The following is a 142034-nucleotide window of genomic DNA, read 5'->3' as shown; positions in this document are numbered from 1 at the left end:
CTTGTGCTTTTGTCATTGACTAGAAACAGGGCTTTGTTCATTTGTCCCCTTCTTGCTAGTTGTATTGAGGAAAAAAAAATGGATGGCTGCCTCTGTCTTTGAGTAGGTCCTAACTAGATGAAAATACAAAACTGTAAATTATTTTACATTCTATAAAAAGAATTTAAATATTTTGTCATACTGGAATAGCATATACTTGGAAGTCCACTCTGTTCTTAAACCTTTTCCTTTTGAAATTTGTGCTGAATAAGTTATAACATTAAGTATACTTTGGATTTCGTACCCTCTGCTCCTTCTTCTTAAGGGAGAGCAAATGGGAAAAGGAGTATGATAGTTAAATAGAACTTTATCCTTGAATATTCATTGAATTATTTGTAGAAGAGGCTGGTAAGAAAGGAGCGTCCTAGGTCAAGCAATTGCAGTGTTGCATGCAAGATTTCAAAATGAACTCGTCTTAATTATATTTTGTAAATGGATAAACAATCATCTTTCTGCACAGTGATGGAAGAAGATTAGTGCTCTGTGCATTTTGATATTCAACTTTCTCTTTTCATTATTGTTAACTTTTGACACAGGTTCATCATTATCATGGTTCATAGGCATCAGAATGCTAAATGATACTGTATTTTTCAGTTTGTGTTGCAAGAATGAATGGAATAAACTTGAATTGTGCGATATGAGAATGTAGAGTTTTATTTCCCTTTCTGCTCTTGTTTTCATTGGTCTCTGGCTACAACTTTTTATTTGCCTGGAAGGCATTTAAGCTCCAGCTTACATGTTACATTAATTAAAATGTTCTTGTGCTTATAAGAATTAAATGTGGAATGAAAGCCAGTTTGAGAACTAAATATATAAAGTTGTTTTTAAATTTTACCAATTTAAAAGAGATTTTGATTCTGTGGGCTTGTGGTCTGCATTTCCCGCTTAAACGGTAATGCGTAATGTTGAAGATCTCATATTCATGTTAAATTCTAAAAGACAGTCTGTAGATAAAGGGATGTTCCTCCCATTATCTGTGAAGACTAAAGTAATTTATTCTCTCCTTTACTTTTTCAAAGAAATTTGAATGGTTATTTACGGAAAGCACAGTTGAAGAATAAGTAAAATTGAATAAAAATGTATAATTATTATTCTTGTTGCATCTCTGTGGTAACTTTTTCAGACTTTCCCTTTTTAACTTGCTTGTAAGTATAGATTTAAGTCTTAATTGCTTGAATTGTTTAATATGTCCTTTCCAACCCTAACTATTGTATGATTTTATTATTTTATATTATTTAAGTATACACTTTTAAAGCAAAAGTACAGGGAGGCATTGTGTAAAAGTGGGGAAACTAGAAATATAGAAAAATATTTCACAAGAAACTTAATTTGTCTTTTGTGCTAAACTGAGAACAGGGACTTCTGCACAACCTTTCAGTGAAATACTGGCCATGCTCATTGTAAAGACCAAAGCAGCTCAAATAGTCTGATGGCCAGTGGCAGCTGATGTGTATGCCTCGTTCCTGGGTGCATGTTATTGGGCTTTTTAGTTGTTTGTGTGTTTTTTTTTGTTTGTTTTATGGACAGTTTTTCCATAGGAGGAAATGCTAGCTAAGGTTCAGAGTGCAGATGTCTTTCACTGTCTGTGTTCTTATCTAAGAACAGTTGTGTTGAAGGATACTTCCCAGCTATACAAGCTGCTATGAAAAGCTAGTTCTACATCTGATACCAGTATTTAGATGTAGACAAATCCTGAACAGTAGGCATAAATAGAATATGGAAGAAATGTTAAAGTTTTTTTGAGGCATTGGATGAAATTGTTAGAACTGGGATCAATACAAAACAACAATTTTGGTGTTTTTTTGTCTATGCACAAAGCTTGCTGGATTTCACTTCTCAACAGGAAAACCTAATTCCTTTCCTTTCCTTTTTGTGCACTGATCCTGTGAGCTGTTTGAAGGATTATTTTTCAGGACCTGACACACCTTAAAGGTTTTCTGTGTGTTTTGCAGTCAGTGTCAATAATCTTCCCAAAAGCACAGAAGAGCTTATGTAAAGAGAAATGAAACAGATGGGAAGCACACCAATTTCTAGTGTCAGAGGCTTAAAATGTAAGAACAAGCCCCTAGCTTTTATAACTTAATGACATTTCTGAAGGTAGTTATAAACTTAAATATTTACAAGCCGTATTAAGCAATAACTTGAAAGAAAAAGACCCAACCTACAGCAGTAAAGCTTCATAACCTGCATACTTAAGGAGGTGCTTCTAAGGTTGTGTTCTCAGGATAAACAGCTGAATATATATTGGTCATTCTTTCTTTTCTGTTCAAAGGGGAAAAAAAAAAAAAGGAAATTGGTACTTCCTTAGCAGATGGTTGCCTTGGGGGAAGAGGTTGAGGGGGAACGGAAATTCCCTTGTTTCCAATTTGCAAAACTCAGAGGTTGGTATTGAAGGGGATTTTTTGCTGTCAAAGGTGAGATGGAGAGATGCACAAAGAGTGAGATGTACTATAATGTCACAGTCTCCCTGAGTGGTTTCTAAAGATCACATTCTGTCAACTGCATTTATTCTCCACATACTAGAACTGACCTGTGATGTGTGCTCCAATTCTCTCATCTTTTATCTGCCCTTCCTGAATGGACAGGTTTCCCTTTTTAATAGGTGCCTAGAAAGTAGGCAGAGAACTTACTTGTAGATGCTGCTAGGAAATACTCCAAGACTGTCTATCATCTATAACGGGAAAGGATGAATTAAAATCACAGGACAAAATACTGAAGAAATCCAGTAAATGAAAGACTTCTTCTGTCCTATCTCCCTGCTACTGCAGGCTTGTTCTGCACTTTAAATGTTATATTCCTGTGTGGTGACACAGATTCTTTGTGCTACCCTGGAATATCATGGATGTAACACGACTGTTACAACCATCATGTTGCATGAGGAGATGCCCTTTTGACTTCTTTCAATGCTACAGGTCAGTAGGAAGAATGTAAATGACTGTATTGTGTGAAACTTTGGAGCAAGGTAATTTCAACCTGCAAGGTATTTAGTTTACCTACTGAACTGTTGATGGTTAGAACATCATACTTCTGGCAGAAATAGAAGTTATCATGTTTGTTATTCTGCAGCTTTTTACAGTGTACTTGGCCTTGCAACTCCAGTTTTCTTGTTAGTTGTGATACAGCATAATTCAAAATATACCTGAGTAAATGCAGTCTTCCAAGATTAAACATTTTAATAGCAGGATGACTTGGCAACAGACATTCTTAATTACCTAGACAAGCTGTTATAGTAAATATCAGGATTTAAAAGACAAGCTGTAATGCAGAAAAGGATAGACCTAGCAGCCAGGGAAGAGCTGGAGTAGGCCTTGTAGTATTCTAGAATTTTGCACCAACAAACAAGTGAAGGTTATAGAAATAAGATCCCATAGTGACTGAGTAGTTTTTCATGGACCATGTTCTATTTTGACCACTTCTTCACAATTTCCATTGGAGACAAGCTGCTTTTCAATAACAACTACAAGCCAAGTTCATGAACATCTGAGCTTCAGCCTGGTGATCTAGAGGGCAATAGCTGAGGTGATAAGACAAAAAAAGGTATTACCAGCCTGTTTTCCCAAGCGTTTGGTATTTTAATTGATTTGTGTACATGTTTCTGAGATAGAATTTATAATCCCACTGACTGAATCCTGTTGGCTTTTCTTATCAATAATATTTTGACTTACAGTGTTAATACTTTTCTGTATTCATAAATGCTGCTGTATTGAACTAGCATTTTGCTATGAAGTGGAGGCCCATCTCAGTGCTGCAAACACAAGCATTTTTGCTGCAGAGAGCAGCTGCGACACATTGTGGGCATCCAAGTGCATTTTTCCCACTGCTGGCTACAAAAACATGTCAATAATTTCATGGCCATCTAGGGCAGAAAACTGTCACCTATTAAAACAGGTTTCAACCAGATTATTGTTCTTCTCCTGTAGTGACAACTTACCTGGGTGATGAAGTGATGATTTGGAAAGAGATGAGTTTGACCTGTTTAGTGTCAACCTTATACAGAAAAAAAGTGTATTCTACTGGATCCCATCCCAAGATGATGTTCAAACAATCGCCAGTTAGCAAGTATGTGTGCTAGGATGCACCCACCAGTCAGTCATCTCATTTACTGATGATTTAGATTCTGGATGCACGCTGAGAGGGTAGCAAGTTTCTTTTTAAGTTTTATTTAGTGTAAGCAGCAGTGATAAAGGCTATTAGCTTTATTAGGGAGTTGACCTGCTAAAGCTTGCCTTACAGAGATTTTGAAATTACACTAAACTTGTTTTTTGACAGATTAAGAGTAATAAACAAATGCAGGCTGTGTGGAAACTGGATTGAGAGTAGCCCTGAGTTGAAGGACTTGGGGGTGTTGTTTGAAAAGAAGGTCAACATGGCCCAGCTATGTGCGCTTGCAGCCCAGAAAGCCAACCATATACTGGGCTGCATCAAAAGATGTGTGACCAGCAAGTGACCAGAGGTGATTCTTCCCCCCTGCTCTGCTCTTGTGAGACCCCACCTCCAGTCCTGTGTTCTGCTCTGGGGCCCCCAGCACAAGGGGGACATGGAACTATTGGACCAAGGCTAGAGGAGGCCACAAAGATGCTTGGTGGGCTGGACTTTCCTGTGAAGACAGGCTGAGAGAGTTTTTCTTCAGCCTGAAGAATAGAAGGCTCTGGTGAGACCTTAGAGCAGCCTTTCAGTACCTAAAGGGGGCTACAAGAAGTATGGAGAGGGACTTTTTACAAGGGCATGTAGTGATAGGAGAAGTGAGAATCAGTTTAAGTCAAAAGAGATTTACATTAGGTATTAGGAAGAAATTCTTCCCTGTCAGGGTGCTGAGACACTGGCATGGGTTGCCCAGAGAAGCTGTGACTGCCTCATCCCTGGCAGTGTTCAAGGCCAGATTAGAAGGGTCTTTGAGTAACCTGGTCTAAGTGGAGGGTGGCCCTGCCCATGGCAGGGGGTTGGAACTGGATGATCTTTAAAGTCCCTTTCAACCCAAACCATTCTACAATTTTGTAAAACATTGTCATTTTATAAAGTTATTGGCAGTTGGTTTTTTTTCAGGATTTCTTTTGTCATAATGAGAAATTCAGTCAACTTTTTCCTTGTGTTCCTGTCCTGGGTTCAGCAGTAGCAGTCATGTTTCTCCTCCTTGGTAGCTGGTGCAGTGCAGTGTTTTGACTTTCGGCTCGGGAACAGAGCTGATAGAGATGTTTTGGTTTGGCCAAGGACTTTGTGAGCCTCATGCTCTGCCAGGGAGGAGGGGAAGCTGGGAGGAAGCAGAGACAGGACACCTGACCCAAACTGACCAAAGAGATATTCCATACCACAGCACGTCATGCCCAGGATGTAACTGGGAGTTAGCCGGAAGGGCTGGGGGACTGCAGGGTTGGAGGAGATATCGGTCGGAGCTTGGTCGGGCTGGGGGGGGCGAGTTATCGGTCGGCTGGTGCTGAGGTGTTGTATTCTCTTCCCTTGTTATTTCCTTTATCATTATTATCATTGGTGGTAGCAGTAGTGATTTGTGTTATACCTTAGTTACTAAACTGTTCTTATCTCAACCCGTGGGAGTTGCATTCTTTTCAATTCTCCTCTCCATCCCTCCGGGAGCAGGGGGAGGGCAAGAAAGGGGGGGGAAGTGAGCGAACGAATTACCTGACTGGGTTTAAACCACGACAGTTCCCAAATCCATATATGCCTATAATTATAGATCAATTGATTATTCTCCCTATTCTGTTTTAAAGTTGGGATGTCTGCTTTGTATGTTCTTAGATTAAAATAGAATAATCCCTCGTAGCCTGAGGGAAACTTCTGTGTGAGTAAATAGACACAGTAACAGCTAGCATAAAGTTGAATTTTTATTTTTATTTTTTTTGTTAGTTACTTTGCTTTATTTCAGAGAGAGATAAAGAAAGAGGGTAACTTATTTTACATGTGGGTCTGTGATCGCCAGTTAATAAGTGGTAAGACTTTCTCTGTTTCTGGACTTTGGTACTAATATATAAGAATTTCCTCTTGAAAATTGAAAAATTCAGTGCAGTTTCATCCAAACACTTTCTTTATAACAAGGAGTTAAATGAATGTACTTCGGCTTTGAGCGGCAGGTGAAGAGGAGGTATGGAAAGAGCCATAGGAATCTTCCACTTCCTTTGCAAAGGTAAAACAAAAATCCACAAACAAAACTACAGATAACATCCCTCTCCAAGTAAAGCAAAACAAAACAAAAAAACAGCAGCAAAAATGAGCTCTGTGTTCCTGCCTAAGACATTTGGGAGATTAATGTCTTGTCCACCAAGCTGAGAATTGCAATTTAGTCAACCTCTTATCTGTGTTTTGATAGAGTAGCATACAGGAGGTCTCGTTTCCAGACCTGTGCCAGTACTGGTAGCATCTGAAAACCAGTTTCCCCAAAGTTATGTGACTACACCAGAGAAACATGAAATATTAGGCCTCAAAGATGTTTGTGTTAGCAATCTGCTCTCTGTTTTGCACAGTGTCTTCAGGCAAATGTTTCCATATGGCATTTGTTTCACTTGATAGCCAGGCCATGTGTCTACAGGAGGCCAGGTCTGCTCAGAGACATTGATCTTTTCTGTAGTGCTTCCCTTTCTTCAGGAATATTAGGGGAAAATATTAGGGAGAGTGTTGAATAGTTCCACTGTTTTAACCTGCGGTGTTCCACTTTTGTAAAATCGAAGTTGAGCTTTGAGTGTTGTTTCTACAAGAAGTTATTTTTGCAGTAAAGGAACTTGGGTTGATACAACATAGCTAAGTATATAAGGGAATAAGAAGAATTCTCTTTATATTTTTTTTTTTATTCTCCAACATATAAATAAGCCCCCAGAAAATTTGTGCTTCCTTCCTTTTCGTGGTTATTTAGTAAATTACTCATTGGAAACATTATGATTTGCCTCTGTAAAGAGAAGATCAAAAGTAGGAAATACTCATACATTTAAGAAGTGTTAATCTGTGTAGTACAGCTGCCCAAGAATATTGCTACCAAACTGGAGAATCCTGAATTTCTCCTGCTTGCATGCCAAGAAATGTTAAACAGTGGAGCCAGTGGCAGAGAGGAATTTTCAACAGACACGAGCCAGGAAGCTGAAGAAGCGTGCAGGATCGCATGCAGTGTGTGTGACTGTATCATCAAAGCAGATGCACTTTGTAGGTCGTGGTTAGACTGAATGCCACTTTTTCATGACTTGTGACTCTTTATCACTGGGAGTAAATGTCCTTCCAGAACTAAGGATTGTAGCGGGACTGCAGTTATTTAGCTGTATTCATTGTACATGCTAATCGAGGAAGGAAAATGTAGGATTGAATGAAACTGAGTCACTCATACTAGTGAGAACTGGGAACACAGAAATAATCATATTCATCCTATCTTAGGGAAAGGGTCCAAACCATTTATTTCTCTTTGATTATGAATTGGTGTTTGGTGGTTTTTTTTAGGAAATAACATTGGAAAGTGACAGCTGCAGAGAAGATCTCTAAAGGTACTACATGAGGGGCAAAGCAGGAAATTTTTTGTGTTATTGGGGAATGCAGGAAATTATCAGGCAACATAAGGAGCAAAAATAATGTAAAGCACGTACTGTAATAGCATTTGGGTAGGGAAAAAAAATAGAGTGACAAAATATGGCCAGCATTCATATCCATGATTCCTACAGCTGAGTGTTCTTGATGGTGTGGGCAGCTAGTCTATAGGAAGGGAAAGCAATGAGTATCTGTTGCAATGCATTTGCTAATAAACTTCAGGCTTGCACAGCCCAGTAGTTTCTGCTCCTGAAAGCGTTAGTTCCGTGTAGTAAGATGAGAGTTGAAAAAGGTGAATTATTCTATTAGTGGGTTTTGTTTTATTTTAGTTGTGATTTTAAACACACGAAAGCCAAAATGTTGCAGCTTTGAAGCTCTTTGGCTTAATATTTGCTTTCTAAATAGTGCTATTATTTAATCTTGAACTGTAAAACCACTGTATTCTGCAGGGTTGAAATAGCATTGTGAAATACAGTGTTGCAAAAAGCACAGGAAAGCAGTTGTAATGTTTATTCCTGAAATAGACATACACAGCAGCCCTTCTAAAATGCAAAGGAGTGTTTAAAATTGGCAGCTGATAAAGGAGCAACAATTACTAAGCGCTACTTTCCACAGGCTTTCTACACTTCAAGGTTCTATTTCTCATCTTATTGGGAATGACCAAGTTCCATTTGTTTATTTATAGCTGTTTGAAAGTTGTGAAACTCTCTTCTGTTTTGATCTAGAGTCCTTATACAGAAACATTTGAGAACCAGTCACCCAATCCAGTAATCCTTAATAACAGAAGTAACAAAGATAATTGTACATTTCAACAAAATAAACAAGTTCTAAACTCTTTCCACTTTGCAATAAGCAGTCACAACAGACGTGAAGTACAAATCTGTCTGAAGGTCAGCTAATCTGGTGTGACAAAGCTTCGGGTTCTCCTGCAAGGGTCCTGTCCTTGAGGCAGCTCCCTGTCTTCTAGCTAGCAGTGGCAGGACTGCCTATGTGGGTTGGCTGCAAATAAGTTCATTTTTCACAGCTGTCACTGCTAGCTTTGCTTTAAGCACTGTTAAACATCTTTTTAGTATATAGTCTTGGAGGCCTGGGTTGATGAGCTTCTATGAACTGCAGTGGAGGAGGAAGAAAATCTCTTCAAAGGGAATGTGTTTGGGTCTGGTGTAAAGGATCCTTATGCAACTGATATGAGAAACAGTGGTGTAAGCTGTCATGGCTTTTACAAGTGTGTTGCTGTCATTGCAGCAGTAGTGGGAGAATTACAGATGCAGTACAGAAAGACACAGTGGACAGCCAGTAGATTATTGGTGTTCATTGCTTTCCTGTGCTGAGAAGGACGTTCCAAGTGATTCAGTGACTGTCTCCAGATTTAGGAGAGCTGATTTCCTAATGTGACAGGTATTTTTTGGTCTTTGGACAAATAATTTATGCTGCAGTTTGATGGAACTGTTAAGATATCAAAGGATGCTGAAAAGGCAGATCCTCCCTCCCATACCACACCCCGGCTGACCCCAGCCTCTTTTCCTGCATTATCACTAATGCTCACCTCTTTCTGAATAGAGCTGAAGCAGCAGAAAACGCAGCCTAAGAGCAGTAACAAAAATGATAACCCTGAGACAATATATTAGCTGTTCTTAGGGAGAAGCAAATTTTTCTTTCTTAATTTACAGCAGTGAGAAAAAATTTACATAGCAATCTGTGAATTCACTGCAACTGACACGTATCCGTGGCTTGCTAAATCCTTCCAAAGTTTCTTGTAATACTCACTGGCTACAAGAATCTAAAGTAATCAAGGAGATACAGTCACCTTGCTGTTCACCTTCCCTTCCAGTTCATTAATACGTGCGTTGAATGTCCAGTGCTAAGGCTGCTCCCTAGGTCACTCTAGTATTAACCTCTGTCAACAGTGAGAAATAGCTACTTATGTCTAATTCTTTCTCACTCAGGTTTTAAGCTGTGCCGTGATTTTTCCCTGTGCTGTTTGCTAGCTTTCTTCAATAGCTTCCCATGAAGGAGGCTTAAAAAGTCTCTGGGAAGTTTAGACGTTTGCTACCTGTTGGATACTGGGGGGGTGTGGTGGGGGGAATAGAGAAGATGCAATCTGGGCAATTTTTTTTGGAAGTATAGTCCCTTAACAATCAGTAATTACTTTGTAGTTTTAGTCCTTTGGGGCTCTGGACTCTTAACTTCAAAGGAAACAGAGGCTGCAAGCAACTTAAACACCTAAATAGACAGGCAATTAAAATCCAGCCAGAAGTTCTATTTTTCCCCAAAGTCCTTGTGAAGCACCCTACTCTATAAACTCTTCTTTACAAGGGTAAACATATGCTTGGGGAGTAATCAATTCCTTTTCTGAATGAATTAATCAATTCCCTGCCCTTGCCTCTCGTAACAAACAACAAATTACCAGCTACCGTTAAAGCAACTTCAAAGCATCTCCATCTAAACTAAGTTTGGGCAGATCATTAATAATGCAGGCCCAGGAATGGAGTGAACTTGCGTCTCTGCCATATTGTTCAGAAATCCTTTGCAACTGAAGATCCAAAGTTTGCCAGCAGCCTGACAGTTCAAACAGCCTATGACAAGCCATCAGCCTGTTTTGTATGTCAATTACCTATCATCATTGTGTGAATTTGCACAAATACTTTGAATAATGTACAATCTATTCCAGAGTTTCCAATCCAAGGATAGCATGGGCAAACAGCTGAAAAATATAATTAGTAATGCCTGGGGTTTATGCACCATTTTGTGAGTGGGAGTTTTTTACAGAGGAAGCAGACACTTTGAGGCAAAAGCATGGTGGTCAAGGTCAGAAATAGAATTTGGAGACATAAATTTTTCTTCTGAGTCTGAAACTGTCCTGGAACTTGCTGGTACCAAACCTATTTAATGCATAATGGCAAAGCCAGAAACCTTGGTTAAAGACTGCCATCTTCTCGGATACAACGCAAAGAGGTAAGAGCGCTATAGCAAGCTGATGTTTTACATCTACTTCTACTTCAGATAGCTCTGAGAGATCAAAAGCCCTGAATTTCAGGAAGATTAACTGAACATTCTTCACACAGGTGAGAGCAGCAAGAATGATCAAAGGTTGAAAAACCAGGCACAGTAACAAACCTTCCAATATGTAAAACACTCATGCAGAGAAGAAGGGAAGCTGTCTTCTTCTATGACTGTGGTGGACAAGGTAAAATGGGTGTAAACTGTGGATAGCAGTCTGAGATCAGGATATAGTGAGGTTCTGAAACTGATTTCAGAGAGACTCTATGGAGTCTCCATCACAAAATGCTTTTAAAAACAGATGTAAAGAAACATTATTTTGTTAGAAATTACCCATGAAAACCTCTGGGACAAGGTGAGGGCTAGATCACTTTTTCCAAACTCCTCCCAGGCCTGCAGTTTTGTGAAGTTTCATCTACTTGAGGGGTATATATGTTTAATACAGATAGGTATACCTAAAACAAACCAAACCCACCCCAAAACATTAAAGTACATGTCTAACAAACAATGCAGACACAGAATACATGCTCATGTCATTTACACAAGTTTAAAAATGTTTAATCATATTGAGAATGATTAGGCTGTCTTTCCAGGTGCTTTAAAGGATGAATGTGGATTTGGTGTTCTCCAAAACAGTCATTTAGCGTACATCAGAGGCATTTTCATTAGATACTGTGCTCATTGAAGACGTCTTCTCTGTACAACTTATTGAAAAATAATGGACTTTGGTAAGAAAAATGGAAAAGGCTTGGAATTCTATAAAACATAATTATAAAAAATCTTGGATTTTTTTTTTCTGTTTTGTTTTATTTTTCCTCAAGGACATATCACTTGCAATTTTTTGTATTAATCCTAATACTGACTACCTTGCAGAATCCTACTGAGATGCTGTGACAGCTCAGTATATGAAAAAGAGATTGCAAACAGCCTGAAAAATAGAAAAAGAATGGCTCTCGGAGCCATGTTGGACAGTGTCAAAATCACTAAGCTGTTCAATTGATCAAAGTCCATTCTGATGCCTTACATAGGTAAAGGCTACAGGCTGGTATAATTAATTCAGTTAGAGGTGTAATACTTCTTTTGTACTTGTGTTCACACTAGCTGTATTAGTACTCTAGTGTGAAAATAGCTTATAGTAGTACAGCTTATTTCTATTCCCACTTAGAAATGATGTCTGCTCTCACTAGCCCCTTTGCACTAGTTTCATTTAACTGCATCCACAGTACTATGGGTATGCTTCTGTAATTGTACAGGTCTAGATAGGGCTACTCTTTTTTTTATTATTACTATTGATTTTAGATATTAGATTTTTCTTCATGATGTGGCATCGCTGATTATTGGATCTTTGTTCCCAGGAAATGGGATTTATACAAAACAAGCTACTTGTCAACTGGATTTAGAGAGATCCCCCATTTCATTTTAGTTAATTAAAATTATGAAAATTCTTCATCTTCTTAATCAGATTTCTCTGCAAAGTGCCAGTTCTGGTGATGCTTTGCAGCTGCATATAAGTTCAGCAGATACAAATAAGATGTGTCAAGAAAAGTGTTTACAGGCCCCATTAATTTGAAATAACATAGCTTGGGGTATTGACTACACTACCCTCAAACACATTCGGGTTGTAATAGATTTTCTCTCTCTGCTATGAGGCTACTGTTCCTTCACTTCCGCAAAATGTAATTTCAGAATAATTTATCTTCTGTTATTTGTTTGTGCTTAAGTTCTAAATCCAATATTCCTGTCTTTTTATTTGTAACAAATGATAAGCAAATAAAAGAAAAAAACAACCTAATCTGCATGTAAACTTCACATTTTTCAGATGTGACATCTGATGATAATTTCATCTGCAGGACATGTAGACATTACCAGGGTTGCTAGTGTGCTATACCAGAAAAATGCTGCAGGCGTGAGTACAGCTACAATAAGAAAGCTACCGTTCGTATCAGTACAACCATCACATCCCTCCTGGTTGTAAAGCTGCATCTGCATCAGCTTGTAGTTTGAAGTTTCTCATGGAGATTGGACTAGACCACCTGAGCTCCCTTTTACCCATCGGGTAATTCGGTTTATATGTTGCATTTTGAGGGCACGCTACAATTTCATCTGCTTGTAGTTTGATTTCATGCACACAGAAAAGAAATAACTCCTAAGATTCTTCCTGATTGTGCTAGTTTTTCTTCCTGCGTTGTAGGATGGTACGCTTCCTCTCAGGTCTTCAAGTGAAATCAGATGATTAGTGAACAATCCTACTGTTACTGCTCAGAAAGCAGCCCATTGTGAATGGGCTACAGTGTGCACATAATGCTCAGTGAGTCAGTCAAACATGTGCTTCTAGTTTTAATCTAGGTTGTCTATTTTACAATGACTTTAAACAGCACTTGGCAACTGCAAGTGACCAGGACCCTGACTGTAGTCTGTTTCTATAGCTCAGCTCTTGACCAGGGCTTTGCAAACCAGTGCTTTGACTGGCTGCAGTCATTTGCCTAATTCAGTAGAGTAAGCAGAGATTTATCTAAGGGGTTACACGATTTCTTATCAAGGATTATATTCCAAGACCCACATAAAAATGCAAAAGGAGGTGAAAAGGCAGAGGCAGAAGAGGCTTGCAGAAGCATCTATCTAAACTTCTTCAGGAAAACACAGTTCAGTTGGAACAGGCATGCAATAATGTGCAACAACTACTTCTGTAACTGCAAGACCATTGCACTGGTGCATGGGAAGGTGCATGTGGCCATTCCATTTCAGTGTTAGTTGTCCAGATACTCCCTGGAGAAGATCAAACATACAGTGCACACACTGCAGACACTGGGGCTGCAAATTGTTTGCAGAGGCTACAAATAAATATCATACCCTTAAGGGGCTTCAATATGAATATGCACATCAGCCACGAAGGTGGCTTCCTTGAGCTACTCCTACATTAGTAGGGAGAAAAAGATGAGCTGTGAATAATCAGAAAGGTTATTTATCCTGTACTTGCAACAAAATACCAGTTAATTCTTAAACTTATTGTGCTGTGAGCAAATCCATGCTTTTTCTTCCATACTTCTTAAGTTACAAAAGAGAAATACAGATAATTATAGCTCTAAAGAATGCCTGGAAACATGATACAGCTTTGACTCTGCAAGGCTTTTAACTGTGCTTAATCTTAAGGATCTTCACAACTTGCTTGTCAACTGATAACACATAAAACACTTATTTCAACACTTAACTTTGTAACTGCTATACCATATTCCTTTCCAGAATAATAATCTTCTGTGCTGTGCTTGCCTGTGACAACCGTATTTCTTGATGTGATAAAACAGCTTTTTAGTGTTCATGTTCCATGCCACACATGATATGATCTAAGTTGTCGGCAAATAATCTGAATCATCTAGCTCTCGGTATCCTTTTTATTACAGATTTCTTCCATCTGAGGCTGACAAAGGGGATGAGGATCAATGGAAAGATGGGGGGGGGGGGGGGGGGAGAGAAAAGCAAAATCCATTTTGCATATCCTGGGAAAAAGTGTTAGGAAACGCTAGATATACACATACAGTCTTCAGTGAGCTGAGAGCATTTTGGCTGTCAGCAGCAGACTTGTAAATCAGTGGTGAACCTGCATAAGAGAAAGAATGTTTTTTCTTGGTTTGATATCTTTGAGAAGTTATTTAATTATTTATTGAACTGTTCCATAGTTAATGCTGTGATATTAAATGTCTAAAATGGCTCCAAATGGAAGTTCTGATTCAGCTATTATGACATATGCCCTTTTCATTTTTAGAGAGCCCTCTTAAAAACACAAGAAAATCTCAAAGGTACCATTTGTACCTTATTTATCACAGTTTGTTTTTTTTTTCTTCCTGTTGGCTTAGACACATTTAATTTGCTTTTGCAGAGGGCCTCTGTGGGGGTATTAAAAGATGTCAAATAAGGCTGAAACTGATGAAGGGACCTTTTATACCTCAAAGGGCAGAAAGCTGACTTGGTTGAAGGGCTTTAGTGGAAGATAAACTGTCCTACCTTCTGAAATGGACATTTTTGATAAAAGTAAGATTAAAAGAGGGAAGGTGGCGAAGGCAAGAGGAAACCTAAGAATACCTCAAAGCTTTAGGATTTCTTGCTTTTAAAAAGACACAATACTGAAGGCATTATTATTATTATTAATAATAATAATAATATAATAATAATAATATTTCTCCAGATGGTCCTATACCTGTAAGTGAACGAAGTCTGGATTACTTGCCAAAGTGTCTGTGAGAATTCATACCTATGGTTGCCAAAGTAAGGAAAACAAAAACTGACTGTAAGATTTTACTTTATTTCTACAACTCTGTTATCTATGTGAAAAACCATAAGGGCTCTATTAATAGCTTACATTTAAAGTGTCTGGGATTTTGATCTGGAGAGGAATCTCTATATTTGCAAGGTCAGGTATCCATATATTATGTCAGGGGGGTTGTCTTTTCATTAAGTTTCACCACTGCCATGGTTTTGAGTAGAATACCTGACAACGAGTAAACTTTGTCAGGTTTGGAGATTTCATTTAAGTAAGGATCCAAAAAGCTGAATCTGATTTTAATCTTCATCTGAACTTACTGAGAACAGTGTTGCTTGGTAAGCTTTGGTTTCCAGGTATTTTTGGCTTGGCTAGAAATAGCATAGCTTATTTCGTATGTATTTCAGCGCTTATTTCAGCCAACGCTAGAAATAAACAGCACAGGAGCAAAGAGCTATGGAAAAAAAAAAAAGTTATTTAAAAATTAACCAGCTTCATTTTGCAGTCTCCTTGCTTTGCTTTTTGGAATAGTGGGTAAAAGTAATAGTGAATAAATGAGTGGAGCCATTGTCATCAGTTACAATACAATATTAGGCTGGTCACACCTAGAAGTGTCAGGATACACCATGAAAGACTGAAATGGAAAGAGGCAGAACTTTCTAAGGTAAAACCTTAAAATAGTCTTGTTTAAGGCTCCACTATTTCTGCTCCTTTTTGTGCCCCACGTTGTCCAGTTCTGTTCTTTTCTCTGGTCAGACATTGGTGCTTGTGTAATAGATTGAGGAGAGGCCTATGCAGCTGCTGACCATCAGAGCCTGTGAAAACTCTTGACATTTTGGGGAGGATGCCAGGCAATGCTATTGGCTCTTGGTGGCCCAGAAACCAGGGCTGTTGCAAGGGAATAGGTTGGACTGTGTGGCTCTGGGTGACACCTCCAAAATGGATCATGTGAAACCTCTGCGTAGGTGGGCAATTAATTATTTAGAGTGGTTGCAGGCTAAGAATGGATTAGAGACAATATTTGGATTCAGCAAACTGTTGTGACATTTAGATGTGCATTCAGAGCCCCTAGACACAACATCAGCTCCCTATTGCATTATTTTGTAGTTTTGCTTAAAATAATGAGTCTGGAGCACTAGGAAAACAGCTCTCCAACACAAAGTCCTGTACTAGGTCGTACAACCACAGCAACATAATTTAGTTCAGGGTTGGGTTTCTTTCCTTTTTTTTTCCCTTTTCTATTTTTTTTATTTTATTTTGCAACACACTCTTACTTGCAAAATGGGACTTAGTCTTAGGGAAGACTTTCCCTTGGACAGCATTTTAACACCATTTATTTCTGTAGTGAGGATTTTGAGCAAATGGAGAACTTTTTAAAGACACAGACCCTCTGGCAGCCTCCCAGCTCTGCAGCAGCTCTTTTTGGTCACAGTGTCTGCACTTTTCGTGCCTCTGAGGGTGACAGTATGTACCATATCCCAAGTGAATCAGTGATGATAAAGGAAAGCAAGAGGGTTCTTTGCTGTACACTTTGCATTTGATGTTTAGAATGTATGTGGCTGGGGACCTAATATTCTGGCTGCTGGAGAACTCTAGTCATTTCATTGTGACTTACAGACCAGGAAAGTGAATCTTATTAAAGACCTAACCTGCGAATGAATACAAATCTTTTCTTTCATTATAAAAGACATCCGTGAAACGCAGCTTTGCTTCCTAGCAGGAGAAGGACACGCCATCTCGATACTAATTCAGCAGCTCCATCCTGTCCTGTGACACAGAGTAATCAATTGCTTGTTCTTCTGCTGCTGTGGATGTAACACATCTTTCTTGAGAAGGGAAACACTTTAGTCTAACGGGTGGATTTAATTTTCCCATCCTTCTTTCTGCTCTGTAAAATATGTGTCTGAGCTATGGCAAAGAAATTTAAATTTTTCCAGGAAGCTTTTGGGAGGAATGATTGAGAAGGAGACAGCTGTAAAGAGCACATAGCTTTAATTGCTTCATGTCCTATTCAAACTGCTCTTTCTGACGTTCTGTGACATGTAAGAATTATTTCATTGTGATGAAGTCAGGGGCTGAGTGCAACATGAAGCCCATTTTTTTTTTCTCCTGATTCAGAACCTACCTCTGGTGGTGCCGGAAGATTTTATGCACTGACTGGAATTAGTGGGGATTAGCTCAACATATGACTGCTTATTTTCCTGCAGGATAGCTGGTTCCTCCCCAACATAGATTTGGTAAATTGTGAGTCACATTTGCCTGTTACTCTTTCTGAAGGAAGCTTTGATGTTTTTGGAGAATGCCAGACAAGAATTTCTCTTCCATGTAAGTAAAAACCTCAGTGATTCAGCTAGATAGGACCATTTAAAGGAAAGATCAAATTAGAGGCAAGTCAGAAAGCTTAGAAAAGCACAGTGCCAGAGGTTGTCTTTTATGAAGACTGGCAAGAACTAGCTTCTAAACTTATGTTTCAGTATTACTCAGAGAGTTTGCACAGGCTTGCAGAGGGCAGCTTGACTTTCTGAAAGCCTGTCAAAATTATCTGACGTAAGGGAGTGGCGCCTTTATAGAGAGAAAAGTGTCCTCAGCCTTAGAACTGAAGTGTGCAGGTGGGGTTTCCTTTGTGGTCACATATCTTGTTCAGTGATCTAAAAATAACAAGGCGACAGCGGACTTTGTTGCAGTTGCCAGCTTGTTCTCAAGTTCAAGCAATTTGCTTGTGCTTCAGGAGCGATGGGGCATCTTGAACTGGGTCACCTGGTATCTATCTTGCAAACACGCTCTCCCTCAGGGCTGGAAAGCTGGGCAGACACTGAAATCAAGGGTTAATTAGGAAAGAAAGGATAATTATCTGGCTTTGCTTCTTTTTTTCATTCTGTTGCAACCTTCACTGACCTAGAGCTGCTGTTAGTTCATTTCCCATTCTGCACCGATACTTCTGGGCATTTCAAGTGGCTTTGCCCGTTGTCTCCCTGCTTAAATAAAACCCTGGGGATTCTTCAGCCTTTAAAGAAAATTACAAATGCCTTTGCATATTGTGCAATTACCTCTCCCTTTGTTTTCCAAAAAAATGGATTCAGCATCTCCCTGGCAGGACACCAGAATTAGTATGTCAATATCACAACACCTCTCTGTGGGAGTAATGTTGTGTATGTAACATCCTGGTCTAAGGTTATGCGTTTATAGGCGAAACCACATTAAAATGAGTTGTTTGCACTAGTACATTGAGGGGTTGCAAAGAGCAAGTAGGTTATTCATTCCTGTCCTGACTGCAGAATATGTTATAGGCATTAAAACAATTGTGATTTAGGTTGAGAGGTTTTAGAAGAGGCAACCTCACTGCCTCTCCTTCACCCTACTCACTGCTGTTCCTCCCTGGAGTCCTTCCACCATGGTTTTCTGCACCATGCTAATGGTGTTCTGCATCATTAACATTGACTGGATGCTGATATTCCAGCTTGTCTTTAAGCTCTGGAGCACTATCAATGACATCCCCATTTTCTACTCATTTTTTCAGCATTTGCATCTTCACTAATGAATGCTTTTCCTGGCATGTATAGTGTATAGATAGTGAACCCCTTCTAAGAAAAAAAGTGTGTGTTCTTGTGTGTGTGTGCTTATATATATATATATATATACACACACATATATAACTTCAAAACCAAATGTAATTCTGTAAAATATCCTAGGGTAATAGTAAGACATTGATATGATAGTGTTTCTGAAGACTAATGTTCTAACTAAAGTCTGTCTCCAGTTCTGATTCAGCTGACTTGCACTAGAAGTCAGAAATCTGTCTGTATTTTTCAGCTTGCATACAGGGAAAAAAAAAAGCCAACACTGTTTTTGAAAGGTCTAATCCTGTTTATACATCTGCATATACTGCCAGAGTAGGTAATGCTCTTCTGATGAGAGGCAGGTGAAACCAACTAACCAGTACTATAGAGACTAGCAACACCCAGAATCTGGTGAAAGAACAGTCCGCACCAAGTAATCCCATCTCTAAACTCTCTAATGTCAAAGCCACAACTCTTTGGGTAGATAGGACAAGCTTGGGACTTCCTATGTTCATAGCATTGCTGATGTGGACAAAATAAAAACTTCTTATGTTCCATTTCTCTTTGGAATTGTTAACTATCATAGCAAGACTGTCTCTTCTCAAGATTGTTCTCTGCCCATTCTCAGCTGATGCAGAAGCGTTAGTTGCCTGTCTCTGACCTGGTTGGAAATTTCTATGTCCCAGTTTTATTTTTTTTTAATCTCTTTTCTTAATGCACTCAGTTGATTTTAAAAAAAATTTTAGCCATTCCTTCAAAATATCTTTCAGAAATGATTAGTGATACTGATGACATTACAGGTTTTGTTGTTGATGAACAAACTAAAGGGAGTTTGGGTTGTGCGTGTCTAGCCGTGAACAGCACTGTTCTCTCCTTTCTTTGCACAGGAGAATAGAAGTAGCTTGAACAAGGTTGTAACTGGATCAAGTTGTATATTTGAACAGGTCATCCCTCCTCCTTGTGCCTCAGTTTCTTCATCTGTAAACTGGCAATAATCTCCTCTTTATAGTGCTTTAAAGAAAAGAATTACAGAGAGCTACTGAGCTCCCAGTGGCTGTACAAGAAATCTGGGCGCCTAGTTCAGAAGTAAGTCTTCTCTGGAAACAGCACAAAGTTACTTTTTGGTACCCCAGATGTTTTTCTGGGCCTAGATCTGCATGTCCTTGGACAATCTCAGTACCCCATCCGCTTCAGTTGCTGTTGATCTGCTTGTTCATTCTTCTTCCTTCCTTCTGTGCTAAGAACTTGTGAAGACAAAAGTTTATTTATCCCTAAATATTTTCCTCTTCTATTCTGATATTACCAGCTCCAGAGAATCCTCAGCAACATGACACTGCCACAGCTGCTGGACTTGCTGCTGCTGCTAAGGGGACAGCGTATGCACTGACTTAGTTACAGTAGTTCCTGGGGGTTCTCATGGAGGCAAGCAGATAAGCCCTGACTGTTGCTAGACATGGTTCATGAGCAGAATCACGGACTGGTTTGGGTTGGAAGGGACCTTAAAGATCATCTAGTCACCACTCTCATACCTGATCTCAGTCTCCTCTCTTTCAGTTTAAAGCTATTCCCCCTTGTCCTGTCCCGACATGTCCATATCCCTGCACCTAAAATTTTACAGGCTGACCAGGCAAATCAAATCACATGAGGAAAGAGGCCAGTGGCCATCTCCGGATAGGAAATGGAGACACAGCAAAATAAAGTGATTTGTCAAGGACAGAAGTGGGAGTTATATCCTTGTACCTTCTGGGAGAGAGCTGGGTATGTACAGATAGACTATGACGTACACTTTAACAGATACTTTTGATTTTGAAGTGGTTTTATTTCTTCCTCCACTTCAGTCTCTTTACCTTCTCTGTTCGTTCATTCTTTCTTCTCCTTTTTTTTAGGCCTATTCTTTATATCTGTATTTGATTAAGTTCTCCACAGATAACTCTTTCTTCCTCACTATACTCCTGCTGCTTGTTTTTGTGAACAAATGGAGGACAGAAATGCAGCAAGGCCAGAAAAGGGAAGGCAGCCCCCAGAGAGCTACAGCTGAGCACATGAAGGGGGCTTTGGCAAGAGCACACCTCATAGCTTCCTGGCTTTGCTCTACTGCTTTCACACTGTGTTTGGTGTTCTCTACCTCCAGTCAAGTCACCAGGTGAAACCTGTCACCAGCTGACCCTGGCCTTCCTCACAGAAGTGCTTGCAGGATGCTGGTGCCAATTCCTTGTCTCTCCAGCAGTAATGGATTCCCGGTGGTACAGGCTGCCTCAGCTGTAATTTTGTTCTTGCCAGAAGAACTAGACATTGCTGGTAGCTGGAAACAAAAGCTACTCGCTCGTGTCTTTGTGTCTCCTCTCTGTGTCTGCTGCTGTTTACAATTCCTTTTGCTCTCCCCAGTCTCGTGGCTATCTGATCGTTTTGTCAGCTCTCCTGCCCTGGGTCCCAGAGGATGCGTGTTTACCGCAGAGAAGGAGCCCTGTGTAGAGAAATACAGCATGGGGATTCGGGCAGTGGTATTGAGTAATTTATCAACAGCAGTGTCCCTGCTGGAGACAAGTCATCAGCAACAAGAAAGGTGGGTGATCTTCCCCTCTGAACTCCAGAGCAGCAGTAGGGCCCTGCACTGAATGCTAATGGCTTCATGTAGGGCTTGTTGTCCTCTATGTTTGTTCTGAAGTACAAGACGAAATCTGCTTCTGCAAGGAGGCATTTTCTGCAAGGTCTGTAGAGGTGTTTGCATAGCCTCACGAAGGGTCTGTCTAACTCCTTCAGTATTTCTGAGCTACTGAGGGTTTCCACCAAAAGGACTTCAGACTAAAACCAACTCCATGCACTAGCAGGCAGCTGTTGCCATCTTGCTGAGTTGTTCAGTATTAGTGCTTGCTCTTGCTGTGGCCAGACACTCTTTGCTGTTGACTGAGGACCACAGCACTCGTGCTAGTGAACCACATTTCTGCGTTTACATTTGAATCACAGCTGTCCAGGTTTCTATTTTAGTTACACCAGGAAAAGAGAATTATGTTAAAGCTTTATTCCCGCAAAGAGTGTGAGGGGAAGAGCCTGTTCCTATCCTGTTGCTAGAAGTGCATTTCTGGAGAATGCTGTCTGCTGCTGATTAAATGCATGACTGTTCTCTTACCCCATGTAATTCCTCTCCCATAAATCCCATACAGATGTGTCAGAGTGCCCCACTCCAATACAGCATAAGGTATGTATAGCACAGACATCCTATAAGATCTGAGTTTTAAAAGATACATTGGCTTTCCATTCTGTACCACTTGGTATTAAGTCTTTCCACTGATTCCCCAAATCTCTAATAGGCTGGACTTGAGCTGTCTCGTAGACTTGTGCTGCTTTGATGACGAAAGCCAGTATTGTTGACTAGAAAACAGAATAATGGTATTTTTTTCCTTTATTTTTCAGAATGTGTGGGACCACAAGTCTTCAAAGCCTATGATCGAGGTCCAAGATCTAAAAGCAGTCACAGTCTTTGCCACCTGGATAAAAAATTACAGCTTAACTTGCTCCTGTTTCTTCAGTGGTAAGGAAAATAGTCACTTTTAGCAGGGTTTGTCTATTTAAATTTTCCTTGGCCTGTAACAGGGAAGAAGCTAAAGCCCAGGATGTGATCACAGATTTACAGTCCTGAGAAAGCTCACATAACTGAGTGATGTATCACTCAAATACGTAAATACGTGTTCCGTGGGGAGCTCTCTGACTGCCTCAGAAGGAGAGTTTTGCTTCAATAAGCACAGAACAGCTTTGTTGTTGCAACTTTATGGAGCTTGTCCCTTCAGGCTGCTAGTCCCAGAAAGCCGTGCAAGTCCTGGCCAGGCTTGCTGATGAGCTAGCAAATGTTCAACTACAGATACTACCTTTCTAGGCTTGCCAGGGCTTCTCTCCCAGCTCTGTTAGAGGCAGCTGTTGCTTCTGCCCTTTACTAATAATAGAGCACTTGTATTTTTTCAGGGAAAGGACGTAGGACATCTGGGTTGTACACAGTGAGGGTGATTCTCAAGTGCATTTTTTGTGGGACTAAATTATAATAATTTGGCTTCTGGCTTGCTTTGAAATTAGTGCAGTCATGCTATGACAGTTGTGGTTCCTTTTCTTACCAAAAATACCATGTCAGTTGTCCCTCAAAATGGCAATTCTTACTTCTCTGCAGCAGCCCCCTTCCTGACAGAGAACAGCAGCATTGCTTTGCCATTATTTTTGATAACTCTTCCACCTAACTTCATTTCTTTAAAACAGGGATTTTGGAGATCTTCTGTCCCAGCATCTAGAACTAGATTCAAGGGTAGAATTAAACATTTTAGATAAATTATTTTCTGAATAAATTATTTTAGAATATTTTAGAAGCAAATTCAGCTCAAGAGATCCAGAGAAAAGAGTCAGGAAAAACTAATCTTGTATGGAACAAGGAGGAGGAGTTGGAGGAATAAGAACAGCAGACTAGATCAAAGCAGGAGAGAGAGAACAGAAAATGGATGAAATCCAGATACTAAAGCTTATAAAGCTCTTTATTTTAATATACAAAAAAAAAAATACAAAGTCCCATATTATGACACTTTCCTGGCAGTGACCACATTCTTAAGAAGTTTGTCTTTTGGGGGACAAGGGGTGGATATGCTCAGTTGCATTATTCCAGCTTTATACTCGAGATACCTTCTACGTCCATTTCAAGCAAGTGCTATTACAAGCTGCACTTAGGCACACACACAAAACAACTAAGAAAATAGAAGTAGGCATTATTTTAGACAATGAAAACGGATCAAATTTTGCATGCAAATGGCCTTCTTTGACATCTGGCTTGCTTTCAACATGTCAGCATGGCTATATATCTTTCTGAGTTACTGTGTCAAGAGCCGAGGATGGATGGCTGTTTTACCGCAGTTTTTGATAGCAATTCTTAGAGATTAGGACTGTTTTGGAAAGATAAGTTTTAAGAGTCTGCTCTCAGAAAGTGCTTGAGATTAGCAAGTAACTTTAGCCACTCTGATATCTCCTTCAAAGACGATAGAGGTTGAAGGAAAATCAGTCATAAAGGAGAACTGAATTTGGTTTCTTATCACATCATGCTTGTTTAGTGAGGCTTTTTTAGTGGTTTGTCAGAGCAAACTTCACATCATGCATTACAACGAGAAAGGACTGTGATCAAAAGAATAAACAGGCTCCTGATTGCAATACATCTGCACTAAGGTAGCATGTGGCCTCTTGCATTGGTTGGAAAGAAATGGGATCAGCAGGCAATAAACCAGGCAAATAGTCTTTGATTTTGCTTATACTAATTATTCACCTTTTAACTTTTTTTTTCTTCTAACTCTTTGTTCTCTTCATTGGCTTGCTCGTGTCCTAAGTTTACCTTCTGAACTCAGTCATTAGTCTCCCTGCTTCAATGGGAGGTCACTTAATTCAGCCAGTGTGGTAAATGTGTGGCTGCTTTCACAGAATAGTTATAATGACTTCTGTAAGTGTTAATCACTGTATTTTTGAATTAGTTTTATAAGACAATGTCTGGAGAAAGGAATAGAATCATATTCACATGACAAACTGCCATAACTGACACACAAAGAGAGGTGCTACTTAGCTTAGCACTGACTGGGGTCTCATTTCATTCATGAATATGTTTCTCTTCTGAAATTCACATCTGATTTATACTAAGTGAAATTATGCTTTCTGTCAAACTTGGGTTGCATCCACTGAATCCAGTGGTAGACGAGGGCGTGAATTTATAAAAGATGTCTTCCTTAAACACTGCTAAGAAAGAAAAAGTTAGTGTGTCCATCAGGAATTATTCTTTTTCTCTTGTGCTATTCCCTAGTGGTACAGGAACTTCTCCAGGCCTCAGTCTTTTGGTAATTTGTGTTGTAACTGCTTATGGTACATAAATACAGAACAGTATTTGCACGAAAGCAAGAGCATAGGGAGAGGTAGCTTCTTTTACTAGGCTGGCTGATATTTGGAAAAATCTGATTTGCTGTTGGGTTCCGAGACCCTGCAGGTGACTGTGCTTGACAATGTTTTATATCTGTTCTGACGAATGATGTTAGCTCTCTTCCAGGCCTCACTTTTTCCAGCCATCAAAGCTACACCACTGTTGCTATTAAAAAATACAGAGAGAAGCATTCTTTCCCTCCAGGCTTCCATAGGCCAGAAAAAAAAAAGATTATTATATGTCCCTTAAGATGCTGGGAGGGAAGAAGCAATGTTTTCTATAACGGTGGCCCGCACTTTCTCTCCAGCTCTTGTTTAGTGTTGTCCTTTGATCACTACTGCTTCAATTCAGTTGTAATATCTCAGTGCTGAAGCTGGTCACTGAATCCTCCCAGTCCTGGATACCCCTCACAACCTACCATCAGGGCAACAGCTTCTGCTCTATTTAGACCAGCAATTCAGACACACGTTTCATAACTGTCAGCTTCTGGTATCAGCTTTTCTAGACAAACAAAATAGCTTTCGTTCCCTTGGCATCCATATACTGAACTGCCAGATATACAGATGGCCTTTTTTAAAGTTTTAATTTGCAAAGTCTCATTAAATTGAGAATTAACTGCAAATTGAAAATTAAATCACTTATCTCTCATAAGCAATGCTATGCTGCTATGTGAACTATTTTCTAGGGCTTTGACAAGTCTGTTTAAGGCTTTGTTTACCCTAGGTAGTGCCTGGTTGTGAATCTGTGAATCCTTGACCAAAAATTTGCTTTTCAGTTACATGAAACTAAATCCCATATTAGCACAAAGTTACCAAAGCAAATATTTGTATTGTGGGCCAAATTTGATTTATTTTAAGATGTCTTGATTAGCAACAGATGAGCTAGCACATCAACTAAATATTTCATTTTTCTTTAGAGAATAAGTAATCAAAAATCTCAGTGTTGGATATGTTTATTTCTTGGGCTTTGTTAGCTGTCCTCTGTGTTGGATCCCATCAGTTTTACCATCTATCATAATAACAGTAATGAAGGATGGTTTAAGCCTAGAAACACTACCGTTTGAGCAGAGACTCATTATTTCTTGGGCTTTCTTCAGTTTAAACATTCATGTTTGCAAATTTTTTTTTTTGCTGTGATTTTATGTCCTGAAGAAGGTAACATCTGGGAATGATGCATTCTTTTGTTCTTCTTCCCAAGTTGAGGAGCTTTTGGACTGACTAGTCACCATATTTCCACTTTTGGATTTGACCAATCAAATTAGCCCAGATCAAGCTCAGATCAGGACTGTCTATAGATGAAGTCATCTGTTTTCAGGCTGTAAAATTTCAGAAGTTAAAATGGATTAATCTCCGAGTACTCCTTGGATGCCATTTTGTGGTAGCTTTATAAATGTATGACTTGGAGCATGAAATTAATCCCTAAAGCATTTTATTCTTTCACAAGTTTTGCAACAAATGGGACTTCACAATAAAGATGAAATCATTTTGTTTCAAAGGTGTCAGAATGAGTTCAGCTGTAACATTTCTGCTGGGGCTATAGCAACGTGTTTATTTCTGTGCTTAGGAAAAAAAAATCAATAAAGATGGATGTATGCCACTTTAAAGCAAGGAGAACTCTGAGATCCAAAAATATCTATGCGTATAGATAAAGTTCATTATAGACTTCTGTAGTTAAATTTCCTCATAATTTGTTAAACAGGGAGAAGAGCTGGAAGATCTATTACCTTAATGATTACTTAATGGGAGAAGACTACTCAAGTTCTGGGACACTGTTCACAGAATTATCTATGCTGCTTGAAGGTAACTATCCATATTGCTTTCAAAGTCTGATTCATTGAATATAAGAATGTCAGTGCAGCATCAGAATAAAGATTAATTTAGGTAATTTGCTATCCAGGGCCAGAAGCAGATGCTTAGAAATGAGCACCAGCTTATGGTTTCATAATACTGCTTGAGCCAAGATAACAGCTCGCTGCCAAGAGGGAAAGGCTGGTCTTTCTTTCAGCTTCTGTGCCCCGAGCTCCTGGATTCATAAACCTCAGCTTGCCTGGGCATTGCTGGCACTCATCCAGACACAGCATAAGCCAGTTCTCTGAAATTGCAGAAAAGTCACTAAGATAATAAGAAAAATAAGAGTTTTTGTCTTTGAGTTGAGCTAGTTTGCCTTAAGATCAGTCAGGTCACAGAGCCAGATGGAGGGGTCGTGCACTTGAGATCGATGGATATGGGAGGAAAGAGCAGGGAAGGCTGGATAGGAGGAGGAATAAAGGAAAGAACTAGGGAGGAAGGAGTGAGGCCTCCCAGTTGTGTCAGCAGTGAGACATTTGTTTGTCTAAGCCATCTATTTTTCCCTATTTCACACCTATTAGAAAAATCATCTGTTTTTTCCCAGGGAAGCATTTACAGTAGGTGGAAGAGCTCTTTCCTGAATGAAAATAACTAATTTACAATTTATCAACAAGTCTATGCAAGGTTGTGTTGGGTTTTATTTTTTTTTTTTTGTTTTTTGTTTCTTTGTCTGTTTTTGTTTTGGTTTTTATTTTGTTTGTTTGTTTGTTTGCCTTGAATTCCATTGGCCATTTTATTGCTTGGTCATTCAACATCATGCAGTGTTTCTGCAGCAGTTCACTGTAGCCAGAGCTGTATGCTGCACTAGTCCTCAGTATCCAGAAATTGTTGGCATGTCACTGTTTTAGCTTCTTTTCATGTTAGTTATTTATATGTTGATGAATACATATCCTGCACTGAACCTAGGAGGATCATGACAACTGCTTACATAGTTCAGTGCTTTCTTTCCTACTTTTTAAGCAGTTATCAGTCCTTAAGGGAATCTTTCCTTCTGAACTGAGAGGACTGAGTGCTTTTGATAAGAAGCACTGTTGCCACCTTTTTCAGAAGACAAATTGACCACTTGAACATCAGTTCTCTCCATATGGTGAGTGACTTCCCTGAACAAAAGTAATGTGATACATATATTTAATATTCATTCTCTTTGGTGGGGAATTTTGTCTGTGATTTCCACCAGAGGCAGGGAGCTCTTGTTAAAGATTGGGGCCATACTACCACCTTTCATTCTTCTGAGTACTTTGTCAGTGCTAAGCTATAGATTACGCATCATGGCAGTTCCAAAGCTGATGTGCTTTAAACTCCTGAATAAATATCATTTGATCTGGGTAGTTTTTCACTGTTTGGTTTCTCAGTTTCTTCCAAGTTATCCAGTATTGATTTGTTAAGTTGAGGCAATACTTTCTGGTATTTTAATTAAGAATGTCTCCATTACAGGAAATTCATGGATGTTTTTAGCGCCTGAAAATCTCAGGTTCTTTTGTAGCTTAGCAGTATGTCCAATCAAAAATGTTAAATTAATAGTCATTATGGAAGGAAAAAGAAACCAAACAAAACTGTGAAGGGAGAGGGAGGGGGAGTTATAGGTGGCAGCTAATTGTATGTTTGAACATCCCAGCTGAAGGAAGGAAGATCTTGGAAACTGGAGAGAACTATACAAGCAAATGATAGGGATGCCTAGGAACCTTGGCAAGTAAGACTGCAGACTGACAACTGCAAGCAGCTGCACAGCAGGAACCAGCCTGACTTGCAGCCTGGCTTTCCCAAGCCAGGAGACATCTCCTGCCTGGGGAAGGAAGTCAAGACCTAAAGATAGTGCTGGTGGGAGAGTATGAGCATGTGAAGTAATCAGTTGGTAATCAGCTGGTTCTTCAATAGAAGCCAGTATGCAGATCCACAGTGGGTTGTTGTTTGCTCTGTCTCACTCATACCAGGCATTGAGGCAGGCCTGCTATATCTTTACTTTTTCTTTAATTTACTCTATAAAAACATGTTGAGGTTTCTTAATTTCCTTTGTTTTCCATGTCTTGAAATGCACTTTGATCATGTTTTCAACCATTGCTTCTCAATTACAAATATAAGAAATATAATATTATTTTGAGGAAAAGTTTTATGTTTCCCTGTTTACCTGATTCCCATAACTGGAGAATAAATGAAAGGCTTCACTGTCATTCATCTTGCCATAAAAGTGGAAGAACTGCCAATCCTGGACAAAGAATATAGCTATAAATGCAATCAGATCTGGCATTATTATTATTTAAGCTGAAAGTGATTTCCTGGTGTAAGAGTCATTTAATTGATCTTTATTTTAAATTCATTATGATGTTTTATTTTGTGCAGTTAATTCTCAACTTATAAGCCAAACTTATGTTTATTCTACTGCAAAACTAATCTTTAGAAATCTACTACTGGTTTTTCCTGAGCTAAAATATCTAACATATAATATAGATAGATATTTAATATAGAGACCTGTTTTTTAATTAAGAATTCACTTCATGGAATTGTTATAAGAGATAGTTCATGATCTTTTCCAAGTGCTTCCAATTAAATTACCTACTTAATATTTTCTCTTTTTTAATGTGCTTCTGAAATTTGGATCTTAAATTCTTATTTAGAGGCTATATGACATAGAAAAGTGATGAATATTAACCAGTTTCTCTTAGATTTCAGCCATTTTTCTGTACCTTGGAGCCCTTTTCTTATACTTAACAGACAGGCAGTCTCTGTTTTACCCAGTCCTGAAAACAGGATAGGAACTATTTCATTACTACCTCTAACCTAGGTCAAGTGCTGTCAGTGGTCAGCTATCCATTTGAAAGGATGTGATGAAGGACAGTAATGTCGGAGCCTGCACTAAACATGCCTCCATTATGTGGTTAGCCCAAGCACCACCTTAATCTTCTTCCCACTTCTGTGGGATTTAGAAAAATCCTGTACCAATGAGCCAGTACGTCCTCCCCTTCAAGGCAGTAGGGCAAGGGGTGACTACTTTCTATCTCCAGGTAGAAGCTAACTAGAAACCAGTTAGGAAGCAACAAAGACATAACTCTTCAATACCCTTCCTACAAGTGCCCCAGAAAGACCCCCAATTAATAAGCGGTACATCTGTGCTGTGTGTTGTATGGGCTGCTTTCAGAAACCTTCCTCAAGGTAGGGATTTGCAGAACATGTTTCTTGTCTGTATTCTGCTCCTGAGAGTACTGGGTACCTGTGTTAATCTCCTGCTTGACATACTGGATGCTTTCTAATTCTTCTTTTCTCTCGAAACTTTTTTTTTTTTTAATTTAGACAATAATTGAGATATTTTTGCAAAGAAAACCTTAAAAATGAAAAACCTCCTACATTTATCGGTAAGTAACTGAGACTAAACTTTGCTAAAAGTATAGCAAAACATAGGAATAATTTGTCTGGTTGTTGTGGTGTGCCCATTGCCAGTAGCTTTCAATAATACATTAGTCTTAGATAAACATCTGTCAATATTGCAGTAGTACAGTAGAACCCGCCTTAGGGCAGATGAATAAACTAGTTATTTAGACTGAGGTCCTTTACTGCCCTAATTTTCCATGGTTGCACACCATCCAAAGGAAAGAGACTGCTGTACTTGTCACCCATGCTACAAACAGTCAAGGTACTTCGTGCTGTTCTCTATGTCTGAAGAGTTGCTATGTGGGCATGTAACAACTGGAACAGTGAGGAGGTGAATGTTGCTTCTGGCAGGCTAGTTGCACTAGACACTACTTTCACATTGACAAAACCAGTGTAACCCTTCCCCCAGCAATAGGCTGAGCCTGGGCTGCAGTGTGGAGTGGGAGCCCTTGACAACTCCTCAACAGGAGAAGGAACTGGGAAGGCAAGTGTTGTGTGGGACACCTATAGCAATAATTTTGCAATGTGTTTGCTCTGTGGAAGAGAGACACAAAATTGAAGGAACGCATCTGCAGGCCTTGCATCCTGCTGCACTACTTATTTATCCAGCTGGCAACACAGAATTGTTCAGGGATTTAATTTGTGTTTTGAAATCACTTTGAGGGAGTTTCCAGAAGGTCCAAGAAAATCTGCTAATTTCTTGTTAAAAACTTCATGGTCTGTGGAGTGTAAAACCATTTGAGAAAAAAAAGAAGACCTGTAAATAGTTAAAATGGTAAATAAGCTGGGTTTTCGTATGGTGTTATTGTTTTTTCTTCTATTTTAAATTTGACTGATTTTTGTAGTCCCTATACATGTTGGATTGGTGTACTAACGGCATCTTAAGCACCAGAAATGTTTTACCAACATAATTTCTGAAATGAAGAATGGGTAGATGCTGTTAGCAACTGATAAAGAAAATCTCACTTAAGGATCATTTGTATTGTTCGTGTCATTCCAACAAATTGCTTGTCATTTACTTTAAAATTTGTATTGGAAGACTAAGTATGAGTGTGGCAGTAATGGAGAATTAGATTCTACCATTGCATAAGGGTTTGCATGACAAGGAATCTACAGCTGGCTGGGCTCAAACTAAAAATTTCTTTATGTGATTCTTTCAAATGGAACTATTTACTGAAAGAAGTGGAATCAAATGAAATTTCACTTTAAAAGTAGAGTGATTTTTTTGTGTTTAAAATAAAATTGTAGGGTCCAAGATGATTTACGACATAAGTAATCTGGATTAGTAAAGATTATATAAATTCTTTTCATTTACATTGTGCTGTTCATCTGGAAGAACTGTATCCTGTGCTGATTTACATCCTATTCATTTTGCATGTATACCAAACTTCTAAGCAGCAGGCTAAAGGCTTCTTATCACTGCAGAAAAGGATTAGAAACCTAAAGAACTGCCAGGAAAATAATTGCAGGTGCATGAAATCTATCAATGCAAATGTTTTCTTTTTCAGTCACTTAGGATCAACTTGTGTCCACTGCTTGGAGAGAGGCTAATTTCTCTTTACCCTTGCTGTTTACCCTTGCTGTTTACCCACCCGGTCAATCTAGGGCTGTCAATAGTGCACAGAGGACCAGGCATGAATCCGGGAAGTGATGCACCTTATCTGTCTGGGCTGCTGTCACAGAATTAAGCATGCTCTAGGAGAGTTACTTTTCCCTCCCTCAGATAGTCACTTGTGACTGAGATCAGGTCATTTAGGTTTTGGAGAGCTAAGGTAGTCAAAATGACCCCTATCCTGACTGCTTCACAGGTAAAGACTTGTCCATTTCTACACTCTTACAACTTGTATGCTAGAAAAGCTTTATCAAAGTAGGTTAAATCAGAGTATATAGAGTTTGAATTGGGCAAAGTATTTCCTAGCAGTTCACTCCAGGAGAAAACATCAAAGGTTTGCTAAAAGTGCAGGTATAACTCCCAGTCCAAATGGGCCTACTTTCAAGAACAGAAAGACTTTAGAATCAAAATTTCCCTCTGCATTTGTTCTGGGTTTGCTCAAAATGTCTGCTACCAGAATGTCAGAAGAATAGCGGGGTTCATTGCTTAATGTGCTCATATTTCCTGCTGATGTTGGTGAACCACTGGAAACAACCACAGCCTTGTATACCGATTCCCTTTCTGCCTTACAGAAACAGACACGGAAATCAGTCATTTGCTAGAATATTTAATCAAGGAAATGATTGAGTTTTGAAGTCTGTCTGCTCTTCTTCCTTCACATGTTGCCATTCTACTAACTGCACATGGAGCTCTGTGTAGGAGAGTCCATACAACCCACAAAAGAAATCAGGGAAGTATATTGACAACATTGCTGAGGTGGTATCTCTGGAGCCATGAGGACCAGTGGAGGAGTAGAGTCAACACAAAATGATGATGAAGAAGACAGGCTTTCTTTCTTTAAATCTTATTTTACTAGGTGCTTTAGCAAATAATGAACTTTAAATATTAAATATCTCATTGAAACTAATGCAGAATCCTGCAATGGGACCTTTCTCAACAGAGCTATTTGTGTAAGAAAGCTTTCCAGAGAGTGCAAATGAGTTACTGCATGCAGTAAAACAGATGAGCTGGTAGCCTCTGGCTCCCAGAGGGGAGTAATTTACAATCACTGCATGAGTCATGGAGACAGGCAGATACAAATACTCTTGTTAGCTCAAAGGAAAAAAATAAAATTCTGCTCTCCAAGATCAGCATTCCTGTCAGGCCACCACCATGTCACATCTTGTACACGTTTTTAGCTCAAAGCAGATAAACAGGTCATTTAGGAGCAATGGACTCCAATGTATTACAGAACTGCAGTAAAGGGCAAGCACTGTCACGCTGGTAATTTTTACATTACTCTCAAAGATGCTGTTCGAATATTGGGGTTGGATTTAAATATAGTATGTGTAATTCAAACAGGAAATGCTAATTGCAACCTAGTGAAGTTTTGCGTATTCTTCTTGCACATCTCTACACGAGTGTAGAGAGCCATTCAAGGTAAGGATTGTTTTCTCTCTTGTTTTCTGAAAGGAAGTCTTTTTGACATCTAGTAAAGTCTGATGCTCCTGCCAGGGTGGAGAGCAGAGAGAAGGAACAAGAAAAGACCAAAGGAGTATTCTTCTGTGAACTTGTCTCATCATTTCTCTAATCTGTATCTACCTTTGACTTCCTGAAGCTTCCAGAGGCAAAAATTTCTACAGTGCAGTGTGATATTCTTCCTTTTTTGTGCTACTACACATAAAACCATCCCAAAACAACAAACAAAAAATTAAAACCTGTGGAGATGTTTACTCATGGTAATGTTCTCTCCTGTTCCATAGCTGTTTTTTAGCAATGGATAGATTCAGCTATTTGGACATGGCAAATAATAAACAGCTGGTTATCGGAGTTATGTATCTGTGAGCATTTGAAATAAAATACAGAAAAAGAGAAACTGATATAAGATGCAGCAGTACAGTCAGAGGTAGGGAAAGAGGAGAAAGAAAGTGGTAAAGCAAAAGGAGTTATTTCTCTGAAGTTTTAGTTCCCAGAATTTTTTGTCAGAATCTGGTTTCAAAACTGCTTAGAAATTGTTCTATTAGTCCTCTTTGGGTCATGCCACTTGTCCATACAGCAGGTGAAGCAGGCTTTGACTGTCAGCAGAAGTAGACAGATGCTCCTACCTCTGCTCTGTTTGCAGGTTACAAGGAGCACAAAGAAATGCTCCAGTCTAAAATCAGAAACAAGACAACAACAATAGCTCCAGCACATACTGTTCAGGTGGCTTATATGGGAAACAGTTGCTAGTGAATGTGAATAACACTTGATATTTTTCCTTCCTTCGCCACTGCCTCTTCTGCCCTAGAGAATATGCCTACTTTTTGTCTCTCCTCGTGAGAGGGAAGTACATCAGCAACTCTTCAAAGATTAGAGATACAGTGGGTACATTGAAATACTCACCATGGTGTCACCAGAGCTAAAGGCTTGTTTGTAAAGAAGAGTCTAGCTCAGGTCACTGAAATACCTGTTTCTTACATTTTGAATGTAGAACTCACATGAACATATATCAAATGGCTTGTGAGATATTGCAGCACTACTTCTAATTCAGGTTAAGAGGGTCTTAAGAAATACTCTAGAGTTTATTCTCTGAGGTTTGGTACTTTGCAATTGCTGTAATTAAAAATGTACAAATAACTAACAGCTTATAACGGTTGCTTGAACTAAGAGGTTGTCTTTCTCAAGTTTCTCTTCTTCTTTGGTTGTTCACATTTCTAGAACCTACAGACAGAAAATGAGATCTTTTTCAAGAACAGCAGAATGCTGCCTCTTTTTTCTAATGCCTCTCCTTTTTTAGGGTCATGAACTGACTCTGCAATCAGCCAGTGCCTAACAAAAGCAAGGTACAGTCACATAACAGAAACAGTCTCTTGTGCTGTGCAATTTACTGTGCAATCCCTTGAGTACCATGTCGAATATCTCAGGCTGGCTTGCATTCCCACTCTTCCCGTATATCATATTTGCCCTAGAAATGTTCTGAGATTTACTGTTATACCACTGATGATGAGAAATGAGCTTTTACAGGCTTGATATTGCTCATATTTGGTTGTGGGGTTTTTTTTGCCTCTTTATACATTTCTTTTAGGGATCTGCTTGACTTTTCATACACCTCAAAAAATGTATGTGTGGCACTCTCCTGAATGAAATAATCAGGGTTCTGTCACTTGTAATGGCAAAATAAAATTAAATTAAGCAAAGCCTGGACTTCAAGCCACCCTCAATGAAAGCTTTCTCTGTACCATTTTTATGTGCTATTCAAGGAAGGTAGTAGAGAAGTGGAAGTTTCTCCTTGACTTTCTCTGGATCAATAAACTTCCGATCTCATCAATGTTCCTTTGTCTTTGCTGAACTGGCTGTTAGGAGAGGTGTATTTTCAATACTTACCTCAACCTAAGCCAGGCAGAGGTTACTGTCTCTTTGAAATGTCTTCTGACAGACATGAATTCCAATAAGGCATAGATGATTTTTCATTCACTGAAGACTTGAACCAGAAAGCAAGAGGTGACAAAGCTCAGTCTTGCTAATCTCCTTTCCTCACTTTGCTGAACTTGATCAGCAATTGCTGACGCTGACCTTTCTTTCCTTGACATCAGGAAAAGGGTGGGCCTCCTAAATTTATCCCTTCCAGCCTGATGAGGATGTCTACACTTCCAGTAAAGTGTATGATGCAGATAAGGTCATGTATTCCTTTTGATGATCAAAGACAGGTGACCCAACTGACATCATTTGTGAGGTGGACAAAACCCAGCGATTGAAACACTGAAGTAGAAACAAACAGATAGCTACCCTTGTGCAGATCCTTCCCTGCACCTCAGGGCAAGGGGAAAATACTTTACAGTTGAATACAGAATGAAATTACATTCTGAACATTATGCAACGTTTTTTCCTTGCACACTTTTTCAGGCCAAAATGAAACACATGCATTTTTACACATGAAGTAATATAGAATATTGGTCTGTTCATGTGCGGTGTCATGATTCGAGAAGAGCCGTGTACACGTTAGTGATCTAAAGCTCTGCTAACCTGATGGTGATGGAAAAAACTTGTAACACATAGTTTGCAAAATTTTATAAGCTTCTAATTGGAATTAGTCTGCCTCTGGGAAAGAAAAAAAAATAGTCATTAAAACAGGATATAAAATCTGGTATTCCAATGTCATCCTCTATTCATAAGAAATTCACTCTCAAATCATAAAGATATCTCATTACCCTTCTCTTGGGTGCCTGGCGTTAGGGAAGGAACTAGGGAAAGGAGAGGGCTTTGAAATTTATTTGCATTTAAGAGGAATTAAAAAGCCCCCGAAAGACAGAAATGAAGACATCAGTATAGGATCTTACTTTTTAAAGTGGTAACCTGGATAAATGGTATTTTTCCATGGGAGCTGTATGTGACTCCAGCACAGCTGCTCTCGGCCTGCTCTCTGTCCCCAAAAGACACAAAAGCAAACTAAATCAGGACTTTAAGCTATATTCTGAGTTTTAGCTGGTTTTTCTCTTTTAAATGTGTCTTTAGCTTTGTGAACAAGAATATTGAGATTCTGACATCATAGTGACAGCAAATCTAAATAAAGATTTGTTGCAGGCAAATAAATGAATAGATAGAGAAGCTTAGGAAGCCAAGAAAGGTTTTTTGTTTTTTTTTATCCCAGCGATTAGAAAGCATTGCCTATTAAACTCCAACTTGTTTTGGTAGCTGTTGTTGCCAGGATCCAAGAAACGTCTTCCTGACAGGTACTACTGTAACTCTTCCACCTAGGATCAGTGGAGACAAGGCTACCAATAGCTGCAGGAGCAATCCTTACTGATGCATCATGTTTCTGTGAGGTCCAGACATCTTTTGTGGGATTTCATTTGTTTACAGCATAGACGCTTATGTCTGGGATCTTTATGTAGCCTTTCTGTGAGGTCGAGAGAGAAAAAAACACTGACTAATTCACTTAAACTCAAGGGGACATTTAAGCAGATCAAGACTATTTGCCCATTAAAAATGTCCATTTATTTTTTTTTCCATCAAGTATAAAAAGAGTCCACAATGACTACCTGTCAGGCAGCTAGACCTAAGCAAAATTAATTCCACTCTTCATATCAGCAAGTGTTGCATAAATTAATAGATCAGAGACATCAGAGTAACTAGATCATGTCCCACATATGCTTCCAGATACACTTGTGTGGCAAAGCAGTGAAAATATTATTCCATGTCTCTCCACATTTGTGCCCCAAATCCCCCATCTGTTGGTGCAACCATAAAACAGCTGACTGCTGCTGCAGAGGAGAAAGTGAACAGTTGCTAGATGTTTGCTGGCTGCTGTATTCTTTGTAGCAGCAAACCAAATGGAATACAGAAACCCAACAGGCTTTCTTGGCTTGCAGTCAAACTATGAAATGGTTCTATGAACTGAGCTGTAGCCAGCTCTTCTCATGTCAGTTATCCAGGGAAGCAATCAGTGAGGCCTGCAATTTGTTTTGTCTTGCCTATTCCCACCCTCCCAGACTGAGACAGGTATTTTTCTTTCCTCGCTCTTCTGAGCCACCTTTCCTGCCCTTCTAGAATGGGGATTTTTTTTCCCCCTTATATAAATATATATATGTCTGTTCTCAGACACAGCAATCTAAGTATTACTAGCATAGATATTTATATCAAGAAGCATATGAAAAAGCCATTTCCTTTACGCTTTCCTTGCAGTTATGGTTTAACTGCTTCAATAAACAACAAAATCATCCTTTGCATACATCATTACCATTGAAAGATTAAAACAGTCTGGCTATCAGAAAGAAAGGAAAAAAAACAGCCCCCACACAAAGGAGCAACTTCTGCATGCCCCCGTTCAACCGAAACTCCAGCATGTGGCCTCTCCTTGCTAAGAAATGTCTTACGATGCTTCTTCCCTCCTTCTGCCCAAGCAGGCCTGGAGTTTCTGAAGAAAGAGGAAGGAAAAGCAAAAAGAAAGAAATAAAAAAACTGAACAAACAACAGTAGGCAATCTTTCTGCCTGCAACCTGCCAGGAAAATTAAGCAGTCTCTAATCTGATCTCCAGAACAAGAGATGAGGCTGGGAAGGGCAAATATTTTAGTGCCTAAGCCATTTTTCAGTTCAGCTGTTGGTGTATTATTGCACAGAAGAATGTGTTATGATTTGCACTGAGGAGTGCTAATTTATCATTCCAAAGAATGTATTGGGCAGCTTCATTGCACAGACAATAGATACATTTAGCTGGTGTCTACCTTTTGTAAGGCAAGTTTTAAGAGCAGGCTATTGCTTCCTTTGAATTTGATGAAAATGCATTAAGCTTGTTTTCTCTAAACACAGGTTTATTTGATAGGTTCTATGTCCCAATTATACCATTTCACTGCACATAAAATCGAACTCAAAGAAGAGCTGTTATCCCTGGATTGTTCAGCAATAGTATAGCTTGGTCACTTTCCTAATTGAGGCCTCACTGCTCTATTATGATGCAAATTATGTTAGAATAGCAGTAGAAAGTGTTTCTCATTGACTATGGAGTTTAAGCTATTTTATAAGCAATATATGATAGTTTGCATTGTGTCTTATGCAGCTATGCAGACTACAATTGCAATAGTACCTATCTTAGGCATAATGCTACACACAAGGCACTCCATTTTTCTTGAGGCTGTTGTGTATTTGTGTGGACATCTCCATTGCATTATAAACACTCATTTGCTAAAATAACCCTAGATATGTCATCCAGAGGTATGTCCTTGGCAATCCCACATTACTGCTGAAAGCTCTGAGTCTGTTCTGGCAATCTTTTGATTTCACCCTGTGAGTTCCCCAGCTTTCAGGGTGATTGATGGCTATCTGGTGAATTGGCTCCCACAGCACTAACCAGAAAACCCAGGCTGCACACAAGGGAGTCTTCAGACCTCCACGTCTGACCTTTGCTTACCCAGGTGAAAGCCACACAGGCCTCAGTTGTTGGGAACTCTCTGCCATACCTCATATTCTGTCTGCCTCTTTTTCTGCTCTCCTCTCTCTTTTTCAAGCAGCAACATAGTGCACACAGATGGAAATTTTCCCCTGACCTCATTTGGAGATCAAGGCCAGCCCTCATATCCTCAGGGAATAGACAACTATGTGGGCTGAACATGATGCTTGATACAATTTGTCTTCAGGAAAACACTTGACTTGTCAAAAATAAACACTTGCAAGAAACATTTTGTGCCCGCTATAATTCCATCACTCAACGTTATTACAAAATGAAGTTGTATCCCACTACTACACATTACTTTGGTTTTTACAACTTGTGTCTCTCTATGCTGTTGTCCCAGCGTAGTCAAAATTCTGAAGTATTAGAAAACCCAACAATTAATGTGTTGGGCTAGGCTAGGCTGGAAGAGAAGTCACAAGGCTGCTTGAATTAGTTTATAGCTTCTTTGACTTAGAGGTTTGAGGGCTTCTTTGTTCAGCATGTTGGTAACTGGACACCTTTTTCTGTATTTAGAATGGCTTTGGGAAATGAAGATGAGCCAGAAAACTGAAGTTGGAAGCTCGGTTTTTCTGCTTAACCATCATGACCAGATTTGTTTACTCTCTTGTGATTGCAGAGTCTCTTATTTTGGGTGAGGTTGTGTACATCAGAAAAGCTGCGATTTGAATTTTATACCACAGGGTAAAAAGGGATTACTTCAGAGACAGTAACTGCACAAAGCCATGTTTGCATCACTCTGCAGGTGTAATTATGTCAGACTGATATGAGAAACAGACACAAGAATTGGATCACACAGAATTTAAGGTGATTATTCATCACCTTAAAATCACAATAAACACCACTGATTATGATAAAAGAGGTTCAATATTTGGGCTTCCAGAGCAGGTAAAAATATTTTCCAAGAAACTCTTTCTTGGGCAATGATATATTTCTTCAATAACGCTTTGAACGATACTTCTATACAGTTGCTTGTTTAAAAAGTTGTTTAAATGTCTTACCTTCTATTTCTATATGAAAATTTGTTTAACATTTTAAAAACAGCTTACATTTTGGATTTCCTGGGTCTGAGGAAAACTACAGCAATAGTAGTGTGATTTATTTCTCGGCTTTTGGGTACCAGCACACACATTCAGTTCTAAAGGAAAAGTTCTTCCTTTACTTTTTTTAAATTAAAATGTTCATATTTGAGTGCTTCAAAAAGCCAGACAAGACACATTTTATGTCTTAAAGATGACAGTCACCTGCCAGTATTTATAAGGATTTGCTGATACTTTAATTTCTTAATCTTCTTTTAGACTCCCTTCCAAGAGCAGAAGCCCCTCTGTTGGGCAAAGTCAATGGTACACAAAGGCCCGTGCAGGTGTGTTCCCAGCAGTATCACATCATGTGAGGAGCGCAAGGCAGCCAGTGGCAGAGCTGCTGTGTAATTTGCAGTTACTTTTCTGTCTGAGTAGGGCATGTGGTGGGGTGTGACAACACAGTCATTTCAGGAGTAGCTGTAGTAGTGTAAGATGTGATCACATCTGTGCTCCTTAGCCTCTCAACATGAAGTTCCCTTCTCCTTCACAAATTAGGCCTGCAAATGTCTCTAATCCAATTCACTGCAAAGTCACCTGTGTTATGACTTGCCCTTGCTACTAATCTACCTTCTATTACTCTGAAGTGGGAGTCTTTCTGTGATCCTTCACACAGTCTCAATCTCCAGCCTGGTAATGTCTTAGATCATTCTGCCTAATCCCAGAAAAACTCCATTACGCTATGGAAAAGAGGTCAAAACAACCCATATGCCAGAGAACCCTGTGCTTTATAAACTTCACTGTTCCTGCATGGCTCTGACAGTTCGACCTTATGCAACCAAACACCAATTACATGAAAAATTGTAATAACCTTGCAAAAGCTGCCAGGGCTCCCAGATGAGCTTTTGTACCAGTAACAATGAACAACGCTGACAGTGAACAACACTTGTTTCTGTTAGGGAAAAAAAGGCCAGCATCTACAACTTTTAAAGGAACAAACCTCCACTGTGCCTAGCTTGAAGCAACTAAAGGTTCTTACGAGTTCTCCCTGCACTCTGGCCTAAGAGAAACATACATCAAAGTAGTTAATGCTCCTTTCCCGCTGTTTTGTTAGCAGTCCCCTGGTTTTGTTTCATCTAGAAAACAGAGGGGAGACATGAGTACAGGTGTACTCACATGGTTTCAAAGGTCACCATATAACAGAGTAATGCCCCGTAGAGTAATGATGAAGTTTTCTTATGGAGAAATCCCAATTTACCAACATAACTGCAACCAGTTCACTACTGGATACTCTGTTGTAGCCTTACCTTTACGCTCTGCATGCCTAACAACTGGAGTGGATATTGCACAGATTTATTTCTTTCTCTTTTGTTTTATTCTATGGAATTTGAGTAAAAGCTTTTAAGCTGCTCACAAGATCTGATAATCTCTTAGTCCCCAGCAGCAATACTTATCTCCAGTAAAAAACACCGCTGTGCTCTTTAACGAAGACTGAGAGACACCAGTAACCACAATAAAAAATATTGCTTCCCTTAGAAGGTCAGATTGCTTACACTTGTCATTCTCAAATGTTAATGTAACACTACTACAAAGCAAAGCTTATATATACCCAGTTACTCAGAAAAGATCATAGCTGGAAAATGTGCCTTCTGTCTCTGGCCCTTAAATGGACAAAAACAACAGGTTGCAGCCTCCTGAGAGTGAGATAAACAAAAACCCCAAGGTCTTCTTAAGAAATAGGTGCTGGTACACATACATGGCTTTAAAGTCAAGTGGTGCTTTCACAACTGGTGACTGACCAGCAGCCCTAGGTCCCATGGTGCTGTCACGCAATTTGCTCAGGACAGTGCCTGGAGCTACTGTGTCTTAACAAAGATGGCTGTGGTTCTCAGAGTCTCTCCTATCTTCTTCTGCTTAACACTCTGGACCACCATATACCCCATCTTTCTCAGCTGCTTCCTCCCATCCCCTGTGTGCCCAGGCCCAGAAACCTGCACTTCCATGAGTGCAAATGTTCTCTCATCCTGGTTTCTGTCCCAGATTCCTTCCCCTGGTGGTTCATTATCATTGAATCTGGCCCCCTCCAGCTGTTCTTCCCATTGGCCCCACATAAGCATTTTGCTTCTGGGAAGATGGGAACTTTCAGTGTGGAGACAAGAGTGAGTAAAGGCACAGGCAAGTTGTAAGTCTTCTGGAGCTCCACAGCTTCCTGCTCTCCAATGCCCAGGATGCATCTTGAGCTGCTCTTCCTTTATATCTCATGTGCCTGCTTGCTGACTTTGCCATATTGATCCAGTCATCCAGCCTTAAGAACTCCTTCTTAAAACAGTTTGACATGCAAAGGCCTCCCACTATCTCACAAGATAAATTCTGCAGGAATCCACTCAAGCTGCCTCCCAGCAAAACACCCGGAGCAGCACAATACAGGTTACAGCAGAGGGTATTGCTGCATGCACGTGCTTTTCTATGGATTTCTCTGCAACTGCTTACTCCAGCAGGCTCTGTTTTGTTTACCTCAGAGCAGGATGATTGGACAGATGTATGACTGAGATATGCATTAACTTATGTAGTGTATACTGACTACTCTTTTCAAGGACCAGGCATTGTATGTAACAGTAAGCTATCACTCCGGTGTGAAAATACACTCATGGTTTTCACCCTTTGTAGAAGAGGAGTTTCCTTAACCAGGCTTGAAAATGGCAAGTGCAGTAAGGCCGTAATCTTTTGCTCTCCCAAAAGTAAGAATGAAAGAGTTATGATTGTGTATCCTTCCCTTCTAATACAAGCCCATTTTATGAAATCACCATGACAACTTGGGTATGCTGGGCTGTGTCTGCTGATTGTTTTCAATTCTGCTATCTTTAGGCAACTGCATTGGTCTGTGGCTCAGCTGTGAGTACATCTATTAAGAAGGCAAGTTGTATATGTTAGAGAGTGATCAAGTCAACGGTTGGTGATAGATGGCCTCCCTGATAGCTGAAACCGCAGTGACTGCTGTTTTATGAACTGCTCCCAGTCACTGTGTTTGCTTCCTGCTCTCTTCCCTTCTCATTTGTTTGCCCAGCACTCTTTTCTGAATGCTATCAACTCCAACACAGCAAATGCACAGGAGCAGCAGGCTTGTTTCAGGGAAACTGTGTCCATCCTGGAAGTAATGACTACACTTAATGATCTTGCCAGTTTAAGGCCAAAATACTCAATACCTTTGAGGTTGTCACTGTCCTCATGTGATCCATGTGGTTGCTAACAAAAAAATCAAGGGTCTATTGCAACTACAATAAAGAATCATATCTCTGATTTTTGCACAAGGAAAGGTAGGAGCTGAACAAAGTGAATTTTTTTAAGTGAATGAAAAAATGTAAAATTATCAAATTTAAAACAATTATCAGAGCAAAAACCCTCACCAAAAGAAACACCACCCCCACCCCACCCCCCATACGCTGTTAATTTTCCCTCATTTACACCACCGTTATTAATCTTTGACCATATTGGCAGTGAAAACCAAGGGGTAGAAACTCTCATTAAGGAAACAGAACAGGAAAAATACAGCCCTGGAGGTCAAATCTTAACTTTTCAATAAAGATGTCAAAGGCAAACTACAGCAGCTAGTCTCTTTGTTCCAGTGCATGCTCCACAAAAGAGCACAATCCTTGACTTCGATTCCATTTCAAAGCAAAATATTTATCATTTTTCACATTTGAAGGACACTCATTTTCCATAGGAAATATCACAATGTATTAAATTTTGATATGTAACTTTGTATGCTTAGAATTTCAAAATTACCATAGAACATAAATATGGATTATTTTTTGCCATTGTTAGTCATGAAACAAAGGTGCTCATTGACAGACACAGAACTGACCTGAGTTTCAGGAATGAGAAGTATGCAGGCAAGACATTGATTTATTTTGATATCCCACCTCACAAGACTAGAGAGATAAATTTGCTGCATTATCCTGGATATTTCCGATATTGAAGAAAAGCCTAAAAGGCAACAGTTTCAAAGCATAAAGCAACTTTACTTTCTTCAGCACATGAGATGTTCTTCCTTACATGAGGTTTTCACCATGGTTTCTGTATTGCTAAATTTTCCCCACTGGGACAGTAGAAGACTGAATTAGCATTTGGGCTGTAGTGTTGAGTACCACATTAGGGGTGTTATAATGCAAACTATTTCCTGCTACACCATTTTTGTATTTTTTTATTTTTAGTTTTTTTTTTTCCCCTTTTCATTTGGCTTTGTTCTAGAAAGATAATTTCAAAACCAAAACAAAACCAAAACAAAAAACTCAATCCCCCCCCCCCCAAATACCAAACCAAAACAACCAAACCAAACAAAAACACGACAAAAAAAAAAGGCCACAAAAACCAATCAGACAAAAAATATAAACCTCCCCTCCATGGAATATATTCTTGAATGTAAAACTTAATTTAACTTCACTATAATCCTAGTTAGAACAGCTCTCAGACTGAGCATCCTATGGGAACAGTAAGAAACTGAATGGCAATGCACATTCCTCAGCTTATAGAGGGAAAGAGAAATCAGAAACGTGTACTCTTTAAAGGTAAAATCCACAGAGACAAGTATTAGCATTTACATTATTCCAGTGCCCTTTAGTTGAGATCCAAATGTATCTTACTAAATTACTACCTTTAGGCAATGTATTCTCTCTGCAAGTCTGAAAATGCTGTTTCGTATGCCCAATAAAATCCTGTTTAGCCATTAATGTTCACAACAATATCACAGTTATTATTTGACATAATTTTAGTCTTCTTTCCTGTCAAAGTTGCAGTCACACTGGGAAAATCAGGATGACATTTGAGTGTGATCTGTTTCACTTAGTATCCAAACAATAAACTCCATATAATGTCAACCTTATGAGACTTCGAAATGTGGATTTTGAGAAAAAAATTTTTAAGGCATGTATCAACACACCTTCCTTCCAGATGAACATTGCATTAATAATAATTAACAACCATCATTGATATCATATAGTACTCTAAAAGTGGATCAACATTTCAGCCCTCCAATGACTTCTGATTTGCCTCTGAGGTGCTGCCATGACAGTGGGGGTCTGGAGCTCTTCCTCTGGGACAGAAGTTCTTGTGCTGCCATGTGGCCACTCATCCACTATAGGCATTCATCTTTGCCCAATGTGCCTACAAATAATTTGCCTGAGCGAATGGTGTTCGTACTTGAAGACTCAAATAAAATGAGATTACCCAGTGAGGTCTTCCCTGTTGTAAAATGAAATAATTTCATTGTTATCTAAAAATCACATTTCATACTCCTTTATACCTCAAAAATATTAGTGTTTAATTTCGTACTTTGAATGCTCTAACAAGCTGACCCTGCCAATGCATCATTCTTCCTCCAAGAGCCTCACTCGATACTGCCATATTTCTTCAACATGTTTCATCAAGTGCCTCCCAGTGATTCAAAACTAGATTTCAGTGTGGACCGAACTCTCCTCCCTGCGATCTGGCCTGAGGTCAAGGAGCCTATCACTCTCTATATGTTTAAGCATTTTGTTTCTAAAAACCCTATCACCAAGAGATTTCCTTCTTGTATTATGTTACTAAAAGCAGCAAAGTGATCTGGAGGCTGGCTTTTCCCAGCTGCAGCAAAATTGCTAGATGCAGTGTCATAGATAGAATTGATAGCTGCAAGAACTGAAACCCCTGCTACCCACCCAGCATATTGGATGAAACCCTAAAACTCTGTGCTTGGCATCCCTTAGGGCAGAAGTTACGAGCTGCTCCTTTCACCCCTGTCCTCCTCTCGAACTTACTGGATTCTTTAGACCACATTTTTTTCTCCCACATAAGTTGGTATCAGCAATGCACCAGGAAAGCCCCTGTCCCAGTTCTGCTTCCCTGGCCCTGGTGGGAAGTAGTCCAGCAAACTGATACACCTTCTCAGGTGGAATTAAGGGGCTAACACTCTCACAGTCACCTTGGATGGCCAAGGGTTCACTGGAAAGGCAGGCTCATAACCAGGAAGAGTGTGCTATGAAAAAGGGCATTTCTTCACAGCACTAAGTGCTGCCTACTGCAAAGGCCAGTCTTGCTGCTGGTCCTCCTGTAGTACATCTATGTCCTAGACAAGTCTTTCTTTCCTTGGGCTTAGTAGGAAGGTGTCTGCAGTGCAGCAGAATTGGGAAAAGACAAGGACTATCAATGTGCGCAGAGCTGGAGTCCAGGTTTTAAGGGAACAGAGGGGCTTTCAGTGTGCCAGTCAGGTACCCCATGCAAGAAAATGAAATATCTCCCTATCCTTCCACACCCTAAAAATAATAACCTTGCTCAGGAGGAAGCTCACTTCTTGTCCTTGAGAAACAGGAGACATGATATTACAATCACATTCATTCTTTTATCTCTCCATGACTTGAATACATTTAAATCCCAAGTGATTAGAATGAAGAAGAGCAGAAAGGAAAGATCATTTAGGGCAACTTACTTAAAAAAAAAAATCCCCAAAATCTCTCTTAAATTCAGGTGCTTTGAAGGGAAGTTAAAAATGGCATTTTATTCTCTCTACAGCCACCATTCTCCCCCAGAGCTTGCTGGGTAGATCATGTAGTAGCAGGAAGTTAACTACCTCTAGTGGGTTGACCCTGGCTGGACATCAAATGTCAACAAAACCCCTTCTATCAGTTCCCCTTGTCAACTGGACAGGGGAGAGAAAATACAAAAAAAGGCTCATGAGTTGAGGTAAGAACAGGGAGAGATCATTCACCAAGAACCATCAAGTACAAAACAAACCCTGCTTGAGGAAATTATTTTGATACCAATCAGAGTAGGGTAATGAGAACTATTACTAATCTTAAAAACACATTTCTGCCCCACCCCTTCAGTCTTCCCTGGCTTAACTTCACCCCAGATTTCCCTACCTCCTCCCCCTAGCAGAACAGGGGAATAAGGGGTGCAGTCAGTTCATCACATGCTGTTTCTGCTGCTCCTTCCTCCTCTTCCTCTGCTCCAGCATGGGGTCCCTCCCACAAGAGACAGTTCTTCATTAACTTCTACAGCATGGGTAATTCCCATAAGCTGCAGCTCTCCATGACCTACTCCACTGTGGGTCTCTTTCACATGGTGAAACCCTTCAGGAACAGACAGCTCCAGTGTGGGTCCCTGCTGGATCACAGGGACAAACAAATCTGCTCCAGCGTGGGCTCCTCTGTCCATGATCCCACAGGTCCTGCTGAGAGCCTGCTCCAGCTTGAGCATCCCACAGAGTCACAGCCTTCTTCAGGCATCCACCTGCTCCAACATAGGATCCTGCATGTGCTGCAGATAGTTATCTGCTCCACCATTAACCTCCATGAGCTGCAGGTAGATATCTGCTCTACCATTAACCTCCATGGCTGCAGGTGTGTATCTGCTCCACTATTAACCTCCATGGGTGCAGAAGCATAGCCTGCCTTACTGCATTTTTCACTGCAGGCTGCAGAGAAATCTCTGCTCTAGCACCTAGAGCACCTCCTCCTACTCTTTCTTCACTGATACTGGTGTCCTCAGAGCCATTTCTCATGCATTCTCATTCTTCTTTTCAGCTGCAGTTGCACAGTTCTCCCACTCTTCTTGAATATGCTGTCCCAGAGGTGCTATCACCATTGCTGATGGGCTTGGTCTTGACCTTGGTCAGCAGTAGGTTTTTCTTAGAGCTGGCTGGCAGTGACTGTATTGAATATAGGGGAAGCTTCTAGCAGCTTCTCACTAAGGAATGCTTTTATCACTTTGGACACAGGACTGAAAGCTTACCTTCCTACAAGGTCAACATGGACACCAAACAGAGGGGCAGTGTAGACCAAGGTTTGGGAAGCATGCAAATAGCCAGTGCGCTCTAGGGGCTCTGAGCTGCTAGTCTTCAACAGCTTGGGCATAAGCCAGTGCAGTGTTGCTTAAGGGCTGGGGTTGTCCCTGTCAATGGAGTGGAGAAGACAGGGCCCAGCCTGGTAAAGTTCCTTTGTCTGTGAAGTTGGCCCAGCTCTCCTGAAGCAAAGTCTTTACTGATCATATGAGTGAATGCATAAGTCAAAGCCTTGCAACAGAAGAAAGGCTGGAATGAAGGCAGACATGGAATAACTCAGTCAGTTAGAGTTACTCAAAGATTTAAGACAAAAACACTAACAGGGAAAACCTATAAAACCCCAAGAAAATGCAAGCAATGAGTCAGAAGATGACAATTCAGCAAGACCAAGAATTAGACTGTTCTATGGAGCAATCAATAAAAGTTAACATTTCCCCATCCCATTGGCTTCTGCCTGGCTGGCAGACTTGTGAGGATGAGGTAGGGATGTTGCATGCATCTCCAAAAAATATTCAGGGGGTTGTACGGTGATGGCTCATGCCTGTATAAGTGCCAGAGTCTATTAAAACCTGGACTGCTGATATAATTTTATCATGTGGCATTATGCATAATTAGTTGGTGGCTTTGATACTGTTTTCCATATTTGACCCTCAGTAGTGGAGGGTTTGAACATCAGGGCTTTTTAACATCCCTTTATTTGGCTCAGAAGAACTTTTCCTATCACATTCACATACTATGCCTATAGACAGACTGTGAATCATAATTTCCATTCTAGAAGAATTGCTGATATGTTATCTTTTTTTTTTTAATAATATTTTGGATAGTTGACATATTTTGTTTTAACATTTTTGACTGAAATTAATATTGTTGATGTTCCCAAATTAGAGTGTTTGGTTTTCTGGACTCAGCTGAAATTTTATTTGAAGTCAATACAAAATGAACATAGCTCTGCCAGTGGTGCTGCAGGCCCTTGGCTTGCCACTTGCTTTGAGATGAAGCTGCAGTGACCTAGGGGAAATACAGGGTGGAATAAAGGACCTTGGCCTGTAATGGAGCATGAGAAATAAGTCATGTGAATTCTGACATAATAGGACTTGAAATGTTCAAGTATAACGTATTTCTGAATAGATAATTATGCCCTATAGTAATTCTGTCTAGGAGACAGGATGCACTAGCATGACAAAGGCAAAGGAATGGGACATTCTCACTCAGAGAGAAGCAGTGTCTGTAACAGTGAAACCTGTTGGAGCAGATTGGCATGTGTTTTGTTCCAAAAGTCATCCACAGCAAATTTGAAGGAAGAAAAGACATGTTCATAGTGTGCAAGAAAAAAGAAAACAATGCTACAAATAACACTGATGGTGAGCCTGGTTTTCAGTATCTGTTATCAGTTCTGAGGGAACAAAAAGACTGCAAGACAGCAGGAGAGCAGTTGGATAGCTTGCTCTCCTCCTCCTTCTCCAGTAAGTACATTGAATGTATTGATTCAACATACTTATGCATAGGGTAGGGTGCTGAAACATTAAATCCCTCTTTCTCATCTGATTTGGTTACGGCAATCCTATGTAACAATTGCATAGATTCATTAGCATGCTTATGATGCTGCCAGGATATGATAGAAAATATTTCCACTAGGTTAATAAGGTAAGCTAGCAGCTTATTTTATGATTATTTCTATTAAATTGATCTCAGTGAGGTTTGTCTTTATTTTCTGTGTACAGCAGAATGAAACTTTAGTGCCATTTGCCACATATTAAAACCAGAGATATATGCCCGACATATGAGGAGTGTGTAGAGTAGAAGCATGCCTTGCATTATATTTTATTACACAATATAGAGGCAGAGCTATGCAGGAAAAAAAAAACGTTTGAGGTTGGCTACTGGCCTACATATAGAAAACCTAAAGAAAGCAACCAAACCAACCCTCCGCCTAAAGATTTTAGGACTTTGTTTAAACCTTAAGATAGGCTTTAAGATCCAAGATAGTTCTTCCTCACTCAATGTAATTGACTCTTTTTTTGTCAGGGAAAATTAAGTCTTTCTTGAGACTAAAGGCAGTGAAAACTGGAATAAACTATGCAAATAGAGGGGTTGGGTGATGTAACAGATCCAATCTCTTGAATACTGATGCTATTGCAAGGTTCTGAATTTGCAGTAATAGGGCTACTCAATGTGTATGATGTCAGTTAATAACTTGTTCAGAAAAGTGTCAGACACTATCCTATGGAACATTCATGTTTTTCTCCCATTCCACAGGGAAAAACAGTTTCTGAAAGTTCCTGTAGGCATTTTCCTGTCACCAGCACAATGCTTTTAAAATTTTTTTTAAAACTAAGCTGACCCAGGGTTTTCATTCTGTGAAGTTCCTTCGTGGGCCACAACCCCTAGGACATCTAAGTTGTCCAGCACCCAGTCCAAAAGTTTATCTATGATGATATATCAAAGTTTTATTTATGGGGTGGTTCAGAGTATTAAGCCAGAAAGAAGCAACTCCAATGAATGCTTGATAACAGAAACTAAAAGTAATTTCAAATCTATTTTTGCTTTGAAGTAGAGCATACCACATAAAAAACAAACAAGCAAAAAAAACAGCACTAAAACCACAAAAAAAATCTGGTTCTGTGCATTGATCACTGGAAAAAAATACTGGACGCCAGCACCTTTCTGTGCAGATTGGAACTAGTCTGTCAGTAAACCGGCAGTATGTTAAGTACATTGTCACAGATGAGAAATACTGGTGGCATGTTTTGCACTAAAAAAAAAAAAAACCCTCCAAAAAAACAAACAAACTAAAACAACAACAAAAAAATCCCTCAGAAACTAATTCCAGATTTTCTAAATATATTTTGATGAAAGATACCCCTTTCTCTGCTCTTCTTCTTGTGTTCATCATGGAGCTCAAAGTATTTGCCTCATTGCACACCAGAAATGGTTTGTCCTTTTCCTGCAAGGTGAAGTAGTCCCCAGGGTAAAGGGCACAGTTCCCAAAATGGGCTCTTCAGCCATCACACAATAGAGTTCAAAAGTTCAAAGCCTAACTTATGATGGCATGGACACAGGTCCTATGCCCTCTGAGAGAAGAAGCAATGGGAGGAGAACAGGAAGTAAAGAGGGAAGGCAAGATTCTCTGAGACAACTAGCCAGGGTAAATCAACTAATTATGAGCAAAATAAACCTATGGACTTCTATAGAATAAATGCTCTATTACTGTCATATGCAGACAGCATTACACTGTGTTTTAGCGTGCACTGTATAGCTATCATAAGTGTGCCATCTTGTGGGAAAATGTGGAAAATAGCAAACCATGTCTTCACATACGTTTTGCATACATTATGCAAAACAAAGGGCAGGTGCCTCCACGAACAAACATTTGTGGGAATATTCAGGAGGTCACTATCCAAAGGAAAGACCCCAGCCGGAACACTGGTGAACCAAAACCTAAACAAGTTCAACTTTCTAATCTAAAGAGTTATGTGAGCTTTGTAGTTCTAAGGTTGAGAAAATAAACTCAACCAGGAGATTTACTATTAATATTTAATAAAAAAAGCTTCTCCCAGCCAGCTGTGGACTTCCACAGCAGGCTAATACTTACCCAAAATCAGTCAGTGCAACCCAGCTAACTCATACCGTACAAATCCATGAGCTTTTTAAAGGAAAAATATCCAGGTTGATCAAAGGAGATGGAAATGAAAATTAATGGAAAAGAAGAAAATCAGAACTTGCAGAACAAAACTTGTATCACCAGGGCCTCAGTCTATGTGATTCTTGGCAAAGAACAAGCCAGCAAGACTTCACATCCAAGAGAATACATTTATATTAGCGGTACAAAATGAAAGCTAGGCAATAGCAACAAATGTCTTGGTCAGAGATCAAATGCTCTACAGCTAATCCTTGGATTATTTATACAGTTCAGGATAGTGATGCTTTTCAAACAGACATTTGGAAGTGAGTATTACCGGATTGCTGTTGCTCAGGAGTCCTGTTGTAAGAGAAATCCTGAGGCAGAGAAGGTAAGAGTAACATGCATCTGTGGGATCAAGGCATAGAGATGAAGAAGAAAGGTGGGGGAAGTTGTCTTTTACCAAAGAAAAAGAGAGGTACAAGAAATCTGATGTGCGAAAAGAAGGCTGTGCTGCATTCTTTTCTTCCCCAGTGACTGGAGTCAGTGCTTTCTCCTCTGTTGGAGCCTGCCCATGGCCCTGCTGTTGTGGAAGGGGTCTCAAAGCCACCTCTTAGCTTCTCTGCTCACATCAGGTTCAATAATTGCAGCACACAACTTCTAAAGTAGGAGGTTAATCTGTTCTGTACCGCCCAAGCTGCTCAAGCTTCACAGCTGGGCTTACCCTTTGACAGGAAGGAGTGCCAGATGTGTCTCATTAGCTGCTCTGCTTTCCCACAGCTATTTAAATATTGCAAAATATGAAAGAAAATTCCACTAACTGGAATACAAAACTAAAAACAGAACCAAAACAAAATCCCAAACACAGGTTAGGACAAGATGCATTGCTATAAAATCATATTTGAGACACATATGCTTTAAATTAAAAATGGCTGAGAAATGCTAGACAGTGGAAGGACAATGGATACTAAAAAAAAAATAAAAAGACTGTTGGAAGTCTTAATAAGCAACAAAAAGGGAAATCTGAAACCTTTTTATATATGCTGCTTGAAAAGTTTCCTTTGTTACTAACAGTCCCTTCAGATACAACAGTGTCCGATGTAGCAGGGAGATAATTTTTAGCCTGGTTTGTTATTTTTGCATGAAGAATATTAGTTACAAAATAAGGAGGAGGTCAAGACTCAAAACAAACAGCATGTTCATGTGATATGTCTATAGTGTTGGCAGAACCTATTTTGAGTGAGAATAGGTCCATGGAGTAGGGCAAGATTCACACAACTGAATTTAAAGCTCAGATGATGAAGTATGGAGCTTGATTTCATTTTATTCCCTTGAAGTCAGTAAGGAGAGGGGAGCTCCAAATAGAGAAGGACTTCCATTCAATGTATGAAATGTGGCAGGTTGAATTAGGATTTTGCTGTCCATATTAGGTTAGGGATGTTTTGTTCAGTACACCAGACTACATCTAGTGCAAAGCAAAATTGCATGCAGGATAGTTAAGAGTGCCCACAGCAATGTATTCTTCAGCCTATTGACCTGTCCTGATTGTGCCATACTGTAGCTTGTGTAAACACTAGCATGTGTTTGCTCATGCAACACTCAACAAAGTCAGTATGGACAGAGTGCTGAGTAAACACAGTTATACTGTCCCTACGCTAACTCATGCAGAGATAGCTAAAAAGATAGTTTTGCAGAGCATTTCCTTTACCTGCTAGAAAGATCAGGAAATTACAAACATCAGTCACACTGTCCCCTCAACTTAGCCAAAGCAGTTGTCCAACACCGTGCCTTGTGCCGTGCAGGCTTATATGCGCAGAGCTGCAGCCTTAATACTCAGGGCAACCAGGAAGAATGCTGTTTTGCTGGTGGGGGAAAATGTCAGCCTCTAGCAGCAGCAAGGCCTTTGCAGCAGAGTGCAGCAGGGCTTTGGTAAAGCAGATGGAAGGGAAAATGAGCCACAAAGTTGGGATATGGCCCTGATATTGAGAAGAGAGAGAGAGGGAGAAGTAGCAAGGAGTCAACATCAGTACCATGTTGCATTAGGCTTTCTTTCATATAAAGGTGGATTATGTAAACCTGTGCTAAGCTTCACTTGGGAAGGCTCAGACTTTTAGTTTCATTAACTGGGGCTTACTTTGATGACAGCATCAACTCCAGTGAAGGAAAGGGGACTGGAGACTGTATTTTAATAAAGGCCAAATCAGGCCAGTAGCAACTTCATGTTCCTACTGCTGAATGGCCTCTTTGTCAGTTTAGCACAGATGTGTGATTGTATCCTGGTTTCTTGGTATCTTTTTATGCACACTCTAACTGCTGTAATAAAAGAAAATAAAAAAAAAAGAGCAATAACATTCCTTCATATTTACCCTAAATTCCTCTCCGTTGGTTTTGACCTTTCTAAAAATAAGTCAAAATGTGATGTTACATGCGATTTTTGACTAAAGAACATTTTTATTTCCTCTAGTCCCTGACTAGAACATGACACTGTGATCACTCACTGAATTTAGGGAGCCCATGAGAAGTTCTAGCAGCGCTGGTTACAGACAGAAAGCACTTTGGAGGAAAAAGGGTGTTTACAGGATGGGAACCCACCCTTCCTTCCATTAGCTAAGCAGTCATGGGCCAGAGGTGATATGCACTAGCTGCACCACATACCTCTTGTTCTTCTTTGTTTCTCCTGGCCTCTTTCCTGGTCCAAGTTATTGAATTTGAGATAGTTCCAAACCACCAAATTTGATTCAATTTTGATTTCCCAAAGCTTGGGATAAGGTTTTAGTCCCATATTTTGTTAGAAGGTTCCCTCTTGTAACAAAATAATTTCTTTCAAATATGTAGAATATACGAAATGTTGTTGACAAATCTACACATGACACTATTTCAATGATTTTTCTTTGGGTTTTTTGCAGCCCAGCCCAGACTCCCAAGACGAACTGACATATATTTCCACTTATACTTGCCTCCTCTGACTTTCAGCTGGATTTATTGCTTAATTTCCTCTGGAGCCTTGAAAACTTTCAGCCATATGATTTTTGATAGGATCATTTCTGAGGTAGATTATCTCTCCTCTGTACCGCATCTCTCTAGGAAACCTGCCTTCTACTCTTTCTAGTGACAAGTTCTGCCTGCATACCAGGGTGCCTAAAAAAAAGTAAACACAACATAGCAACTGTAGCTGTTTTACATGGGATGGACTGTATCCTCCTTGCACAATCATGCAGTGAGGTGGAGGAGAGAGGATATGAGGCCCTCTTCATAGCCCATGCTCACAATGCAGAAGAGCCAATTAAGGTCCCACAAAGTGGGTAAAGGTGTGTTACTAATCACCTTGGGTCACTATGAATCTAGGTCAGCCACCAGCTGATGAAGAGAAGTTGTTATTGCATGGTTTAAAGCTAGTCCCTGGATGTTTTAGGTCAGAATTCCAAAAACCCTGGATGGCAATTTTTCATCATGTTTATTATTTTACAGAAAGAAGCAGTAGGTGACCTTATTTCAGCTCCTAAAAGTTTTCACAGGTTACAGTACATTGTATAAAAAAGCTTTTCCCTGTTCTGCACTGGTGACGGCATCTGTTTTCTGAAACTGGATCTGCTTGGTGCTAAGCTATGTTGTGGTTGAATTGCACAGACAGTTTTACATCTCTGTCCTTTAAAACACATCATTTTCAAGAAGTAGCCCACAGTATTTTTTTTGGCTGGATCTTGCCAGACTCTTTTGAGATTTTAGTTTTGCCAGATATTGCTATCACGACCGGTGAAATTTTTCATTACACTTATTCCCCTCTGTAAATAAAGGAAACCCTGGGCCTGCACTTTTCTAAAGACTGAAAGTTATGTAGGATTTGTACTGAAAAATCTATGCTGTATTTATATGTCAATGGACATTTTTATATTGTGCCATATCCACATTTAAACCTTTGTGCTATTTGGTGCTGTTCTGTGCCATTCTCCAGACCACAGATTATAGTATTTCCTTGATGTTCTCCTATCAAGACATACACTCCCTGCCAAAATTTTTGCTTGCTGGTTAGACCTTTTTCCTCTGGATCCCTGTTTTGTCCACATGCCCGTTCTTTGAGCCAAGTCCATCTGTAGATGAGTAGAGGAAAGGGAAAAGGCCTCACAGCAGTGCTGCAACTGTTCCCCTAAGAGGCCCTGAGATGATTAAAGCTAAAAGGAGGGCACTCTCTCTTTCTCTCATTACCTCAGTGAAAATGAATGCTCTCAATTATCTCTTTTCCATTACCATAGCGTTTGTCAGAGGCTGAGGTTTGCTCAGGAGCTGGCATGTCAGGTATAGTTGGTCTCTGAGGCAAAAAAAAAGTAATGGAGCAACTAAGAAGAAGCTACTAGTTGCATCGCTCTGAAGTACACATTGTGAAACTTGAAGAAATGGGGACACAAACAGGGAAACTCTGTGACCAGACTCTTAGTAAAGTTACCAGTGGACAACTGTTCTTTAAAACCAGGCCAATCCCATTGTAGCCCTTCATTCATTATTCTTCCCATGCTTCATGAGCGTTCAGGTCAGCCTTACTTTTAAAAATAAATGAATTTAACTGTGTCTTTGATACCACATATTCAGGCAGGACAGAAGTGTTGTAAAAAGCCTCTTGCTAACTAATAACAAGAATCAGAATGACTGATCCTCAACAGCCAGTTCAGATCAGGAGCTGGGGTAAGAGAAGAATCTGACAAAAAGAGGCAAATAAGCTACTGGAACTGCAATGGGATTCTGGCCCAAGGAAGAGCTTCCAAATTTGGTTCAAGCAATTTAAATAATGCAAGGCAGCTGCGTCAGTTTCTCATCTTTTAGTTAGACAATCTCTTCACATTTAACCCAGCTTCATCAAAGAAATTTTGTCAGGAAGGCCTGGTAAACGGGACAGCAAAATAAAATTTTGGAGGTGTCTTCTCATCAAAATGATCAGTGATTGTGATTCTGATTAGCAAATCTCTAACAGACACTAGAAGAAGTGTCCATCCTTGTTTAGACAAGACCTTGAGCTACCTGCCCTTGTAGCTGGTACTGCTTTGAACAGGTTGAACTATGCAATTTCAGAAAATCTTCAACCTTAATTTTTCTGCAATTCTGTGAATCTGGTGGTACAAGAAGGCTCTAGCACAATATTAGTCATTCTTCAAATGTTATTCATGAATTTTAAATGATGACTACACCATCTCGGAGCCTGTTCCAGTATTCAGTACTTCCGTACTGAATTCCAGACTTCAGGAATTTCTGGAGAATTACTGAGTACACTGATGCAGGGTACATGATGTACCAGCTCAGACTTCAGTGGGATGAAAGAATAGGCCAAGTGTGTAAGATTGTAAATACTAGTTTCACATAAGCATTTTTAATTTAACTAACATGGCCATATATAAAGCATGTGTTTTAAAGAATGTGGTCAAATTTTAAAGGCCTTTCTGAGGTTCACCTCAGAAAAAGAGGACATTTTATCTTCTCATATATCTTCTCACCCTAAGACAGCTCTGAGCAAGTGTCCTGATCTTATAAACGTTCCTTAATATGTTTGTGTATGTAATTGCCCAGTTTCGGTTGCAATGACAACGTGCTGAATGTTCAGTCTGCAGGATCAAAGACTGCACAATCCTGAGTTGTATGACAAATGTGAAAGTGTCAAAACGGTTTACATGACTTCAGGCTGAACTTGCCAAGTTATTTAGATATGTAAACATGCAGAGGAGGCCAAAGACAATTTTGAAAGCCCCTCCATTGGCTGGAAATGAGAATCCAAGATTTTGAAGGTCCAAGTCGCAAAAGAATATTGTCATGTAAAGTGAAATTCAGATACCTAAGTTCAAAACTTATGGTCCCATCATCTGCTACCTGTTTGAAGAAGCTCCATCAGAGTTTTGTTAAAGGGGGCAAAGTGAATTCACTCAGGAAAAGAACATAGTTCCTTCCTAAAAGAGTGAATGCTGAATCCTTTTGATTACTTTATAGAGGAAGAACTACATCATCAAGTTTGCCTTTGAACAAGTATGGAAGTATAAGCACTCAGCTAGAAGAGATGAGGCTTCAGTTCCTAATCCCAGGATTACTTCTGTTTATTTTAACAGATTGAAATCATGATGCTCACCCCTTGCTTTAGGCTGGGTGAGCCAATGGAAGGCTTTTCTGCCTGTGTGATGAGGACACATGCCATCAATTTTCCTATATCACTAGACTGCTGTTGTGCCTGGGTCATGATGGGGCTTTGTACCCGGGCCTTGAATAAGTGCCCAGCTCATATGTAATAGACCTGACTCTTCCCAGAAGTGTTGTTGTTCTTTGATATGCATGCAATAAATCAGCAGTCAGGTTTCAGGGTTTATTCATGAGAATGTTGATAAGCAGATTTTTATTGGATTTATTTATTAATGATTTATTGATTTTCTGTTTAGTTCATGAGGAAGTGAAGTTTATTTTCTCATGGCTTAGTGTCACTGAGAAACTATCATTGAAAACTTTATTAGAAGTCTTTTCATATCTTTCTGTCTATGTTTACAGCAATACAAACTGTAACAGTTAATAAACGCATACCTACTTAATGTTAAGGGCTGCTTTTTATTGTTGCTTTTTAAGCTACAGTCAAGTTAGCGATCCACATTTAATAGCCAGTCTCTAGTGTCCTGATCTCAGTAGGTAAGTAGAGTGAGAAACACTTGCCTCCGAGAACTCAGATCTTCACATTCTTTACAGACTTACACAAACTTTGTGATGAGCAATTGTAACAGTGAGGGGAAGCTGGTTTTTTTTTTGTGATTGTTGGTGGGGTGCTATAAAGAAAGGAGCAAGAGTTTATCACCAGTGAACATTCACAAGGCAGGCTGCTGAGAACTGTGTGTGGGTTGAGGATGCTTTGTTTGTTTGTTTTTAAGAGGAAGCAGATGCAGAGTTCAAATATTAATTTCCAGGCTAATCTGTGCCTGGCAGAGAGCAAGTTCCTGGCCTGGCTTATTATTCCCCTGCTAGATGAAACCTTGCTGTTGCATTCCCCTGGCAGGGTGGTGCTGCTGTCCTGCATGGCTGACAGCGTAGTAACTGGCACTGACTGTGGCAACTTCAGAAAGAGAAATTCTAGGGACAGGGATCACTGGAGGTGGCATATTAAAGTCTGTTAATGCTACTTTTTGAAGAGCAAAGCTCTCTCGTACTGCTGCAGTTTAGACCAGTGATCGTATCCCTCCCCAGGTGGGAGGGATGCTTTTGTAATCAATGTGAATAGCCAGCAGTAGGAAGGGAAAATGTGACCAAGAATAATCCTCTGCTAAGGAGCTTGCAATTTAAATACAAGCACATTGTTTCAGGATTTAAGGAGATTAGTGCAATGTAACATGGACACTGGGCTGGCTACCTCCAGCCTGCCCAAGCTCACCCTTCTTAGCCATCACTTCACTTAAATGACCACATGTGGAGGTGAGGAACCACAATTTTCTTTTGCTCTCTGACAGGTCTGTGCATTGCAGTCCTTGTATTAGTGGTTGCAGTTATCTCAGCAGGTACAGCACAGGCTGAGCAGTGCATCTGTCTTCCCTCCAACAGCACTTAAAGAGATTTTCAGTAGGCAAATGCCTTCCCCAAACCAAAATGTTCAGGATGTATTCCTTAAAGATAGTCAGCCTATATGCTTAGCTGACACCTGAAGACTTGCAGTTTCCTGTTTTTCCTTCAGATTACCCCTGGGTGACACTGCAAATCCTATGCCTTCCTCACCCTTTTAATGAGACTCCTCAGTTTCATGGCGTTTTTGATGACTGATTACAGTATTGGTAGAGCAGATGTCTCACTGTAGTTTGGTACCTGAAAATAGACTATCATCCTGTAATTATACACACACACTCCCTCTGCCAAGCTGCTGAGAACTTTTCCATAGCATCACATTTTTCCAGTTTATATCTTTCTCATCCTCCATTAAGGCAGAACAGCATATTCACACAAATATCTTTCAGTCTTTTATAACTTTATAAACCAAAACTGATGCACAGTATTAAAAATTGTCACACTTGGGTTGCTCCATATTGACTTCATGTCTATCATGGTAAAAGCAGCTAGATTTATAAATAGATTACATCAGTCTGTTGACTACAATATTGTCCTATTTAAGGTTCTGCTTAAGTAAGAGCTCTGTCAGTCATGCTATCCAAGAAGCTATTCTTATGTGAAGCATCAAGTACCATTTCTGTGTGAAGAGTATCAGTATTCTTTTCAGGATGTGAAAATGAGAATATTATGTGTTCAGTTACACTGACTGAACTCTATGGAAAAAGTCAAATCTTGCCATAGTCACTGTGTTCTCCATCTCTCTCCCCAGTGTACATCCTATTATTTTCTGTCTTTTCAGATGAAGCAGTTATAGGTTATGTTTTCTGTATTGGTTGGTTCAGCCAAAATATATAATCTTATCAAGTTTTTGTTCAAGGGCCTTTCCAGCACTTTTTTTCCTCAGATGCTGAGCTTTTAGAGTTTCTTTGCTCTGTAACAGGCGGAGTCTGTGTTCTATAGGTAACTCCCCATATAATTAATTAGTTGAGTTGAAGTGGCCACCCAGGAAAACACAGCAATTTTTGTTAACAGTGTTTCAATTAAAAGAATGTCTAGGTTGACTACTTGATAAGGTTTTGAAACTTAATTACCAGCATGGGTATCAGCAGCACTTGAATGACAGCTCACATCCTCAAGCAGGTGAGCAAGTCACAGGAAAATGTCCCTCTGAACAGGTCCCTACCTGAGGTCCAGTGCAAATTAATGTTGCGGCAAGGACAAGCTCTCCATGCGACAATGCAATCGTGGTTGTCCAGCCCATTAATTCCAGTGTATTTATCTATGCCAGACTGATTATAACCTAATAAATAAATACTAAATGACTAAGTAATTTAGTATATAGCAGTATGTGCATATATAGCCATAGATCAACTTATGTAACAATTAATACATTGAATTACTTCTCTATGTTTAAAAACGTAACATTAAGCACTGAAATGTAACAGAAATTAGGCTTCAGTTCTTCCACGCACAGAATGGAGATATTACAACTAGTTTCATGTAAAAGGCTCATGTTGGACTTCCTAATGTAAAAATGAAAAGGTAATTGCAGAGTAGCACTGTGTGTATTTATAATTACTTGAAATCAAGGAGCTGTAAAAAAGAGTTATTTCCATCTTTGTACTGCCTTCATTTTCAGTGCTGAGAGGACAGCACAACATGTAAACATTTTGACAGCTGTTTCAAGATCACAGGAGGGGGTGTCCTATGTTATTATTGTAATGGGTCTTACAGGTGCTTGACAGAACATAACAGGTATTATATCTTCTTTCATTTCATTGCTTCATTTACTGAAACAAGAGTTTTACGGGAATTTGATATTGTTGTCATTGATCTTTCCTCTGGAAAACATTTACTACCACGTTCTCCACCACTAATCCTTTCAGTGGCACCTATGTGTAAGGGAAAATAAGTCTTTTATTTACACTCTTTATCATACCAATCTTTTTTTTTTTCCTGTTATATTTTCCCTTAATAAAAAGCTTTTAAAATTATAAGTAAACCATGCCTGTGAAATGTACCATCTAGGAGCAGAAATAGACCTGGAATGAAGATGAGTCTTAAAAGAGAGAAAAAAAAAAATAGGAAGTATTTTATGTAATGAATCAACAAAACAAAAATAAAAAGATGGTTTTTCATGCTGATTCATTCTACCATATCAAATATGAAAACAACAAGCCTGCTTTCCATTAAATGACAGAAAGAAGGGAGAACTGGAGAAGATACTACACTAGTGAAAGACAAATAGTCACCTCCCTGTCACAGGAATGTAATTTTCAAATCCTTTGCTATCCTGCATCTGTGGTTTGTTCTGAATTTGTGGTGGAGTTTGTGCCAAGAAAATTTTCACAGTAAGATACTTCTTTAAGACGGCACTGTCTAACTAGGGACTTGAATCTCTTCAAAAAGTGATATTTTTCAACTAATGGTTTACAGGCAAAATGAGAGTGGGTTTGAGGATAAAATTACACTTAAGGCTTAAGCTGATCTAATGACTTCCTACCACTGAGATGAAAGGTCTCCTTTCTCTTCCCCTGCCTCCTGAGCTGCAACTCTCAGCTCCCATACTACACCACTGGGGATTGCATACCTGCTGGCAATGTAGAGGACCAAAGATCTCTTTTAACTTACCAAAGGGTCTAGTAGGCACCAGAAGGAGCAGAAGAAGGGAAGCAATACCATTCACTCAGAAGCAGAGGAAATGGGAGTCAGTCCTCCCCTTTTTCAGCCTGGAGTGAACAGTTGGATGGACACAGCTACACATTCTGTGTAAGTTACACTCAGGGTTACGATGCAGGAAATGTTTAATTCTGCTGTGATTCAAGGTTCATATAAAATCAAACAAGCCTTCTAATTTAAAAAGAAATAAGTCACTTTAATCCCAGTTTATAAAGTGTGTCAGTGATGGGAACATGCTCTCTGTTTCTCCATGTATAATGGAGATGTTTTTTACATCACTATAAAAGAAATGTTAGGCTATCAACAAGATGCAGTATGTGGCAGGCAACAAAAATAATCTTGGAATACAGAAGGACTAAGGGAAAAAATGGCCTCACATGAAACTGGCTATTGCATCCTGGATTTCTGTCTAATTCTGCAGCATCTGAGGCACCCCTTAAGAGGTGTCTCACACTTAATGCTTTGCATAACCTAGTGCTATTACAGTCTGAGAGCTCTGAAAGTGCTTTTCACTGTTATACATTCAGCAATTACTGCTATCACTAAAAGGCAGCCATTCCTGACATGAAACACTAAGACCATTTTGTGCCATGAAAAAAAGCATCTGTTTAGTTGGAAGGGTTAATAAGGGTTTGCTGCCATGGAATAGTTCTGCACAGTGAAGTTAGCCTAGCAATTATTGTAATTAATAGCAACTAATTGATCCTGTGGATAATTATTAAAAACTTTCATGCTTACCATCAGCCTTAAGAATGCTGTCTTGCACTGCCATGAGAATCGTAGAATCAGCTAGGTTGTAAAAGACCTCTAAGTTCATCAAGTCCAACCATTATCCCAGGACTAGAGAGACCACCACTAAACCATGTCACTGAGGGCCTCATCTACATGGCTTTTGAACACTTCCAAGGACAGTGACTCCACCACTGCCCTGGACAGCCTGTTCCAGTGCCTGATCGCCCTTTCGGTGAAGAAATTCTTCCTCATATCCAATCTAAACTTCCCCTGGTACAGCTTGAGGCCATTACTTCTTGTCCTATCACTTGTTACCTGGGATAAGAGACCAAGCCCCACCTCACTCCATCCTCCTTTCAGACAGTTGTAGAGAGCTGTAAGATCCCCCCCAAGCCTTCTCTTCTCCAGACTAAAAGAGTGCCTTTAAATAGGTCATGAGACTTCCTGTGTTTGTGGCTATTTCCCATGTTTCGGAAGCCCTGTGTCCCATGTTTCAGAAGGATTCTTCTCAGAAATAGAACATGAATCTTTAGCTATTTGAGGTGTATCTGAATAAAAGGGGAATTTCCCCATGCAGGAAGCATTTTTCTAGGACATGTAGTAATTTGCTCTTTGTGCTTATGTGATTCCTCTATAATAAAAAACTGTGCGAAATCAAAAGATTTGCCAAACATATCAGCAGCTAAAAAGTAAGAAAAAAGGATGTGTAACCTGACAGTTTAGACACTTTAAGTTGGGTCTCCCCACACCCTTTGCCCAAGAAACTGAAGTCATTAGAATCATAGAAAAATTCAGGCTGGAAGGGACCTTGGGAGATTATCCAGACTGAATAAGTCCATTTTCCTCAGCCTTTCTTCCTGTCTCATGTCCTTCGGGCCCCCTGACCTTCCTCTGGATGCTCTCCAGTTTACAGCTTTCTCTTGTACTGGTGTGCCCTGAAACTGGACACAGTTTAGATATGGCTCCATCGGTACTGAGAAGGAAATAACCACTTCCCTCTACTTGCTAACAACTCTTCTGGTAATTCAAACCAATAAATAATTCAGTGTGTATCTTATGTTTTTCTTTCAAGCCATCTAAACTGGAGATTCCTTATTTGTGTTGAAGGCTGGTATTTCAAGCTTTATATTCCCACGATGACTGCAGAAATGGTGTGAATTGACTTTGGTTTATTTTCAGATTAAGGAAGGCTGGATTCTCAGGAGAACATTAGGCTCTGTCAGCTTGTGTTTTAGGGCAAGGCATTAAACATCTCAGATATAACTACTGGAGCAGACACCAAGACACATCTGCTGCTGTAGACCTTATAATAGGGAAAAACAAAAAGCGCATTGGAAGGAAGGTGAAACTATATATGTGGTTTGAAAGGTACCATTCACCTACTGGGGATGCCATTTGAGCCAATAGAGTATTCTCTCCTAGAATCCTGGCCAGCCAAGTTGTTTTGTTCAGGGATGAGTCTCTAGATCCTGACACAAGCTTCCTTGTTGGGAAACCAAAAAACAAGTCCCTAATTCAAAATTTCTCTTCACCCATTCTTTGGCCCATAAGTGATGTTTCCTTCACTGGGAGCTGCATCAAAATGCCAGTACTCACTAGGTAGAATAAACTAACAAATAGACAGCCTTACATGAGACTTGGTCTTCAGCCAAGCTCTTCTCATCATTACAGCATCCCTTTTTCCTAGCTGAAAAGTGAACCATATCATTTTTTTTCCACAGACAGGTTTGCTGCTGCTTACAAAGTTTTTCATAGCCTCAAAGGTAGTAGTAATGTAGTTTGATAATGACTCTTACCATTTAAATCAATACTGAAGTATCTGTTCAACTGAGTCACAAAAGGATGAATCCTTGTCCTCCTCTTACCTACCAGCAGTCCACCTTTTCCATGCTCTAGCATACCTTCAAATCTTCATGTCAAGGGGGTTTTCTGTTGTGTTTTCAGCTCTACCCTGTTGCTGTGTTTTTCCTGTCTTGCTGAAGAGCCCCAGGATAATGACGTATTAAAGGCAGGACAACATGTCTGAAGTTATGTCTATGGTCCCGTTTCAGAGCCTTGATCACCACAAAATTACTATTCCTTCAGCTTGATAGTTAAGTTCAGTATTAGATGTACACCTTCTTCACTGAAAATAGATTGCTCCTAAGTTCCTTAGCAAATTTTTTTGGCTTTCAGTTAAACATTTTACTTTTTGCTTATTGCAAATCACAGACTAAATTACCACAGATGTCCTAGTATACCAAAAATCCATGGGAAATTATCTCTCTAATTAAATGGTGTAATTACATAGTAAATTAAATAGTAATGACAATACAATAAGTAAATAGAAAATGCGGACTTTTTGTGTGCATGCTACTCAATTACAAGAGCAGTTAGTGAATTTGAGAGATTGAACATAAGGCATTAACAAATTAAATAGTGCATGTGGAACGGAGAAAACACCAAGTGCAATGCTTGATGCCATTTCCACGCTGAACCATTTCTAAGCTTAACTTGCCTGTATTTGGGTCAGCAAACAAAGCAAATATTAAAACACTGGACACTTAAATGATTCAATAAAACAACATGAATACAGCTTTTTCTCACCTACAAGTGTTTGTGATTAATATAAATCCCATAACAATTTCTTCCTGGAACAGCCCTGGGACTCTTTATTTGGGCATTCTTTTTCTAGGAAACCTTAGGAAACTTAATCTTGGGTTAAAGGTAATGGACAAAAGTGAAAATATTATTTAAAAAAAGTATGTGATTTTTTAATCATTTTATTTTTTCCTGGGTGGCATCAGATTAAAGAACTGCAGTCTTGATAATGAGGTCATGAGATGAACTAATTTCAGCTGCACTGAGAGTACAGTAGTTGTGGTTAAGGCCTGGTTTGCTTTGCATAGCCATAAAACCAGTACAAAGGTGGCGTAATATATTATTCATATGTAGAATCAGAGCCAAGGGTGTGGAGTATGAATTCCTGTGAACTCAGAAAGTATTATGGAATTGAGTGCTCCCTTTCACTGTACTACCGTGAAGGGTACCTCACCTGTGCCTATTTGCCACTATGACTGCTCTCTGCCTTTTGGTGTCCTCTTTAGCCTTTCATTTCAAATTAACACACATAAGGCTATGTAAGTTCCATTTAAGCAGTGATTTTCCTTATTTTCACAAAGGTTGAAAGCTTTCTCATGATGACACCTGTTTGGCATGTATGAGATTAGATGCAGCCAGAGATGTTCTGGTGGGTAACACATTCCTTTATCTTTAGCACTGCTTCATTTTGGCTAGAAATTCTGGTTACCTGGAGGATGTACAGGGTAGCTGGAACAATGAAAGCAATGCGTTTAGGAACAAATTCACAAGAGATAGCAAATTCACCATAAATTTGCAGAATTTTATCAAGACAGGACAGGTTCCCAGACGTATAAGTCAACTATCCCTTAGCTCAGTGGAGCAAATAAGGGATTGGATTCAAACTTGTGACTGGTGCTTTGCTATAGCTCAGCTTTTATGACTTTCATAGTTCCTTTTGATGTTTTGATAGAATGGTTAAGTTCCGAACACGAAGATAGCCCCATCCAACCACTCAGTAGTTTATCAGCATCTGTGGAGAGGTACAGGGAGCAGTGGGGAGTACAGCAGTAATGTTGTGTGGCTGTGTCAGCAGTGCTTGCACACTGGATTTCATAGATCAGGCTGTATCTAGAACACCCCCTATTTGGTTGTACAGCAATGTGGAGGGCATCCTAGAATATGTAGTGGTGCAGCAACAAGTATGTTTGAGCCAACTGCAAAGCACCATTTTCCTTTTATTTCAGAACACATTAAAGCTTCAAAAGCCTTAACAAATCTCACCTGTAGCCAAATCCACACTTTATGTTTTCTGTTTTCATCCATCCACAAGGAATATAAGGTAAATTCTTGTATCCTTTAAGTGTTTATGAAAGAAACTGTATGAACTTGCCAACTTAGCAGAACAGATTTTTATGGTCCAGAATATACTTTCATTACAGAGAAAGTATTTCAGATCAAATCATTCCATATTTAATTATGATCATTTTTTAGAAATACTTTTAAATAAGTTTTTTCATGTTTTCAGAAAGCATCTTTACAGTGGTAACCAAAATAGTAATTCGAATATCTTCTTTTTCTTTTTTTTCCCAAAGCTTTACTCTGATCATAGAATTATAGAACCATAGAATCACAGAATGATTTGGGTTGGAAGAGACCTTAAAGCTCATCCAGTTCCAACCCCACTGTCATGGGCAGGGACACCTTCCACTAGATCAGGTTGCCCAAAGCCCTGTCCAACCTGCCCTTGAGCACTGCCAGGGATGGGGCAGTCACAGCTTCTCTGGGTAACCTGTGCCAGCATCTCACCACCCTCATAAGGAAGAATTTTTTTCTCATATCTAATCTAAATCTCCCATTTTTCAGCTTAAAGCCATTCTCCCTGTCCTATCATTACATTCCTTTGCAAAAAGGCCCTCTCCTTGTTTCTTGTAGCCCCTTTTAGGTGCTGGAAGCTGCTCTAATGTCTCCCTGGGGCCTTCTGTTCTCCAGGCCCAACTCTCTCAGCCTGTCTCCATAGGAGAGGTGCTCCAGCCCTCTGAGCATATTCATGGCCTCCTCTGGACCTGCTCCAACAGCTCCACATCCCTCTTGTGCTGGGGACCACAGAGCTGAGGCCAGGACTGCAGCTGAGAGTGAAGTAGAGGGGAATCACCTCCCTCAACCTCCTGGCCACGATTCTTTTGATGCAGCCCAGTATACACTTGGTTTTCTGAGCTGCAAGCACACACTGCTGGCTCAAGCTGAGCTTCTCATTGACCAAAACCCCAAGTCTTAAGTCTGACTTAAACTTTGAAAGGGGAGAAACACAACTTGCTGCTTCTATTTAAAAAAAGTTAAGTAAAGTCTTGGTACAAAAACTGAAACAAACTTTAAGTAAATCCTAAAACCTATCAGAAGGTGTGAAATGCAGCATTCAAATTAAATGTGAACCTCAGCTATATCTGTGCTTAATTTTAAGTCCAACCTCTTCTATTTCTTTGAAATTTTCCTGAGGAAAGATGGACAAAATGTTATTGACTTTTTTCTTCATTTTTAGATAATTAGAAAGCAGATCCACTTCTGGCAGAGCAGAGATTTCTTTGGCCAGACCCAGCTGTGGTGTGTTTCATGGCCCTCTGCCCTGTGCTGGGTTGGTGAAGGCAAGGGCAGCCACAGTCCCACGGCCACCAGGCAGCCTCCAGGGCCAGCTGGTAGGTCTGCCCGTGTGAGGGCAAGGCCCAGTCCCGCTGTCTGTATCATTCCATGAATACAGGCAGCACAAGCCTTGAAAGGGATGGGAAGAGATTGCAAAGCCTGTGGGGCTTCTACATGAGGTTTCCTCTTCATCTAGTGCTGCAAGATTCAGGTGTCTACTGAGCAAGGTCACACCTGAAATCTTAGAAGCAGCTACTGAAGGTGGAAACACCAGCATTTCACCCTTCTTTTGTAGAAGCCATCTGCCCCATCAAGGCATTTGGGAAATTCCCAGGGCAGTGCCTGCTCCCTTGAGACATACTCATTTTATTCTACCAAACAATTTCAGATTTTCTTTTATAATTTTTTCACAGTGTATAAGAATTTCTTAAACTTTTTCAGTGCTTCTCCAAATACTGATCTGTATTCAGGAAATATTTTCTTTCTTCTGATTATGTGTAGCCCTCGCATATTTGCAGATACTATTAGAAGGGCTTTTACATTGTATTCATAGTTTTAGTCTTGAAATCTGTCATAAACTGAAATTTTCTTTCAGAAAATAGAGTTTCTTTGCCTGCAATTGGGGAACAATGCATTTTAAATATAAAAATAACTCCAGGCCCAACCAAATGGTCCATAAGGCACTAAAGAATATGATACTAATTTTCTCCAGACAATTTAAACCAAATGCAGTTCATATCAAACAGCAACATACCTTCCTAACTAGCACAGACACCAGACATCAGTGGTGTAATTTTCTCACCACAAGCCACTAATTTAAAAAAATAAAAATAAATCTCTGTAATGCTCCCTTGTTAAGAACAAACAGTTCATTTAGATAGGAATCATAGCTTTCATGCCAAGTTTGAGAACCTGAAAACTTGATTTCTCCTGGGGAGGAGAAGTGTGTTTTTTTCCTTGCTTAACACAACTTTCCTCATTTTGAAAAAGGAGCCTGTGACTCACAGTGGAACTTCTTCCTGTGTTCTCCCAGATGACCTGTCATGGTGACAGTGGGAACCCATGCTATGGGTTCCCTTTCCAGGAGCTATTGTGGCGGCAGAGAACCTATGGACAGCTAGCTTCTTCAGAGAGATTGTTTCTCCAGTAGAGATTATTTGTGCCACTGAAGGGTTACACCTTCCTGTCCATCATTCTATACCCCAGTTACACCAGCTGAAATGTGAACCAGGACACAGCAAACATTTTGTTTTGACTCCTAGGTGTGCAGTTTTTTGTTAGCCTATTATGGATATCGGCACCCCTCAGCAGCACTCATGGTTCTAACTCTATGTCTTTTACAGGGGAGTGGTCTAGAGCACTTTCCCAGGTGGTTGCAAGGAAAACTATTCTGCCTTTTGGGGGGACAAGAGTAGAGAGTGAACTGCTGAGAAAAGGCTTAAGGGGCTGCAGATGGACTCATATAGGTTGGTCTGTCACCTCAAAACAAGGAGATGGGAAGCCAGCCCAAGCTTAGGCAGATCCCAGGGTATGACCAGCAAGCACAGAAATCTGCTAATCCAGGTCAGAGGCTGCTCCATATAAGAGCCTACTTTAACTGTGCACAAAAAATTCAGGCTAAGACACAACCACAAGCTATATAAAACACATTTTTCCTTTCCCTGTCATGATGGTGAAAACTAATTTTAAAAGTATGTGCTCATTATGAAGCTGACAAAGAGCCCTTTGGGCATCTTCCTAATTACTGCAATAGCCTTGGGTGGGGTCTTGGACATTTGGTTACCTTTTTCTGCCAACGGGGTCAGCTGCCTCCTCTGTGGTGATGTGTGTGCATGTGGGAGAGAAAGACAGCACTGGGAAGGCATTGGCCTCTCCTGAAACTCAGTAATGCCTCAGCAGACTATTTGGCAAGCCACAGGGAGCTACAGAGAGTAGGCACTTGTGGATATTATAATTGGGAGCAAACTAATGAGAGCATCTGGACAAAGAAGGAGGCAGAGTAAACAACCACAGGTAAACTGCTTAAAGCCACAAACTTGTCATTACAACGTCTGGCTTCCAACTCTCCTCTCCTCCTGCCATTACCCTACCCCAGAGGTTTACACCAAGAGGAAGCAATACACTGGGTCACTATAAGAGGATGCTGTGAGACAAGGAGGTAGAGAGAGGCAAGAACAACAAGCAGAGCAACTGCAGCTGCTGGAGAAAATGTAAATCCTTCCTACTTTGTGGCTGATAGTGGGACAACACAGTGGGGGCATCAGTCTCTGCTTCAGCATCTGAATGTCCTATTTCCTTTCTGGCAGTTAAATACCAAACATAAAGTTCCTCCCCATTCAGCTATCCATAAAAATCTAATAGCTGTTGCAAATATTACCCTGTGGTTAAAATGGAACTCCTGAAATACTCCTGAAACCTCCTCCTAGAGGGTGTTTCAGGACCAAGCCCTAATTTACTAGGAGAAAATTAGAATAACGTCAGAGCTATTATCTCCCTGGGACACATGCTTGAACCTATTTATCTGCTAAGTTTCTTTCTGCTTTCCAACCAAAGACAGCAGGACATGTGCATCCGCAGAGGGAGGGAGTGGAGGGAATAAAAGAGGTTATTGTCACAGAAGCAGTAACCTGCAAAATCTGCAAAGCTGCCTTCATCTTTTCCCTTTGTTGTCCAATGTTTCAGAAATAAAGCTCAGCTGTTGGTGTTTTTTATTAGGCTTACTGTCAAAATAAAAATAAGAAAGGAAGTTAGTGGTTGAAAGAGAGGGAGATCAACCATCTTTATTTTATAATTTCAAGAAGGATTATGTTAAATTCCTTTTTTTAATCTGCTTCTCCAGTTTGTTAACATTTACATTTAATCTCACTTTGATATTTACCAGAATCTGCTTCAGCATAATCTGCGTCTTTCCCTTATTCCCCCATTTTGACAAAACTGTGGCATAACCGTAGATCCAAGATTTTAAAGGTACAGGGTCACATTTTGCTTTTCCTTCCGTTATGCTGCCAACAGCCACCATTGTGTGAGGAGACAGAAGTACCATTTAAAAGTGAATTCTACATAACTTCGGAGCACTTCACTCATCTGGTCCTGCTTGTTTAGTTGATGAAGAAGTTATACAGCTTATACAATGATCAAGAAGTTATACAGCTCACAAAGGGAGTTTATCTAAAAATGACTTTAATAGTGATATAGACGCTACATTCAGAGATTACTGGGGCATAGAAGTGGTATCAAGAAGACTGTGTCTGAACACTTTTTCTGCTCTTTTTTCCAAGTGTTGTTTGGTTCCTAAACAACCTGCTAGCACACACTATGCACAACAACTACAGTGCTGTTGTCACTGTAGTTGATAAACAGCCTCTACCTGTTTTCAGATAAAATTTGCCACACATACTTTCCGTATCCCACCAGCCCTTCCACCCCTTCGTTAGCGGAAGGCATGAGATCTGTCCTAGAGGGGAACCAGCTGCAGGTGACTGAGGCCAAGTAGTTCCCAGCTGCACCAGCCTGACCAGCAAAATTGTTGGGAAGACAGACCAGTTAAGGGTCCAGAGTTGCAATGAAGTTACAGGAGTGAATGGAGCCGTGCTGGCCACAGCAAGGGAGCCAGTCCTCATCCCCCAGCATCGAACATAGGCTTTCCCTTTAGGTGTCTAAGAGAGACGGTGATGTTCATGGCCCAAAAGGCCCCTCAGTAAATCAGCTCCTGTAATAATCAGTGGAAACATGAGGCTGGGAATGCCCAGTATCCTGAGGCTATAAGACTCTTGAGTCATGTTGTGACTAAATCTTCAGAACACTGTGCTAAGTTGAATTTTCTTTGTAGGTTTTTTTCCTCATCTCCAGAAATGCTCTGCAGTTTGGCTCAAACCCGTGCTTCCATGCTATAAATGCACATGCATTTGTCAGGACGTTACCTCTTCCACATTCCTTCTCCTGTGCTGTCTTCCTCCTTTTACTGTCTGCCCTGCAGCACTGCACCAGTGGGGTTATTCCTTATCTCTGCATGCTCTCCTGACCACCTTATTTCTGCATGAGAACACTGTAAGAGCTTTCCAGCTCTGCTGCATCCATTAATCCCACCAGGCCTGTAGTGTTTTTATGGCTGTCCTACTGTGGGCTCCTATAAGTGGGGCCCTTTACAAACAGTGAGGTGGGTCTGGTGTGGTTTTGCCCAACTCCTATCATACTTTCCTCTGACTCTTTTGGTGGCACCTGGCCTCTGCAGCCTGAGGCCCAGACGCGTTTGTCTTTTAACCACTCCAGACAGCAATGCCAATGCACCCTCTTGATGCTGAGCTCTTCCAGGCAGATCCTCAAGATTAGAGACAGAAGTTCTGCTTGATGAAACTTAATATCTAAAGCCTAGTTTAAAGACAGGATGTCACAGCTGTACACACAGATATACAGAAGAGTGTTAGACAGATAGGCATCTTGTTTTGCATTATGTATTTGCATGCTTCTCCAAAGACGATATTCATAAAACCTGTACCTGCAGATAAAAACGTACCACTGCTTTCTGTGGAGCCTCACACAACGATTTGGCTTTGAGAGAAACCAAACTGGAAACATTTCTTCAACTCTTTCCATAATCCTTTTGAGCTTTATGAACTCAGCTAAAAGAAGTACTAAATCCAAGCCATTCTTGGTTTGGATTTTAGTCCTCAGACCTCAGTTAATGAGGTTTACTAAGGCTAGTTCCTCTTATCGTATCTGTTGTTACATGGGCAAATAAATGCTGACTGGAAACCAAGCTTCCTTCCCTGCAAAAGACTTTTCCATTGTCAAAAATGTTCTGTGTTTAGACAAATCCAACGCTTCCCCTCTCTTGTTAAAATGATTTTGTGCTGTGTAAGTGATTAATCATTAAGAAGAGCAGTGAAGAAGGGTTAACTAGGGTTATAAAATGCTCATGGGATATGGAGGAACCAGGCTGAAATCCCTGCCTCAGTTGATATTGGTTTGCTTGAAGAAAAAGGAGCACTTACAGCAGAGGAACCTAAAGGACACTCCTCATGTAGGCAATAAACAGATACGGCTCTTGTCTCAAATGTGGGATTCACAAGGACTTGAATCTAAGTTTTCCATTCTCTGTAGCAATTCACTGTAAGATTTCATATGCCTACTGAGGACTGGGTGTTCTCTCAATCTTGACCAACAGTACCCTCTGGGGTTTAGAGATGTTTCCTCCCAGAACTGGTACATGCATTTTTCCCTACCTGCAAAAACTTCAGTTTCATCTAACTGATGTATTCCAAGAAGAAACACACTCATGCAGTTCCTTACAAACTCCACATTACCTGAATCTCACTGATTATACTGTTTAGAAAAAGGGTACAGTGCTTTCTCCCTCTCTTCTGTAGTTCGGTTATCATTATCAGTAAACACTTCTCTTGTTTTAGCCACAGGTAATGTACAAGAACTGGGGTCAGTCTGCTCTTCATTACAGTTTTTGCTGTTGCATATGACAAAAACAGTTGGGAACAACAGTTCAAGCCCCATTGAACTAAGGCAACTTAGCATTAGTACACTGGAGGTTTGGCACAAGTTGAGCTCATCAGACTGTTCCCTTTCCCTCTTGGCACTTGATAGCATAGCCCAGGATGCAAGAAGCAGCTGACACAGCTTCTGACAAAGAACAAGTACAAATGTCAGAGAGGTAAGTTCACTCCAGTGGAAGAGATTCCTTACTACCATGCTTCACAGGTGTGAAAGACAGCTTTCCCTCTCACTGAGGGAGCTGCTCTAAGCTGTAACACTCTCTCCGTCTGTATGCATACATGCACACATGCATATACCTTTATAGGTATAGCTCTGAAAATTTATTGTTTTTTCCATTACATTTGCTTTCAGGCTTTTTTGCCAAGCTAAGGAAGGAAGAAAGTGAGAGCACTTCAGAAAGAAACCAGCCCATACCGTTCTCAGCAATAAGAGAGGTAATTTTGTTGTGTTTTCACCCATTCACTGTGCCACACACAGTCAAGAAATATTGGCAGATAATATGAACACTGTGCTCTTAATTTTGATGGTTTGTGGGTGCTAGGCACAAGAGAGGAAGCTTGCTCTGGAAGGAGTCAGAGAAACGTAGCAGGCAGCAGCACCACAAGCTGAATTTTCCCTGAGGCAACACGTCTAACACAATTGGCAGCTCATTTCTCCTGCCCTTGGATGTGAGCTGCTTCTGAATGCCTCCCTTGTGCTAGTGCTGGTACTGAGCTAAATGTGGGATTGGTGCCAATGATTACAATTCCCATTAGCTGGAATATACATTAACTTCAGAGGCTGTGGACCTCTCCAGCAAGGGAATAGGCTGCTGTATACAGACATTATTTTTCTGGAAGAGAAGGAACTCTGTTGTGTGCCTTTTACTCACTCACACAATCTGTTTGTCTAATTTTCTTTTGTTTGGTTGGTTTTCATTTGGTTTGGTTTGGGGTTTTTTTGAAACTGGCACTACTGAAAACGACTTATAAGGGCCCTGGGCCAGATTCATCACTGCACTGTAGCATTTTAGGTTGTCAAGCAACGTGGCACTGGGCGTCTGCAGCCTGCTGGGGATGAGGACATAGCCCAGCAACAGGCGGCTCCTCCAGCCTGGCAGGATGGCTGGGAAGTTTGCATCTGCCTTTGCCTCACCACGCACGTACACACAAGGCAAGAGGATGCCCTGCAAACCTGAGTAGAAAGAGCGGAGTCACATCTGGGAAGAAAGTCTCTTGAAGCTGCAATGTTTTAAAGCAGCTGTGAGAGCTCTTTTGAACGGAGGGCATTTCCCATGGTTTACCTTTGCTCCTTTATCCTTAAATTAACCTGCCATCCTGGTCAGATTTTAGCTGTAAGCATGAGTTGTTAATCAGCTATCTCTCCTCCTGAAGCCTAAGATACAGTCTATGGCGTTAAGATTCACTTTACAGCTGTTTATCAAGAAAAATCCTGGTTCACAAGTGGGAAAAGTGTGTCTTCACAACATTATTGTCATCCAATACTTCATATGTTCAAGGTATCGATTGTTACTTTAGTCTGTGCAGCCTAGGAGATTTAATTGGTCCTGCCCTCCTTTTCCTCTACAAAGAGTGTGTTATTTTTTGGGCTGTCAGTAAAACTGCGTCTCAGCTTGTACAATCAAGTTGCTGTTTCACAAAAGGGAGCCGAGGAAAGGCCTGGAGAAGTGAGGAGCTAGCATCTGCTCTTGAGTGTCCTCATTCTCTCCCACCACTGAAACAGGTGTCTTGATTTTTAACATTGAGGAGCTGGTCATTTTTTCCACCTCTTAAGTCTACTAAGCAAATTTGCATGCTAAATGTCTCTGTTGGTTAGGTCCTTGGAGAATGAACCAAGATGTGACCTGTTTGAATGAAATAAAGTGAAAATTCCTTTGTGGCTCACTACAGAGGCACAGCATGGTGGATAAACGGGACACCTAAAGCCCTCCAGGGCCTCAGCAGAGGTGAGGGCTCATATGTGCTGAGTATGGCATAGACAGTCTCTGGCCAGAAGTTTTTACAGTCTAAAGTAATAAACAGATGAGGAACAAGGGCAGCATTGTCTTCTCTTTTCTGCACACAGGGAACTAAGGCAGAGAAAAGTCAATGGTTTACTCAAAGTTTGCATTTTGCCTGAAGCCTGTATCACACAAAGAAAGAGCCAAAAAGGTCCCCAGATTCCTCTTGAAGACCTTTCCTACAATGTTGTTCTCATATTTGAAAACTCTGATGCTTCAGAAAATTATTAATTGCTTCCTGAACCTCTGCCAGCCAGGCATACTGGCAGCATGGAAAAAGTAAGTCTTACAGCTGTGAAGATCTGCACATTCTCAATAGATCTGGGGTGTCAGGCACACGTCAGACCTTCTGTTTTTTGAGAGTGTTTTGACTCCCTGCATCCTCCCTGCCTGAAAACTGGTTTAAGGGGCTTATTTAGGCCACATGGCTGCTCAAGGGGAAAGGAAGAGCTGGACCACTCTTCTGCTTCCATCTGAAGGATACGGGTTGAGCTGTCCTCTCACCTTGCTCCTGTTTTAAATCACCTGCATTCCCCTGAAAGGCCCCATCGAAGCTACACTGGAGTAAACAAGTGGGAATGTCAGTGAACCAGCAGAAGATCTGGAAACTGGAAGAAGTTTTCAGAGCAGGAACAACTTGATCTGGCTTTCACATTGCACCTCTCATTGACTCAAGTTTTATCTCAGGCCTGTTAAAAAAGACCCCAGCTTTGATCAGTTCCTGTGCCAACATGCTGATACCATAACCCCATCTGTATCTGACACTCATTCTTAATCTCAACCCTCTTCTGTCATCCTCTTTGTATGATCCAACCTCATCCCGCTCTCATTTGACTCTTTATGTAATGCCACTGCATTACACCCCTTCTCTAATGCTGTCACCACATAATCCATCTTTACTGTGTCTTTAATCTCCTAGTTTTACAAATATTAGCCAGAGCCTTTGCTTTTTTTTTTTTTTACCCAGGACAATTTCCATCCACAGTTTCAACAAATTCATGAATCTAGGATTATATTCTAAGCCATAAAATCTGTAGAAAGCTCTTTTCTGGCTCTTCTTGGTAATAACTTGTGGTAATGAGCTTATGTTTATTGTTTAATATTTCTCTTTGCACCAGAGATGGTATCAGTTATTCTTGGTTTTGTATTGTAATGTTCTGGTTTTGTTTCTTATTATTTTGTTTTTTTATTTAACAATTTGTGTCTTTATTTACTGAGGAGAATTTTTTCCTGCTATTCTGATGATTTAACCATAAAACTGCCCCTGTGAATGTTCGCGACTGTCATTATTGACTTTCTAGGCTGAGAGACAGGAAATTCTCTGCATAGCTGACCTTCCTTTATGATATTAGCAGCAATTTGTGACAGAAAATTCTTGTCTGCTTCATTTCAGACCTTGTCCTGCAGTAGCAATACTAACAGCATTTTCTGTTGCTTAACTGCAAGTCATAGCCTTGATGTTTGCGTTGGCTGTGTGCCACTGGAGCTTACATTGGCAGCCAACAGGTTGCAAAAAAGCAGAACTGATGAAATCTTTGAAAAGTTTAATTTTCCAAAAGGGTTATGCTGCATTACCCAGTACAAACTACATCCCTTTAAGCTGGTATAAATCAGTACAGATTCTCTAAGGTAGGCGTACCTCTAGTGATTTACATCAGCAACTGATCTAGCAGCTGCAAAGAAAATTAACAGTCTGTATTTTATAAGGTGCAACAAGTCAGACTTCCATCAGTGACTTTCCATGGTAGCATCTCCTCGTTACTGTGTCTCCATGCCTCTTCCTCTGTGAATAGGTGTGAGAAGCACCAACTTGATTGCTGCTTGAGGAACGGAACAAAAATACCCTTATATATTGTCTTCAAATTTTTTTTGGAAAAAGTGGCATCCTTAATTTGTAGCACAACACACATTTGATAAAAACAGCCTTACTAGCACATCAGGTTTATGAAGTCTTGATTTAGGAGAGACCCTGGCTCAGCATTGCTGGGTTTAACTGTGAGCATGCTCAACTTTGCTGTGAGCCATATTCACAGCCCCAGTTTCAGTATCTCAGCTATCTGTACAGTGCCTGGGGAGAAGGCCTGATGTCTGAGAATGATTCACATAATCCAGGCTGAAGCAAAGAGACCATCTAAGCTAGTCAAGATGAAATACCAAGGAGAAAGGGATGTATTAAATATCTTTGGAGCTTAAAGCTAGTGGGAGTTATTTGTCTCTCCTCAGGTTTTCATTGCAAACATGAACCCCCTCCCAACTTTTTATGTCTGGAACAGGAGAGGGTTCTCTTCTTAATTAGTATACTTGACTAGAATCCAAGAACTTGGATTCAGATACTTCTTGAGCTCTCATCTCTTATGTGAGTCTGGTGAATAATGAAATATCAATGGAATGTATTCTGCTTCTAAAAAAAGATGGGTAAGTAAGTAGTAAGGCCTGCATCTTCTGTGTGAGTGTTGTGATCATGGTGAAAGAGTGGTCCTTTCATTCCTTCTCTCTGCCACAATGAATTTTTAATTCATTCCACAGATAGAAACAGATTCAGCAACAGAGTTGGAAAGCTCCATCACAGAAGATCCTGTTATTCAGGTCTTAGAGTCACCACTTATGATATGTATTCACATTTCCTCAGGCAAAGAAATTATCTGGCCCAGGACACCATACAAAGCAGGCAACTTCTCAAACAATTAAGTCAAAGTAAAATATGTGCCCCATCTGCTTCCTGATTATGTGGAAAAAACCTGAAATGGGCAACATGGGACTTGAGAAGGGGCACTTGCAGCCATATGTTTTTGTAAATATGAAGGCAAGTCTCAATATTTTGTTTGAAATATGAAATAGGATATGAGCAGCTCTGTCTTTTTAAGGTAGATACAGTGATACAAGCATTTAAGGAGCCTCCCAGGAGAAGCTTAGGCACACAAGGAATTCAGATATCTGCAAAGCTGCATGGGCAGAATTTAAATGCTGGTTATTTAAATGCTGATCTGTAAAGCATCAGCTCAGCGTCTAAGTGCTTTTGTGACCGTGAGCTCAGATAGCTGGATCAAGGTAGCAAGAGAGCTCTGGGGCATAAGGACAACTAAAAGATGCTTCAAAGTCCTTTCCAACTTACAACTCCATTGCACTATATGGCTATGTGAGGTTCATCCTGGCTGTTGTTACTTTGAGGCTTGGTGAGATTCTTCCATCTAAACCATTGCTGCAGAAAGATGCAATCTCATCTGAGCAGCCAGCAAGAGACACTATGGACAATGAGGTTCAAATGCCAGTAGTCCAGTTCAAAAGAACTTCTTTTCTTCTCCTGGGAGCTTGTGTACAGCTATTTTTTTCCCCTTTCTTTGTGCTCCTAGTTATGAGGGTATTTCTTGGCCTCTTGTGAAAGCTACTTTCTCTTTTTTGGTAGATAGCACTGATGCTGTGTGAGCTGCTGCAGTGTCAGATTAGGGCCTTGTATTTGGGGCATAGGAGGGGATCAGCTTTTGGTTTCTATTCCCAGCTCTACCATCAATTCATTCAGTGGCTGAGTCACTTTGTATGTCTCCATTTATACATCTCTGTGGTGGGAAGGAGACCAATGTCTGTGTCACGCATTAATATTGTTCCACTGTGCTGGCATACTAGCAGGCAGATGCTGTATTGCCTATGGTGCAAGGCAGGGCTCTGGCTGCAGAGAAAAGTTTCTGGTTCAGAGGAACTTCCTCCCCACACATACTGTTTTCTAGTTGAAATAGGGCAAATCTAAGAAAATATCTGTTTGACAGAAGATTTGCAAGGGACTCTCACAGCTACTGAGGTGTCAGGGCAGAAATGTAATCCCGCCTTGGGTTTTGCAGAAGCTCATCAAAGCCAAAGCTGAACTGACATCATGGGCTGGTACTCTCCAGTGAAAAAGAGATTATTTTTCTTGGAATACCCACAGGCTGCTGATCTTGGATCACCCTTTGCTTCTCTATTCTTTTTTTAGATTTCAAGTTATTTCACACAATGAGCTACTAAAGAGGACACGTAAGGGCACCTCCCCTGAAGCACTGGTTGCTCCAGAGCATCCCTTGGGAAATACAGGGTTTCTAAACTCCCAGCCTGCTGAAGTTGTCCTATGACAGCACCTGTGATGAAAAGGCCAGCTTTGGAGTACCAGCTGCCTGCTGTCACTCTGCATGGGCTGCAAAAAGGCAGCTGGCAGCTTTCCTGTTCAGTCTTCACCCACTTCTTTCCTGCCTGCCCTATTTCCAGGTTCTTAAAAAGACCGTGTGGGAGTAGCAGTATCTACAGACACTGAGAGCATCAGGATGGAGGAATCAAATGGAATAGCTGCTCCCCTAGTATCTAATCATATCACTGAGAGCGGCAGAGGTGTCCATTTTCACCTCAAACAGCCTGCAGAGGCAGCAGTCAGTCACATCTTTCCTGTGCCTGAAAGGTCTAGAAAGTACTAGGAGCACTGGAGGACTTGCAGCTTGGGTTGGAAAAGATCATGATCTGTAGATCAGCCTGGTCTTGAACACTGCCAGGGATGGGGCAGTTACAGCTTCTCTGGGCAACCTGTTCCAGTGACTCAACACCCTAACAGTGAAGAACTTTTTCCTTATATCTAACCTAATTCTCCGCTCTTTCAGTTTGAAACAGTTACCCCTTGTCCTGTCACTGCATGCTTTTGCAAAAAGTCCCTCCCCAGCTTTCTTGTAGGCCCCTTTAGGTACTGGAAGGCTGCTATAAGGTGTCCCCAGAGCCTTCTCTTCTCCAGGCTGAACAAGCCCAGCTCTCTCAGCCTGTCTCCGTAGAAGTGCTCCAGCCCTTGGATCACCTTTGTGGCCTCCTCTGGACTTGTTCCAACAGGTCTACGTTCTCATTGTGTTGAAGGCCTCAAAGCTGAATGCTGTACTCCAAGTGGGTACTTGAGTGAGAGCAGAACTGAAGGGCAGAATCACCTCCTTCAATGTGCTGCTCCTGCTCCTTTTGATGTAACCCAAGATATGGTTGGCTTTCTGAGGTGCAAGCACACACTGCCAGCTCATGTTCAGCTTCTTGTCAACCAAAGTAATCTGAAAGTGTTTAATATTTATAAATAGTGAGGATTTCTACCCTGCTTTAGCATTCATTATAGTTGAAATGATTCAAACCTCCAGCATAGGCAGAAAATGCCTTTAGCTTAAACTGAGCTACTATCTAGTAAAATATAATAATGAGATAAATAGAAGCTGTATAGATGAAATGCCCTGAGCATGCTTGAAAGATTTATTTCCTGGCTTCAGCTGGAGGGCTTTCTACTAGGAAGGATATGATTTTCTGTGTATGCATCCATATGGGAAAGAAAAAGTCCTACAGGTTTGAGGGGTATTTACACTTCTCAGGGGCATGCCACAGGGAAACCATTTCTTATTTTACATGGAACTGTTGTACGTACAGGTGCATTTCCTGTAAGAAAAAAAGATGTGAGTGCATGATTCACAGTCCTAAAGTAAAATTTGCCCTTCAGTTGTGATACATGAAGAGAGGCAAAGCCGGAATTCCTGAAGACTGAGCTGAGGAGTGTGGCCTTGAACCACAGACTGGGAGAGTTCGTATTTGAGCTCAGATAAGGAAAAGGCTGCTAGAGAGGATTCTGTAGCCAGACTCAGATAAAGGAGAAATACATAATAATAATTAAAAAATCACATATAATGTAGCTTCCGAGCAATATTTCTAGGGTCTCAAAAAGGAGAGAGCAGTAGTAATTTTATACTCTCATATCTCTTTGAGCTGTATGCCAGTATTCTCACATATCTCTTCTGTCTTTCTCAGTTGCTGTTCCTCTGTTGCTCCAAGGGTGCTTGCTCCAGAGGCTGGACATGGAAGGGAAGATTACGGAAGGAAATACCTGGGATTTTTCTCCTCTCCATTTCTAGGCAGAAGTGACAACGAACAAGCAGAGGAAGTGTCCTGTTGCTGACAGCCAGGAGGTAGAGCCGTTCTGCAGAGCTCTTTCTGAAAAATAGTTCTGATTCTGTTTTAGAGGGTGATGGCGCCTGTCTATGCTCCTTCATTTTCTTCTATCAGCTGCTGTTTTCTTAGAAATTATATAGAATTTCAGAAGAGTTTCCATCTCTTCATCCCCAAAACCCACTGAAAACGTGTTCCTTTGTTACTTCACAGGATTTTAAGTTTTCTCATAATTTTCTTTCATTTCTCAAGCCTGCAATGCACATCCCAAATGCTGCTTCTCCCTTGTCTCACTCTGAAACATATTGTTCACAGACCCTGCTGACATTACTTATTATACCAGCATAGTTAGTTAGGCTGATGTAGTCACATGCAGTTCTGGTGGGTGCAGTTCTTGTGTCCTCAACATAAAAAGGACATGGAACTGTTGGAACAAGTCCAGAGGAGGGCCACAAGGATGATCAGGGGACTGGAGCACCTCCTGTATGAAGACAGGCTGAGGAAGTTGGGGCTGTTCAGCCTGGAGAAGAGAAGGCTGTGTGGAGACCTCATAGCAGTCTTCCAGTATCTGAAGGGGGCTTATAGGGATGCTGGGGAGGGACTCTTCATTAGAGGCTGTAGTGATAGGACAAGGGGTAACGGGTTAAAACTTCAACAGGGGAAGTTTAGATTGGATATAAGGAGGAAATTCTTTCCTGTTAGGGTGGTGAGGCACTGGAATGGGTTGCCCAGGGAGGTTGTGAATGCTCCATCCCTGGCAGTGTTCAAGGCCAGGTTGGACGAAGCCTTGGGTGATATGGTTTAGTGTGAGGTGTCCCTGCCCATGGCAGGGGGGGTTGGAACTAGATGATCTTAAGGTCCTTTCCAACCCTAACTATTCTATGATTCTATTCTATGATTCTACATTAAGGAAGCCATTTATATCCACTGTGTTTGCTTGCTAGAGAACGTTTATTAAGGTGGTTTACTAAAATTAAGGGCTACTTCCTCAAGCCCTCCCTGCTGGTTGAAGTCTTTCCAGTAGGAGTTACACCACAATGTTTTGTCTTCAGTGGTTGACAGATCATTATCCCCTTATTATGGTGTAAGTAAGTTGCACCTTCTTGATGAAAATTGTCTTGATGTACATCACCTCAGTATTGCCATTCTAATGAGTAGATCCACCTCCTCCAGACAGCAACTCATCCTGTTCCAAGTGTCTTATGTGAGCTAAGTAGGAATAATCATCTTCTTGTGTCATCTGCTTTTCTTTCTCCCTCTCTCTAGTGAATGTTAAGCTAGTTTACTCCAGCTCCATAATTTCTGGACAGTATGAGTGAGCCTACTCTTAGCTTTAACTTTCATTCAGACCCATCCTAAATATGTTACAGTAAAAAGAGTACATAGCAAAAGAGTTAGTTAGCCACCTTCTGCTTGAATTACGCCTTTTGTTGTCTCCTTGGCATATAAAATACTGTCTTACATTCATACGCTGTAATGTGGGAGTAACCTGAGGCAGCCTGAGCACAGGAAAATCTGTATATGTAGGAAAAGAAAGGGAGTTGCCTTAAGCAGGACAACCTTATTTGACCCTCCTCCTTCCTTTACAGCTGGTGTTACTTGAAGCTGGGACAAAGAATGAGGGGACTCAGGCTAAGGCCAGATGTTGGCATGAGGCATATAGGAGCTGAACAGGTTTTCTCCGTGCCTTCCTGCTAGTGCCCATTAATTGTGAGCCACAGTGCCCTCTGTCATTCCAGCTCTTGATCCTCTCCCTTAATTCTTCTATTCATACCTTCTGAGCTGGAGTCTCCTTTCTTATGTGCCATTTTTACACCAGTGTAAATTCATGTTTGTGGATTTGCTCCTGGCTTACACTCACCTATAAAAGAAGAGAATTAGACTCATCACTTCTAGGCACCACATGGAGTATCCCCTATCCCTTGATTCTGCTAAATACTCCTTATTTTTTGTCATTCTGTTCAACACAGAGTAACCTGCTGTTATGTATTCCAGTGCTGTATTCCCACAAAGCACCCCTCAATGTTGCTGCTACAGCTGTGCCAGGGACAGTAGGTACCTGCAGTTTCCTACATGCTGGGCTGCTCTGGGGTAAACACTTCAGCGTTGTCTTCCGTCGGGCCAAGGTCAAGGAGACCTCTATCAGTAGCCTTGTCAGCACCACCTCTCCACACTCAGACTGGCTACTGTAGGTTGTCTTTAGGATTGCTTAATATTCCGTTTAGTATCATTGAAGAGCCAGTTAAGGATTTAGACCTTCCTGTTCTCTTCACTGGCCAAATGATCGAAAAGACCAACTGGTCTAAAGTGTGGCATTTTATGTTCTTAGTAAAGGACTGATTATATGAATCACAGTAGCAAAATGTTCTTGCAGAGCACATACCCCGCTCCCTGACTTTAGCGTCCAAGGGAAGCTGTATACCGTTCCAGACAAGGGTTTTACTTTAGACATGGGTTAGCACATAGCCCCCTGCATTACAGAGCAGTAGCTACTGAGCTAGGATCCAAAAGTGTCCTTAAATGAAGTTACTTGTGGCTCTTTATTGGACAAAAATAAATTCCAACTGGGCCATATAACAAATGAAACTCAAGTACAAAAATGTAATGATATTTATTCACACAGCTGCCAGCAAACTCACATGCACTATGAGTCATTCCAGATGTGGATAAAAACAAAGTCTGTCTGTGAAAGTAAGTTTCCTGATCCCGAGGAGACTTCGTTTGGGAGTGGAGCTGCACACTGACTTCAGCTGTACTCAGAACAGACAGGTTCTCCTTCAAAGGGGGAGGGGGAGAGGAAAAGCCATTTATTTATTCCTGAAAAGAAAGGAACTAGGAAATTGAAAAAGCTACTATACAGCTAGACATGTGTATTTTAAAGAGAAGGATGCTTTGGAAGACTTTACTGCTGCTGTTGTTCTATTACAGTGCTCATGCCACTGTGACCCACAAATGGAACAGAGGTAAGATTTAAATATGAAAAACTGTTTAGTAGAAAACTTTGAGTTTTTAGATTTGGTCTGAAATTATGTTACATTCTACATATACATACATATATTTATATATAGTACATATATAAATATATATATAATTTGTCCCTTCCAACTCTCGAATTCTTTTTCTCCTTTAAACAGGTCAGCTAAGTAATTATATAGACAAATAGAAAAATACACATGCATAAGTGCATAAAGGTAAAATGCTATATGTATTGTATTATAATATAAATAATATATGTTAAAAATATCCCAAGAACCAAGCCAACATTATTTTCTCAATTTTTTCTTTCTCATTCTTTCTCCCTTTTCTCCTGCATTAATAAAAATCATAGATGATGAAAGCTTAAAGCAAAAGCCTTTGCAGTCACAGGTGGCATAATCTTCTGTTCCACCAGGCAGATACCTCGTAACAGTAAACACAACAATGCCTGGATTTTGAAAGGTGCTTAGGAATGCCTACGATGTTACCCTGACAGACTAGCACATAGAACATAAGGAAAGTTATTAGGCTTCAGCTGCCAATATGACAATATGTAGTTGTGACATATTTGTATTCAAGTGTGTGGCAGTAACATATGAAATGTCTTGGGACTGTTGGATTGTATGGGAGATGCTTGCTTAAAAGATAGGGATGATGTCCTTTCCCTTTTTTGTTTTATTCTTTCCTCAGTATTTGGCATGGGTTCAGTAGCTGCTTGAAGTGGAAAAAGGAAACACCTCCCCAAAGATTTCTTTGGTTCTGATATTGAAATTCACTGAAATTCACTGAGGTCTGTTAAGACCTCAAGCATTCAGGTGCCCCGTCCCCACCCCAATTGCCCATGTCTTCCTCATTATAACTGTATAGCTGATTTCTTTCTAGTCTACAGTTTGGGTTTGGTTTTGATTTTACAGGGGAGGCGATGGCTGAATGAATCAATGAAGAGGTATGCAATTCTGCTAGGGCTGTATGAATGCTTAGTTGTTCCTTGCAGTTAGTGGGGCTCACTGTCAGGGCAATGGCCTGGGACTCAGAATGGCAGATTCTTTCCCCAGTGTATTCATCAGCCTCTTGGATGATACTGGATGAGTCATTATACCTGCATATATCTTACTTTTCTCTTACTGTATAATAGATGATAATGACACCCATTGTCATAATAAAATCTCTTAATTCTGCACATAAGTGCTCATATTTTCAGAGGTGACACATAAAAGGGTGATAAAATCAGAACTAAATCTGTATATACTAAAAAAAAAAACCTACCTTTTGGAAGAATGAGGTTACCTTACCTCTGAAATGGAAAAAAAAAAGAAAAAGAAAAAGGTTCATTTCCATGGAATAATCTCTATGCAATTTAAGGATGTTCTTCAGTTTTGCTAACACACTTATTTTCATTAACAACACAACCCTCAAATGAATCCATGCAACTATTAAAGGCCAATTTAACTGCCATGAATATTTAAAGAAAAACATCAGAATTCTACTATGCCTTTTGGGAAAGCAGATTGTTTTCAATTTGGAAGCTCTAGAGTTTGGGTTTTGAGACTTCAGTGGGAAGAGAAGATTCATTCCCCTTTGTGATAAGGAATTCAGTTCTCACAAATACTGTATACAGACATTTGCTGAGGAGGAAACCACATTTTTTCTCCACAGCTGTTGGGACTATTCAGCTCCAAATATGTTTTAGAGGCATGACTCCTTCAATAATAGCTACTTCAGAGAACCTCCACTCCTCTAAACTATCTGTCAGCCCAACCAATACCATCCTAATTTGCAGTATTTAGAGGGCCAGAGCACTGTTCTAATTTTTGATTTGCTTAGAAACTTCAGGGGAAATTTGAGTACTGAGGCACGACACACCCTTCTGCACACTCAGAGCTCTTCCTCCCCTCCACAAATGACAACTGACTCTGGGTTAAACCTCAGTCATTTAGGCCTTATCCTACTCCTGATCTAAGTTTTGCAATAGAAAAGGAAAGACAGATCAGCACCTGGTCTAATGGAAATGAAAGACAGATCTGCATATGATCTCCATTTTTACTAGCAGTCCAGATTGTTTACAAACCAGTACGACAAAGGATCCTGCTTTAATTATCAACAGTGGTTGTTTGCAGCAGAAATAAACAGTCAATACCGGATAAAATATGGTCCATTTTTCATTGTTTTTTCACTAGGGGGCACTGGGGCAGCCTTGGATGCCCAGCCCTTGTAGCTAAGTATTGAAGCTTCGGCTCAAGAAAAAAGTCAGACATCAGGAAAGATGAACATACTTGTGCTGATTGGTGAGTGGGAACTCCAGGCTGCCATCTCCTTTTTCACTTTGCTTTTACAAGTGTCAATGAATGGAAATATATATATATATATATATATATATATATGTATAAAAGCATTTCTGGCAGGAAAATTGAGTGGTTTTGTTTTCCTTTTTGGCTTTTTGATTTTATTTTTTTTTTCTTTTTCCTCACCCACCCATCCATTTGTGTTATAAATACCACACACTTAAACCTGCCTAGATCCACCTGTGGACATTGGCTCAGAAGTCATATGCAAAGCTTGGTCTCTAGGATGGACGTGTTCAGAGTAATAAGGAAAAGATCCTGAATGGTGATGAAATAATTTGCTTGTCACCATCTCAGGTTTCCTTGATACTATTGTAGGATTAGCTGTGTGGCATTACACTCTCAGATTTTGTGAAGCACCTCTTTAGGGAGAAATGTTAGGTCTCTAATGAGTGATATTCCCTATGCAATGGTAAAGGTGAGGACAGATTAATTTCTGAAGGTCACAAATAAGAATCCCAGATCTTAAGAGATGTTTTTGCTGCAGAAACCAAGGAACAGATCCTGCTCTTTGTCAACAAAAATAAACAAAAATCTCTCATGCAGCTGTGGTAACTACACAAAGTGTCACTGCTTGCCACTCAGTTGCATTCATCAAACGAGTCTGATGAGCACCAGTGCATTGGAAAGCAGAAGTCAGCTTCAGATCTGCAATGTAAGAATTGCCTGCTTCTGCAGGAGAAACCTCTAAGGCAATCCTTATTAACATGTTTCACCTTAGCTAGCTGTAATTTATTTGCTGTAAGGGCTTCCTGATCCAAATAAATGGCACACAAACAGTAAGTACCATGCTTAACATGTTTGCTCAGGGAGCGAAGATGCATTTTGATTTTCTGCGTTGAAGACACGAAATAAGAAAGTAAAAATTTTCACCCTCGAGTGAGAAAATGATGTAATAGCTACATTAGCTCACTGAGGTTTCATGCTTTTGGGGAATGGTTGTACTATGCCTTTGAAACCTCAAAAACAGTTACTACAGTTGCATCCAGCCCTATCTGGTCCAAGTGCATTATTTTGTCTCTAGGGCTCTGTCAAAGTCAAATGGTTGTTCTAAAACATCAGAGGAACAGTTTGCTCTCCTTAGAGGCGTTCTGCAGAAGGAATTACTTGAAAGAACAGAAGGCCCATCCTCATAATTTCCCCACAGCAGTGCAAACTTTTAGTATTTGCTCTAGTGTTGTGGCAACTGAGTTTGTGAGTCTGATGGAGCAGCTGCTACATGAGCAACTTTTTCAGGGTTCTTCTGCTTGTGGGCTTAGCTACAGCAGGCTGGCAGGTCTCTGGTGCCAGGAGAGGGAGGACTATGTAGAAATGAGAGTTAGGCTGTTGCTAGAAAACCAGACAGTCTTTTTATAAGGAAGCTGTATTTAACCTATTCTATATTCTGTAATCATTTGCAGGTTGCTGGTGATCTTGCTGTGTGGGCAAAGGATGAATGCCTTGGAGACTAGGGCATATAGTGCATCCCCACACCTTGTGACCTTATTTGCCTCTCTTCTTCCCTCATTTCACATTGCATCCTTACAGCCAGGCACTCCCTTATTGAGCAACTTGTGGGATCCCACTGCTGACAATAACACTTGGTTTGGCATTTTTGGCTTGGACAGACAAGCAGAAGGAATACGACCTGAACACAGCATGTAATTACAACACAAATGGTCAAACACATATATACACGTATGTCCAGAGGGCCTCGAGTATACCAGGTTGTGGTCTTGTTAAAAAACACTTTGTCCTACACTGTAAATCATAGGAAGGAGGCATTAGAAGAATATTTTCTGCCCTTTAAGCAACCAGAAGAAAGCAAGGACAAAACTACATTTTCAAGCAGATCTGGAAAGTATGTGAGAATTAATGAATTAAGGATGTAACAAGGATATCTGCGTAGCACAATGACGTGTGGAGTAACGACCATAGACACAGGGCCAAGAAAAGCTGCCTGTCTTGCGCTTCACAGGACAGTGTAAGGACTCCAGCTGGTGTCCCTACAGGATGATAGTCACATGCATAGGATGTGCCCAAGAGAATGAGCTCTGCCTTTCAGCAGGGATCACCTGGTTGATCCCAGTACCACACTGATATGCTTACACTTCTTCTGGCTCTGACACCTCTGCCCTAAGCTTTACTGTGTAGCACAGACATGGCCCTCCTATTTCTAGTGGCAAATTCCTTGGGCATCAGCTGTGGTGACAGTCTGAAACTATTAAATAAAGAGCTATTGCAGAAAGAGCAGAGATAGAGGACTGAAGAAGGGGCTGAAAAGGGATTACGTATTAGTACCTGGGAAAACTGCTTGGTGTTAAGAAAGGTAGCTAGAAGGTAAAAGTCTCTTAAAGGATTTAACCTGTGTAGGATAAATATCCAATAGGGTAAGGCTGCAACTGTAATGAAAATCCTTTTCAGCATGTCCTGATTCCCCAGATACTTCTTTGAGGGCAGACTTAATTAATTTAACCTGCATGGAGGATGATCCCTAAATCAGAATTCACAGTGGACACCTGAAACTGAAAGATGTAAAGGATTCTTTAAAAAAAAAAAATCAAATATTCTAATCTCTTCTAGGGCAATGATGCCAAACTGATGAGATCAGAAAGAGGATAGATTATAGAAGCTTCTACAGTTTAGTTTAGATCACAGATGGGTATTGTACTTTATAAAAGCAGTCATGCTGTTAGCAAGGAAGGCTCTAAGTGATTCTGAGGCTCTTTCTCCCCAGAAAGCAGCCAAAAAATGGCTAAAGATTACAGCTCATACAGTCATAAACTAGATAACAGAATCAAAAGTTAGAAAGGAGCTAGACAATTTTGAAGAAAATTGGGTAAGCAACAAGTGGAAGACACATGAAATAAAACTGTTTTCTGTTTGATATGTGCTAGACTAAGTGAGAACTATGAGCTAAAAGTAGCACCAGTAGAATCTTTTCAGTAATCCCAGTTCCATTCCAGTACTGAGGACTGGCAAGTCAGTAAGGCATTTGTTGACATTTTGCTCTTTTTTTTTTTTTTTTTCTTCAGGATTCCTGCATTTTAGGACACTACATTCTGTAGTGTCCCATTTATTTGCCTCAGTCCCAGGTATAGAGCTGCCATGGGATCTGGATCAGTTTGTACAAGAGTCCTCATATCCCAGCCAAAGTTCAGCTCAGAAACACTTCCTGCCATTCAAATCCCTCCTCACAATTTCACATGGAAATAGCTCCCTTCTCCTGACCTTTAACAGCCATCTCACCACTCTTAATGTATGCTGTTAAGAAAATGTTCCCTTCCACAGGTGAAGTAGCTCTGTTAAATAACTCATGAACACATGCAAAGATGTATCGCGCTCTGTGAGTCCCCTCCTGATTATCTTACACTTGACTGATGGTCCTAGAGACCCCATTGGTACCTGGCATTATGCGAACACACAGAGTGAAAAAAATCTTTCCTTCTCCAAAGAACTTTCAGTGTACTTAAGGAGAGGAAATGTTAGCATCCCTTTTCATTGTGATGCACGGAGTAATTAAATCAGTTGCCCCAGACCTCTTCAGGACAGCTCTGTGTGTATGCTCCTGTATGTTGTGATTTTAAAAAAATCTGTTTCTGAAGCATAAAATACTTTCCTTGTTGGGTAAAACATGCCAGATTCATCAGGAGTGAATGACTTCTCAGGCAGAAGAAATCTTATCAAAAGCACTGAATAGTACAATGTCATTGAAAGGAAAGTCAGCAGGGCTTAATGAACATCACCAGGCTGCAGAGACTCTGATTATTCAAATAGTGACAGCAAGATGTAAATTGCTGAGGTAAAGCACTGAGTGGTGGAGCAATTAACTTTGCATGCAGTGCCTGTGCCTGGGTACAAGGCAGGGCAGGACCCATAGGGCCAATTTAGGTTACTGGGAATAAACACTGGTGCTTGCCTGCATGCACAGCCTGCACCCACCTTCAACCAGGCTCTGAAAAACCTAACCCTAACCTTGGTTCTGCTTCAGGGAGCTGAGTCTGTCCAAGATGCAGAGAAGCTAACTGGGTACATGGACCCAGCTGCAGCAAAACTGGGAACTGTGCGAGTGTCTTGGTTTGAAGTGGGCAAAATAGTCTTCTCCTTGCTTTAACTTTGAAAGCACCTAAATGTGCAAACCAGCACCACTGAAGTCGATGGGAGTTTCGCCTCTCACAGGAGTGAGGCCATTCTCTGGAATCTGGTTTCCTGTAGTAACCCTGGTTGTTAAAAGCTTCCAGCCCAAATGTGTTATTTGTTGGTTAAAGTGGTTTTCAGCAGAATGGCACTGGCACGGGTGAAGTCGGTGCAGGTCTGCTACATGGATAGTTGATGGTGGGAAACAGAGGAAGTGTATCAAAGCATCATAAAAAGATTAGAAAAAAAAAAAAAGGCAACTTGAGGATGAGCTGCAAATAACACTTGTGGAGAGACGCACAAAAAAATGCCTCCAAGAGGACAGTCATCTATGGGGTATTCTCTCCCACTTGAAGGAAATAAAGCCAAGGAAGGGATCCTCTATGCCCCTATTGCTCCTGTGTTTCTCATTACCATGAAATCCTGTTTTATTTGGCTGTTTCTGTTGCAGCTTTACAATATATCCCCCACAGCATACATGCTCATTCAGGGACATTAAACTAGACTGTCTGCACCACAAGCCACGGGGCTCCCTTGCCTACTCAGTGGCTATCCCTTAGCCACTGACTCTTTTTATCCCCACTGAGGGGCTCCAGGCTGCAGCAATAACCTGGCTCTTCTTTTCTCACTGTCACGGTGCTCATGGCAGCGCAAGCTCAGTGCTGGGCTTGTAACTAAAAAGAATGTGAGGAGGAAAGGAGCAGAGTTAAATAAGCTCCGCTATTCCCAGTTTCCACAAACATTCCTTTCCTCTGGTGAAAGCGTATGTGCGGCCTTTCCTGGCCCAGTTTGCTGGTTAGTCTTGGCAACACCCCTGTTCCCCTGAGATCGGCACACATACCACTCATCCTCTGGAAATTCCTCCCCAGCCACAGGGAAACAGGTCGCCAGGCTCCAAACTTGCTGAGTGTCTCTCTGCTCAGGGAGCTAGGTGGGTAGCTGAAAAAAGTTGCTGAGAAAGGGAAAAATAAGTTGTTCAAAGCTCAGAGGTTACCTGGGAGGAAGCAGGACAGTGGAAAGGCAATGCTGCACTGCAGTCTCTTGTTGGAGACCCAGATACACAAGGTCTGCTGCGATGCTTGTGGTTACCCCACCCTCTAGCATGGCACTGGGGGAGCAGAACATTCTGGTTAGTTTTTGCCTAATTGTGAAGAGAGTAAATTGCTCTGGACTAGGTGTCGGTATCCGCTGCAAGCCAGAACGTCAGGGTTTCATCATATCCATCTATTTGGTACATGGTGGCATGACCAAAACAGAACCAATGCTTCTAATCTCTGTCTTGGAGAAACTACAGACTTTTCAATCTGGCAGGCCTTATCTGAGCCACTGAGAGGCAGAAAAGGAAGGCAAAGGTTAAAGGCAGACATGCTGTGAAAAAGCAGAGAAAAAGCTGGAGGTGAAAATGTCAATGGAAGGAGGCAGCATGAATGAGAGGAAGAAAAAGGTAAATTGTGGAGAGACAGAAAATGTGATAAACATGGATGGGAAAGATTAAAGCACACGGACATTTAAGATTAGGGTAGCTGACTCTTGTCAGTATGGTATGTATCCCCATTTGAACCCACCCTTCAGAAGATGCCCATCTGTCACAGCTGGTCTTCATCTTATCCGTCTGCTTGTCAGGCTCATGGGATAGTTCAATTTCTCTGGAGCTGGCACTGTCTTTTTCTCATGTAAGCAGGACTTGTGCTTGCTTCTGGTCTGACCAGCCTCTCGGCACACTAGGATGATGAGAAAAGCTAGTCTGGGCAATTCAACACTGATCACAGTATACAAGTTAAAGTTACTGTTACTGAATCAGCAATATGTCAAGGTGCCTACACAGTTGTTTTTATTCATGGGTGTCCTTTTGAGCTTTCTAAACTATGTAGGCATGAAAAAAAAGACTTCCTACAGCCCAAGAAACAATCTGTTTTATTCCACAGGAGCTGCAAGAAACGTTCTGGTTTATGGGGCTGTTGGGCTACAGCATTTCCTATTAATGCCATTCATGGTGCCACAGCTGCACAAGTTCCTCTTTCCCCCTGTCAGACCCTTGAGGGATGGATCAAGTTCTGCAAGCTCTCACTTTCCTCTCTGGTTTTCATAACAGCCATGACATTAAATTTCTGTTTATGCCTGGCACTGAAGGAACACAAAGTAATTGTTTATTCAATTTATTTATTAAATGCAGATTTTATGTCTGAGGGAACTGTTCATGTCTTAAGCCCCCTCCTAAACCAAAATACATTTCAGGCATGCCTCATTTTTATTTACTGAAATTGTTCATAGCTTGGCACTGAACAAACCCCATTTCCAATTAAACACTACTTGTAAACATCCTAATATAGTACAGCCTGTGTTAAATGAAACCATTAATCTGTCACAGTCACAGCAACTTCTGGTTTTCTGGATTGCCATGCCAATTTGGCAGAAAGCTTTGGAAGGTAGCAAGTCTAATGACAAAAACATATATACTGCTTGTTTTGCTGTTTTCTGCCACTGGGGTTTTTAATAAACAGTACTCAAAGGGGTTGACCTACCCTGACTCATACTTAACAAATCAAAAGCTCATTTGGGCCCCCTCAAAGACAGAAGAAAAGTACCCAACGGTTTTTCCACCCTGGGTTATCCCATAACAGGAATCGGATTTAGCCATCAAATATCAGATACAATCAGACTCACTTAGGCTCAAGTGGCAAAGGGCAGTGTGTGACTGCCATGTGTTGGGCTCTCCAGCAGAAGGATGAAGATGATGTGGCCCTGCTTCCACACAGAATGCCTGAGAGAAATCAGGGTGAAATGAGCAGGCAGCACAGTGTCTGAGTTCAGCTCAGAGGATCCCAGTTTTGATAAATCGAGTACTCATACAAGGTGTCCTCTGTCAACCATCAGGAACAGCCAAAACGTGCTTTCTGGCCCAGGCTTGGGGTCTTTAGCTTCACTACCTAACCTTCCTGCTATTCTGTACCGGGTACCTCTCCCACTGTACCCAAGCTCTCCCTAAAACTAGCCCTGCTGCAGAGAGTGGGAAGACAGCCACCACTTGGCTGAGATCTGGGCAACGCTGCATGCTGCGGATGGAGGGAATCCTCCAGTTATGCAGAGAGGGGATTTAGATGTTTAACAATGCGACTGAGAAAGATGAGGCAGTCACAAGCTGGCAATTGCACAGGTTGCGGCTTGTCTTGCTATGGTGCTGTATTTCTCATGTTCACAGCAGGGAAATGTGGGCTCCAGCTGATGAAGAAATCTGTCTTTTAAAGAGTCTGCCTGGTAAATAGCTGTTAGGGTTACTGTAAGCAATTGTATATCCCTAGAAAGACACTCCTTTTTCTAGCCAGAAATGGTATTTAGGGAACAGGCTGTTGGACATTTGCTGGGAATTTCTGGATGTCCTTCAAACCCTGAATGACTAACTGTATGTGCCACAGACCATCAATCTATCAGTCCAGCACACACCCAGTTATGTCAGCCCTAATCTCTGTTCATGCTGCTCCCAGCCAGCACGATCCAGCTGAGGTGAACTCCAAAGCTGAGCGACATGTGCCCATATATGCTCCAAAGGAACATGTGAGGGTTCCTCGGTGAAATGTCACCTTCAAGGCAAAGAGCTCAGTTTCTACTTGTACACATTTGTCACTGAGGTAAATGTAACCAACTCGTCACATGTCTTAAATAATCGGTACCCCTCCTTTCTCTCTATTTACATGATTGAAGATGGAAGTGTGTATCATGTCCAGCTGGCTTTTCAGACCCATCTATGATGTCCCCCTGGAGCTTCTAACTTTTGGTTGAATTTGTGCTGCCAAACAAAGCATTAACTGTTGAAGAAGCAAATGTATATCAACTGATGGCTCTGTATATGAATGCTGCTGAAACCGAGGCTGGACCTCTGCACCCCCTGAATGTCTGCCCACTGAGGTGGAAAAGAGTGATAGTCCTTCTCACTGCAGTTCAGCTGGGAGCAGCTACTTGAACATACTGTGATTTACTTATCTGTTTTCAAAGCCCATTTCATTTCCTTATGGGTGCCTTTGCTGACAAAGTAGTCCATGCATTATTTAAACAAAGTTATAATCACCTTCTGAGAGCCCTTTTCACAACAAACTGGAGCGCTCACATAAGCCTCTCTCTGTAACCCAATGTGATGGGTAACAGCTACTAATCCAGCATGTCCAAGGAGCTCAACCATGACAAGCTAGTTTGCATTTTGCTTCATCCTTAATATCTGTGCACTGCTCAGAGGTCAAAACAGAGCTTAAAGATTACTGGGGCAAGTATTTAGAAGTATAAATATGGGGACAATAAGTCCCTGCCTTATTTTATGGCCATGCAAAATGTTGGTCTACTCCTATAAATGATTAGTGTGTTGTACTAGTGTGCTCCAGGATCTCAGACAATGATTACCTCTTACCTATACTCCAAAGACCAGTAATAAAATTCCCCTAATATGACAAAAGACTGTCATGAAGATGATGTAAGACAAATATCAATTCCAGACTCATAATCAGATGATCTCTACAAACTTATCTGGAAGATCATTACCACCACCAAGCTGAGGAAGAGCTATCATGCAGAATTATCACACGATGAATCTAGTTTTTGAAAGGATTGCTCCTCTAGGGACAACAGTTGTCAGATTGACCAAAAATTTTTTGTCTGGCAGCCTATAACAACCATCTACGGAGTGTACACATGCTGGCAAAAACTTTTCTAAGTGAGCACCTTTTATAATGCAATCTTCAGAGTGTTCGAACTAGTAATAAGAAAGCATAAATCCAGGGAAAGACAGGTTGAAATTTACATTGTCAGCATCACAGGAGCTTAACCACTTCTCCAGAGTAATAATGTCTTCTTTAGCAGTCACCATGCACAGAAGAGTTAAATCAAAGAATAAATTCCCACCTGGTTTCAGTCAGCAGTTTGCTAGATGTTTTCACTGAAAACTAAGTGTTCCTCCCTTTCTCTAAATTTCTTTTTCCTAAGTTTAGAGCATGAGGTTATTAATATTTTTTCCTTAAACATTTTCTTAGCCTATTTTCCTGTAAGCAAAAATCTACTTTACAAGTTCACCTCAAAAGACTCTAGAAGAAGAGAATATATGGTAAGGAAGAATAACACTGAATCAAACATGTGGGGAAAATTGGCAGGGTCATCTTGGGCTAGGAGCCATTGAGGGATGGCATCCATAGGAGCAGGAACTGCAGCAGCAGCAGATGTTGAGTTTTGAATTTTCACCGATTTCAGATGCAACTGTCAGCACTTTTGTGTCTTTCAGGTCCTACTCCTCAGAAAACAAGATATTTGGGTTATTTTTTGGCTGTAAGATTTATGTAGGCCTGAATCTAACCTTCTTCTCTATTCTCAGATCCCAATCATGTCTTTCACAGCACAGGACTCCCTGTGACCTGGCTCCCCATAAAGCAGCATCGCAGGGCTGATAGTGCCAGCTCAGGTCATCTGAGGAGCTTGTCCACAGTGTCCAGCTACCTTTAGCAACTTGCCATACTCAAGGTTCTGGCAGGTCTTTATGTATTTAATGGTGAATCCAGTTGTATGTCAGTCTCAGCTTTATTTCAGGAGATTGCGAAACCTGAGAGATTTAGGAAAAGTCAGATTCAGGAGAGCATGAGATAACAAGGAACAGTGAAAAAAAAGACATCCCATATTTCCATGGAGTGTGGGGAAGGCAGCTATAAAAATAATTTTTGCATTGCTCTGTCAGATTTCTTTGCTATGCTTCTGGAAGTATCACAAAGATTGTCTTGGCCCACCATTGATCCACACACATTGAAATTCACTGATTAGATTTATGGATGATTATATTCGAGTTCCATTTTTTTAATACTATTTTCATGCAGATGCAGAAATTAACGTAGTGGGGCCCAGACATTCATGCAGGTGTGAACTTGACAGAATGGATGCCTTCTTACAGTGCTTACAGTGGCTATTACCAGGGAGACAACACAGCTTTTCACCCTTCATGTTCTGCTGAGGTGGCAAAACAGCTGTACCGGTCCAGCTCAGAAACATACCTGAATCAATATTCAGCTCTTAGTAACTTTCTCAGATGTCTTTATCATCACTACTACAAAATATGCAATGATTAGAAAAGGAATTGTCTCAAGAAATAATTCGTTTCCTCACAAAAACAACCAAGTATGCCCCTGCTTTTTCCTTATTGAGCAAGGCTGAATTACACTCTTTCTCTATCCAGCACATATTCACATCATTAAGAAAACCAGCAGCAGGTGCACTGACATTTGGAGCTCAATGAACAGCTGGAAAGGCAGCTGGGGTTTCCCTGTTTTTAAAGAACAAGTGAAATCCCAGAGCAGAGGAAGCAGAAAACTAGGATTTATGTATTCTCCTCCTAACAATTTACTTCAAATGGATGGGGATTTGAAGGAAAATGGAAGACAATTCTGATTCTTTCTAATGTAAGGAAGAAGAAAGAGTCAATATAATGTTTATTCTTTCTCAGTTTTAAGCTGCACTATTGGTAGTGAGTTTGAGGAATAGCTTGTTTTGCACGTGTGCTAGTATATGTGAGTGAGCAGTTCATACACAAATAAAAATAGTTTGTTATCAGTTCAGTAATAATCCCTAACCCCACCATCAAATACTTGAATCTACTTGCTGGTTGAAACAATTCACAGACTGCTTAAGTGAATAATTCCAGGATCCCCATGATTTCTTCTGTTTTTCTTTACCTCAACTAACAACTCCATGATCTCAGGTAGGACAGTTCCCATAGGATAATTCAGCACATGACAATTCAGTCAGCAATAACAAGAAACTTTCATCATTTTTCTTAATCTGCAGATCATAAATTTTAAAGTCAGAATAGCCACATATTTTTTCAATTTGACCACCTGCACAGAATTTCATGTAGTGTCACTTTCAACATATCCAATGCATTGTACTTCATTAACACACATTTCTGAAAAGGCAGACACTTCAAACTAGAAGCCATCATGAAGTGGAAATCTGCTTGTTCTGTTGTAAACATGTGGTAGGGCATTCCCATTCTGCCAGATAAAAAGGCAAGATAATTTCAAGGAGACCTTTTAAATCTACATAGTATTGGTCATTCAGATAAAGCACATGATATTGTTCCTACTCTGAATAGACATTTTATGGAACTAGTCAATGACAGCAGTTGATATTTAGACTGAAGAATCTGAGCTGTCGTTTGTGATAATAAAAAAGTTCGTATTGCTCCCTGCTAGATGTGTTGTTCAAACTGGATCTTTGATTCCTTTCTTACTATCCAGTCTGCGAATAAATTCTTTGTGCTGGTTGAATTTACTCTGTTAAAAGTTCTGGTGGATGTAAGCATAAAGGGAAAAGAAGCGTTTGGCAGCTAGTGGTCCTGCAGCCAAACCTCACCTCTAGCAGGAGTAATGACTACGCTAGTTGAGGTGACCATCCACAGAAAGGACCCCATTAGTTTGGTGGTCAGATCAAGGGTGTGCAGGCATGAGAAAGGGCAGGGCTGATATCCATCTCTATGTCATCTAAGAACTGGACTGTCCTAAAAGCAGTTGGACCACAATTGCTCTGGGAGTTTCTCACAACTAGGAGTGCTGATGGCCTAGTAACTGTGATAGGGAGTGAGACAGCCAAAATCTACCACTCTTTTATTGGTTTGCTTTTCCCCTTCATTCATGACCAGACAGAATTCTGGCTTGACTCACTGTTTGGCCATGAAAAGCAGTGTCAGCACAAAGAGAAGGAGGGAGAGCCTCACTGCAGGTCCAGCGTGCCAGACTGCCCCTTGCAGCTACAGCTGTGATTAGGTCAGCCTCAGCAAAACCCTAGCTTCTCAGTTGCTTTTGCCTGCCAGGAAACCAAGGAAGCCTGACTGAAAAAGTAAAACAAAATGTAAAAAAAAGCCATTCTAAGCTACTGGACACCTCTCCTCTGTGGGGTGTCTCAGCTCTGTGTAAATGTACACCTGTGAGGAGGTGGTGTGAGCCTTGAACCCTCCCCTTTGGGCTCTGTGATGGTAGTACAAAAAGAGAGCAGAGAACTGGAAAGAGAATTTGTTTTGAAGGGCTTTCTTTTCAGAGCAGCAACAGCATGATGCATAGAGCTCTTGGAGCTGCTGCAGCTCTGCCTTTTCCCATGAAGCAGAGCTTTGATTTTGAGTGCTCTCACTCCATTAACAGGAGTCATTCACTTCACTCTGCTATGGTCCTTCCCTATGGCTCAGCACATAAACACCAACATCCAGCTGTGTTTCCTCCCTCCCTTCTCTGCTTCTTCTTGAATAAATGGAAGTAGATTGGATCATCATCAGATACCTTCACTTGCTCATTTGTAAGAAACATTTTCAAATTTGTTTCATTAAGATTGCTTTGTGTCTTCCCCTTGCATAAGAGATGTTGTGAGCAACACAGATTGGGAAGGAGAGCTTGCAATGAAAACAGAGATATAAAGCACTGCTTTTTTTTCCAGCTCTGCCTGAAATTTCCTGTGTTGCTAAAATTGCTTATTGTGTCAGTGTTAAACCTATGGAACAGAGTTAATAGTTCATTATTTCCTTTCACTCATACAGTGTTCACCACAGTCTATCCCCTAGTTCCTGGTAATATGGCAGCAAATGAGAGGATAACAATATATTTCACATACTTTCAGTTTCTTTGTGCTCATTTTTTCTCTCCATGCCTTCTGTGGTAACTTTACTCTAGCACATTAAAGGCCTCTCTTGGCTGACTGCATCTTCTTTTTTTTTTCTGGGTGGGTATATTTATAATTCCAGGTGGGAACACCCTCCTTATGACCAAGGGAAGAATAAATAACAGTGTATATTGTTACAGGCTGGTACAGATGAAAATGCTGCATAATGGAAATTTCATCTGAGGGAATAAATTCTAGATCATTCTAGTTGGTTGATGCCAGTCACATCTTTGAAACCATTTTACTTAAATAATAAGAAAAAAAATCCTCCACCTCTCACAAGCACAGTCTCAGAGGCATCATTTCCTTCTCCAGCAACACACACTTCTGTAAACATAAGGGGTTTTCTGGTCTTTCTAATACACCTTCACATTTCTTATTCATGCCAAGTACCTAGAAAGACTATTATCCCTGTAGATTTTATATAGAAACTCTATTGCACATTAACCTAAAATAACACATCTCAGGACAGTCATGAAGAGCAGAAGTTTGGTTGGAGTGGGTTCTGTTTCATGGAACTGGGATACCCTTTCAGGATACATTTGTTTCTTAAAAAAAGAAAAAAAAAGATAACTTTGAAAAAACTGGTTTTGTGATGATCTAAGGATTTGAATAGAGTCTGGTATTAATTCTAAGGGTTTTAAATGGTGGGTTGGTTTTTTTTTGACAGCTTTTGTAGGGAGATTACCTCCTACATCCTCATTGACAAAACTTAGACTTTTGAGATAGAGCTTTTTGCTCTTAACCACTCTTTTTATAACTAAAGAAGAAACAAATTACTCTTTGCAGTTTTAGCCAGCCGGCAGGAATAAAGAGAGAACATTGCCACTATTAATTTTTGTCTTAGGAGCCAAGATAGCAAGGATGTGCAGCTGAAAGTAAAAAAAAAAAAGCAGCAAATTCTCTTGGTAGCTGCTTTTAAAAATATGCTAGTTCATGTTGGTTTGTAATTAAAATGTCTTCTCCATGTCACAGCTGTGTTCTCCTAAGGGTCATTGGGATTTAATCTCCCAGTAACAGAGATTTAAATGTATTAAAGTTGGAATGCAGAAGCCTTTGCATTGCACTTGTTGTCATGGGAGGTACTTGCAATTCCAGATACAAGTTTCAGAAGCTAGCTTGCAGCACTGAAGTGTTTTCCCATCTTTCTAGGTTTTTGTGTGTCTTTTCCTTATTTTATTCCTCTTATTCTTCCTCCAGCTTCCCACTCTTTCAATTTCTCCTATGCTAAGGCAAATTGTTCAATGACTTGCAATACAGCAGTTTTGATACAGAAAAGCAAAAACTCAGGAAGCATAGAGAAACTATGCCTGAGCATGCTCTTCCGCAGGTCTAGCCAGCCAAAGCTCAATTTCAACCCTGGCAACGATTGCAGGCCCAGGCAGTATAAAAACCTTTCAGGTGGTGCACACACATCCTTCTGGGGATGAGGAAAGTGCAAGACAGGAAGCAAAGGATGGGATTACTATGCATGAAACCTGTTCATCACTTATTAGCACTGCATTTTTTGTGATTTATGCTATTACTTTCACTGCCCACCACACACCTCCCATAGGTCAACACCACTTCACCCTGAAGTTTCACCATTGCTTCTGGTGCCAATACCTTCTGCAGGCACAAAGCAACAATGACTTCTAGGAACTGCCCAGCAGTTGCTGCAACAGAATAGGTTCAACCAGCCTAGATCACTCATAATTTTTGCATGGCATTTTAATGGCTGCTGTTTCTGCCTACACAATCACCCTGTGGACAGTGCTCATTTCATGTGCTCTGGGAAATGCTTGAATTCATCTTGAAGAATCATCTTCATCTTTCAAAGAAGTCAAGGCTAGTGAGAAAATCTCTAATTAGGTTATCAACAAATATAATCTTTCGACAGGAGACTCTGGGTGTGCTAAGACCCTTTTAGTGCAAGTTCCAGGCAGGTTAGAGAAAAATGTGGTGACACACGGAAAATTTACAGCTCACTAGTGGAACCAGCAATGCTCCAAGCTGACTAACAGCAAGCTTAAAAAGGGATATGCATCTAGCCCAGGAGATGTCTTTTTTGGCTCTTGCAGAAGCTCACATGAAAAAAAATCTCAGCATGGCCATACTTTATATTTTATTAATTTTCCTAGCTATGTGATGTTTAGGCTAGGGAAAAACTCACACCAGTGGAGCATAATTCAAATGCTTTGTTTCTCTGGGCTTGTTGTGGGGCAGAACAAAACAGCAGTAGCCAATAAATGTGTATAAATATGTTTTACATACTTTACCATGCCTTCATGAACAATAACCTAGAAAGTTTTGCATTTTCCTTTCATTTAGGGGGCAGTATGCATGTTTGTTTCCACACATCAATGCACTCCAGTGCTGAACAACTGTTTTGCAGTAAACACTTTTATTCCCTGCTTTACCAATAAGATAAAGCCAAATAGGGAGAATTTGCTGTCATTATAATTTGGGATGCATTAACTTCTTCCTGTTGAGGTCTAGGAATCTGGACTTCAAAAGCTTTGAGCAGGAAAGGGAATCTTTTGCTGTGAGGGATCAAGCTGGATGTACTGCTGAGCTTGTAGCTGTTTCTCACTAGTAAAGGGTTCTTTTGAGCTTGCAGTAAAAAGACAGTTGTGGTGGTCTGAGAGGATATGGTCTTGCAGAGCGCTGCTAATCCCTGTTACAACTGCTGGTGAAGACATAAAGGAGGCATCACTTTTCCTTTTTAGGTCTATCACTGTACAGGAACTGCTGCTGTTTGTGCAACTGTGTCCTGCTTTGCACTCCCAGAAATAGGGGCTGGTCCCAGGAAGTCCATGATACCCATAGAAATGATTTTCATGAGTTACTTTGAGTCAGATCCTAGTAATCTAAGACAGCAGGACACAATTGGCAGCCTGCTGACTGAATTTGGCTTATAGGACCACTCCAGCTGGGCCACTGCCTTTCGCCACATCAACAGGCAACTCCCCTTTGCTTTGCTTGCAGGGAGACAGGAGTTTTTGGCCCACAAGTCCTTCTTGTTCCTCTGCTCCTTCCATCCTTCATAAAAAGGGTCCCACTGAAGCAATGAGATAGCCCTTTTCCATGCCTCTGAAGTAAATAAAAATAATTCCTACTGAGTTGTGACCTCAGTTAATCTGTGTTCATGGAGCCCTGGAGAGCTGTACGTGCTTTGGAGCAATTGGCCTGATTCATGCTTTTGGCTTCATACCTTTTCATAGAAAAAAGGGGCATTGATGGTGCACAAATAATTGAACACTCCTGCAACTATGCTCTATACTTATTGAGCAAACACATCACAGGCAGCAGCTGGGAAATGGTGAACTGGAAAGCAAAACTAAACATCTGTAACGTCACCAGTAAAACTACATGGAAAACCTGAGACCATTGTTAATGTTTATTACGAGGTTAATGAGGTACAGAAAATTCTGGCATTGTTCTTAAGACAGATGAAAGCATCTTTAAAATAAAACTGTTGTCAGCCTCAGTGTGCTTAAACTGTAAAGAAATTTCTAAGCTGTCATGAGCTAAATAGTTAGAAGCAGGCCAATGAGTTGGCAAACGCAGCTGCAGCTTTTGTTTAAAAACCTGGGTAGCCCTGAAGGAGAGGTGGATTTGGGTCAACAGAGCTGTGGGAGACTGGATAGGTTCCTGCAGTGAGCAGTGCAGAAAACAGGGGCTCCTGCACCACATTTTGACAGGCAGTTTTAACCACCCTTAGGAGTAGACTTGTTGCTGCTCGCTATCTTCAAGCACAAACAGTGATGTACTCCAGGGCATAGGATAAGGCTGTTCAGAGCTGGGCAGGTAGGCTGGGAGCACATGTCTGTGCCCAGACCACCATTCCCATCCACCTCCAGCCCTGAGACCTCAATGGGCACAAGGGAAGTCAGATCAGAGAGCTCTCCTAAGGCCCCTCTGAAGAAAGGATACATAGATACACAATAGAAAATGTTTTCAGTAAGGATAATAAAAATCCCTTATTTTTCTTCCTTCATCTCTGTCAATCATAAGCTTTCTTATTATCTGACTGTTCAGCCCTCAGGACATAAGCAGCCACATCCCCATTGAGATGTCTTGACACATTTGTAAGAGAAGTAAAACCAATAAATCACTAGGAGTCTCTTCACTGACTTCAGAGATCACTGGGTTGGGCTTTCTCTTGCTAATACTGATCTCTGCTCAGACATTCACTGCTACTGTCATTGAAATGAATTAGCTGCAACATCAACATAAAGTGACGCACATTGCTCTGCATCTTCCTATGGAAGATCTGCTTGGTAGCTTTACATGGAACTCCATTAGGGAAGAAAATAGTAAAGAGAGGGTAAGTCATAGCATTAGTCTTTTGCTGTTCTTTGATAGTGCACCGCTAACTCATGTCAGATATGGAAGTAACTGCAGGAAGAAATAAAGCCAGCAGAGAAGCTTCAAGTAGAATTTGCAATCCCTAAATGCAGAAACTGGCTTCAAATCTTTCTCTGTCTCAGCTTTTGTGCTAAATTTACATGTGTGTTAAGTAAGTGTAATGAAAATCAGAGAATGCTTACTCTGAATACTTGCACAGTCTCAGAGGAGCTTGTAAATTTATGGAAAGGATTGTGTAGGGAACGATGGTGGAAGGATTTAACTGTTGTGAAGAAAAAAGAGAGAGAGGAAAGGAATGAAATAAAACATAGATCAGGAAAATCAGATCGTCGTGACAAAAACAAATGAGCTCTGAAAGAGTTTCTGAGTAGATTCTCCAAGGACTGTAACAAGGTTTGATATGTTTTGGGAACAAGATAATGAGATCAGGGAGTCAGTGCTAGTCTGGTCCCTGCAGAAGATGGCATGCTTCTGATATGCATACAAAGTCCTTTCTCACAATATAGCAGCTCACACTCTTGTCCCTTTGAATCTTCTAACCTAATCCATATTATCCTGGGAACACCTGGGTAGGAAAACTCAGCTGCTTTCTGAGATTCTATGATTCAGCAAGTGGGTCAGTACTAAATTGCTAATATGGTATTCATTTTTGTGGGAGTCCTTCACTGGGGTTTTTCTGGCTGAGTGGTGATGGGCTGAATCTGATGACTGACTCCCAGCTCAGCTCCATGGTAGGAATCTGCACCTGGCTTGAAAGCGAAAAGTGATTGGTGTGGTGACAATAAGCAGGAGAGCACTGAAGGAAGATGCCACAGGCACCTTTTCCATGACTCAAAGTATATTTGAGATGTAAACCATCTGCATATGTAAAGGCTCTTTTCACTGAAAGAGGATCTAAAAGAGATAAAAATGAATTGTCATCATTATGGACTGGATTTCTGCCAGCTGCTTAGCAATTAGAGCTTTAATTGCCCAGTAATAAAAGTTTTAATTACTCAGCAATTAGTGTTTGAAGTTTCAAGTGATTCGCATGCACTCAATATCATTCTCAAATTGCCAAGAGCAGAAGATGGAATAGCTCCAGTGTGTCTCAGCAAAACTGAGCAAGCGGGGTGAACATCAGAGATTGAGTAGCAGCAGAAAATGGGTATAGCCCAGTTACCAGTGGTCAGCCAGAAAAACATTCTTGCAGAGTAGAACCTGCAGGCAGCTTGTGACCTTTCCCAAACTCAGCACCTCCTCAGCTGTGCCAGACAAGATAGTTGGGTGTTAAAGGCATTGTGCTGGAGAAAGGTTACTGCAGAGACCAAGTCCTTTTCAATATGTCTGGTTTTTTGCTTGGCACATTCATGATCTGTAATATAGAATTAGATGTTTTCTATACTCTGGACTGTACAGGTCACTGATTCCACACGTGCTCTACCTCGCTGGGATGCTGAATTTAGGAGCTATACATATTTTTTCTGTCTCATTTCCATGAAACAATGTCTGTAGTACACTTTGCAGTAGTGAATAAGTATCTGATCATAACAGAGTTTGTTGTTTCTAGCTATAACACTGTGAAGTATTAAAGTCATAATAAATGGGATTCACCTCATTGAATGTACCTATCTTGTCTAAGCTGGTAACAGGCTCAATGAATAAAGATAGGCATCTCCAAAGGGTAAGTCACTCTTTCCAGACATATATGCCCAGGACAGATAAGGTGATCTACTCTGAAGGTGTTGTTTTTGTCAACTAAGGAGAGACTAACATTTAGGCAGCTGAAACCAGTAGAAATATAGGGTCTTAGAAGTGTGATGGTAGGAGAATGGCCTGAAGAAAGAAGGCTTTGTTGAGGGTCATTATTAATTTCCCCTTGCAGAGCCAGGAGAAGAATATGTATTCCAGGCAATGCTGATATTGCAGTTATCATTATTATTGCTTACATCATGGCTGCACCTCAGAGTCCCGGGCTTGGATTATAAATCACTCTGTATTAGACTGTACAGATACAGGACAAACAGCTAAACTCCATCCTTAGTAGATTAGAGTCAAAGCAGACCATGTCACCCATTTTATTTACAGTGAGAAGTCAGTGTAGAATAAGTCTTTGCAACAAGAAGTTCTTTGGTTGAATCTACTGTTGAAAAGTACTTCCTCTTTTCAGTGTTTGCCACCCTATGGAACCTCTCTTTTCCCATTATTATTTTCCAGCTATGCTTTTCCCAGCTGCTCAGCGATTCAAGAGGTCCTCAGCTGCCTTCCTTAACCCAGTGCTACAAAACTCGCTGGATGATGTGGTCCTGCTTTATGAGGTTCAGTATACTAGAGCAGATGGTACCTTAAACCTTAACCAAGACTGGGGTTATTGTACACACGGGGGTAATCTATTACCTGTCTTCATGGCACTTTTACTCATTCCTGCAGTAAACCCATTGCTGACTATGTAACAGCTCACCAGAAGGGAAGAAATAGACATATATATGACAGCCTCAGCTTTTTCAGCACTTAAGCACGCAGCAGTTGCCTACAGTACCTCAGACTAGTGGGTTCTAGTTCACTGACAGGCAAAATGAAAAACAAAGCAAACAGCTTTCTACTGAAAGCAAATTTCTTCCAGAACAGTTATGTATTAACAACATAATGCATTAAAATTCTTTGGTTTAAATCTTAGTCCCAAGAGTACATTGCAAAGTAATCCCAAGGGCATGAGTGTTTCACTTCAAAATAACTCAGGTCCCCTCTTCCACAGCAGTGGAGACTGCAGATATAATGCACAGTCTACAGTATCATATGGTCAGCTAAGGAACAGTGGCCCACCTGAAGAAGGTACATGGGTCAAATCTATCTATCTCACACCTTGAGAAACTGGGATTGGAGTCCAGACAGGGGAGATGGGCAGGGAAGCCACTGCTGTGCTCTCTCAGAGGGCTGCTGCTGTTCCTGACAGGGTAAACAGCCTTTCCCAGCTCTGCTGCTGTCTCTCTAATACCCATGTAGCACCAGCAGCAACTAATGCCTGTTTTGGACAACAGAAGACTACCTAGATTTTCCTTTTCCTCCCTCCTTTCCCCATAGCCTGTCTCTAATTTTCCCAGGCAGGTAACACAGAAGTCTTAATATTTACATAGAGTCTTTCTGCACCACCTCCAGCCAGTGCAATGAAAGTTTTGTCTCTATTTGAGCTAAAGTAAAGACCTATGGACATGTTTTTAATTCACATTTACTGTGCAGAGTCTCTTGGAGAAGATAAATAGCTTTCTGTGTTCTGATTTTATACCAGTTTCTCTTAGCTGAGCTTGACATTGACAAAAGTCAGAGGATCTCCATCAAAGATGAGGAGCTTGCTTCACTGAGGAAGGCTGCTAAATTTGACACCATCTGCAATGAGATTATCCCCAAGAGCATCACAGAGATCCGCAGGCTGAGTAGCATGCTGTCCTCCTACCCAAGGGTCCTCAAGAAAGAAGACTTTGAAAGGACAGTGTTGACCATGGTCTACACAGCCTACAGGGCTGCTCAGTCCCAGGGGCACCAGAAAGACGTTTGGGCTGAATCCTTCGTCAGTCTTTACAAAGCCCTGAAGCACGACTTGATGTTTCCATACAACAAAGACACATCATAGTGGGAGACTTGATGCAACGGTAACTCAGCCACCCCTTGTGGTTGATAAGGGACACATATAGCACGTCCACCACTTTATGCTGTAAAGAGTTTAAGAATCTGCTTCAAGAAAGATTATTTGTTTTCTAGCTCCCCCTTGTGGAATCCACTTTCTAGTCCCATGTTAAATGGAGAATGATGTTATCTTCGGTCCTGGGAATTTGATTTTTGTGCTGGCTTGGGAGGCACATTCTGTGACAGGCAAAGAAATTCCAGTGTATGCCCCAGACAGACATGCCCTTGTTTCATCCTGTGGGTTTCCTATAAGCAGTACAGAAGTATACTATACTTATGCTTACATACTTGTGCATACAAGCTGGAGAATGCTGATTTCTTAGCTAGGGAAACAAATTCATATTTTGGCTGGCCAGAAAAAGAATATTATAAAGACATGCAAAGGCCTTCTGAAAAAGGAAGAGGTTTCATAACTGTCAGTCTAAGAAATTATGCCACATATTATTCATTCCAAATATTCTTCTAAATAAGCACTGTCTGATTCACTTCATTTGGCTGAGCCAGTTTTTAATTGCAATAACATTTGCAGAAGACAAAGGGCATTGTGGATACCAGCAGCAAACAATGCCTGTGAACATGCTCTTTGCTTCCTAGCCCTCCCAAACAGTCTGCAATGATTCTTTCATTATTTGCACATGACTTTGCTTCTGCTGCTTGTTTTTTGAAGGGAACATGTCCTCAGCAGAGTCAAAGGCCCTGTTTAATTTAATGATGACACATTTTTCCTGGTTCTATCACTTGAACGTAGCTCATCTAAACCCACGCTTCAGAACCCTCCTGAGGCAAGGGAGGAAGGTGCATTAAAACATGGTGCTGAATTTAGCAGTGTGGCTCATTTTTGGTAGTAAATTATATATTTACTTGTGTGTATATGTGTGTGTATGTCGATGCATAGGTGTGCATGTAAGTGATGAGTACATGGAGAATCCTAAATTGTTCAGTCCCAGAGCAATCGTATCCAGTCACTTAGCAGAAAAGACATTCATCGGTCCAGTGGTGGGAATTATGAGTCTGAGAGCAGTGGAGAAACAGTACTTGTTTCAGCAGCAAAAACTGTTTGTAAAAATAGTGCAACTAAGTATTATGAACTATAAAAAATCATGGACAGAATATGGACAGAAAAAGAAAGTAAATCTTGTCAGACAGATGACTGCCATCAAAAAATGCAAATTATTCTAAAGCAAATCCTCTACATTTTATGATCAAATTACACAGACTGTTTCTCTATTGATATTAGAGGTTCTTCTACTTCCAGAGCATGGGAAAACAGATGAACATTTATTTCATCCTTTCATACCAGCACTCCCTGTTTCTCTATCTGCATAATATTTTAAGCATAAAATCACAAATCACTGCAGCTGTAGAAACGAACTCAGGATTCCAGCCCCTGTTCTGAATCACATTTAACTGCTTTTGCATCACCAGACCGAAAGGAATGAACCCTTCTGAGTCCCTTAACAGGGATACTCCAAGGACCGAAGCTGAAAAACTCCATCCAACACCGCCTTGTTGCAGCAAACAGCAGCCAGAGCACACTGGGTTTGGCAATTACCCAAGGGAATGCGGATCCACAGCAGCCTTAGGGACGGGCAGCTGGACAAAGGGCTTATAAAAGACAGTCAGTCCTGTTTCTCCGAGCAGTTTCTGTATGTGTATGCATGACTGTACAGATTTGCATTTAGATGCACTTATGTGTAGGTGCACTTTCATACCTGAAGATGTTTGTTGGCCATCTTCAAAGCCTGGCTGGTATATGGCAAAGAAAACTGAAAACCTCAACCACAAAGCTATGAGCCACAAGCATCCCCATCTCCTCTGCTTGCGCACACAGCTCAGGGCCCACAAAGCAGCCTTGCGCTACAGCCCACATGCTTTTTAAGCCTTGAGAATTAACACTGATCATGTGTTTGTGTTTTCTTCCCATACCATGCTTTATAAACACATGGAGGGGAAATGCTTTAAAGTGCACTCCTGCCTTTCCAGCTCTGTTTCTTGGCTCCCTGAAGCACCGCGCGCTGGAAGTGCCTGGAACCAGAGAGATTCATAAATCTCTTACAGCCAGTGGTTCCAAATCTGCAAAGGTAACAAGAGTGAGCACCACAGCAAGCATGCTAGCAGTTACTATCCAGAGAAATACATCCCACCATGCTTCCCACTGCATAGGAAGACTGTCAAGTGGTCAGAATTTACTCATCAGCAAGTATCTCATAGAAAAGAATTATAGATAATTTTGAATATCCAAATATTCCCTATAGCATACATACCTTTCAAATTGGTAATTGAAATTTTTATCTCCTCAATAGAAAATAAAGTTTTTCTGAGTTTGTGTCCCTCTTGCCATTACTGTGTGTAATGTAAAAAAGATTTATTCCTTGGGTATGTGCTAGGAGTGCCCAAGTTAATTTAACAGAGACTATCAATGTAATAATAAAAATATTCTACATAAAACTAATTGGCTTTGCATTGTATTGATTCCAGTGTCAGGTTTACTGTTTAGTAACTTCCAGCTTGTGCAATTGGCTATCTCAGACTGAAACTCTTCATGGGAGTAATGGTATGAGAGAAGAAGGAACACTCTTCCCTTTGATGGGCAGGAGGAGGTAATAAATAGGAATTAGTACGCTTTGTTTTCCAGAGTTCAAGTGGGAAGGAGAAGTCTGTCTCAGGGAAGCTTTTCGGACTTAGGTCAGCTTCCCTCCCTCAGAATTGCTCAAGATGCAAGCATAAGTTGCCTGCTCCACAACTCAGATTGCATCTCATCACTTCAGACAGAGTCATGTATTTAGATAGTCGCTCAGAGGGTAAATAGCCATTGCCTGTAGGTGGAACCTTTTATCCACCCTTTGACCTTACAGATCATAAAAAAGTGAAACAAAGCACAGATTTTTAAAAAAAAATTTTTTTTTTTTTTTTTTTTTTAGTATTTTAGACAATTTTTTAGTTTCTTTAAAACAACTGACAAACAGATATGAATTCCCTATCTGGTATTGGTCAACTCCAAATTTTCACATTAACTATATATTTATTTCCAGAACTAATTGCTAATTTTGCGTCAAATGTCTAAAGTTTCTGTTGCTTGACAGAAGTTTCAAGGTTTAGAAACATTACACAATCTTAGATGTAATTACTAATTCCAGGAAGAATGTACCCTGCACATCAAACTCCTCTGCAGGTCTGTCTGCCAGCTCTCCAAGTCTCTGTCACAGCGTCATTTCAGTTCAATCTGGGGAGCTCAGTTTGTGTCTGACTAGCGAAGTGTGAGTAGTAGACAGGCAAGCAAGGTTTGAGAGTGTGGAAAATCTCAGCTGCGTGGCTTTCTATGAGATACAGGACAAATGGATACTTCTCTACAGGTCCTGCATTCAACCAGCCAATGGATTCAGTACTTTCTGCCCCACAAAACGCATGAATAATGGCAGAGTTGTAGAAATGCTTCTCCACTAGAAGACTAGAGTAAAAAGCCTAAAAATCCTCAATTTGAGTCTGAATCCTATGGTTACTGAGGGCACATGAATCAGTACAGAGATTAGCCCATGCCTTATGAATAAGTGACGTTCATGGATCAGGATGAAAGAAACATGAAAGACAAAAGATACTGTTTAGAAAACAATGATTATTTATTTCTCATCAGTACTGGCATCTTGAAACAATAACAAACTGTTCAGCATCTTAGAAAAGGTCTTTTTGTACGTTTGTGTGCATGTCAGAAAGAGGAGGCTGCTGATTTTCTCAAAAGCTCTTACTGGCGTTTGGATAATGGGTGGAGCAACTACTACCTTCTACAGTCCTCATTGGTGAGTTAGAGCTGAATGAAGCTTTTTAACAAGTTTTTGTCTTGCGACCAAGTATAATCTGTATTGGAATTGCTACGCTGTGAATTCTAAGCTCAAGGCAAAAGTAGGGTAAAGGTAGATGCAAAGTAGAAGCCAAAACTACAGCAAAGAGACAAAACCTGGAGAAGTTGCAGATGGTTTAATTTTTATTTTTTTATTTTTAAGAAAGAATACTTGTATATTTGGGTCTGTGCAATAAATTGTAGGTTTTGTTAATTTTCTAGCAGAAGAGAAACCTGTTATTTCAGACATTCAGACTACCAAACAGGAGGAAAAGCAGCCCAAAACATATCTTCCCTGGTTTATGAAAACAGGAATTACACTGCTAGATGATGGAAGAAAAAAACTTTCCAAAACATGGGGATAAGGATTCAACACAGCTATACCCTTCATTTTGAATTAAAAAGAAAAATTGTCAGAAGATCACTATGCTCCAACTTGCAAGCCTCTGCATGTTATGGTGTGAAAATAATTTGGATCTGCTGGTGAGCCCTACATAAACTGAATGTCTTTTTAATTGAAAAATCTTTTCAAAACAACAAGTTTAAGAAAAATATTTTAGGTGATTGGGTGGGGATAGGAAATGAGGCAGTGAGACACCATTCAGGGTAATCCAGGCACAGGTGAAGGAAAACGTGGAGTGGAAGTTGGAGTATCTGAGGAATCAGAGAAGAAACCCACGGACAAGAAAGCCACCAGACAGTAAAAGAATATGGCAATGATGAAGGAGATTCTCCGATCCAGAAATCTCTTGCTCGTTGTTCTCATTCCACTTCTGCTGCTTCCTCTGCCACTCTTACACCCCAGTAGCGTGAGTACATTTTCATTTTCTTTTTTAACTAAACCTCTGAGTGCAGTAGGTAGTCATGCTGGATAAATCTGCAGTGTGAAAAAGAAAAGCAAAGACCTAAACAAGCGTTGCTCTTAGAAAAATCAAGGACTTAACTTTAAAGGATTGGGAAGGTCACTGAGAAGTTGTCATAGTAAAAACCAGAGCTGCCTTTAGTCATGTCACAAGCAGAGCTGAAAAACCAGGTGAAGCTAGTAAACCACTACTGTAAAGGAGAAATATTGTATCTTTTCTTTTTCTGCAATAATGTGTGTGTGGAAGGGGAACAGAACAAACATATCCATAAAATTTCCTTTAAGGAGAGGTCTTTAAAAGGAACACTTCCCATGCATTTAGTTTTTAGTAATAAGTATGCATGGAGGGACTTTCAATTTAGCGTGGGTTTATAGGGCAGCAACTCGAGGCAGGAGCTAGGACTGACAGACATGTAGGACCATACATGGCACTAACTATTCTAAAGCACGTGTAGGTACCTCTACTGAAACATTGTAGACCTGGCAGTAGCTAATAAATGATGTCTCATAGGCATACACAGCAATGCAAAGGAGGGAACAGTTTGTGCTTAACACACAGACAAGGGAACAGGAGTAAATGCAGCTACATTCCGGGTACAATTTTGAAGCTACTGAGTGCCCTTGGCCATGTGGTTAACTCCTCTCTATGCACATCTCTGAAGTCATAAGCCATAAAATAAGAATGTTTTCCTGCCTTATAGAGATGGTGATGTTTAACTTATCAAAAGTGCAGTGTATTAAAAATTTTGCAGCTGGTGCTTCCATATAATCCTAGACATAAATCTGGCCAAATGGTGCAGCAATTCCAATTCTGTCCTCTACTCTGCTAAAGATTAATTCTTCCTTCCAGTACCAGAGGATTTGTGAATACTTCTGCTTTATCAAATAGAAAGGCAAAAGGCTAGAAATTGTATAGCAGCTTTAAAAAAATAAAACTGTAGTATTTTATATTGAAAGGAAAACAGGATTCATGGAAAGGAAATGTTTCTATACTGCTGAACTGTATGTTGCACTTTGAATTGGTTTTCCTGCCCTGAACTTCGATTTATATCTCAGCTGTCCTCTTATAGCAGTTTTCCATCTCTTACCTCTCAAGACAGAATGAATGACAGATAATCATGCTCTTCTTCAGAGAACAGCAGGGCTCAACATTTTATAGAGGCTTGTTTTTAAAATGAGTTTAATCTCCCCCAATGTCACTGGAAGGGCAACATAAGAACAGATACTCCTGACATGTCCAAATGACACTATAACTGCAGTAGGTTTTTTGTCCCTTGAGAACCTCTTCTAGGAAACATGAGATTCACTGCATTAATATTTGTCACTTTTGTTTGCTCCCTGATGGACACAGAGACACACTATGCAACAAGGAGACTTTTTAATAACCAAGGGAATTGTAATAGCATCATATGAGTGCTGAGAGAGAAGTTAACTGACACTACTGCTGCAAGAATTGCTACTATACATTACAAGCTCCTCATGGTGTTGCTTTACTGAGAAGTGAGATGAAAAGACATCAGATGATGTTTTACATTCATTTTATATATATCTGAATGATCACAGATGGTAAATTATAGCTGTAAATCTGACCCAGGGTTAAATAAATGTTTATAATACTATTAAGAAAACATCAACACCAAATGAACTCAGTTGACAATACACTATTTAAGTGGCTTAGTGTAGTGTTTACTTTATTACAACCCATTGATTATGATTACTTCTTAAACCTGAAGATTAAATTTGCCTCCTGCTCACTTACTTATGTTTTAATTCATCATACAATTCTATTAGTTTTCTGTCTTTCTTCTAGAAGTCAGAATTACCAGGTGGTTTATATTTCCATTTCTGCAGGGAATCAGCTTGCAGTTTCTTTGATCAGCACAATTCTGGAAACATCAAAGGAACATTACATGTGTAGTGGCAAGAGAAATCATAGCGAGCACTAGAATTCAGAACTGTTTGCAGATACGGCTAATGGGAATACTGTCCACAGCTTCTTTTCTGTTGTCTTATGAAAAAGAATGGTTGGGTCAAAAATAAACCCGAGAAAATTTGCTTGAATTTTTTCCCTTTCCAAAGGCAACAGATGACGTATGTTCATTCACCTTTGTTTTTACTTACACAAGCTGAAAGAAGAGATTGATAGTGTGATCTCATAAGCTCAGAGAAGGTAGTCCAGAGGCTAGACTACCTCTTCTTCACACAGCTTAACCACACGCCTGAATGCTAGATATGCAATGCACATCATTAAGTGGTCAAATCTCCAAGATCTGACCAACAGAGTTTGTTCTTATTTTAACCGCTCTGAGATCTTCAGATCTCAGATGCTTTAGTTCTAACAGTTTTACGCATGACCCTTATTGTGATTTTTTTTTTAGCCATGCCTTCCTTTCAGCTCCTCTCCTTCCATGTAAGGGGCTAATTGAAGATAAGTGATAGTCCCTTCAACCATCACGTTTTCCTATTCTTCGCTTCAAGCCCTGAGAGGATCTTAACAGTAATTTTCAACTGTACAACAGGAAGTGAAAACAGTGAAACAGTTAAAATTATACAGCCACTACATCATTCCAGTACTTAGTAGCTCTGGTAACCATTAATTAAATATATAAATCCAGTTCAATTAAATAAAAGAGATTAATATGGTTTTCTTGGAAACGAGTTGTTTTAAAGCACTGAGAAAACAGAGAAAATTGTTAGACAAGCTGATTAAGTTTTTAGTGGAGATTATAAAACTTGGTTTTCCTAGTACTTCCTACTCAGTTTTATACCATTTTAAAATATGTGTTATTTTAGTTTTGTTTGTAAATTGATTACAGCCTAGTGTATAGGAAACAAAAAGACTCGATGCCCATCCGAGCTAGGTTTTGATAGAGATCCAACCTCCCTTTCTCCTATTCCATTCCCATTACAAGTCTAATTTATGGCTACACACAGAGGGGCAATAGAAGATAACAAGCTATGCTCAAAGAAATTAAAGAGAAGTCTATTTTTGGAGTAAGAAAATAGCTTGGAATGTAGTTAGGATGAAATTAATTTTATAAATTTTTGCAAGGTATCTCTTGGACCTTACATCTGGACTGCTTTAAAATAAAAATCAATGTTTTTTTTCATTAAGAAGCATTTTTTTCCTCTGGATGTATGACAACTGCTAGATGTCATACAGAGCCCATGCAAACATAGTAACTTGTTAGCAGAAATTAATGAGCTAAAAATTAGTCAAAATGTGTCAAATAGTTACTAAGTCCCAAAAATGACCCTATGCTCTGCTTTTTGTGGAATATTAACCATGAAGTATGTTAAAGTTTTGGTTAAAGGTGACTGAGCAGCAAGTTGGCTAATGTTTACAAGCAAATCCATCAGCTCTGTGTCTCTCATCTAAAATAGTTCAGTCTTCCTAGTAGAAGTTACTACAAACCTCTAATGCCTGTCATGTCACCTTTTAAATTATTTAAATTTTTAAGTAATCTTTGTTTGTAAAGAGTGACCACTCAAAGTTGTTACAAACTGAACACCAATCTTTGGAATTTCAAAAGGCATAGCAATTCCGTTTTGTAAAATGCATGCTTCAAAATCCATGGACATTAAAAAAAAACCCTCTAATCTCATCCATTCTAAATCAACGTTCTCTAAGCTCTTTTATATTTTTTCTTGGTAGTAATGAAGCTACAACTGCTATTCAATTTTTAATTTCAATATTTTCCTGAAGGACCTGATCATAGAGGGCTAGTGAAACCTCTACTGGAGTGTTAAAACCTAAACTACTCTTCTATAATAGTTAAGTAAGAGAAACAGATATGCACATTTCCATGTGGTTCAGAGTTCTTATCCATTCATAAAGGAAGAAGCCAGAGTTAAGTTTCTTCAATAGCTTTTCAGATACTCTTTCTAGTCTCTAAATTAATTGGAGGTTATCTGATTCAAGGAAATTATGTTTCCTGATAACCTTATTTCAGCTATTTTGATGGTCCTGCCTGCTTGTATTAGAGCTGTTTAATGTTAACTTTTCTGAAATAGGAGTCAGAAAAGAAGGTCTGTCAGCTTCTGGATAAGTTTGGCTGCAATCTTTAAGCAAGTAAAGGAAATGGCACGTAGCAATCTATCTTAACTTTTTGTCTGGACTGTGTTCTGCCTCTTGTTACTATAAGCAGTACTAAAAAAAGAGGAGTAACTGACTGTGACTCTTGGTTAGGGGTGATGTAAAAAGGGACATGCAAATACAAGCTATTGGTTCATTCCACTGAACCCACATCCATGTATAGTCTTGCTTCAAACTTCACTACATTGTTCATAAGACTGATGGGGGAAAAAAAAAGTGTAATACACACTCACTGATTTGCACAAGATTCTGTGGGAATTGCTTGTGTGACTTCTTGAAAGCTGCTTAATTTGGGAGTCATCCAGTCAGGAAACAAAAGTAATGAAATGGTGTTTTAACCCATTCAAGTAGCACTTGTGAACAGTGGAACCATACAGCTCAATAAGTTCCTATTCAGTGAATAATGAAGAATGTTTAGATTTTGTCAGCACTGGTGTAAATCAGTGCTGACCTAATTCCACAGAACTGCCAGTTAGCCCTAGTAATTTTTGTAATTATTAGCAGGAAATGTCCCCAGGTTTCTAAATATAACAAATTGAGCCTAAGAACTCCACTGTATGCCATAAAGGCAGACTTATTAACAAAAAAAAATGGACTAGAAGACTTCTGTGGAGTAGCTGTGTTTTCCTGTTAAAATGTTCAGCAGATAGAACCTTTCTCTGTCATATACCAGCTCTCCATGAACATCCAGCGTGATGTTGTCATGGCTTTCTCTACCAGAACCTTTGACAGCAGCAAATTTGTTTGATTAACTCTGTTGATCCACTGCCTCTAAACCCTTCAGGTCTGTGGTCTTCTTCCATGGGTCTGTGGAAATTATTTGAGAAAATAAAATCAACTGACGAAAAACTTAAGTTTGCACACTGTTAAAAAAAAAAATAAAAATTTTCAGAGCATTTCCAAAAAAAAAAACAAACTGTAGCTTTATCCATGCTATAGCAAATACAGATGTTCTCATCTGATTCTGAAAACTACAAGTTCCTGTTCTTGTCCAGTATTGGAGAGAAATATCAGCTCCACAGGACCAAACTGAGGAGCTGAACACTTGGTAAGTATTGGACTATTGCAATCAAACAAATCTGTAAATGCACATGGAACCATTATTCTGCTGATAAATATGTTTTTCACAATGTTTTGCCTTAGCTATTGCATGAAACCTTTCATTAGCATCATCTTCTGGAACTGGCCTTTCAGATGGTAGCCTAGATTTCACACCCAAATAGCTGCACCTTAGAAGGTTCTTATGCAGTACTTGTTCAGTTTATGTCCAGGCACCTGCAGTCTAATAAGTCTTATGAACACGTCCACAAGGTTTCCACAGCAGGTCGTGAGGCAGTCATGTAATCTCTGTGCTTTCTTCCTGCAGGAAGCTTCATGTGCCTATGTGCTGATCGTGACAGCTGTATACTGGGTTTCTGAAGCGGTACCTCTTGGTGCAGCAGCCTTAGTTCCTGCTTTCCTATACCCACTTTTTGGAGTCATGAAGTCCAGTGAGGTCAGACCAGTGTGCACTTTTTTATAATTTAATATACTTACTCACACTTAATTATTTGAATAAAACTAATCTTAATAGACTAACAAGACTAAGAGCTGTAGGAGGAAAAAAGGTGCATCTTATAATGTGTAACTTGGGCTGACCAGCTCTTTCTTCTAATGAAGATAGATATAGGAAAGGGTATATTAGTCAAGCGGCATGTCCATCCTGTCAGCTACTGCATCACAAACAATTCCTAAACCCTACTGCATCAAAGGATCACACCTTTCCACTTCTCCAAAACCATGTAAAGAGCAGTTATTTATTATGTATAAGGCAAGAGATTACATGTGCTAAACACAGTTACCATTTACCTGCTAACACTAGGTAATTTTGTTATCCAGGTGAATGTCTAGTCATTTTTCCAAACTGTAACCTTAGTGCTGTCTTGTAGCTGTAAGTTCTAAGGCAGAGTAGCCATACAAAAGTCTCCATGATCAGTTTTGGATTTGCTTACTTGAGTTATTTTTTGAATGTTACTTTCTTTCACGATATGCCAAAAAATTATTTTACTGCACCTACAGCTTTCCCCCTCTACATTTTTCTCTCTCTTTTTGAGGGTGAGGAGGTATCACACTTGATTTACAAAGACTAGAAATATGGATAAGAACACAGAAGAATATATAGCAACCATAAAATTGTTGAATTTCTAACACAGTCTAGCTCTGGGAATACCCATAAATGGGTCAAGCATGAACCAAGAGTTTTATGACCTGTCTTATTCCTCCCAGTGGTGTGACAACTGTGTAATATAATCAAATACATTTCCGTACCAACACAGTTAAATATTTTCAGGATTTATTTTTTTTTTAACATAAAGGTAAAGTAATATGTTTTCATTACAAGAATCTACAGCGTATTGGAGAAGGAAAATTTAAAGGCAGCCTGACAGAAATTCAATATAATATCAAATTATATGACAGGAAGACTACTGCAGAGAATGTATTATTTGCTTTAAGAACATTAAAAATCCTCCATATTTTAACATAATCAACTCTGACTATGCTGCAGTATTTCCATATGCTGTTTTGTAATGCCAAAGAAACCCACTGATGAACGGGATGGGTGCCCTGGTGACAGAAGATACAGAGATGGCAGAGTTACTGAATGCCTTCTTTGTCTCTGTCTACTCTGCTGCAGGCAGTCCTGAAGAGCCCTGTACCCCTGAGCCCTTAGATGAAGTCAGGTCGACGGAGCGGTTTGCCTTAGTCGATGAGGAATGGGTTAGAGACCAGTTGAGCAATCTGGACATCCCTAAATCCATGGGTCCAGATGGGATGCACCCGCGGGTGCTGAGGGAACTGGCGGAAGTCATTGCTAGACCACTCTCCATCATCTTTACCAAGTCTTGGGAAACGGGAGAGGTGCCTGAGGACTGGAGGAAAGCAAATGTCACTCCAGTCTTCAAAAAGGGCAAGAAGGAGGACGCGGGTAACTATAGACCAGTCAGCCTCACCTGCATCCCTGGGAAAGTGATGGAACACCTTATCCTTGGTGCCATCTTAAGGCATATCAAGGATAAGAGGGTTATGAGGGGCAGTCAACATGGCTTCACCAAGGGGAAATCATGCTTGACCAATCTCTTAGCCTTTTATGAGGAAATAACACGGTGGATGGATGATGGCAGAGCGGTGGATGTGGTCTACCTTGACTTCAGCAAAGCATTTGACACAGTCTCCCACAGCATCCTTACAGCTAAATTGAGGAAGCGTGGTCTGGATGATCAGGTAGTGAGGTGGACTGTGAACTGGCTGAAGGAGAGAAGCCAGAAAGTTGTAGTCTATGGGGCTGAGTCTAGTTGGAGGCCTGTAACTAGTGGAGTGCCACAAGGGTCAGTACTGGGACCAGTATTATTTAATATATTCATCAACGATTTAGATGAGGGAATTGAGTGTACTATCAGCAAGTTTGCTGACGACACTAAGCTGGGAGGAGTGGCTGACACGCCAGAAGGCTGTGCTGCCATCCAGCGAGACCTGGACAGGCTGGAGAGTTGGGCAGGGAGTAACTTGATGAAATATAACAAGGGAAAGTGTAGAGTCCTGCATCTGGGCAGGAACAACCCCAGGGTCCAGTATAGGTTGGGGAACGACCTGTTAGAGAGCAGTGTAGGGGAGAGGGACCTGGGGGTCCTAGTGGACGACAGGATGACCATGAGCCAACACTGTGCCCTTGTGGCTAAGAAGGCCAATGGCATCCTGGGGTGTATTAGAAGGGGGGTGGTTAGTAGGTCGAGGGAGGTCCTCCTTCCCCTCTGCTCTGCCCTGGTGAGACCCCATCTGGAATATTGTGTCCAGTTCTGGGCCCCTCAGTTCAAGAAGGACAGGGAGCTGCTGGAGAGAGTCCAGCGCAGGGCAACAAAGATGATTAAGGGAGTGGAGCATCTCCCTTATGAGGAAAGACTGAGGGACCTGGGTCTCTATAGTTTGGAGAAGAGGAGACTGAGGGGTGACCTTATCAGTGTCTATAAATATATAAAGGGGGAGTGTCACGAGGATGGAGCCAGGCTCTACTCAGTGGCAAACAATGATAGGACAAGGGGTAATGGGTACAAACTGGAACACAAGAGCTTCCACTTAAACTTGAGAAGAAACTTCTTCTCAGTGAGGGTGACAGAACACTGGAACAGGCTGCCCAGGGAGGTTGTGGAGTCTCCTTCCCTGGAGACATTCAAAACCCGCCTGGACACATTCCTGTGTAACATTATCTAGGTGTTCCTGCTCCGGCAGGGGGATTGGAGTAGATGATTTTTCGAGGTCCCTTCCAATCTCTAGCATACTGTGATACTGTGACTGATTGTCTGCAGGCAGTGAACATCCTGCTCAAAGAAGTAAAATTTCTCTTGATTTCTTCAAAGCTGAGAAACCTATCAACAAGTGGGTATTGAGCCTTGTTTTTTGTAAGCATGACATAAAATATTAAAGAGAACATTTTGACGTACGACTTCTTCATTTTTTCCAGCTCCCTGTCATTTTTTCTCTAGAGGGAAATATCCCAATACCATATTTCTTCTCATTCAGCATGCTCTCTGTGTAGGGTAATTATTGCTTTTTAACTGTTTCCCCTTTACCCTTAATGCAGGTGGCTGCTGAATATTTCAAAAACACAACTTTGCTCCTCATGGGCGTGATTTGTGTGGCAGCTTCTGTAGAAAAGTGGAATCTTCACAAGAGAGTTGCCCTGCGCATGGTCATGATGGCTGGAGCAAAGCCAGGCATGTGAGTGAATCTTTGACTTCAGGATAGCATGAGCATGATAGCAGCAGCTTGAAAGATCAAAAAACAACTCTGAATTTCCCATCCATGGGCAAAAGCTAGCTTGGTCTGGGGCTATTTTTCATACCCATTTTGCCTTTCAGAGTTGGAAAGCTTCCAATTTTTTTCATCCTCTTTCTGCCAGCTCCTACTCCTTGGCTTGTTGTCCCTTTGATTTATATGTTTTACTGTTACTGGTTTTAGTCTCTCTGTTCCTTCTCTGCCTGTTGTTAAACAAGCACAAAAGGATGCTTAAATCCTGGATATGTTGAAAACCGCTGTTTCTCACATCCCATCATGATTTCCATGTGGCAAAAGTCTTCCAATGGTACATTGTCTTACAACAGTTATCAGCACAAGGCAGCATTTTATCTGCACACAGCATAATATTTTGGCACCTGCAAAAAGACCCCATTTAGTTATCAGTTAACTAATGAAAATGTTAGGCAAGGAGGCCTTTAATATTTCTGAAAGTGCCTCAAAAAGATTTCCCTGTGTTGCACTCCAGGTTGCTTCTTTGCTTCATGTGTTGCACCACAGTGCTCTCCATGTGGCTTTCCAACACATCCACCACAGCCATGGTGATGCCAATTGTGGAGGCAGTTCTCCAGGAGCTAGTGAATGCTGAGGAGGAGCACGAGGTCATCAGTACTGCAGGCAGCACCATTACTGAAGAAAACAAGCCAATAGGTATTTGTCAATATTGGCCATTCTTTTCTCTCTTGTTTATCAGTGACCAGACTTGTTGATACGCATTATCCAAATTCTGTCAAGGTCAGAGCTGTCTGACTTGCACTGCCAAAGATGCTGGTCCACACTGTTTCTTTTGTACTCTGACACTTCTTTAAAAAATTAAAGAAAGTTTCAAGATGTGATGGAAGAATTGGAGCCAGGAAACTATTTGTAATGAATTAGGGCATGTACTGGAGTTTGTCTGTCATAATGTCTTAGGATTTTACAGGGTTGGAAGGAAATCTCTGAAAAGAAAGTCAAAGAAATGTAGAACAGATCCAAAGGCATGCTCTGTGACAATCTAACACTTGCCAATTTACCCCTCTTCTTGCAGGCTGCCTAGGTTAGAGCAGGTGTCACAGAAAAACGTGATAAGAGCTCCAAGGTTCATTTTGTTCGTTCCTTCCCAGAAAGAAAGAATATGGGATAAAAGGAACCTCTCTTTTCTTTCAATTCATATATTCCAGGCTGGAATTGTTTTCATCTAACCTTGTCTATTATATGTAGATATGATACTATTTTAATTGCCAGAGGCACATGATCAGGATGATATGACACAATAAAATGGTGCATAATGGTCGTAGAGTACCTGAGATCGCTTGGACAAGCTTTTGTTTGCTGTAGCTTTTCCAGGTTCAGTGGTATGGCCCAGGGTCTCAGCTCAGTTATTTCTCTTTGTTCATTGTAGATCTCAGCGAAAAGCACGGCCGACCTTCACTGGAGCTTATCTTCATCAATGAAGAGTAAGAATGAACCCTGTACATCACGACTGGAGATTTGAGCCCTATGCATGTTGAAAAGAGATGAACGCAGGAGTAGAGCCAGGAAGGGCAAGCAGAAGCTTACAAGTGAATGTTTCACATGTGACTGAAAAGGAAGGCCTGTATGAGAAATGGGATTAATGTAATGCTTTGGATTTAACTAAAACTTCCCAGTATTCATTTGGGTTTTTTAACTCTATGGCCATTTTAGAGAGAAGGAAAATATTTTTCAGGGTTTAAACCATCTTTTTTTTGAAGTCTGTGTTTTGTGCTGTATAAAAGAATGCTGTCCACAGATTCTTATTTCTGCTCCCCTGAAGGAATAGCGATGGGGAGGACCCAAGCACAGTATGGAGTACGCACAGGACGTATTTGGTGGGAAAACACTTACAGAGAATTCCTGAGGAAAGTCTCGACTGTCTGCATTCAAGAGAAAGATGAGAGTAGGGGAGCAGGGGGAGGAGGAACTAACAAAACTTATCCCTCTTCTCCACCAAAACCCTGTAAAATATTTCTTTCAATATAAACAAAGTTCTTTGGAAGTTTGAGATACTAACAGTTTCAACCAGGTCTCTATTTTGGGTAAGATCTAGTAAGGTTAAAAGGGCAAATTAAGAAAATTACTAATTTTTGTCAGATTATCAAGTTAACCAGCAGTTCAAGATACTTGAGGGAATATTCAAAGTTATCATCTTAAAATTATGTTAGAGGCTAAATCCTGAAGATCATTTTCTTACAAGGTGTGAGAATAAATTGCACAGTCCCTTCTTGAGCTCCTTCTGTATTGTTGACAGGCATTTAAAATAAAAGAGAAACAAGTTCTTGCTACACCTTTAAATACTTACTATAAAACGGACACTATCATTCAAACCCCACATATCGATGACTTTCAGTTAACTTTCAAGTTCTGAATAGTTTTGTCATTAGTCTGGAAACTAATGGGTTCTCCAATATTCCCTCTGCTATCTGTTTTCATCCCAGGCATATTTTTCGTGAGGTACAGAATCAAGTTTTCTGTTTGGCATTGTGCCATTAAGCCCTACCGAAGAGTGTGTGTGGGATGTTTCATGACAGAACTACTACTAAAAAGTATTTCTTGAAAAAGAGCTTGAAATTTGGTGGGAGAAGAAAAGTAGTACATCTGGAATTAAATTTGGTTTCAGTGTCAAAGTTCAGTGGATTGTTTGCATAGTCCACAGGCTACACAGGAAAGATTTTTATGAAGGCTTTAATGTGATACAGGTAGGCGCTCAGAAAGCATTGGAGAGGTTGGCAGAGGAAGAATTTGAGTAGAACAAGTCAGCAGTAGCACTGTATTGCTCGGATTCACTCTACTGTGAAGGAGTCTTTTCCTGGATTGGGGTATATACTCCCTAGAATATGTATTTTTTTTCTTGCGTGGAGGTGGAGCCCCATTACTATGCAGCTAGAGATAGAGCTGTGAAACATAATGACAAGTCTGGCCAAGACACCACATAAGAGGTACTAATAAATAGAGTTCTTCACCATTTCTGTAGATGCTGGTTCTGCAGCAGGTGTTGTCCCTCCTACCCATGATGTGTGCCTTTTAAGGGAGCTGGGTGAACAGGCATTTTTAAAGTATTATTTTCCTTTCTTTGTTTTTAGTGCTACCACTACTGACTTCAACTCCTTGATGCACTCAAAGGTATTGTCATAGGTAGTATCTTCTGAGTTATATTGCCTTTTAATGCAGGAACCATCAAAGTGCACACAGCTCTGCAACAAGCTGCTGCTTCCTTTATTTCAAACAGGTAGTGGTTGTTGGCAGAGAGTACGTAATGCAGAATGTCCTGCTTTGCATTTAACCTACCACCCTGCTTGCACAAAGGAACATTAGCTCTACAGTGCTTGTTATACTTACTGCTGGAGATCCTGAGATCGAGTCAGTAAACTAGCAATTTCATACAGTTTATAGTAAGTTCAGGTGTGATCTTTTATTGTCCAGGTATTGCCAGCTTCTGCAGCTGAGACATCTCAGTTACTAGAACAACCCACACATATCACCAAGTCTTAACCTCTAGCAAGAGACCTGTTAGATTCACCTACATAGCAGAGGGAGAAGACCCAAACTTATTATAATCTTATTTTAAAGATCACTTTAAAATAAAATCAGTTTGGTTTTTGGTTTTTGTTTTTTTCTCAGACAAAATTTTAGTAGAGTTTTTTGTTTGGTTGTTTTCTGTTTGGTTTTGTTTTTTTGTTTTTTTTTTTCTTCACTACCCATGACCTTCACAAATCATCAGGAATCCTGATTTAAGTGCTCCTAGGAAGAGAAGAAAGGCTAATCCAAAGGCATTTGCCTCCCTACAGAATATGAATGGTGTGCACATGGTAAACAACCCTATTGGAACGATGAATTCTAAGAACAATGGGCAGCACCTACCTCAGGTAAGGTTGATGTTAGATCCGGGTGGTGAGGGAAAAGACAGATGTGACCATCACCTGCTCCCACTCTTTCATATTTGTTCCTTGAAAGCTGTGTTACATGAAATCATTCTCCACCATCCTACAGCAGCCATGGCTTGGCCCTTTGCTAGTTCTTGCTCCCATTTAGATGCCCCCAACACAGCTATGTTCAGAAGACCTTCCCCCAGTGGCCAGTACAATGCATATTAGCTTTACATTCAGCAATGTGATCACAAGTTTTCCTTCTTATTTTGCTGTTCTACCCACTTTATTTCTGCAAAGCCTCCTTGGGAAAAACAGACAGACAAAGGAACAGACAAAACCCCCAACCCCCCCCCCCCCCAAAATCCCAAACAAAACAAAACTCAACACAAAAATAGTAGCCCTGACTTGAAAAAACCCTACTCAGAACTAAACCAGCAGCAAGCATGGACCATTTAACTTCTCAGTCGATTAGTCTTAGTATCCACTTTTTGTCTTGCCAAATATCCACCACCAAAATACTTCATTACATCAGCCCATTGCAGAATTTCTACTTCTCCTGAGCAGATCCAAGAAATGATTGCTGTTTGGACTACAGTTACGTAGTATCTTGATGGTATAAGCTGATGTTCAGGAAAGATTGGCCTAAAATCTATACACAAATTTGCATTCACAGTTCAAAAGAATCTGAGTGTATGCTTCCAGAAAAAGGTAAATGTGCTGCTCCTGGTACTTAATTGTCTCTTATACCCATTTCCAATACATAATCAGTGATTATTTTGTAACTAATATATTCACTTCTCTTTTAACCTACAGGGATTTTTGCCAGGGTCTCCTCACCATGATGATGAACCATAGCATGACTGATTTTACTACATAAACCCAAATTCAAATTATTAAAATTAACAAATCTATCTGAACCATTTTCTGCATTTTTCCTGATTCTAGATCACAACCTTGGGAAGCATGTGAAGTGCCTTGAAGTGCTGTTTCTTTTTTTCAAGTTGATTTTTCAATGCAGAAACTTTCCTGTCACTGCTAAAAAAAGTTTCTTTTGGAGCAGTATTTTCCTGTAGCTTTTTCTTCCATATGCCCATTGCACAGCCTTTTTCATGCTGTTTCTGAGACACCTAGCACTCTATTCCTAATTAGAGGCTCTGAGCCAGTACAAGTGCAAAAAGACTACCAAGCATATGTCTGGTGGCTGCTCATAAGCCTCAAGGATTATGAATTCCTACTGCTGTAGTTCTAGCATCCTGCCCCTGCAGCCCACAGAGGGTTTTGGTATCCCTCTGAGATTCCAGTCAGAACTGGAGCTGGCCCAAACCATAGCCAGAAGTCTGATTATTGTTTGTCTTACATTTCTGCCACAGACCAGGCAATTTCAGGCCCCTGGACGGGTTTCTAGTTCCGACCGCAGTTAATCCCTGTGAAGAAAAAACTGCCCCCCCTTAAGCAAGCCTGTTGTTTCTCTGGGACCAATATTGCCATGGCATTAGAGCCAGTTGGGCTGCTGTTCTGATCACCTGCTTTCTGTGGTTAATCTGTTCCCTCACAGGCTCAGATACTGGTCCTGCCTCCGAAGCCCTCAGAACTGGGCCTGACCACCAAGTACCGGTACCAGACCAGACATGACCACATGGTCTGTAAATGCCTCTCACTGAGTATCTCGTACGCAGCAACCATTGGAGGACTGACAACCATCATAGGGACCTCAACTAGTCTCATATTCTTAGAGCACTTCAACAAGTAAGTGATATTCTGGTTGTGTGAGAATGATGGTTGGGTCATTATTGTCTCTGTGCCTTTCCCCACAGGTTATCTACCACCTCAACGAACCCTTGTAAGTCACTCTTTCTAAAGGCAATTTTGTTTCCTCCTCTGATGGAGGAAATGTAACTTTTCTTCATGCACAGAGCAGATTCTGAATATCTACTGCAACCGCTGTTGTCATAGTATCTTTCATCTCTCTCCCTGAAATGGTGGTAGAAAAGAAAACTAATTTTGGAAGCCATCCTTAACCCAAGGATTCACATTTTACTTTATTTTCAAAGATCTTGCTGTTAGGACAATTGCACCAAATGCATGTGGGACATTTTTGTCAGAGCCCAGCAGACTACAGTCATTATTTGTGTGATCAACGGTAAGACATAAATAGCGATTCTAGGTGAAATAATTCTTTAGTCTGTCATCATTAAAAAGAGCTTTAACAAAATCAACAAGTAAGGCCAGAATTTCACTCCGGATAACTCTTAGGGGTTTTGTGTGTGGCTAGACAATCCAGACCATCTGGTCTTAAGAGAGAGTACTATATGGCTCATCTCTTGGTCAGGCACTGTCAATGATTGACATTCTACGGCAGTTGGTCTCCCTATGCACGTATAATGCAGCTGTTGCAAACACATAGTGACACAATTTTTCTATCATGCTGTGACATATATATATGTGAGTGGGCATGTGCATCTATGTGTACTGGAGGTGCCTGTCCTTTTACTGTTCTAACTTCTTGTGCATCCTTTTTTTCCTTTACAGTCGCTACCCAAAGGCTGAAGTGGTGAATTTTGGAACCTGGTTTTTGTTCAGTTTCCCCGTCTCCCTCATCATGTTGGTCCTGACTTGGTTCTGGATGCATTGGCTGTTCTTGGGTTGCAAGTAAGTTCAGGTTGTTCAAGATGCATGGATTAGAGAAGCAGGGAATCTGTGTATCCTCTAGAAAATCTGTCATAATGAAGTTTCCAGTTGCAAATGGCAAAATCTAAGCCACAACTTCCTTCTTCTTGACAGAACAATTACTGGAGGAAATCTTATTGCTTAACTGCACTGCATAGGCAGCAGTGTACAGTATTGCTGCTTGAGAGTGAAGTGCCTAGGTATTGCTGATAGAATTCTTTACTGTGCATTCAACTGTTTTTTTTTATTCTTATGACCAATAGGATCCCATTGTGGACCAAAAACCTTGTCAAAAGTCCTTTCAGAAAAGTACAGCTTAAAAGATTAATAGAAAAACAGCTACAAGTGAACAAGTTACTTTTCAGGTCTGCCCCCAGCTCAATAAGATTAATGTAAGACCAGTTAAAAGTAAACAGACTCCATATGTATTTCTCTAATAGCCTAAGAGATGCACACCTTTTGATACCAGTAAGTCCCTCAGCCCTAAAATAAGAACAAGATTGAGTCTCCCAGTTCATTTGTACCACGTATGTCCTTTGCAGTACTCAGCAACAGCAGTTAGTGAAAATTGACTAAATGTGTGCATTTAGAGTGGATTAGTTAACATGCATTAAATTTTGGTGCAGACACATTTACTCAGAATTAAAGTGACCTTAATTTGATTTAGTTTACTCTTAAAACTGACATCACTAATTTATTTCACCTAAGATAATGAATACATTGATAATGACTTCTGCTTACTGCTGACCTTGACTAGATTTTGTAGTTCCAAATTAAAATGCTAAAGTAAGTTTTTGGGTTTTTTCCTGTTTGTTTGTTGTTTTTTTAATTTTGAAAAGAAACAGGCCTTAACATGACCCTCAATTATTTTATTTTTTTTTAAATAAACATAATTGAAATTCCACATTGCATCCAAGACCTCTTGCTGTTTAATGATGTTTTAAATAATACCGGCGACTGACGCATTATCGACTTTTTGAGAAGTACTGGTTGATTCCAGGCCTCCTTAATCTCTGAGTCCTGTTCACTGCAGTTCATTAAACAACAAATTATGTTAGGATATGGGCTACAATACTCTTCTTTCACATCCGCCTAAGCCTAGAAACACTTATGTTTTTATAACATGATGCCTAATGTCTGTGAATAAACGTTTACTGAATTTCTGTAATGTTAACGTTCTTTTCCTGGGAAGCCCATTGTCATCAGTGGGTTCTTACCTGACCCAGTAAGACCTTGCTTTTTAGGCTCTAGACTAGATCAAAGAGCAAGGATAATGGACCCATCAAATGATTTTCACCAGCAAAGCAGAGCTAAGAGTAGAATCATTACTATAGAAGTGGCCATTAGTTAGTTCTTCTCTTCAGCCGGAATTTACTGGAGTGTAACATCAAGGTTTGAGAGGAAATTTAAATACTTAGAGTTGCAGTGCTAAGAGCACTAAAACCAGCTGTCACATAAGTGCCCATTTACAAGTGAAATGAAAAGCCTGTTCAAAACTTTTTGTTAAACAGACATGGTCTGCCTGCATCTTGATCTATGCAAATTCCTTAGAGAATCTGTCCTTAACCAGATACGTAGAAGGAGATCATAGTCCCTGGTTTGGCCGGTGCTATGGCATGGATCTCTAGTTAGATACCAAATAAGATATTGAACAGCAAGAACCAGAAAAGCAGTCTATTGTGTTCCCATGGTATTTCATTCACTGACGTCCCTGTTGCTGCAGCCTATTTTAGACTGTCTTAGCTGCAGATGTTTCTCAACCTACCCAACACACCTTGTGTCAGAGGGCACAGCTGGAGTGGAAAATCAGAGATCTGTGCCTCAAGCCACAGCAGAATAATGTTACTGGAAAGCAGAAAACTAAAAGGTTGTAATGAGCCTACAAGTATATTAATACAAATCAGGAATGTCCAGGCTTTGTTATAGTATGAAGGCAATCTGAATAAACTAAGGATTTTACCTAATTTTCATACAAATGTGGAGCAGGTTTAAATATATTTAGCTATGAAATATGTTTGCACTTGTATGTCCCTGGCAGAAGTACAGGGATTTTTCACCAGGACAAAACACTAGGCTGATTGCCTTGGTCTATGGCAGAGGCAATTTGGTGCTACAGTGATTGTGCCTGGTTTAGAAACAGCTAATATTAGTAGAAACAGACAGGTCGTGAAAGCTATTTGGATCCTCAGCTTTCCCACACTGCCTACTGTGAATCCTGAATATTCAAGTCAAACCTGGGCACAAAAGCCAGACCAGGCCCCATAATGTGTTGGGTACTCCTGATCCAACTGGAAAGCAGTCGTCTATTAAATATCTATTGACAGCTGGCCTCTTGTCACTGTCTGTCAATGTGATGACACAAATAATCCATTGGAGGCTTCTGGCACCAGAAAAATATCCAGCCAACTCCAGCTGTTTGAGGAAGCCTAAACAAAGGGAGACCAGCCACAGCTACAGATGGCTCAGTTAGTTATCAGTTAGTATTAGTCAGACCACCTGGGGGTACCTTCCTACTATGTCTAGAATTGAATCTCAGATCTTGAAACTAGAGTACGAAAGACCTCATGCAATAATTTCCTTTCCTATTGCCATCAAGCCTTGCCCCAGTCACATCATCTCCCAACAGCCTCTGGCAACTAGAATTTTCAGTTTGCCTCATTACTGTCATTTTTTATGAGGGTTTGCTTTTTGTTGTTTTGTTTTTTTTTTTTTCACTTGATGCCCTTGTCTAATTTTACTGTGCTACCTACCTCAGTTTTAAAGAGACCTGTTCTGTGAGCAAGAAGAAGAAAACCAAACGGGAAGAAATGTCAGAGAGAAGAATTCAAGAAGAATATAAGAAACTGGGAAATGTTAGGTAAACCAGACCTGCCTTCCTCAGGAATTTGCATAGGGAGGAGCATCCTTTCATATTGCCCTCCATGTTACCTTTGGCTCATGCAGGTTATTTGTAAACTCTCAGTTCTTTCTTCTCCTTTCCAGGATAGAAGCAGAACTAAACGTAAAAATGAACCAATATTAAAGACTGCTAAAAGTGTGCATTTATATAGTTGTTTATTTATTTCTGAAGAAAAAAAGAAATAAAATGAAAGATTCAGGTTTATACAAGGATCCAAAGGTCACCTGAGTCAAAGTTTGTCTCTGCTTTTGAACTAACACACAAACTGTTATAGAACACCACTTTGCAATTCAGGCACATACTTATTTTAGTGGATAGAAGTTCACTGTTTAGCTAAGGCTTTGCAGCAGTCTCTCATGCCATGAGATGTCCAGCCTTCCCAGTTGCCATCATTTTTTCATGGTAGTAAGAAATGTCTCTAAAGATTATTTTGTAATATTTTAATTTTCAAAAGGGGTGATACCTCATAAAACCATTATTCTCAAAATATATTTGTGTTGTTCAACTGAAATGTTGACAGATCAACTTGCTGAATATGATCAACTCTGAATCTAGACTGCTGTTCAGACTGTGCCTAAATATGAAACCATACTTAATTTAAATTTACCCTACATTAATTAAAACTCAGTATCCTCAAGTCACCTTGTATTTGTTCCACGTGTTTAAAATACCTGTGCTAATTTACATTGCAATTTGTTCATACTTTTTCTACACTTTTAAAAAATGCAACAAAAAGTGTTTAGAGTGGAATATTAACATAAGCTTTAACTTGTTAACACATTTAATTAGATAATAATCCAAATACAAAGCATTTATAGATATTTTTCCTTAGGTCTTGCCCATGAAAGATTGAATTGCAAATACAGGTCTTTTTAGCTTAATTTTTTACTAGGTTTAGAGAGTTTTCATCTGTGAGCCAACTGTAAAATTCTTTAATTCAAATTAGTCTTCTTTTCTATTTTCTGTATTTTCTGGGTTTTATCCTTTTTATTTTGGAACTAATTTCTACTTTTTCACTTCTGGAACTTGCTCTTAGGTTTTCAGACAGACCATGGATTTAATTCCTAGAGGTTGTTTTGTTTTGTTTTGTTTTGTTTTTTACTTCTAGCTATCCTGAGATGGTGACTGGATTTTTCTTCATTCTGATGACCTTGCTTTGGTTTACCCGTGAGCCTGGCTTTGTACCAGGATGGTCATCTTTTTTTGAGAAGTAAGTGAAATTACCTAAACAATCACAGAGGAATATAGCCTTGCTCCTTTGAAATTTCTGCAATAATTTTTGTCCTTATACCGTTATCAGCCGCTTTTAATAAGGTGGTGAAAAATGAAGTCTTGTTAATCTACATCTGTTCACACGATGGAAAATCGTATTCCGTCTCAATAAACAGAGTGAATTAAATAGAGAAAGTAAAATAAACATATTTCAGGCGTAAAAAAAATAGGAGGGTCAGATTCTGAAGTTAAAACATTTTAGTGCATTCATATAGAAGCTGTCAATGGAATAGATTGCAAATTAATTAAAATTGTTCATTTCAATTGAATATTGCATAGATGGTGATTGAAGCAAATAATTGTTATTTTATTTTAAATAATGTTGAATCAAATTTTATTAAAAGTAACCATAACACAGTAAGCATATAAAAGAATAAGTGATCTAAAGTTAAATTTTATTTAGTTTTCTACTGCATTTTTTTTTTTTTTAATCCTACTTTTGATAGAAAACCAATTTCTAATATTGGGATTTCCTGAGGCAATCTGGAGTATGGCACTCCTCAAAATATTTTCTCAGGATGAGTTTTAAGCATTTAATTTAACATCAATCTACAGTTCATTTCTAAAGGACCACTTGGGTGTGGCTTTTCTCCAGAATGTGTTTACAGTTTCTTGCTGTTGGTAAACACACTGTTTTTCTCTACTTCCAAGTTATTAGATTTGTAAACCAAAAGGGATTCCTTTTTTTTTATCCACTGGAATATTAAAATTTGTTGAACAGTGATTGAAGTTGGCTATAGAAGTCAGTTTAATAAACAGGAAAAAAAATCCAATTTAAATCGTGAATATGTAGACATGTATTTCCAGTGTGCTGTTAGTAAGACTTCAGATGTGGAAATACAACTTCACCTGCAACAATTACTTGGTACCATGTTCCTTGTTTGGAAAGGTTTCTTTAGTGTACTTTTATGATAACCCTACTGTTTCTTTCCTAGGAAAGGTTACAGAACTGATGCCACTGTCTCTGTATTTCTTGGTTTTCTCCTTTTCCTGATTCCAGCAAAAAAGCCTTGTTTTGGAAAACAGGAAAAAGGTGAGGAAGATGCAGCAAGAAAGAGATCTGGTACATTTTCCAGTGCCCTTAATGACATATTTTTATTCTCTGTAAAATGTTCCAAGGAGAGATTTTTATTGTGGTGGATCAGGGTTCAGTGATCCAGTATCAGCCCTTTCTACATCAAACCCCCATTTTTTGTTGCTTTAGCTCATACTGTCTCATCCAAAAAATGGCAAATAGATCTCTTGCCTGAGGCCACTATCTCTTCTTAACAGAGTTAACAAAATTTAGGACTGAGTTTTAGGAAAGGTTCAGATGGAGTTCCATAGAGAGAAATATAATGTAGATGCTTGCAAAATTGGTTGAAGATAAGCTCTAATAAATAATTTGGTCATTACTTATAGAGCAGAAATAATCAATAATGTCATAAAATAAGCATAAAAGAGGTCACTAACTGTCAGACAAAGTGTCAATTTTGTGCAATGCTTCCCTTACAGTCTTCTTGACAATAATTTCACATTCACGTTTGGGTAGCACTCAGTGGTGTTGATAAGTTTGCTGTTCCAGGCTTTCAGCAGTCTTGTGTAAAAGTCATATTGCCTGCATAGAGTCTTATGTAGAGCTACAAATGTTTATTTTTTTATGCTGACATATATTATGCAGCATTTAGGAAAAAAATAACACTAAGAAAATACTCAGGCATCTAAAAAATAATGTCCTCACGTAAAACCTAGGGGCATAAATACACTTTATCAAGCTTCATGGCCTACTGGGAAGAGTAAATGACCTTCTTGGAGAAAATAATCCCATTGTAATTTAATTTCTCCATTTTTGCATTCTACGTATATTTTACATTTGTATCAACACAACAGAGCACATAGTCCCTCAAAAAGCTACAGAATGAAACACATGGGTTTATAACTGCTAGCATCAACAGATCAGCCAGGGGAAGGCAGGGCATTTGGAACTAATAAGCTGCATTTTCTGAGGCCAAGCTAACCAGAGAAATAGGCTATGTGCTTATTCACCTCTTTCACAGATACTTCTCAAGGTAACTCCCATGAATACTACATTATTCTTATTAGAATGAAAAATGCAAAGATCTTTACAAAAGGGCCAGTGTAACACTGATCACACATTTGCTTTATTTTGATACAGGAGATGGTGAAAAGTCAACAGACATTAACACACTGGATCCTATTATCACCTGGAAGGACTTCCAGAAGACCATGCCCTGGGAGATTGTAGTGTTGGTTGGAGGAGGTTATGCCTTAGCAGCTGGATGCAAGGTACCGATTTAGATTTTTATCCTCCTTCCTAATAGAATTATAAACCTGGACTTTCATCCCTCTGTATGCTCTCCAGTTTTGATTTACAATGTGGATACTTTCAAGTTGATATACAATCTACTCCCTACTCCCTGCACTCAATGGACAGCTATCTAGCTAGCAAAAAGATGGTTACGACTTGTTAGTTGTGTGAACACCTGCCATTTCAGATGGTTTTTGTAAAGCATCTGAATATCTAGATATTCCTACAAGGCTGGCAGACAGGACAGAGGATCTGAGGAAGATGTCGCACTTTCTCAACTAGCAACTAACCAGATAGAGGGGGAACATCTCAGCTGCCACTGGATGCTCTTCTTTAGGCAACTGAGTCAAGTTCCTAGTGCTGACTGGACAAAATACTCTAGGCTTTACTGACTATAACTACACTCAGTATAATTCATTAATACACATCTACCTCTCCTATAGACTTTTACATGTAGACAACTAAATTTGTATATTTTAATCTCAAAATGAATTCTACCCAGATTGTGCAATCCTTCACCACCAATTTGCAATACTCCAGATGCGTAAGAAAGAGTGAAGATCAGTATAATACTAAAAATACCTTTTTGGTATTATACTAAATTATACTAAAAATACCTTTTTAGTATTATTAACTGCCAACTGTAACTCTTTGTTACTAGGAGCAACTATTTATGGGGCACTCCAGTGAAATTCAGTTTACAAAACAAAAAAAATTGCATAACGCACTGACTCCAACTTTGTTTATTTGCTGGTGGCATTCTCTGATGCAAACTGCTCCAAAGAGAAGAATCTGTTTTAAAAGTATACTAATTATTCAGTAATTCTTGTGCTTCTGACCTTCCTCCAGACCTCTGGCCTCTCTACATGGATTGGAAGCCAAATGCTTTCCCTCAGCAGCCTTCCGTACTGGGCTGTAACTCTGCTGGCCTGCATTTTGGTGTCACTAGTAACAGAGTTTGTCAGCAATCCAGCAACTATAACCATCTTTCTACCTATTTTATGCACCATGGTGAGTAAAAGCAATGACATTTTAAGTCTGTTTTTTCCTGATAAGCTTCTGGGAATGTTTCAGGTTGTCAGGGTATTGGCACTCTATTTGCCCAGCCCTGGCTCCCAGTTGGATGCATTCTTTAGCTTAGGAAAAATAATACACTCAGGAAACCAAAAATATATTTTAGCACCGAGGAATTTATTCAATACCTTTCAAAGTGAAAACAGCTGCTGCACTGACAGGTTCATAGTCTGTGTACAAGAAAAGGTGATGATGTAATGAACAACATAGGTGAAGCCCACATAAGGCTTGAGATAACTTTATCAATGTTATTGTAAGTATGATGTTCATTAGCAATTAGTCACACACTCACTACTTGTAAGAAAAGACTGTAGTACTGAATTTTAGATCAGATTTAAATGTATTCAAGGGGATGATCTAATAAGCATACCGTCATCTAACACGGAAAGCAGCAATGTTTGTAAGAGACAGGAATAAAACAGGAGATTGAGGACGAAGGCAGAGGAAAGAGACACAGATTTCATTTTATACTGGAATAGGAGTTACAGAAAATTCTCTGATTTTTTTTCTTTGTAATATGAAGCTTTTCTTACCAAGAATGTGGGTCATTAATCGTGTTTCCCTATTATAACAATTTTATGTGATTGTCCCAAAGCATACTATGTGAACAGCTCTGAGTTAATATGAAAATATGGTCAGATGAAAATAAGTAATTATGTTTGTATGGCTTATGAGTTCAGATTTACTTCTGCTCCATGCAGGGAGAGACTCTCCTGAAAAAAATTTAGATCAGTAATATATCTTTAGTAGTCTGAATTGCTGTCTTAAGGCAGTGTCTCTTTTTTGACTGTAAAAGTAACCTGGAAACACTTCCCTTCCCAAAATGAAGTTAGCCTTGTGAGTAACCTTACCTTTCCCTCTGACATAAAACTAGGCCATGGCAATGTAAACAAAAATGCAACATTTCACCAATACTGACGGCTGGAGTGGAAGAACAATTCTCTAGAGACCACTATCAAGTGACATGTGTGTTTGGACTACAAAAAACTAGTTCTCTCAATCACCATTTAGGACAACTTTACATAATGGTCTCAGTATATTAACAATTAAAAGAAGGACACTCTTCATGTCAACTCGCTGTGAATTCTGTTGGGATAAGACTGAAGTAGCAGTCAATGTTAAGATCCAGAAGACACAATGCAGAATGTCATGGAAAACAAGTGAGAAAATGAGCAGAGGTGGTCTAATAGTAGCAATATCCACACTCCCTCACTGTGAAACGTCTCAAGAGAAATCCCTGGAGCATGATCAACTCCAAATTTTTGCACTTCTTAAAAAAAACCCAACAACCAACCAAACAAAAAAAGATCCAAAGCAAATAAAAAAAAATACTTCTACACTTAAGTTTAGAAACTAGGGAAATGAGATCCACAGAGTCTTGTCTTCACATAAAGCAGAGAGGGTCCTTTCATCCTAATTGTGAGCAGTGGCTTTCCTTGGTTAAGTGAAACGCCTCTCTCCCTCTCTCTTTCCAGTCAGAAACCCTACTTATCAACCCTTTGTACACCCTGATTCCTGTCACCATGTGTATCTCATTTGCGATGATGCTACCAGTGGGTAATCCTCCAAATGCCATTGTCTTCAGTTATGGGCACTGTCAGATTAAGGATATGGTGAGTCTTGAGATCAGGTATATCCCCCCATGCTTCATGAAACCCCAACACCTTGTCCTCATATCGAACAGCAATGATAATAACTATGATATTGGTGCTAGTATGAAGCCTTCATATTAGAGACTGCACTGCTGCTTTGCAATTGAGCTGTCAGGTTAAGAACATCTATACATCTGCTGTATGATATATGTACTTCTCAACTTTAATTTTCATGAATGCAATAGTTTAAAGAGATATTAAAGAACAGGAATACACAATCCTTTGCATTGACCTGTTAAGAAAAGCACAGGAGAGCATAAGAAATTAGATTTATCACATAGCTCCACAGTAAGTCATGTAGTTATCACCCTGCTATGAGTGATATAACTCCCCATTCTGATTATCAAATTGAGAAGTACAAGTGACAAACTGAGCATTTTTCCAATGTACTGCATCAGCCCCTGACTACCACTCCTGAATACTCCCCACAATGGACAGTCTGATACATAATACTTGTGCATTTCTGGCTCTAGGAAATTAGTATATCACACTATATATAAGTCAGTATACATACAGACACTCTACGGCTTTCTTTTTTCCATGTTAACTGTTCCATGTTAACAAGTTGCCATTGACCATGCTCTGATGTATTTTGCTTTTGTAGGTGAAAGCTGGCCTGGGTGTAAATCTGATTGGCCTAGCTGTGGTCATGGTGGCAATCAACACTTGGGGAATTAGACTCTTCCAGCTGAATACTTTTCCAGAATGGGCAGTGGTCAGCAACATCACTAACCAAACATAATCTCCAAAGGAAAAAAAAAAAAAATAAAAAATTGCAAGACCAAAGTGAGTTGGGACAAAATATTAAACCTACAATGCACATATGAAGAAAAGAGAACTTCTGGATACACAAAACTAGGATCCATAGGAAAACCATGAAGAAAATCCACAGGGAGATCTTCTGCATAAGCTTTTCAGGTTTGAAAATCCGTATGAGTTAAAAGGAAAGATTAGCTTTGCTCTGTTATTGCTTTCCTTATGATACATAACTGAAAAAAAAGTCTCCTCCAAGTTGTCTGCCTATGGCTTTTTCATGCCTGAGAGCAATTATGTAGGACTTGTAAAACAGGGGATAGAGGACTCCAGTGACAGAAGACACTGTACTCAGTAGTAGGGTATAATCCTACCATTAATTCCTTTAATTCTTTATTAATCCTACCATTAATAAAGAGAATGGAGAGTCTTATTCCCAAACCAAAGTTCTATAAGTCTACTTCTTTTAAAGGCTAATTATTATTCTTCTTTTGAGGTGACTCATCGCCACATTGGAAAATATCCAACACTTTCTCACCTCACCCATATGGTCTGGACAGAAACACAGCTACCAACTCTCAGCTACAGCACTTCAAAGGGATAATAGAAGACACTAATCAGATAGGAAGTCGTCTCCTCAGAAGGAGAATCTTTTTTTCCCACAGCACTATTATAGTTTCCAATATTGCAGTACTTGCAATCTATGATTTGGAACGAAGAGCTTCAGAAACAGAAAGTTTTGTTCAATACCTACTTTCTTTGCCATTGTACTGCAGCTTGAACAGGGGAAGCTGTGACCAGTAAAACCTTACCAGGCCAATAGACCCATTGCTCTCCTCTGTCTTTGGCTGCTGTTTAGATAGTTATGATTCCTCTGACAGAGATAGTACAATGACATCCAAGATGGCACTCAGTGCTGCTCCATGAAGGGAGAGGGCTGAAGTGGAGTGGTGCTGGTGTATCTCCTCATCCTGTGCATTCACTTGAACATCACACCCACCTGCTCTCTAGCAGCCCAGAGAACAGGCACTTCAAATGTAGGAAACTGTGACATAAGGCAGATAACTACCAAATCAAAAGGCTAAACTTTTTATCATCTGCAAAGTGAATGCCCTGCTTTTCTGATTGGATCCTTGCAATACTCAGTAAACCTTTTCTTGTATTATGTCTTGTTTTTAATAATTTGTTTAATGTCAATACATTGAAGCTGTATATTAGGATGATTGGATCTCATGTAATCACACTATACATATACTTTAATGAATTTTTATGCTTTCCACTTACAATCTAGGCTCTCTAGCTCTTAGTGTGAATGTCTATTCTGCAAAAATAAAATGTCAATAAAATGAACTATTCATGACTGCACATTCTGGTGCTCTATGAGAATATAAATAAGTTATATTTCACCTCATAGTTCACCAAGCCCTTAGTGAAGTACTTTTGAGACAGCAGGAGGTGTTCGTTTACTGCTTCTGTCAAAACAGAGGGATCCCACAGATTTGTCTTGGAAATAAACAGGTACAGTAAAAGGTCATAGATTGACAGACAGGGAAGCAAAATGGGAAAAATCACAAAAGTGTGTCTTAGCCCTTCTACCAAAAGCAGGAGACAGCATTCTTTACCAAAAAATTGCAATTCATAATAGCTCCTATAAATTTGGTTTTGAAAACCAGCGTGTTTCAGTGAATTAATGGTTCAGTGCCTCTCCATGCACTCCTAATCCATGAAACCAGACCTCAACTCTTCCTGTGTTCCCCGTCTTGAGCCTGCTCCTTTGCTGCACCCTCGCATACAAAGCTCACACCTGCCTTTGGGATTTAGATCCTCCACACCACTCTGGCTCCCCTCCCTGGGTGTCTTCCTGCTCCCCAGCAAGCAGCTGTTACTGGGCACCGATGATGACACGGTGCTCAAAGCAAAAGCACCCTGGCTGACCTCCCAAAACAAGCTGTAGTCCCTCAGCAAGATGCATCCAGAACCAAAGCTGCTGAAGCAGAAGAGGCTGCAATACCAGTCCACCAACATTGGCAACTTTCTCCAGGAACAAGCACTTCAATGGGTGGGGATGTCTGCAGTACCAAGGATCCTGCCCACACAAACAAACAGGATATGTCTTTGCTCACAGTCCCCAAAATTACTCTCAACCATTCTACCCCTGACAAGAAACTCTATTCCGGCTTGCTCCCTTCCTCTGTCTTTAGCTGCTCTGTGCCTTTTACTGATCCCTCATCTTCTACTCCTTTTCACTTTATACTTCATCCACAGCCATCTTCAAACTGCTTATCTTCTCAACAACAAATCACTCTTCACCCTCCTAATATTATTGCTCAGATCAGATCCTACCAGGCCTTGCAATCGCACAGCTTTCCCAGAGGATATGAACACAGGATAATCTCACTTGCAAGAGATCAGCAGCTGGTAAGCCAGTCAGTTTTAGGGAGATCCAGGATTACCCACAAATCAAACAAGGTGGCCACCAGCACTCTTCCATAATAACACCAATTGCAATAGGCAAATCATAGAAGCCTAGAATGGTTTGGGTTGGAAGGCATCTTAAAGATTGTCTAGTTTCAAACCCCCTGCCATGGGCAGGGACATCTTCCACTAGACCAGGTTGTTCAAAACCCTGTCCAACCTGCATTGGACATTGCCAGGGGCAGCCACAAGTTCTCTGGGTTTCGTGCTGGGTTCTGTGTTGCACATCTCAAGCAATATTTCTTCAGAAACGTTTTCATGAGTCTCTGGCATAATTTGTGTCTCACAAGATTAGTGCAGAAAAATTTGCAGCGGACTGGGGCAAAGAGTTTCCCCAGCAGCTTTTCCTCCTGTTTAAGTGCTCTCAGCACACTTCCGTGTCAACATGGCACTTCTTACTGCCATGTCGCATTGGGCATTTGCAGGAAGGCAGTGCACTGTACTGCCCTTTTTCCATATCAGATCAGTCAGCACATGCACCACAGAAAGACTCTGCCCTAGGACATACGTGTGTAATACCCGTCATTTCACTGAATCATAGAACAGTTAGGGTTGGAAAGGACCTTAAGATCATCTAGTTCCAACCCCCCTGCCATAGGCAGGGACACCTCACACTAAACCATGTCACCCAAGGCTTTGTCCAACCTGGCCTTGAACACTGCCAGGGATGGAGTATTCACAGTTTCCTTGGGCAACCTATTCTAGTCCCTCACCACCCTAACAGGAAAGAATTTCTTCCTTATATCCAATCTGAACTTCCCCTGTTTAAGTTTTAACCCACTACCACTTGTCCTAGCACTACAGTCCCTAATTAACAGTCCATCCCCAGCATACTTATACGCCCCCCTTCAGATACTGGAAAGCTGAGATGAGCTCTCCACACAGCCTTCTCTTCTCCAGGCTGAACAGCCCCAACTTTCTCAGCCTATCTTCATACAGGAGGTGCTCCAGTCCCCTGATCATCCTCGTGGCCCTCCTCTGGACTTGTTCCAACAGTTCCATGTCCTTTTTATGTTGAGGACACCAGAACTGCACACAATACTCCAGGTGAGGTCTCACAAGAGCAGAGTAGAGGGGCAGGATCACCTCCTTTGACCTGCTGGTCATGCTCCTTTTGATGCAGCCCAGGATACGGTTGGCTTTCTGGGCTGCGAGCACACTCTGAAGCCAGCTCATGTTCATTTTCTCATTGACCAACACCCCCAAGTCCTTCTCCGCAGGGCTGCTCTGAATCTCTTCTCTGCCCAACCTGTAGCTGTGCCTGGGATTGCTCCGACCCAGGTGTAGGACCTTGCACTTGGCATGGTTAAACTTCACAAGGTTGGCATCAGCCGACCTCACAAGCGTGTCAAGGTCCCTCTGGATGGCATTCCTTCCCTCCAGCGTATCAACCGAACCACACAGCTTGGTGTCATCGGCAAACTTGCTGAGGGCGCACTCAATCCCACTGTCCATGTCAGCCACAAAGATGTTGAACAAGACCGATCCCAACACCGATCCCTGAGGGACACCACTCGTTACTGGTCTCCAGCTGAACATTGAGCTATTGACCACAACTCTTTGCATGCGGTCATCCAGCCACTTCTTTATCCACCGAGTGGTCCATCCATCCAATTGATGTCTCTCCAATTTAGAGACAAGCATGTCATGTGGGACAGTGTCGAATGCTTTGCACAAGTCCAGGTAGATGACATCAACTGCTCTACCCCTGTCCATCAGTTCTGTAGACCCATCACAGAAGGCCACCAAATTGGCCAGGCAGGATTTCCCCTTAGTGAAGCCATGCTGGCTGTCACCAAGCACCTTGTTGATTTTCATGTGCCTTAGCATGCCTTCCAGGAGAATCTGCTCCAAGATTTTGCCAGGCCCAGAGGTGAGACTGACTGGTCTGTAATTCCCCGGGTCATCCATTTTCCCCTTCTTGAAAATGGGGGTTGTATTTCCCTTTTTCCAGTCTTTGGGAACTTCACCTGACTGCCATGATTTTTCAAATATGATGGCCAGTGGCTTCGCAACTTCATTTCCCAGCTCCTTCAGGACCCGTGGATGGATTTCATCAGGACCCATGGACTTGTGTACTTTCAGGTTCTTGAGATGGTCTCGAACCAGATACTCTCCTATAGTGGGCCTAGCGTCATCATTCTCATAGTCCCTGAGTCTGCCTTCCAAGACTTGGGTGGTGTAGTCAAGCATTTGCCAGTGAAGACTGAGGCAAAGAAGTCATTCAGAACCTCAGCCTTCTCCAAATCCAGGGTAGCCAGCTCTCCTGATGGCTTCCGGAGGGGGCCTACGTTGTCCCTAGTCTGTCTTTTATTTGCTGCGTACCTATAGAATCCCTTCCTGTTATCCTTAATAACCCTAGCCAAGTTTAATTCTAACTGGGCCTTAGATTTCCTAACCTGGTCCCTAGCTTCCCAGACGACATCCCTGTATTCTTCCCAGGCCGCCTGTCCTTGCTTCCACCTTTTATAAGCCTCTTTTTTCCTTTGAATTTTCCTCAGCAGCTCCTTATCCATCCAAGGAGGTCTCCTGGCCCTCCTGCTGCATTTCCTTCCAGTTGGGATGCAACACTCCTGAGCTTGTAGCAGGCGATCCCTGAATATCTACCAACAGTCTTGGGCCCCCCTGCCCTCTAGGGCTATATCCCACGGAACCTTACTAAGCAGGTTCCTGATGAGGCCAAAGTCTGCTCTCTTGAAGTCCAGGGCAGTGAGCTTGCTGCACGCTCTTCTCACTGTCCTCAGGATCTCGAATTCAATCATCTCATGATTGCTGCATCCAAGGCTGCCTTGGAGCATCGCATTTCCAATGAGCCCTTCCCTGTTGGTGAAGACATAAGAAAGTAGAGAGAAAATATTTAGTGGCATAATCTCAATATCACAAAGGAAAATAACAGTAGACTAACAACAAGTTTAGGGTTAGGCAAAGGTGCATGGCTCCTACTGTGATAGCAATAGGTGCTGATTGCTGCCTTTTTCTTTAATTAAAATAAATGACAAATGGACAATGAAGTGGGAAATTTCCATTGACACACTGTCACTCAGCTTCAGGTTTCTCTTTACCAATAACCAAAACAAATATTTTCTTCAAAGGGGAGATAATCTGATTGCAAATTAAATGATTTCCAGATGTGTGGGGAGTGAAGGTGAAAAGATTTGCATGAAAGAGAGTTTGGGAATGAGCTCTGAGGCCTTGACTCTTGACAAGCCTTGGGGCAATGAGTTGGGGATTTGAAGGTCAGGGGAGGTTGAAGAGCAAGCCTTTTGGGGATGGGCCAGGATATAGTTGTGGC

At 40.4% G+C, this 142034-nt stretch overlaps 2 protein-coding genes across 2 annotated transcripts; both read left to right on the top strand.

Annotated features, from left to right (window-relative positions):
* Positions 1 to 82441: 82441 nt before the first annotated feature.
* On the top strand, positions 82442 to 107029 carry FAM180A (family with sequence similarity 180 member A). Its single transcript, XM_057428044.1, has 3 exons — positions 82442 to 83008; positions 104693 to 104793; positions 105762 to 107029. The coding sequence occupies exons 1-3, from the start codon at positions 82912 to 82914 to the stop codon at positions 106101 to 106103; spliced, it is 540 nt and encodes a 179-aa protein (XP_057284027.1). The 5' UTR covers positions 82442 to 82911; the 3' UTR covers positions 106104 to 107029.
* Positions 107030 to 110539: 3510 nt separating this feature from the next.
* On the top strand, positions 110540 to 136653 carry SLC13A4 (solute carrier family 13 member 4). Its single transcript, XM_057428037.1, has 16 exons — positions 110540 to 110800; positions 116316 to 116444; positions 119565 to 119701; positions 120246 to 120427; positions 121158 to 121212; positions 122857 to 122896; positions 123562 to 123639; positions 125198 to 125388; positions 126172 to 126291; positions 129065 to 129166; positions 130317 to 130418; positions 131416 to 131513; positions 132636 to 132766; positions 133638 to 133799; positions 135338 to 135475; positions 136119 to 136653. The coding sequence occupies exons 1-16, from the start codon at positions 110702 to 110704 to the stop codon at positions 136254 to 136256; spliced, it is 1902 nt and encodes a 633-aa protein (XP_057284020.1). The 5' UTR covers positions 110540 to 110701; the 3' UTR covers positions 136257 to 136653.
* The last annotated feature ends 5381 nt before the right edge of the window (positions 136654 to 142034 follow it).

The sequence above is a fragment of the Pezoporus wallicus genome, unplaced genomic scaffold (assembly GCF_028554395.1).
Source record: "Pezoporus wallicus isolate ANWC-B61680 ecotype Strahan unplaced genomic scaffold, APGP_CSIRO_Pwel_v1 contig_2908, whole genome shotgun sequence".
NCBI classification, from domain to species: domain Eukaryota; kingdom Metazoa; phylum Chordata; class Aves; order Psittaciformes; family Psittacidae; genus Pezoporus; species Pezoporus wallicus.
Note: the sequence above shows the minus strand (reverse complement) of the source record. Positions and strands in the feature narration are given on the sequence as shown.

What these genes read in the sequence shown, in the direction of transcription:
- FAM180A (XM_057428044.1), top strand. Translation starts at nt 82,912, where the DNA reads ATGTGTATTTTAAAGAGAAGGATGCTTTGGAAGACTTTACTGCTGCTG. An exon ending in GACCCACAAATGGAACAGAG is followed by an intron (nt 83,009 to 104,692) that starts GTAAGATTTAAA and finishes ATTATTTTCCAG; the next exon opens with CTATGCTTTTCCCAGCTGCT. An exon ending in ATGTGGTCCTGCTTTATGAG is followed by an intron (nt 104,794 to 105,761) that starts GTTCAGTATACT and finishes ATTTTATACCAG; the next exon opens with TTTCTCTTAGCTGAGCTTGA.
- SLC13A4 (XM_057428037.1), top strand. Translation starts at nt 110,702, where the DNA reads ATGGCAATGATGAAGGAGATTCTCCGATCCAGAAATCTCTTGCTCGTT. An exon ending in TGGCTGTTCTTGGGTTGCAA is followed by an intron (nt 126,292 to 129,064) that starts GTAAGTTCAGGT and finishes TACCTACCTCAG; the next exon opens with TTTTAAAGAGACCTGTTCTG. An exon ending in TTTTGGAAAACAGGAAAAAG is followed by an intron (nt 131,514 to 132,635) that starts GTGAGGAAGATG and finishes ATTTTGATACAG; the next exon opens with GAGATGGTGAAAAGTCAACA.